The sequence below is a fragment of the Diadema antillarum genome, unplaced genomic scaffold (assembly GCF_040938485.1).
Source record: "Diadema antillarum isolate AM-2024a unplaced genomic scaffold, OU_Dant_1.0 seq00000743_RagTag, whole genome shotgun sequence".
NCBI lineage: Eukaryota > Metazoa > Echinodermata > Echinoidea > Diadematoida > Diadematidae > Diadema > Diadema antillarum.
The window spans coordinates 30504-174682 of NW_027271640.1; the positions used below are offsets into that span (position 1 = coordinate 30504).

At 40.2% G+C, this 144179-nt stretch overlaps 2 protein-coding genes across 2 annotated transcripts in view; both read left to right on the forward strand.

Moving 5' to 3' along the window:
* The first annotated feature begins 19128 nt into the window (after positions 1–19128).
* LOC139738450 (uncharacterized) lies at positions 19129–108230 on the forward strand. Its single transcript, XM_071649074.1, has 46 exons — positions 19129–19261; positions 20912–21256; positions 22147–22290; positions 22917–23030; positions 24302–24433; positions 25275–25396; positions 26433–26646; positions 31114–31239; positions 34231–34581; positions 36014–36148; positions 38103–38228; positions 40219–40563; positions 41712–41840; positions 42854–42976; positions 43965–44081; positions 45232–45373; positions 46095–46426; positions 47060–47200; positions 50853–50969; positions 53039–53170; positions 54581–54922; positions 56024–56173; positions 58194–58304; positions 59391–59510; positions 60622–60750; positions 60899–61240; positions 64133–64285; positions 65380–65499; positions 67911–68042; positions 77200–77547; positions 78043–78180; positions 83405–83572; positions 86222–86353; positions 87320–87556; positions 87799–88512; positions 90365–90475; positions 91331–91335; positions 93394–93487; positions 94396–94521; positions 96098–96445; positions 99516–99656; positions 100808–100924; positions 103071–103196; positions 104816–105151; positions 106002–106127; positions 108091–108230. The coding sequence occupies exons 1-46, from the start codon at positions 19129–19131 to the stop codon at positions 108228–108230; spliced, it is 8526 nt and encodes a 2841-aa protein (XP_071505175.1).
* Positions 108231–127402: 19172 nt separating this feature from the next.
* The window catches only part of LOC139738451 (2-Hydroxyacid oxidase 1-like), a 20667-nt gene continuing 3890 nt past the window's right edge, over positions 127403–144179 (forward strand). Inside the window, exons 1-7 of the mRNA XM_071649075.1 lie at positions 127403–127545; positions 132566–132717; positions 135182–135352; positions 136266–136371; positions 137613–137782; positions 140222–140313; positions 141124–141285. Of these exons, the coding sequence (XP_071505176.1) occupies positions 127403–127545; positions 132566–132717; positions 135182–135352; positions 136266–136371; positions 137613–137782; positions 140222–140313; positions 141124–141285 (996 nt within the window). The remainder of the gene's footprint in view (positions 127546–132565; positions 132718–135181; positions 135353–136265; positions 136372–137612; positions 137783–140221; positions 140314–141123; positions 141286–144179) is intronic.

Below are 144179 nucleotides of genomic sequence, written 5' to 3' on the forward strand. Positions count from 1 at the left end.
TTAGTAATTTAAAAGGGATCGTTGTAAACTGCAACAAAACGAACCCCGCCTACTCGGCCATCCTGACACGGCTCGCGGAGACATTTGTACAAACAGTCAAATACACTCTCTTAATTCACGACGAGAAGGCGAGTTCGTCACACATGGTGTCAGGAGTGGGATCCCTAGTTAATAATTTTAAGATAGGTAAATGTAATTGAATCTGTTACCACGATGGCACACGGAACATCATTATTGGAACTTTCACGTTTGCTGGAGAGCCGAATAAGTGAAATCGACGACTTAATCATCAAGGTATCTGAGTCGGTACGCAAACAAACTGGAGTAGCACCAACTTCGGTCATGTCTAATTCACGCTGCTCACCGATGACACTTCATGGAGGGAGCCCTAACCCGTCACCACCGTTACGCCCGCCAGTAGTACAACCTCAGTTGTTTGGAGACTCAAATGTGGATGTAGAGTGGTCGGCTCCGCCTTCATCGAAGCTACTTCAGAAGCAGTCGCCTCCACCACATACAAGTGAACAAGCACTGGGATGTGGGGAACAATCAGATGTTATGCCACACCAGTTTGTTTCGAACTCACACCAAGCAGGGCCATCATATCTACCGACAATGCGGCAACGACAGCTGACTGAACCAGGATTGTCACGAGTAACAATGACTCAACCACCTGGCCCAGCACCTCCCTTGGAAATCCGAGCGACAAGTACTCCGTGGCGACGCCCAGAGCTGTGGGACCAGGGACGCCACTATGTTGTACAAGGCAATAGAGCCCACAAGCCAGCTGTGACACCAGATCGATATGATGGCAAGGGACCAGTGCTGGATTACCTCAGCCATTTCGAAGCCTGCGCTGGTGTTAATCAATGGACAGAAGAAGAGGCTCTCCAATACCTGGCTGCCAGCCTCAAAGGAGCTGCTGTCAAAGTCCTAGTTCAACAGACGGGACGTCATTTGACGTATCAAGAATTGGTTAACCGCCTCAAGCACCGGTTTGGCCCTGTTGGACACTCGGAAATGTTCTTGGCAGAACTGCGCACCAGGCGACGCAAACCCAAAGAAAGCCTACAAGAGCTTGGGCAAAGCATTCGCGAACTTACAATCATGGCTTATCCAGAGTTCGGGGAAGCAGGCCAAGACAGGTTGGCTCGGGGTCACTTTCTCGATGCCTTAGTTGACCGGGAAATAAGAGCTGGCCTCTTCCGCGCCCAACCAACTACGCTCGATGAAGCAATTCAAGCAGCTCTGAATACGGAGGCATTCCTGCGAATGGAGAATGACCGCCGACAGTATAGCCGAATGTTGTCACCACAAGATGCAAAACAAGACAATGCGGTCACAAAGGACGAGGCAGCAGGTGACATGCCCATGGAAACTACTGCAAGCAGTGCCATCCCCATGATCGATGCAGTCAGCGATTTGATTAGAAGAAGAGAAAACGAGCAGCCAACACCCTTGCCTACCAAAGGGGCGACAATGAAGCCTGATGCACTCCCCCAAAGAAAGCAGAAGAAAGAGGACAGTAAGCTGGCTCACGACAGAAAGAGCACATCCAAGGAAGATACGAGTCCTACCAGAGCCGGACGCACCCATGCTAACAAGGGAACAGGGTCATCTCAACTACCACCTCTTAGCTCCAGAGCTAAGCCCGTACCATCCACATTCCTGAAGGGCCTGTTCGTGGAGACGAAAGTAAATGGGAAGGAGGTGATGTTTCTCATAGACAGTGGCTCATCTCAGTCATATATCTCAGAAGCGGTGTACCTTCAGATGAGACCGGAGCGAAGAACGCCACTTGAAGCAGTAACAAACATTGTCTGCCAAGCAGATGGGTCTCAGCTAAAGACAAAAGGGCACGCAACAATGGAATTACAGCTGGGCTCCTACATCTTCCATGTGAACTTGGTGGTGGCTGATATTAAAGCTGATGGTATACTAGGCCTAGATCTGTTGATGGGTCTGCGAACCACGTTGGACTTCCACGCCATGCAACTGCACACACCATGGGTATCCCTCCCGTGTGTAAGCCAGGAGAGCCAGCACCACAGCTTCTGTTGTCGCATTGCTGTCAGCGAGACAAGCACCATACCCCCCTGTCACGAAGCAATACTCTTAGGGTTCCCAGCAAAACACAACAAAAGTATCCCCGAGGGCTTCGCATTATTGGAGCCACCAGACAACCCAACTGAGTTACTGCAAAAAGGCTTATTGGTTGCTCGGGCAGTTATCTCGACTGACTCGGGAATTCTACCAGTCCGGGTGTACAACCCAACAACGACGGCACTGACGTTGCCAACAGGAACAGTGGTTGCCAACCTAACCAGCATTGCCGCGAATGACGTGGAGGCCAATCCTTCCAAAGAAGGCATATCCCAGGGTTGTGTTCCCACACATTTGGAAGACTTGTGCCAACGCAGTCTGGTGGAGATACCTCCAGAAAAACATCACTCGGTATGTGGGCTTCTGAGGGAATACTCAGATGTGTTCTCTACAGGCCCAGCAGATCTAGGAAGGACAACCTTCGTGCAGCATACCATCAACACAGGTGATGCTAGGCCAATCCGCCAGGCTTCAAGACGCCATGCTCCCGGACAACGAGAAGAGATAGCCAGACAGGTTGACGACATGCTGACACAAGGTATCATCGAACCCACTGCCAGTCCCTGGGCATCAAATGTTGTTCTGGTCGCGAAGAAGGATGGTAGTAAACGGTTCTGTGTGGACTACCGGCAGTTAAATGCAGTAACCGTAAAGGATGTATATCCTCTGCCACGCATCGACGACACGTTGGACGCCCTGAGCGAAGCCAAATGGTTTTCCACATTGGATTTAGCTAGTGGATACTGGCAAGTCCAGTTAGATGAAGATGCCAAGCAGAAATCGGCCTTCATTGCCAACGGTGGGTTATATGCCTGGCGAGTGATGCCCTTCGGACTTACAAACGCCCCGGCAACCTTCGAGCGACTGATGGATCGGGTTCTGGCAGGGCTGACTTGGGAGGTCCTTCTCGTGTACCTAGATGACGTTATCGTCTATGGAAGAACTGTGGACGAGGAGGTGGCAAGGCTTAGGATTGTTTTCGAACGACTACGAAAGGCAGGCCTGAAGTTAAAGCCATCAAAATGTCATCTGTTTCAGAGAAGTGTCAACTACCTCGGCCATGTCGTGTCAGCTGACGGAGTTAGCACCGACTCCAACAAGACGAAGGTCATAAAGGAGTGGCCTACCCCTAAGACGACAAAGGAGGTGAGGAGTTTCATCGGCCTGGTGTCTTACTATCGTCGCTTCGTCCAAGGATTCGCAACCATTGCCAAGCCTCTGCATGAGCTAATGCAGAAAAACAGACAGTTTCACTGGACCGATGCATGCCAGTCTGCATTCGAAGAACTGAAGATGAGACTGACATCTCCACCAGTCTTGGCATACCCTAACCCAGATGGTCCCTACATACTTGACACGGATGCAAGTGACACCGGTGTCGGAGCCATACTTTCCCAGGTACAAGGGGGCGTAGAAAAGGTCATTGCCTACGCGAGTCGCAGCCTACACAAAGAAGAAAAGAATTACTGTGTAACAAGAAAGGAACTACTGGCGGTAGTATACTCCCTGCGACAATTTAGGCAATACCTCTATGGACGACATGTAACCATCCGGACAGACCACGGTTCCCTCCAATGGCTGGTTCACTTTAAGGATCCACGGGGCCAGCTTGCTCGCTGGCTTGAACAAATTTCAGAGTATGACATTGACATCCAGCATCGACAGGGCCGCAGCCATGGGAACGCAGACAGTTTGTCCCGTCGCCCATGCAAGCAATGTGGGCGTGTAGAACCAGATGGACAACCTGAAGTAAGGGTGCTTACTGCTAGGCCGACGGACAAACCTGTTGGTAACTTACAACAAGAGGACTGTGACATTGCCCCAATATACAAGGCAAAGCAGGCGGGCCTCCTTCCTACTTCTCAGGAGGCTGCAGCATGGTCGGAACCAGCAAGAAGACTACTGGATCATTGGGAGGCCCTAGAGATCCATGATGATACTCTCTATCGCCGCTGGGAATCATCGGAGATGCTCATTGCTGCTTGGAAGCACCAAGTAAACTGTTTATACATTCATTCAACATTTGACTCTTTAGACTCTTTCTTTGAGTTTGACTTATAAAGCAAGTAGTACTTGGTGGTGGCACAAGCAGTGGAGTTCTACCAGCAAGCAGCATTGGATTTCGGGTAGTGGTAATGTGACTTGTCGCATAGTCCGTACCCAATCCAAGTTCCAGTCGTCGCCGTTGGATTTCGGGTATAATGGTAATGTGACTTGTCGCATAGTCCGTACCCAATCCAAGTTCCAGTCGTCGCTATTGGATTTCGGGAATAGTGGTAATGTGACTTGTCGCATATGCCCGTGCCCAATCCAAGGTCCAGTCATCACATTACCTTGTGCCACCACATAGTTGTGAAATGTGTTCCACGAGTTGGTAGCAAAACATGGTAGCAGAACTTGGTAGCAAAACATGGTAGCAAAACATGGTAGCAGAACTTGGTAGCAAACCTTGGTAGTATAACTTGGTAGCAAATGTTGGTAACAAAAATAGGTGTACCAATTTAACATCCTCAACAAGAGACGCTTGGGAGTGAGATACGTTAAGTGATGATGAACTTGTATGTATGCCGCTTGTGTTGGTGAACTGCTTCTGACCCAACATGTTACATGGTAGACATAGACTAGTAGTTTTAGTAATTTAAAAGGGATCGTTGTAAACTGCAACAAAACGAACCCCGCCTACTCGGCCATCCTGACACGGCTCGCGGAGACATTTGTACAAACAGTCAAATACACTCTCTTAATTCACGACGAGAAGGCGAGTTCGTCACACTATTTATGTTTACATAATTATACATAATACTTCATTTACAGATATATCATATATGGGTATATATATATATATATATATGTGTGTGTGTGTGTGTGTGTGTGTGTGTGTTGTGCGTGTGTGTTTATGCATTCTTCTCAAAACAGCAATAGATAAATAACAGCATACAGTTTCGAAAAGAAACACCTTAACACCTCAAATTTTCGAATCAGTTTCATTATTTTATAATCCTTTTTTCCCCTGCACTTTCCTGGTATAAGGCGAAAATGTCAAGTGAAAGAGAGGGATGAATTGATAATGTGGTCATAGTGTGTTCTTTCGTCCTGGAGTTCGATAATGCACCTTGGAGAAATAGGTGTTTAAATTCAAAACAGTTTAGGAGAAAATGAAACATTAGTTTTGGGTATTTCTAGTCTTAATAATTATGTTAAGCGTTGTGCAGTGTGTGTGTGTGTGTGTTTTTGTAATGATTGCATAAAAAGTGAGCAATAACGCGAGTAAACAAAAAGATAAGCAAAACTAATATAAAAAAATCGAACAATTTTATCGCCAACTCGATTGGGAGATGAAATCACCCGAAATTGTAATTATGAACTATGTTAGGCGTCTATTATTGTTGTGAATCTGAGTGTCTCGCTGTGAAATTCCGAATCATGTAGAACAAAATTGACATGCATGCTTATTATCTTAAACAAAAGGTTGTAACTTTAATAACCATAATGATTATGCTGAGCTTTGTTTGTTGCTGGAGACTAACTGAACAGCTAGGCTCCCTTGTGACTGTCTGTCCATGAATTATTTGAAGAAATTTCAGGAGTGAAAATTTGACGAACCGGATGCCACTAATTTTTCACTTTAATTTTAATCTAGTTTCATATTTCTCAATATAAAAAAAACAAAGTGAAATGATACATGATATCCAGCCAGGATGCACAATAGAATATTACAAACGTAATCATCGAACATGGTGGTCAATCTATGAAAGTTTGAATCTACGTATAAATGCTGAAGAAATAATTATGATGGAACTTACTTAAACAATGTTAAAAGCAAGCTTGTATCCACTGTGTATGTCTGCTCTCTATGCGCCGCCACTTTTACATGCACTTCAGTAATTCATTGATTGAAACGGAGTAATTCAATTGAATATAGAATTGCTATGCTTCCATGTGTGGGGCGCTGTGGCATAGTGGATAAGACTCCCGACTCCCAATCCGAGGACCCGAGGTCGATTCCCGCCCAGTGCTTACGTCCTTGGACAAGATGTTTTTACCCACCATGTCTCTTCGACTCAGGTGTATAAAATGGGTATACCTGGCAACACTGAAGAGGCTACCCTGGATAAATGATACCCAATTCTAATACTAATACTAATAAAAGGTAATACTAATAGTAATACTAATACTAATACTAATACTAATACTAATACTAATACTAATACTAATACTAATACTAATACTAATACTACTACTACTAATACTAATAATTATTATCATCATCATCATCATCATCGTCATCATTATCATTATTATCATTCAAATAATCAGGAAGTTAAAGACGTGAAGCCCATCTTGGATGGAATCGAGCTGGAGGACATACATGACCCTGCCGACCCGTACTCCGGTGGTCAGCCCTTCCCGGAACCCAGCGAACCCGGCTCAGTGGGTGACCAGGTCTTCCGACCTGAGAATGAGGGCCGAAAATCAAAGTCCATGTTCATCCTGAAGGTCCTCATCGGCCTGGCTATCGTGGTCGTCATCATTGTCGCCATCGCATGCGCGGTCATCTTTCTCGGTAAGGAAACCGATAGGGGCAAATATAGCAAAGCAGTTGATCATCTTATCATTCACATATAGCTTAAATTCTTATAATTCGTGGCCTAAAACAATTCCTGGCTTAGATGACATGAATCTTACATAATTATGGGCGTAGCAGCGTGGTCATTATTGAGCGTGCATGGTACATTTCAGCAAATGTAATATGTCACGCACTTTCACTCCATCGAACGTTGCATGATCCACTTCTTTTTTTTTTTTCAACACGGTCGCAGAAAGATATTTAAATCGCGCCTATAACCAGTTTCACCATGTACCGAGTGTAAAAACAAACAAACAAACAAACAAACAAAAGAGGTTACCTTGATAATCATGTTTACTAATAGCTCAATTTTACCGGATAAATCTAGACAGTAAGCTTAAAATGTATAAATGGATGGATGTGTACACTTATGTCTCAATTGATTAGTTATCAAAATACTCAAACATGGCAATCAACCAATCACATTGCAGAGATGCTGAGACCGATCTTATAAAAGTTTCTAGATGTCTGCAATGACAGAAGTCTAAACCAAATCCTACATGAAAGAGAGAGAAACAGAGAAAGAGAGAGAAAGAGACACAGAGAGAGGGCGGAATTGGGTGGGTGGAGGTCGGCTGGGTAGAGGGAGAAAATGAAGATTAGAAATAATATCAAGACTGGGCTTTTGTTCAATCTGATATCGATTCCCGAACATTCTTCGTTGTTCTTGTAGACAGGTCAAATACCGCAGGACCAACGACCGTTCCGGTTCCCACAGTATCTACGGCAGGTATGCATCGATGACCGTTCCATGCACAAAAGATAAAACTCTTCTTTTCTTTTTTTACCATCACGTCAACATTGCCATTGCCACACAGGGCAAATAAATTGGCATGACATATTCAAACACCAAATTAATCCAGACTTTAATGACGTAATAGTACCATGTAAATCATTTTTGCGTAAGTCAATCGTATAATAAATACACCTAAAAATAATCTATACTTCATAAAACAAAGGGAATCCATGCAACTCTTCTACCAATACATATGATGTACATGTATATTTCTACAAGATGAATTCTGTCTGAGGAATCGACTCTTACGTCATCAACAGTTTCCGGGCTTGCACGTTTTTGCTGCTAAAGTGGATTCGTTAAATTATGTCAAATGAATACAGCTATGAAATTTCCTGCAACAAATTTGCTCATAAGTAAAAAGTCAATAATATGGCACGATGGTCTAATTTTGTCTACTTGTTCACATGTTTCCGTGTATGATGTTTTCCCTACACAAACTGTGCAGCGCCTACTCTTCTGCCAGGAGTCGTTGTTGGTAAGTGATCAGGAATATGCTTTTCTACATTACTATATATTTTATGTTTGTAATCTGCATTTTTGGTTCCAATAGACGTACAGAAGAGATGACAAAGTATGATAATGATGATGATGATGATGATGATGATGATAATAATAATAGTAGTAGTAGTAATAATGATAATTATAATAATAATAATAACAATAATAATAATAATGAGAATAATAATAATGATAACAGTGATAATAATATAATATGATAACTATGATAATAAGGACAGAAAACACGCCACTTCACCTTTGATTAATTGAGCAGACTTAGTTTAGATTTAAACAAAATATATCAAGCTGTAGAATTCTAAAATTTTGTCTTCAAGAGGAAGTTCTTTTCAGGAAAAATCTGCGCGAGGCAAACAACGGCAGACTCAAATGTATTGAACAAAATGATCCCTCAATAATGGAATCATGTTTACACACTCGAGCACAGACACGCATGCACGCGTTTGGGCTCACAAATGCGTCTCCGGCGTACGATCAGCTCACGCTCTTTTCTTTAAATGACACAGTGATCATAACTATCACGCGTTCCTTTGTAATATTGACTTCGAATGTGGGCCTACATTAGAACGCTTTTTACTCGACTCTCATGCTCATGGGGTGTGATCAAAAGAGGGGCAAATCCAGGAATTCCGTAAAGAGGGGCGCCTTTACAAAAATAAAGGGGGAGGAATTCGCATCCCCCCCCCCCCGATCCACCACCGGTGATGGTAGCACATTATAAGTAGTTTATACTCTTCTCGCAATCTTCTATCGCTGAATGCAAAGTGGGTGAATCAAAGATGCATCTCCAGTTGGTTGAACTTCTGTTAAGCTGGTTGCGGGGGAGGGGGGGGGAAGAAGAAATGACAAAACACAAATGTTATTACCTTTAAAAGATGAAGTTATAATGTTGTAACCTATTGCAAGTATGTACCAGTAAAAAAAAAAAAAATCTTCACCAATTACCATTCTGACATTGTATGCAATAATAATAATATTAATAATAATAATAATAATAACAATAATAACAATAACAATAATAATGTCAACAGTAATAATGATGATGATGATGATAATAATAGTAATTTTGATAGTTACAGTAGTGGTAGTAGCCATAATGATAATAATAAGTAATATTATACTTTATACTACTACAACTACTTCTAATAATAATAATAACAATAATAATAATAATGATGATAATAATAATTAAGTGGTAATAATGATAAGAAGAAGAAGATGAAGAAGAAGAAGAAGAAGAAGAAAAGAGGAAGAAGAAGAACAACAACAACAAGAATTGCATCATTATTGATTCGTGTCGTTCTGGAATTAAATTACAATATCAAATTGCACACATGCCTTTAAAATCCTTCATTAGCTGGTATCTACCTATTTGGACCGCTTGATCACTTCTTTTTTCTCGTCATTTATCATGCACAATACTCTCAAAATAGCACTTTGTCAGTGCCTCATCCGAGATTCGCATGTATACAAAAAACACTATCCTTTTCATATATCGGTAGTTTCCCATAACAGTCCCCAGTGCAGTACAGGAGGACTTTGCCCCTGAATGTATTTACAACTGTTGTTTAAGATTTATCTATATACGCTATGAATATACTTCGTGAATCCAACCCTTTCAGGCTATCACATTTTTCTATATCTCACTCCTTCGATACTCGTTTTCCCCTTTTACATTTCTCTCAAACCTTTGAGGTACATGCGAAGTTAAGTTTGTTTCTATTATTCACATGCTTGCTTTGTATCTTTTTAAAATCTCATTTCTGCCTTTCATGGGGAATTCTCGTGCTCTAATTTGCATATAATGTATGAATCTTGTTAGTGTACATATTTCTGTAACATTTGATGAGAGATGATTGTCTAATTACAAACCTTTGACCATGTTGACGTAAATGCTCCTATTCGTGATTAAATGTATGTTTACTGCATTTAAGTATGTGTGTTTGTTTGCCGAGTTTCTCTCTAAAATGACTAGAGAGAGAAAAGCCGCGTTAACGACCCTGTGTATTATAGCAGCCACCTGTCTATAACGGCCACTTTTTCGTCTCCCTTGGATGGCCGCTATGGGCAGGTTTTACTGTATTATGTAGTAGGCTCACTGGATCGTGTGTCTGTTTCGTGCAGGGGATATCAATGTCGGCGTATCAGCCACGCTGGTCGGGCTGGAGTTCGATCCTGACTATGACAACCCGTCGTCAGAAAAGTACAGGATGTTGGAAGCTGCGACCACCAGTGGGGTAATGACCAGTCGCGACATCCTTCACTCGATAAATGGCTACTATAGACTTTTGAATGTCTCCATACGACAATTATGTTCTATATAATTAAACATGTGCCCGTGTATAGATGAGATCAATGAACATTATTACACATCATATATATTTCATATGTTTGTATGTTTTATATATATCATGTATATCGGTATATGTGATGATAAAAATGATAGTATTTATCCTTAATCATCAGTTATTGTCAAATATCTGTCATTTGATTTTTTTCCCCCGGGGTGAGGGGGGGGGGGGGGACCCGCCCACTATAAGCGTTGTCCCTGAACTTTGTCTTCACGTTTCTCCACAGTAGTGCTCATTGTCCGCTTTGCTTCTATCTATAAAAACGAAATACATTTTTATTTATATCAACATGTCATGTACAGCCGCATATAAATCTTCATTGTGCTAGTTGTTCAGAAATCTTTGTTAACTTTTGTGAACTTTTTCTTCTTCAATGTTCAAGCCCCACCCCCCCCCCAATGTAAATCTAATTTGAAATTTGCATTTGTTGTCTCTAGATCGAAGAAGAATTCCAACAGAGCGATGTTTCAAATTTTGTCCAGTCTGTGACGTTGGTTGATGTGAGGTTAGTATGAACATGGAGTTCTATCATCATCATCATCATCATCATCATCATCATCATGAACAACAACATCACCAACGAAATCAGGGATTTTTACAGGTTCACACGTGCCTACATAAGTATATGAACCAGTGACTGGGGTAACAAACAAGTGAAACATTTGTCTGACGATATGGTACCAATGTCTAACAAATCTCCCATTTGCCTTTCCATCATGATACCATTTGTATTCATATACTCCAGGACCAACGAGTATCGACCCCTTTTTTCTAGGACACACTAATATCTTATCATTGCAGCAGTTATGGTTTGATGGAAGAGATGGAACTTAATGCTTTTTTAACTTCTGTAATTCACTAAAGTAAAGGAAGTTCGTGACGATTCCTTATCAGGGCAACTCAATAGCAGTCATTTTTTTTTCTGAGGCAACCAACAAAAGGTACTGCATGGAGAAAGGGGCAGACGGCACGACGTAGTCATATGACAATGGGTGCATCCATCTCCGTTTTTAATTGCAGGGAGGCGTTCATAGTGACTTGACGATACAGCATTGTGAAAACAAAGCACTGCAGAATGAATCATTGTCATTTCTACCACTGTTATCATAATTATCATCACAATCAAAGGAATGATTATCATTATTTGTCGTGTCTGCGTTCTCATTTGCTGTTTATTATAGAGAATGAAAAAAAAATCTCAGTATATCTGCGAACTAAGATCGATCAATAAAGTAATCCGCTGCAATGCTCACAAATTATTCGCAGGCCAGGCAGTGTCATTTGCGATATCTCGATCACCTTTTCGGGTGGAGTCGCCAACGAAGTGGCCGGCGACACGGGCGCAGGGGACACGGCGAGCGACGTGCAGCTTGCCGTCGCAAACGAGGTGGCGATTGCAAGCAACGCCGCTGTAGCGTCGGCTTTGTCGAACAACGCCGATCTTGGGACTGGCGAAGTAAACATTACGGTCAATGACGGTATGTATTAGAACAAATCGAGAATAGAATTGTGTGTGTGTGTGTGTGGGGGGGGGGGGTTCATTAAAGGACTGATGGGGGCATTTCATGAAGCAAATTTACTCTCAGCCAATTAGATGTAAGGATTTCGATAGCTTACAACAATTATCAGAAAAAATAATCCGACAAAAGGCTTCATTGAATGCCCCCCTGGTAGATCAGTGGCCCTCCGCCTCTCTGTAAACTGAAATCAGAATAGCCAATAGCACACAAAACTCACGTAGACAGGTACATAGAATTGTCATTATTCAGAGAATTAAGGACAATTCTATTACCCAACATCAACTTTATCGGGACTATCAGCGACACGTACACAAGGAATTGGGAAATCATACATGTCATAGGGAACGAGGAGTCGTGTATACCACATATATTTCTCCCAGTTCGTCAAGATGCGAGATACAGAATACACACATAAAAGCGTTAATAAGCTACGCGGGATAATGCGTCATTACGAAAGGTATACTATTAATAATGTGTGGTACAACAGGGGCGTCACCAGCTTTTTTTCAAGGGGGGTGCGTTTTGACACTAAATGTTTACGAGATTTTTTGGACAGACATTTGGAATACAGGAAGCTCTCAATCCCTAGACTTTTACTGTTTTTTGAGGGAAACCAAGCGGGGAAAGGGCACCGGCGCACCGATAGCTAGGATTTCATCTTTTTTTTTTTTTTTTTTTTTTTGGGGGGGGGGGGGGGGGTAGTATGCGAGGGAGCGAGCAAGGGTGGGGGGAGGGTGTGGAAGTGCCGGAGAGGGTTGTACCACTTATAAATGGATTATAGAATGACGGTGTGAAACGACAAATTACTTCCAGCGATATCAGGGGAACGGCATAACGACTACATGCGAGCGAGCGGAGCGAGCGAGCTTGAAAATGTTGACATTTTTTTTACAGTCCAAAAACTGCCGTTTGTAGCCATATTTTTTGCTTTGTAAATTAAGGGGGCGCACCGGGCGCAACGGCTGGCAATTACTGGCAGCAACATCAGGTGAATGGCATTATGATTAAATGCGAGCGAGCAATGAGAGCGAGCTTTGAAATTTTGACATTTTACAGTCCAAAAACTGCCAATTGGAGCCATATTTTTTCGCTTTGGTAATAAAGGAGGGGTGGGGCGCAACGGGCGCAACTGCCGGTAATTACTGGCAGCAACATCAGGAGAATTGCATAACAATTAAATGCGAGCGAGCGAGCTTGAAAATTTTGACATTTTACAGTCCAAAAACTGCCGTTTGTAGCCGTATTTTTTTTTTTTTTTTTTGCTTTGGAAATTAAGGGGGGGGGGGGGACGCACCGCGCGCAACTGCTGGCAATTATTGGCAGCAACATCAGGTGAATGGCATAACAATAATGCGAGCGAGCGAAGAGAGCGAGCTTGAAAATTTTGACATTTTACAGTCCAAACACTGCCATTTGGAGCCATATTTTTTTCGCTTTGGAGATAAAGGAGGGGTGGGGGCGCAACGGGCGCAACTGCCGGTAATTAGTGGCAGTAACATCAGAAGAATTGCATAACAATTAAATGCGAGCGAGCGAGTGAGCGAGCTTGAAATTTTTGACATTTTACAGTCCAAAAACTGCCGTTTGTAGCCGTATTAGTTTTGCTTTGGAAATTAAGGTGGCGCACCGGGCGCATCTTACTGCTGGCAATTACTGGCGGCAACATCAGGTGAATGGCATATCAATTAAATGCGAGCGAGCGAAGAGAGCGAGTTTGAAAATTTTGATATTTTACAGTCCCAAAACTGCCAATTGGAGCCATATTTTTTCGCTTTGGAAATAAAGGAGGTGTAGAGGGGCGCACCGGGCGCAACTGCCGGCAATTACTGGCAGCAACATCAGGAGAATTGCGTAACAATTAAATGCGAGCGAGCGAGTGAGCGAGCTTGAAAATTTTGACATTTTACAGTAAAAAACAAACAAACTGCCGTTTGAAGCTATGTTTCTTCGCTTTAGACTTTAAGGGGGCGCATCGGGCGCAACTGCTGGCAAATACTGGCAGCAATATCAGGAGAGCATAATGATTACATTCGAGCGAGCGGAACGAGCGAGCTTTAAAATATTACATTTTACAGTCCAAAAACTGTCGTTCTTTTCTTAGCAATATTTTTTTCGCTTTGGAAATTAAGGGGGGAGGGGCACCGGGTGGAACTGCTGGCAGTTACTGGCAGCAACATCAGATGAATTGCATAACGATTAAATGCGAGCGAGCGAAGAGAGCGAGCTTGAAAATTTTACATTTTACAGTCCAAAAACTGCCGTTCTTAGCCATATTTTTGCGCTTTGGAAATTAAGGGGGGCGCACCGGGCGCAACTGCAGGCAATTACTGGCGCAACATCAGAAGAATGGCATAAAGATTAAATGCGAGCGAACGGAGCGAGCGAGCTTGAAATTTTTGACATTTTACAGTCCCCAAATTGCCGTTTGTAGCTATCTTTTTTGCTTTGGAAATTAAGGGGGGCGCACCAGGCGCAACTGCTGGCAATTACTGGCAGCAACTTCAGGAGAATGGCATTACGACTAAATGCGAGCGAGAGGAGCGAGCGAGCTTGAAAATTTTGACATTTTACTGTCCAAAAACTGCCGTTTGAAGGTATATCATTATTTTTTTCGCTTTGGAAATTAAAGGGGGGGGGGGGGACGCCCGGTGCGCCCGGTGCGCCCCTCTCCCTGGATCCGCCACTGGTAGTCAAGGGTGTGGGTTTATGTTCATGACCACTGGGGGAGGTATGACCAGCGAGGTGGCGTCGAAGTGACCAAGTGACCAAGCGGAGAAAGGATGTCCAAAATCTGCACTTTAGAGCATCCTCTAAACTAATTGTGCGTGTTTGTTTGTGTGTGTTTATTATATGTTCATGGAAAAGTTAGGAATTAGCCCAGGTCAAGTCTTTTCATTGGCAATGCAAGACATTTTTACATAGACTAGTATGTAAAGCAATACTGCAAAATCAATGATCTAGCTTTGATATACAAAGCGTAAGGTACAAAGGTGTACATTCTACATCACATTGCGCAACTGTAGCGACTCTTCGTTCGGATGTACTGAGTACACTGCGCACATCCTGCTTATGCAGAATGCCAACCAGGAATCACGCTGAATCACAATCTTTTGTCGGGTCCGGGGGTTTTGAACAATGTTTCACACTATATACCTATCTAATTATGGCTAAAATAAATCATAGAAAAATATCTTATTTCTTGATCACCCTTTCATTCAAAAGCAGTTTACTAACACTTGAATTACTATTTCGTTAAGTCTTTTTTTTTTTTTACCAGCGGATTGGGAGGGGGGCGCACCCCACCCCCCCCCCTCCGTAGTTACGCCACTGCTTTTGGGTGAAATAATTGGACAGATTTCTTGAATTCTAACAAAAAAGCAAGAAAATCTTTTCATCGCGGGAATTATGATTATGTGGGGTGGGGCGAATGGTGCGCTTGCCTTCCAATATTTTTATGGGGGCAACATTTTTGTTTTCTTTCAAAAGCAAGAAAATCTTCTCATTTCGGGAATTATTAATCATGGGGGGGGGGGCAAAATCAAAATATGCTTGCCCCACCAAAATGTTTATGGGGGAAACTTTTTGTTTTTCTGTCAAAAAAAAAAGAAAATCTTCTCGTCTCTGGAATTATGGAGGGGGGGGGGGGGGTGGGCAAAATGATATGCTTGCCCCTCCATTTTTTTTTCATCTTTTTTTAGTGAGGCTAAGGCTCGCTCTTGGGCTGGCAATATGGATTGGTCAGAAGTAACGTACATAGACCCTACATACTTGTAAGTAGCACACGTACATACAAACATAAGTGCTCCGTATCGTACGGATATACAGTACGGTCGATAGATAGTAAACACTGTAGAATACTAATAGGGCCTAGATATGTATAAAATCAGTGCTGCCAGAACCAGGGGTGCGAATTGATTTTGTGTGTGTGTGTGTGTGTGTGTGTGTGTGTGTCCCCGGTGCAAAATATTAAAAAAATAGAAAAGAGTAATTATTTAGCATCCGGCGTTGAGGTCGCTCGCAGACTGATTTTTTTTTTTTTTTAGGATCTGAAGGGGGGTGCGTTCGCACCAAACGCACCCCCCCTGGTGACGCCCATGTACAATGACAGTATAATTATTAAACGTACATGAAGTGAAGTGCGATTTATGTATTGTCCCCACTCCTATCCGCCACAACAACAACAACAACAACAACAACAACAACAACAACAACAACAACAACAAAAACAACAACAACAACTTTAACAATACCATATCAAATTATTTTATCCGTACAACTTAGAGGATAACTGTGCAAAGAGAGAAAGTGGTTGTTTTGTTCATTTTTTCATTTCTAAAGTGGGACACTGCATGTAGTATAATGGCTTATACTCTTAACTTTCAATCGGAGGTCCAGAGTTCGAGCCCTGGTAAATGTCAACATCCTTGGACAAAACGTTTTTACTCATCATGTCCCTCTTGACCCAGGAGTATACTGAATGGCTGAGATATCAAATAACAAATTAAGTGGTCCTAATAAAAGGTGGGTCTCAGCTTTTATTAAGACCTCTTTATTTTTTTTGATATCTCAGCCGTTCCAAAACCAATTTTTATCAAATAAACGTTGAGGTCTTTTTATAAGTGCATGCTCTTTCATATATCATAAGAGGTTTCTTATTACCTCACAAAAATTGAAACCTGAAGCCCTATCTCAAACCAAAACTGTACCATCCCGTTAATGTGTACTAGTAACTCGCAACGCTGGGGTAATGGTCCTTTGGTAAAGTATATAGTGGCGGTGATGGACTATATTATTATATCGGTTTGTTTGGATACTTTCATTTGCAGTAACCGTTCCAGTATCGGTGGATGGAGTCGATTTACCTCCCGATATCACACCTGGTAAGTTAACTTGGGTTGATTTGTTATCACTCCGCGCTAACGTGAACAAATTTCAATGGATTCCAGCGATATCGATGATTTATTGGAACAATGAAAGGCTATGTCAATAGTAATCTGATATGAAGACAGTGATGACAATTATTCTGCGGATGTTGACAATGATTGTAATGATGATAAATCAATCAATCACAAACAATAATCAAAATTGATTCGCCATTATTCCTCCAAATAACTGAAAAATAAGATATACTGTTGTGGTAGAGATTGTGAGCCTCTCTCATATACTGCTCATCCCCCCCCCCCCAAAAAAAAGTATATATATTGTTTTAAATATCAATGATGACCCCTTGATTCCAGTCTTCATGTCTGTCTGAAGTTTTGTTTTGTTTTGTTTTTTTGCTGAAATATCGATCGATAGGTGACCCTTGCCCTGACGATCAATTTCGCTGTACCGATGGCACCTGTATCGATAAAACTCTCGTCTGCAACTACTATAACACCTGCCCCTCGGGTGAAGATGAACTTTCATGTGGTAAGTTTTTGTTTTTGTTTTTGTTTGTTTTTGTTTTTTGAGATCCATTGCCCTGTTTGAAGCTGTGGAGGCGCTGTGGCATAGTGCATAAGACTCCCTACTCCCAATCGGAGGACCTGAGTTCGATCCCTATATCCAGTGCAGGTATACCTGGCAACGCTAGGGTAATAATAATGGCAGGGCTCTCAGGTAAAGCAGTGGCAACACTGAAGATGCTACTCTGGATAGAGTAGACATGATGATGATGATGATGATGATGATGATGATGATGATGATGATGATTATTGTTTATTATCATTATTATTATTATTATCATCATTATTATTATCATAATTATCATTATCATTATTATTATTATCATAACTTTATTATTATCATTATTATCATTTTTATTGTTGTTGTTGCTATTATTATTGTTATTATTATCATTATTATCATTATTATTATTATTATTATTATTATCATTATTATTATTATCATTATTATCATTATTATTATTATTATCATTATTATTATTATAACAACCCACTCCCAAGACGCAAAGATTACTAAACAACAGATAATCACGAAATACGTGTACATGATATCAAGGTCTCGCTGTCGAGAAACAACCACGATCATGACGATATATCTCGGAGCCGAACAGCCCAGCCACGAAACGGTGAAGGCACTGTCCTTATTAAGGCTGTATGGGAGATGCAGCCTTTCTGCTTAATGCCTCTGAATTAAGAATTCTAAAGGAAAGAGAGCGGGAAAGAGATCCTTGCACAAAATTGTATTATAATCCTGTTGTTCATAAACACGAATTACTGATGCTGTAAAAAATTGGTAAAGAGAGTGCCAGTCATATTCAAAGTGAATTTGCTTCATATCATTTTCTTCAATTCCGCATCTAACAAACATGATGAAAGTAGGCGAAAATGGGGAGTCAACATAAGGGAACGGTTATAGGCATTGTATTGCATATCAAGGCTTTTTCTCTCTTTCTCCTCTTTCTTGATTGTATAATGTTTCATTCAATCACTTCGTGGAATGAATTTTCCGACCACAAATTCTCTTTCGATTCAAGAAACCATAGATGATGATGGTGATGATGAAACAGCATTTATTTATTAAAAAAAACCCAAAACAATCAAAGCAGCCCCCTTCACACAATTTAGCTCTTGAAAAATACACGACAAAGCCTACGACTTTCCAAGGGTTCCGTCTGGAGATCAGGGTACCATGTTTCATTCAATCACTTCGTGGAATGAATTTTCCGACCACAAATTCTCTTTCGATTCAAGAAACCATAGATGATGATGGTGATGATGAAACAGCATTTATTTATTTAAAAAAAAAAAAACCCAAAACAATCAAAGTAGCCCCCTTCACACAATTTAGCTCTTGAAAATACACGACAAAGCCCACGACTTTCCAAGGGTTCCGTCTGGAGATCAGGGTACCATGTTTCATTCAATCACTTCGTGGAATGAATTTTCCGACCACAAATTCTCTTTCGATTCAAGAAACCATAGATGATGATGGTGATGATGAAACAGCATTTATTTATTAAAAAAACAACAACCCAAAACAATCAAAGCAGCCCCTTCACGCAATTCAGCTCTTGAAAAATACACGACAAAGCCCACGACTTTCCAAGGGTTCCGTCTGGAGATCAGGGTACCATTGACCCTTGACCTTTCCACGAGCACTGCCCCTGACCTGTGTAAGACTTATACCTTCAGTACCTTGAGAAAATTGCTTGTATATCTAGTAAATCGAAGTGAATTCGGCGATCTTTTTGTAATTAACGATAACATGTTTTCAGGTCCGTGCGAAGAAGGGGAGTGGACATGTAGTGACTCGAAGTGCATACCAAGCTATTGGAGGTGTGATTTCTATGTGGACTGCGCGGACGACGAGGTGAACTGTGGCCAAGACAATCCTGTCGGTGAGGGCAGCACACAAGCTATAAACTGAGACAACTTCTTTCTATCCCTGATATTATGCAAATATACTAGTACTTTTCCTTGAGATAATTGCTTTGCGATGTCACAATCACATTTTGACATCATTGTACAATAAACCATGGAATGTCAAACAGGCCACCATCCTGAAATAGTTAGAAATTCGTATAATCGTACATGTGAAGCTCTTTCAACCAATCACTAAAGGATTCGTTTTTGATCCAAAATATGATATGGAATGTCACAGGGTCCTTTGTTAGTGCAACACTATCAAACTTTCTAGATGTGCTTTACTAGGGAGGGGGGGGGGAGGAAGAGGTAGTGCAAATGCAAGTGACACAGACATGATGGTAATAGTTTATTTAACAAACGTATTTTTCAAATAAAAAAGCAGTAAAAAAACAAATCTGAAGAAAATGGATAAACCTTCGGTTCCCTTAAACAATAATATGTACTAAAAGGCTTTTTACACTTGCAAATTTTTCCTTAGTCCCGTACCAACGGTGGGGCTAAGGGGGGGGGGGCCTTAGCCCCACCGTTGGTACCGGACTTTCCTTAGCCCACTTTCTGTTTACACTTGTTTTTGCCAAAGTGGGCTCGCCCCACCGATAGTCCCGTACTATCTGGCCCTGCAAAATAGCAGGGTTAGCACCGCAATTGCGGTGCCAAGCAAGCGAGTGTAAACAGAACGAAAAAATAATCCGGGGCTAAGCGACGGAGATGAAGTCTGACCCCCACTGACCAATCAGAAACGAGATAATCAAGTGCTGCCGGTGCGTGCGTGTACGTGTACAGTGCACAGGTCAATTTTCTCCTTAGCCCCGGACAAGAGCTTAGTACGGGACTTATTGGTGAGTGTAAAAAGCTGAAAAAATTGGTACGGGACTAACGATAGTCCTGGGTCAGAGAAAGTACGGGGTTAAGAAACACAAGTGTAAAAAGGGCTTTAATGTTTGTAATACACGCTATAAATCTCTCATATCTGACATGCCATTTTATTTCATGATTATCAAATGAAATGTTATCGACAACAGGATGCCGGGCTTATTTGTTTTATTTCAGTTTTTTTTTAATGGTTTCTTTTCAGCTTTAACGTGTCATCTGCGTGATATAAATATCCAAGTGATTGTTTATACATATGGCAAACTATGCAAAGAGTATATACTCAAAAGTCGTTACTCATTTTTGTAATGAAGAGAGAAGTGAATGTATGTAAATATATATATATATATATATATATATATACATACATGCATAGGCATCATTCACTTCTCTGATTATTACCAAAACTGATATTGTAAAAGAATGAATAAAATAGGATGTCCAATGTCGTGCATGTCTTAAACGGGCAAAGATTAATGCACGAATAAAGAATAATCTTCCCATGGACATGAAGGCCGGTGTCAAAAAAAAAAAGAAAGAAACATACAACTGTATTTTTTTACAAGTTGCAGTAGCAGAGTTATTAAAATAGTTAAAAAAGGTTGACTTTAAATTCTCTTTATATACGTTCAAGCCTCGAATGAAAAATAACCTGTAGTTGTTTGTCGTTCCACCAACAAACAGAACCTTGATCATTCAAAAATCCAATCCTATTTGGACATCAAACTTTTTTTTCTGCTTTTCTCTCGCAGTGTTCGTGACTCTCCAAGACGACATTCCGAGGCTGTTCACGTCCCCCGGTTACCCCAATCACTACGCGCCAAAAGAAAACCAGTTTTGGTCGATCACCACGCTTAGCAGTGACCGCGTGATCCTTGTCAACGTCATCGACTTCGATTTGAGTTTGGAGTCTTTTCTGGCGTTCGGCATCGAGGGCGACATCGGTTCGTCCGCCAACCACACGGCCGCGTTTTATCATCGCCTAGAGCCGCGACAATTTCTGCTGGACTCGAATTGGGCATGGATGGGATTTTATCCCGGGCAATACGGCTACTCCCGCGGATTTAGTTTACAGATGACCGCGATAGAGAAGTCGGGTAAGCAGGTCCAGTAATAGGCCAGTTAGGAGACATGTTGTGTGCAAATGGGTAAAAATGACCTTTCTGGTTTTTTTTTTTCTCATAGTTGGTTAGTCACTTCACTCGTTTTCATAGTGACATAATACATAAGCTTGTACAATTACGACGTCATGAAATGAATGTGTGATTGTGTGAAGATGAAATCGTCAAAAGACGCGTTTCACGAAACATTGGAAAAGCACGCCCGAATATAGGCCTATTCAAAGGACACCTCCAGATGATTTTAAACTTTGAGTCTGAACATATTTAGATTGCTTACCGGGCAAAGAGTTTCAGATTTTATAGTAATTTGGATTAGGAATAAGAATATTTACAAAATTCATAAAAAAATCAAAATGACCGAGAATAATGCCATAGCAACTTCACACAAGAATGATTGGATGCTCAAAGAGGCATGCGAGCAAAAGAAAGACGCATATTCATGCATAAAAATCTACTCAGGTGAACTTGTTAAGTGGTATTGTAACGGAATGACATTGCTGTACATTGCTGTAATATGTGGGACTCCTAATTATGTCACCATCCTTGTCCAGTATAACATTTTTTGGGTGTTTTAGAGTATCGGTTTATCTGCTCGAGAACAAAAATAAAATCCCGAAATCGGTATGTAGCACTATCGATGTATGTACTACATGATGTAAAATTAAATAAATCTCGAATACCCCTGAATATAAATGCAGAGCTATCTTCTCGCATTCAACTAGCGGCTAATACGCTGAACTAGGGAAGTTCGTTTTCCATTGGAACATTTAAGCTCGATTTCCTTGGCAACCAAGGGCAACGGATACTTATACTTACGTAATTCCTATTATTTTTATGTTTTTTTTTCTTTCAATGTTTTCGGACAGCTTTCACTCCCGGAACGTGTCAACCGGGTGAGTTTCAGTGCGCGACGGACGGAGAGTGTATTCTCAGCGACTGGAGATGCGATAATTTCAGGGACTGTGCCGGGGGTGAGGACGAGGAAAGCTGTGACACTCACCCGCCGGCAGGTAAGCAGTCATACTGCACTAGGAACACCAACTTAGAAACGATCATCCTGAATCTTGTAAGGTGGACTTTAATCGCACGTATATTGCACCTTAAAAGGTTAAATTTGATTCAGATGATGCTTCATGTTTCCAACTTTATATGTATATATATGTGTGTGTGTGTGTGTGTGTGTGATAATGAGAAACGTCTTATGAAATATTATGAAAGAACATAGAATTTATATACGAATACGAATGTTTATTTAGTGAAAATTGGTTTTGAAATGGCTGAGGTATCCAAAAACAAAGAGGTCAGAATGTGGGACCAAAAGTAGTTGAATAATCTTTCAGTGAACTTTTTTTTTCTCATGATGCCTGTTTTAGTAATCATCTCGATATAAGCACAGCAGACATAAATGAAGCATACTTCAGTTTTGTTTGTTTGTTTGTTTTTATTTGAGAATAATTATATAGCTAAGTCGGCAAAGGTCGAAAGTTTTCAACAATGCGATCAGTGTCTTATAACTGGAGAAACATCAGTGTCACTTTAAAACCTAACAACTTACATTTCCCAACCTTAAAACTGCTGCATATAGGGTGAAATTATTGTATCGAATATGCTTGCTTATCACTGATGCAATCTATAGGATCGTGTACAGTGGGGAATCATCAGTTCCAGTGTAATGACGGCACGTGTATTCACGGCAACTACGTCTGTGACTATATTGTGGACTGTTCGGAAGCGGAAGAAGAAGTGGGGTGTAAGTCAACTTTTTTGAAGTTTTATCAAATAATTCTTTATCACTAAGTGATGTATTTTATCGCCTTTTCATGCCCTTTTTTCAAGCTAGGAACCATGCTTTCTAACGGAGATATGAAACTATTCATGTTGTCGGCCTATATTCCAAATCTGTTGTGCCCGTCTATATGTGATTTCATTCCACCGAGTTCCATTCTAACTGTAATGTTTTAGCATAAAACTGTGAGAATATGGTTCGTCGTTGAAGTCTTTAGTTAGAATTTCACTGTGTCAACTTAGTCCCGTGTCTAGTTGAGCCATGCTTTAGGGGTAACTGTGCCATCCCCTCCAGTAAAACTGAAAAAAAAAAATAAAAGTTACTTCCTGCGGACAAGGCCTTCGGATAGGATATATAAGGTCATATATCCCTTTTCCATACGTCACGAAATTGTGCATAGTTTAAGACATATGTCTTTAAATATTGAGTATGAAATCTTACAGTAATACACTGCAGAGTTAAAAAAAAATGAACATCTATTCACCCCATGCCACATGAGAATACTCCCCTTTTGTGTACCGAGAATAAAGACTGGATTCTTTTTTTTTCAGGGTCCGAATGAATTCAGTACTAAGCTATTATTTCCTTCCTTCATCATAAAGAAATTTCAAGTCTCATTATTCTGAGGACAGGTCTGAAATACATATCTCTACGATATACCAGCTTATGAAAGGAATCTAATTTTTAGGGTCGTAAAGGGGCACACGAACTTTAAATGAAGATGTCATGTGTGAGGAAATTATGAGACGCCTGTACGTAAAAGGTTTCAATCCGCTTCCTCGCAAAAAGCAGGGTGTGTACACCCAGTGTAATGGTCCGTCCCGACCTACCCACACCAGGGCCTCATTAAAATTGCTATACGATACCAACTCTTCCTGATATGACAGTTGTCGTGGTAACGACAAGATTCCAACTTCCTGATTGGCTATTGCTATATGGGAAGTAGCCATTCCAACTAGAGTTTCTATCGCAACATCTTTTATAAAAAGGGGCCCCCAAAATACCAGAACAATGGCATTGATTTGTGTGCATAATATGCTTATACGATATGACGGTGACAATACTGAAAGTTTCCAGGTTTTGAATCATAAAAATGCCTTAGTATTGTTGTTGTTGTTTTCAAATCCCTTCTATTGCCATTTAACAGATATATAGGTAAATTCTCCATTGAGCCTATACAAACTACTAAATATTGTCATTAGCAGAATTTTGAACTGCCCTCGCTCCCCGTGCAGGTCCGTGCGACAAACCCGGAGACTATTTGTGTCCGGAAGGGGTGTGTATCCCATCCTACTTTGTCTGCGACTGGTATCCTGACTGTTTTGATAGATCTGACGAGGCGTCGTGCGGCAGCGACAACACCACTGGTATTGAAATGAATTAAATTGAATTGAATTGAATTGAATTGAATTGAACTGAATTGAATTGAATTGAATTGATCTGAATTGAATTGAACTGAATTGAGTCGAATTGAATTGAATTGAATTGAATTGAATTGAATCGAATTGAATCGAATTGAATCGAATCGAATTGAATTGAATTTGAATTGAATTGAATTGAACTGAATTGAATCGAATTGAATTGAATTGAATTGAATTGAATTGAATTGAATTCGTTTATTGATATGATTAAAAAGACACACACAGTAAAACATAGCGTCAACAGGCTGAATTGCTGTTTATACTTTACAATTATTCAAAATTACAGTGAATAACACAATGAAAACTTTAAGGCAGAAATATAAAATAATTAATCGATAACATATAGACTTAACCGTGCATGTACAAGCTAAATTATTGATAAATATGTGAAAAAAATTTAGATATACAGAAAAAATGAAACATAAATCTGGCTTCTGACTTCCTTTCATGTTTTACATCAGCAAAAAATATTCATTCTCATTGTGATATGAACCAAAAAGTAAAAAAAAAAAATCTAATTCACTTCATCCTAACATTTCCCATTCTGCATTAGTTGTGGAACAACAAAAAATAGCAAAAAACAGCAACAAAAATGAGAACGATGAAGGGAATGTAAAAAAGAGTAAAAAAATGGAAGTGTGAGAGGGTTAGAGATCTTTTTTTTTCTTAAATTTTATATCATAGCCATTCTCTAATTTCTCCCCTGACGTATTTTGATTGTAGATGTGATCTTGGAATAAAATCGATTTTGTTCTCTCCCCATACCTGTCATCTTTAATCACCGCAGAAATATTCGCCTTGCACGTAGGCGAGACCATCAATATCACATCACCGGACTACCCCGGGGACTTTGCACCAAACCAGTACTATGTCTACATTCTTCAAACGAACGTTGGTGGCAGGATTGAGGTAAATATCGGACAAGATCAAGTCTGGGGACCGAAATTATGGGACTTTTAAAATGAAACAATTCTTACTGAGGAATGAGCTTTCAAAACAAGCAGATATTCCAGCATGTTGATCACGGGATTTGATCAATATATTCTATGATTTTCAAGATATCTTATAAGCCCGTTTTAAAAATTAATTTTCAGGAGTCCATATAGAGAAAGAGAGAAAGAGAAAAATGAAATAATATTTTACATTAAATCTCCGGATGAAAAGTCAAATACTTCCCCCTTTTTTGTTATGATTCTTTGGCAGGATTTCTCGCGAAAAATGCACCAAAATCTAATTTACCGAAGATTCATGTACAGGAACCACGCACGCGGTACACGTACTATCCCCCTACCCCCTTTACCCCTGAATGGGGGCCGGGCAATGGGAATACTGCGTGTAACAGCGATCATTGAAACAGACATTTGCTTTGGAAACATCTTTTATTGTTAAACGAAAAACAACAACAACAACAACAAACAAACATCAAAAAGACCGGAGTAGAGTAGACTTCTTACTTTACTTATCATACTTTATTCTACTTTTCCGGAAAGATGCTGTATGTATAGGTCAGAGCCTTTTCATCGATCAGGAATGTATCCTCGGCTGTTCTATATTCTTCCAATATAGCAAACATGTATCTTAAAATCAAAATTTAAGTTTAATTGATAACGAATTTCGGAATTTAGATGCTGCATGTTTAAGACGTCGATTAATCTTCTGCTTGCCCCAATAATTTCATGTCCATAGATTCGTGTGCAAAATTGTGCACATTTTACTCGTTTGCACAGAAAGGCTTGAATTTTACTCCGTCCGCAGCGTCCCTCCCCCGATCTTTTCATAGTAAAGTCGTTTAGGCCCTATATTTAATTTCATCAACGCATAATAAGGGCCTTATTATTAAAAGGTAAAGATTGCATGCTCACTGACAAATGTTAATCTTACGAATACTATAAACGTTCTTTGTAGTTGTCAAATATGACATTTATTGCTGCCTTGTAAATTCTAGCTTAGCATCTCCGAGTTTGAGGTGGAGATCGGCGGTTTTCTCACCATCGGCAACGGGGATGACCCGACCAACTTTAACTCCGCCCTGATCGCCTACCAGTACAACAGCAACCCGACCAGTGTGACGTCAGATAGTTTCATCATGTGGGTCGAGATTCACAGTGGGTCACACGGCTTTGGTCGATTCTTTGCAACAGCTGTTGCCACAAGTCTAGGTATGTCAAGTGTAAAAAATACAACATTTAACATGAAACTAGTGGATATATGACTAGCTCGCCTTGCCTTCCGTAGACAGTCTTGATTCTACAGATATTTACTTTAATCATAGGTCGATTTTTAAAGATTGTGTTGCGTTCCTATAACAAACAAACACGCGAAAATGAAATAAACCTATATTGAAGATCGTTTGAAATGGGAACAATAGATAATAAAAAAAATTCGGGTGGTATTTATCTTTTTATCGCAAGTTGCATAGAAGTCTTATTTCAAAAACAAGTGTTCGATATTCACTGGGAGATGTTCATATAAAGATTACTCCTATACTACAAGTTGTGATGGATTAAACACAAATAAATCATACATACCACTCCTGTTTAACTTCTTGTAGTATGTCAGGAAGGTCTTAAAAGTTGTTATTTAGGCTACCAAATTGAAGCATTTGTACTCATGCAAAACACCACTTGTGGTTTTAGGCCCTATATCATAAAGAAATATGTCAGTTATCATGTTTAAAGAGTATGTGCAGCCCCTGGTTACACCAATTAATAAATTGAATGCTTTACATGAGTGATGCTAGAAAAGGTGTACAAATCGGAGGTACCCGCCTATAAAGAGATGAGAAGACCTCTTTTATATAACGCAATTATCTATCTCTGGGCCGCACTATACGCAACATTTGGTTCGTGATGGCATAGAGCTCCATGGTTCAATTTAAATATGCGCTACCCACCTGGGTGATGGGTAGCGCGTTGTTTGAAAGCAACACCCAACCCTGTGGCGTTCCCACCAAGCAGGTGCAGATCTAAATGGGAAATGATTGGATCAGTGAGGGATGTTAAGACTTTTGCGTTATTGACCTGCCACGCCCATTTTCGTATCTCTTTCCGGCTCTCCACTCTCTCACATCTGTTGGTATAGTTTAAGTTGGGATGGGGGATTCAGATTTTGACTCTTTTTTTTTTCTTGCAAGATGATCAAGAGTAACTAATGAAATATGGAAGAGCTTACCATTCTAAGAGGAATTTAAAGTTTATCTAATGAAAATCAGTTCTGAAAGTTCTGAAATGGCTGAGATATCCAGAAACAAAGTAAAACGAATTGATCCCGATTGAAAGTGAGTCCAGTGGCGTATCTAGGGGGGGGGGGCAAGGGGGGCACGTGCCCCGGGCGCCACTCCTTGGGGGCGCAAAAAACGGAAAAAAAAGCGAAGAAAAGAAGAAAAAAAAAACGAAGAAGAAGAAGAAGAAGAAAAAAAAAACTCGCCCGGAAAGGGGGGGGGGGGAAGGGAGAATGATGGGGGGGGGCAGAAAACCAAATCAAACAAGATAAAAACAAAACATGATGATGACGCGGACAAAATGACAATGTTTATTGTGTTCACACAAGAATTCCATGTTCCGTAAGCTGAAATACAAAAATTTTCGGCGCGCTCGCTGCGCTCGCTCGTCAAATATATATAAAAAAGAAGGTAAGAACAAAAACTTGATGATGACGCGGACAAAATGACAATGTCTATTGTGTTCACACATGTCATTTAATATTCAGCAGGCAAAACGTTTCACTGAGCAGCGGCTGCAATTTCTTTCGTTCTGAAGCGATCGCCAATTGGATCAAAAGGCGCCAACGGTTTCGAACATACGGGGGGGGGGCGCAAAAAACCCCCAAATCAAACAAGATAAGAACAAAACGCAATGATGACGCGGAAATATACAAATTTCGGCTCACTCGCTCGTACTAATTTAGAGTATTTTTTCAAGTCCTCAGTTTGGTGGTATAAATCGTTATCTATAAGGCCGTCACTATATCTTGATTAGAATTGTAAGATTCAATAAGTAAAAAATGACAAGAGTTCCATGTTTAGTAAGCTGAAATATAAAAATTTTCGGCTCGCTCGCTGCGCTCACTCGCCAAAATTTATCAAAAAGAGGAAGAAGAAGATAAGAACAAAACGTGACGACGCGGACAAAATGACAATGTCTATTGTGTTCACACATGTCATTATAATATTTAGCAGGCAAAATGTTTCACTGAGCAGCGGCTGCAATTTCTTTCGTTCTGAAGGCGATCGCCGATTGGATCAAAAGAGGACGCCAACGGTTTCGAACATACGGGGGGGGGGGGGCGCAAAAAAAAATCAAAAAAAAATAAGAAAAAAACGTAATGATGACGCGGAAATATACAAATTTCGGCTTCAGTTTGTTGGTATAAATCGTTATCTATAAGGTCGTCACTATATCTTGATTAGAGTTGTAAGATTTAATAAGCAAAAAATGACAAAAATTCCATGTTTTGTAAGCTGAAATACAAAACTTTTCGGCTCGCTTGCTGCGCTCGCTCGCCAAAATTTATATATATTATTATAAAAAAGAGAGATAAGAACAAAACGTGATGATGACGCAGAAATATACAAACTTCGGCTCACTCGCGCGCACTAATTTAGAGTATTTTTCTAAAGTCCTCAGTTTGTTGGTATAAATTGTTATCTGTAAGGCCGTCACTATATCTTGATTAGAATTGTAAGATTTAATAAGCAAAAAATGACAAGAATTCCATGTTTTGTAAGCTGAAATACAAAAATTTTCGGCTCGCTCGCTGCGCTCGCTCGCCAAAATTTATATATATATATATATATATATATATATTATATAAAAGAGAGATAAGAACAAAACGTGGTGATGACGCAGAAATATACAAATTTCGGCTCACTCGCGCGCACTAACTTAGAGTAGCTGAAATACAAAAATTTTCGGCTCGCTCGCTGCGCTCGCTCGCCAAAATTTATCAAAATTCGCTACATTTAAATCACCCTCAAAAGACCCCTTTTAAGTGCTTGAAAAAAGCATATCATGTAGACTTTGTTTAAAGTCCCTATCGGGATGGGGTTGGGGTTGAACACTTTTTCAGAAATTATAAAGGGGCGCAATTTTCACGCTTGCCCTGGGCGCCGTTTCCCCTAGATTCGCCACTGAGTGAGTCCCACCTTTTATCATAAAAGGACCGCTCTGTTTATGAATATCTCAGCCATTTCAAAACCGATTTCATAAAAAAAACACACACACACATTTTTGTTTTGAATTCGTCTTTGCTCTTTCATATTCTATAAGAGGTTTCTCATTATTTTACCCCTTCCCCCAAAAAAAGTTTGAAATCTGAAGCTCCTTCTCAACCAATGAACTATAGGCCTATTATACTCATTCCATCAATTTTATCATGACTGTAATCTGTGGAAAATTAAAGGTACCTCTGTTGGACCTGCCGTACTCCCCATTCCGTTGTTGCTATCTCGGATTAAATTAGATTCTTGATGATGTTACAATGACAATGTCAGCTCCCCCCCTACAAATTTTGTGATTTGTCTTTAATTGATTAAAACGCAAGTCTCCATCTTTTCTTCCCCAATTGACGTTAGTATAGAGAAGATAATAGGTATAATGTAACTGTCTCCATCTCATTAACATTTCACCCTTTATTCGTCATGTAGGGCCTATGGTTGGTCTACCGGGTTTTCTGTATCATTGTCGTCGAGTGATATCTTAATGGGAGGAGGAATAAACTATAAACCTGTCTACAGCGGCCATCCAAGGGAGATGGGAAAAAAGTGGTCGTTGTAGACAGGTGGCCGTTATAGACCATGGCATTTCTCTTGGGGGATTGTGTTTCGTGGTCGCAAACGGCGGATAGGACGGTGGTCGCTTCAGACAGGTTTGACTGTAAATATGTTTCCACCTTCCGGAGCCGGGTGATAAGGGTGTGGTCAAAGAGGTTCTATTAATGAACCTCTTCGGGTGTGTGGTACATGCGCGGTGGGAAAGTGCGTTCTTCTCAATTCACTTATACACCAATGTCCCTCCTCTCTATCTCGTCAAATGATCGTCGATCCGTCCGCCGCGCTCGCACGGTATATATCTCTCGCTCTGCCTGATTATGAACATTAACACGAACCCAGTGGCAGCCTACGTTGTTTGGTAATTCGAGCTGGTAGACATTTACATTGGTTTTCTGGTTTTCTGGTTTTCATTTTTATCCTTCAGTTCTTAGTACCGGTCAGCAGAGGCTTTTCTCGACACTCCGGAACTGCACTAGTGTTCGCAGAAAATAATCTAGAAAACTACAGGCCTAAATAATTTCTATTCTCAAATGTTCGGGCCGCCGCCGTAGCCAGCTAGTGAAGTGTTCGGCTGAGCTTCAGCCCCCCCGAAGTCTGGCTCCGCGATCCTCTCCCTCACTGGCTGCTATTGGCTATCCTGACTGCTTCCTCAGGAGGCGCGGCCTGTATTTAGCTGTGGCTTGTTGTCACTTGTAACGTCAGACATCTACCGCCAATAACTCACTGGGATAGCTCTCAATTGTCTCCCATCTTAGGAAACAGGCTTTTAAGCTTTAGGATCAACTATTCCTTTAGGATCAACTATTCCTATGACTTTTAACTCCCGTGTTTATTTTCATTCTCGATCGAAATTTAGAGTGTGAGCCAGACCAGTACCAATGCCCAGAGAAGTGCATCCCGGGGTCTTTCCGCTGTGATGTGTGGCACGACTGTAACTATGGAGAAGATGAGCTGGAATGCGGACATGGTAACAAGTCCACAGGTAAAATAAGGGCTCATATCCTTTAAGCATAAAGTTGTTTACAGCAAACAGATGGGCATAATTTATTCACAAACAAAACAAAATGTGATCGTGCACCACAAAACAAACAAAAAGTCATACCCCTTGAATTAAAGTGGGGACTCCAAAAAGGTGAAATGGTTCACCCAAGTCAATCTTGAGTTTTTCATGTTTTCTGAACTATCCTTCTACAGTATTCTTCAGTTTGGTATCATAGCATGAATCAGAAAGAGTGTTTTTATTTAGCGGTTTTTCTACAACCCTTTTTGGGGGAAGAGTAGAATGATCAGGATTGTAGAGGCCGCTTTTCTTGTCTTGAAATCCTTCGCACACTCTTCACTTTCAAGTCTAATAACTTTTGAAGGGATGGCGCTACTGCTTTGAAAGTTAGCAGTAATCATGGGCAGAATATGCTTATAGAAAATGCTCAATTACAGTGTAGTCTGATAATCCCTTCATTGTTGTTGCACGGGTTGTTTACATCCTGTGTTTTGTACCTTTCATGGCACAGCTAGCACAGCTTGGTAAAGATTAGGCACTTGAATAGACTGTGTACTTCAGAGCCTCTTTTCTCAGTTCACACTTTACCAGAGTGTTTGCTTTCTTTCCAGTATTTAGGTAGGAATGGGGAGTCCATTTGAATTGAGTTATACATCCTTTTTAAGCTTAGAGTCTGCTCTTTCAGAATCTGCCCTTAACTAAAAATCCATGTCTGGCAACTCTTTGTTTGTTTTGTGGTGCAGGGTCACAAATAAACCAAAACAAAAGTAAAAAAAAAGAATCTTTTCCTCTTGCAAACCAAGTACTGTTAGTGTTGATTATATATCCTCTTAATGAAATGCCTGGTAAACTGAGCCTAAAAAAGCAGGCAGAACATTGGTGACGATATAGTGTAAATTTGAGACAGGAATGTACCAGGGGATTATTTAATGGGGTGGTGTGTGTAGGTCATCCCCCACCCCTAACTGCGACAGCCGCCACACCTGCGTGTGGCGGCTGCGCCGTGCTCCCATAAAAGATCTTCATGTTGAACAAACGGGTGCCTTTGCGGCGCTATATTTCCTTAATTTTTCAACAGAAACTACTAGGAATACTTACATGGGTCGATGAAACCTAAATGACTATCATCGGCGACTGTTTGATGCATTTCATTGCTTGTGATGCACAAAATGATGTCTTATAAGCAGCTCACCGATGTTCACAGAATTCACAATCACTTGCACAAGCGCACAGAATACACGTGTACTTATCGAACTAACACAAGCGAAACTGCGGGGAAGCCGCCAGGACCGCGCCTGGCGGCGCGGTCTCCGGGGCTACCCCCACCCCTAGCCCGACCGGACGCCATGCGCCAGATACTTGTGTACAGCAACGCCAACAGGGCTGTGTATAGTTACCCTGCCCCATGCTAAGAAAATTCTGTGGTCCTTGCTATACATACAACGTACATGCCTAACTCTGCTAGCTGCAATCATAAACATATGCAGTACGTTGTAGTGGTTCATTTCAGAGGTTATAATCTGAACAAACTTGTACTTCGCAGTCAATCAGTTTGGTGAAAATGTCCCAGGGCCCCCTTTTATCAAAAGATAAAATCGATTTTAAATTTCCTTACTATACAGGCTGCCATAGACTTACAGTTGAAATCAACTATGTAATCAATTTTAACTCTTCTTGAAACAGGGCCCAGGTGTAACAAATAAGAGTGCCCTGAGAGTGATTATATGCCTCTGTGGACCAAAGCTGTTACTTGTTTTCATTGTACCATGCTACACATTTGCAAAATCTTGCAAGTGCATGTGATGAAGATGTGTTGCTCTTTTTGAGAATTTGATGGTTGCATAACATCTGAATATTTTTGTCCCCGCCGAACGGGGTCGAGCAGGGGACTATGAAATGGGCTCCGTACGTGTGTGTGTCTGTGTGTCCGTCTGTCCGTCCGTGCGTCCGTGTGTGATCAAAATGTTCAAAATGCTACTCCTTCGCCATTTCTAACCCGATTTTGATTCTGTTTGCTTTATATGATAGCACTACATGGGAGCTTTGAAACTTCTATACAGAATTTCAGTTGTGACCTTTGACCTTGACCTTTGACCTATATTGTACATTTTGCTTCAAAATGCTACTCCTTCGCCATTTCTAACCCGATTTTGATTCCGTTTGCTTTATATGATGGCACTAGGTGAGGGCTTCAAAACTTCTACACAGAATTTTGACCTTTGACTTCTTTGACCTTTGACCTTGATTTTTGACCTGTATTGTACATTGCCTACAAAATGCTACTCCTTCGCCATTTCTAACCCAATTTCGATTCCGTTTGCTTTATGTGATGGCACTCTAGGTGAGGGTATCAAAACTTCTACACAGAATTTTGACCTTTGACTTCTTTGACCTTGATTTTTGACCTATATTGTAGATTTTGCAACAAAATGCTACTCCTTTGCCATTTGTAACCCGATTTCAATTCCGTTTGCTTTAAGTGATGGCACTAGGTGAGAGCTTCAAAACTTCTACACAGAATTTTGACCTTTGACTTCTTTGACCTCTGACCTTGATTTTTATTCTGTATTGTACATTTTGCTACCAAATGCTACTCCTTCGCCATTTCTAACCCGATTTCGATTCCATTTGCTTTATGTGATGGCACTAGGTGAGGGCTTCAAAACTTCTACACAGAATTTTGTCCTTTGACTTTTTTGACCTTTGACCTTGATTTTTTACCTATATTGTACATTGGCTACAAATTGCTACTCCTTCGCCATTTCTAACCCGATTTCAATTCCGTTTGCTTTATGTGATGGCACTAGGTGAGGGCTTCAAAACTTCTACATAGAATTTTGACCTTTGACTTCTTTGACCTTTGACCTCGATCTTTTTACCTATATTGTACATTTTGCTACTAAATGCTACTTCCGGCGGGGACATATATTACGCACCGCGTAATTTCTACTTTTCCTTGTTTCTCTTGTGCAGACTTCATCCTCAGCAGCAATGCGCAAGTCACATTTTCATCCCCAAACTTTTCCGCGCCGTATGTGGGCAGCTTCTACTCTGCCTACTGGACGTTTACAGCCGACGTCGAGGACGACTTCGTCATCCACTTTGTGTTCCACCCCTACAACATCAGCGACACCTCGCACATTGCGTTTGGCAGTGGCTTGGACATATCTAACCAGTCGTCCCTGTTTAACCTGGCCATCGGGCGCACAGATCTCCACAATGTCTACTCGCCGGGCAAACTGGCGTGGGTTACCTTCTTCAACGGCTGGAGCGAGGAGGCCTACCCAGGGTTCTCGGCTACAGCCACGGTGCAGCCTGCTGATGGTAAGGTCTTTGAGTTGCAATTGATGCTGTCCATATCTGGTAACAACTTGGCAGTTCCAATGCTCATCAAACTATGTGGATTTCAAAATCTTGTATGGATTGGGATAAAGAAAGTGATAAGAACTGTGCAGTTATTGTTTGTGCAGGAGCCGGATGTGTTTTACATTGTTTCATAGCCCTTTTCAGGCGATGAATTTCTTGGGCTTCTCTGTGTTTTAATCTCTTTAAGAAGGTTGTTTTGAATCTGAAACCATTCGGTATAAAAATGCATTGACCCCTTCCTGATGTAGTACACAGTATCCAAACAAATTTCAGAATTTGAAAAGTGGCTTTAAAAAAAAATGTCTTTCACAAGTATTCACACTGCAATTTAGAGTTTTTTTCAGACTACAGAGTTTGTGACAAAGCTGGTAGAATAGATAGGATTGGTAGGATGTATCCATCTCTCTTGTGGGATAGTCGACAGCCCACCATGCCCTCCACCCCTCCATTATTTAAGCTCACTGCAGCCTGTAGCACAAATGTAGACTGTTACTTTTCCTCTCAACGTAAAACCCCCCACCAAACCACCTCAAAACAAACAGCAACAATGATTTGTTTTGTTTAGTTTTTTCATTCGAAAGTAAAAGTATGCTGAAAGAGATTCTATGCTTTAGAATGATGAATGACTCATAATGTGAGTTTTAGATGTTTCTGACCCACCTTTAAAATAAATGTTGGAAAGTCTGGCATGGAGAGAAACCAGTTTTGAGAAAAGGACCTTGAAAGTTACTACAGGGTTTATGGCACATTGAGTCACAATTCAATGTGATATGTGTGGAACAAAAAGAGCATATTTAAACTCCATGACAAATGTAAAGGGTAACCAGATTAACCAATGAGCACCATTCTATTAAAGCATATTGTACGTATATGTATGTATGTCCAGGTATGAAAGCTAATGCCGACTTTTAGTAGGTTTGTTTGACTATTTTTATTCCTTCTGTCACATATCCTGTGTGGGGAAAATGAAGGAATCCAACTTGAGATAAAACAACACCAACAAGAAACAAAAGAAATTTGGGTATACTGGAAAGTCTTTAAATCGTAATCACACTTTGCTCAAGTTTAGCATTCCAAACTTCAAATGTAGGTAATTAGAACAATGGGTACCAAGTAACTCTGTCAAGAAATCTCCCAAACCAAGAATATGCTGAGACAGCCTTAAATGATATGTGTAAATCCGTTGAGGTCGACTAACTGATTTTGCTATTATACACCTTTCCCATAGACACCTGCCGAAGTATACTCAACAGGTTTCAACAGGTTAAGGTTTGACTGGAAAAGCATGCTGTGAGATTTGTGGTGAGATTTGCAATTTAGGGACAGTATAGATGCACCCACTCATCACCCTATGTGGCTTTCTTCACCCCACCCCCCCCCCTCCCCCCAGCTGTTCCCCCTATGCCATCAGGCTGCACCAGGGACCAGTATGACTGTGGGGACGGGAGCCAGTGCATCCCTGGGGTTTATCAGTGCGACAACATCCATGACTGCTTCAATGAGGGCAGAGACGAACAGTTTTGTGGTAAGTTCAGGGCTCACACCCGGGCCCTTCATAATTTCTTTTTAATCACTTGCCTGGATGGGCACTGTCAAACTGTCAGTCTTTCATACACCAAGCCTCAGAAGAACCCTTCTAATTTTCTGGCCTGACAAGATATCTAATAAAGAATTGCTCTCCAAATGTAATCAAGAAGACATGAGTACTATTGTTCTGAGACGAAGATGGAAATGGATTGGGTATGTACTCAGGATGGGTGCTCAAGATATCACTCATGTATATAGCACTTCACTGGGCACCTGAAGGAGAGAGAAAGCGGGGACGTCTCAAGACCACCTGGAGAAGAACGGTGGAGGGAGAAATAAAGGCCCCTAAACATACATGGGGATCTATCCAGAAACTCACCCTGGACCGTCAGAAGTGGAGGATGTTCGTTGCTGCCCTACATGCCAATAGAGGCATATCGGGCAGTAAGTAAAGTGGGTGGGCAAGCAGATGTTAGAATTGTTGCAGAACACTTGCCTGAGAAAGTCCCAAAATATAAGAAAATGATATAGGAAATCACTTCAAAGTCAAGGGCTTGATATTAAACATAATCATTTGAATAAACAGCACATATTGATCCACACTCACATTGGGGTAACAAACTTTGTTTGATTGAGTGTTGGTGTTGCATTATAATGGGGATTCTTCACGCAAGTGTTGGACTTCACACAAGTGTTGGAAAGTTGCTGAAATGAAATGAAAGCGTGTTGCATTATTTAAAACTGTCATTGTCATTGGGTTTCTGTATCGTTGACTTCATGGGTTTGAAGGGGGAAAAGTGATAAAAAAGATGGCATCAAAACTTTTTGCTCTCCCAATTTGGACAAGCATCTTTTTCTCATTGTTTCAAAACACTTGCCCGACTTTGACTTTGACTTGCCCCGGGCAATCGGGCAAGCACTTATATAGCACCGTGACGTTGTGAATTTTACATTGTTTGATGAGTGCACACAACTCGGCCTTGATTTCATAAAAATAGAAATGCTTGTGACCCATTTTGCGTGCCAACAGACACCCAATAATGTATGCACGTCATCAGGTGCATGTGCAAACCAGTGCAAGGAACACTTACTCTGCACTTGTTTAATCCCATGTCCAAAAACTATTAGATTGTAATAATTTAAACACCCATTATCAATCCTAGCAGACTGATGTGTTGTATGCCCTGCCACAATGTAATAATTCTAATGGATGCCATACCGTCACAATACTTTTACAGTAGGGAGCTTTAAATCAGCGACGCAAACATTAACCTGTTGAGGACGGACTATAACACGCATTTCCCATAGACACCTGCCTGCATGCTCGGGACTCGCCTTCAATGGGTTAAGAGGAAAAAATAAATGTTCTCTGTATACTCACGACCACTTATCAAAATCGATCTTGCGTTGTCTGAGTTTTCAAGACGGTTCATGGCCATATATTATTGTTAGCGTCCCCTCCAATTCACAACACAGCTACCTGATGCCAGTATGTTGAACAAAGCATGGGGGTGCTATTTTAGTTTGTGTAGGCTATGTCTTTGTGCAGTTTAAAGCCACTTTGGAACAAGACGCAGGGAGAGAGGAGAGTGGTCAGTGCAACTGTCATCTTAACGTTCACGTTGCAGATCTAAAGCTTGCTAATGTCACTCTGCACATAAAAGGAGAAAAGGGATATGTGTGCTGTTATTGAGAGTCAAAGTTTCCCCGAAGTTAACCTTAAATCTTTCACCCACCAGGGACTGTTACCACCTTATGTATCTTACACTGATGATTAGAGAGTGAACATTATGGATGCAATAAGGTTAACATATAAATAATTATTTAAGATGAGCCGAATTTGCTCTGACATACATTTCCCTTTGACATCTCGCCAAGTGTACTCAGGACCAGAACAGGGTAAGAAAATTTGCAGCAAATTTGATTTTTTTTTTTGATCTGCTGCATTGTAGACTTCTGCACCCGCTTTCAGTTTGCGTGCCCCGAGAAGTGCATCCCTTCTTACTCCCGCTGCGACTTCTACCACCACTGTGTCAACGGAGAGGACGAACAGGGCTGCGGATGGGACGCCATCATTGGTGAGTATGGGACCAGGTTTGTGATGTCATCATGATGCTGGTACTGTAAACTTGGAATATTTTGAGGTGTGGATATTTTGTTGTTGTTGAAATTGGCCCAATACTGAACTTTGAATCTAAATTGATTTTTTTTTTTTTTTTTTTGGGGGGGGGGGGGGGTGGAATGTTATAGTATGTATGGAAACCATGCTTGAAAATGTGAAACAAATCAAATTCATGGAAATTGGCCAGGTGTGAAATTTGATATTGTGCAAAAGTTTGCACTTTTGTAGTATTGAGATAGACAAGCCCTGGAGATAACTTGGTTTACATACCTATAAAATGACAAGGTGGTATGAAGTAATCAGTCCCTCATCACTGACATTGCTTAACACTTTCTATGCCGGGGACTTTGGACAGTGTGTACAGTGCTATGGGTTTATCTGTGTCAATTGGCACTTAAAGCACACAGAGAATTAAATGTACCAAATGATATTCTGCAGTATAGAGATGCCCGCTATTGGTCAGTCCACATTTCAAGCCTCTTCATCATTACAGACTGGAAGAAAGAAATATGTGAAGCTCCTTAATACTCTTACTCGCGTAACTTGGCCCATTATACTGTACAATGTACTCAAGATTGTTCTTGAAAGTGAACTTCCCAGGAGATAACTTCTGTAATATTCAAACGGAAAGAGTTCAATGGATTACATTGACAAAGCATGGTGTGTGCCATACTTGAATATTTTGTGGTGTTAAAATTTTCACAAATTTCATGAGTGTACTGATATTCATGAAGTTAAAAACCAACAAATAGGTGCTCCCTATTTACAATGAAGTGTTTATTATCTCAATGATGGAAAATCCATTGCTTTTCCATGTATGGTTATAATACCTATTTTTTATTTAATATGTGTGTGTAACTCTCATTCGCATTTAAGTCATCCACACTGGAAATTGTCGTACTTCCAAATTCACGAAAACATAATGTTAATCCAACATTTGGCATATCTCTATTTCATTCTGATTGGTTATTTGCTGATTTCACACCTTAGCAGTTTGTTTCTTTTTTTTTTGTTTTTGTTTTGTTTTTTTTTTGTTCTGTGAAGCTGGCTGTCACAGAAAAGTTTTAGAACAATATGAGGAAGATATGTTTTTTTCTCGTTCCTAAATTTAGCAATGGAAAGGTCCAGGGTCTACTGTAGAATATCATTAGTCACTTGTTGACACTGAGTACCTTCTGAAATAGGCTGCAGCTAGGGTTATACTGACATTCAGGCAATTTTGATCACATGTCCAAATTTAGCCAACGATGAGGCTGACATCTTGGTGCCAGTGTGCCCACTTGCACGTCACAAATCTGGTTTTACCTTAAAGGGATAGTACAGTATTGGTGGAGATGAGAATTTGGCTTTTAACTTTTTGCAAGATACCAAGAAAACACTTATGATATTGTACAGAGCATACCATTTTAAGAGGAATTCAAAGTTTATTTGATGAAAATCGGGTTTGGAATGAATGAAACATCCAAAAACAAAGTAAAACAAAGCGATTGTAATAAAGTGTGGGTCCCACACTTTATTAGAATCGCTCTTTTTTTTTATATCTCAGCCATTTCAAAACCAATTTTCATCAAATGTTGAATTCCTCATAGAATTGCATGCTCTTTCATATTTCAAAAGAGGTTTCTCATTATCTCACAAAAAAAAAATGTTAGAAACCTGAAATTAGGTCTCAACCAAAACTGTACGATCCCTTTAAAGTACGGTGACAAAGGAGCATGAAGCAAGAGTTGCCAGTGTGCTACCATGTTATTATTTTGTGTGTGTGTGTGTGTGTGATGGCACATAGATTTATGTAAAGAATTATGCAAAAATACAGATGACAGCATTAAAGTACCACTTGCTTTGGTTAACCACTATGAATTGTACAGTTTGAAAGAAACACTACATGCACTGTACATGTATCTGCCGTGAAATATTGGCTGCCTTATTCTTTCCCAATCTAACAGAGGATCGGACCTTCAGTCCTCAGCAGACGCTGGAATTCACTTCGCCCCTTTACCCCGATCCTTACCCTGGCAATTTCAGTGATTTCCACTACTCTTTCGCGGTCACTGACCCCGCCTACCACATCTTGTTCGACTTTAACTTCTTCTCCGTCAACGATTTGGCCGTGCTGATTTTCGGTGCTGGCCTGGACCCATCAAATTTCTCCTCCACGCTGGCAATCTACCACGCGAGGGACGTACCGATGAGAGTCTACATACCCGCAAGCGAGGTTTGGGTGACTTTTAGAGCTGGGATTGAGCCCGGTGAAGGGTTCCAGGCTACTGTGTCAGCATACACGGCTGGGGGTGAGAATTCCCCCAATGGAAAAGTGGAGAGCTCTTAAAGGGATGGTATAGTTTTGGTTGAGATGGGGCTTCAGGTCCCCAACTTTTTATGAAATATGAAAGAGCATACAATTCTAAGAGGAATTCAGAAGTTTATTTGATAAAAATTGGTTTTGAAATGGGTGAGATATCCATAAACTAAGAGCTCCTACTGTAATAAAAGGTGTTTATTGGGACCATTTCTCTTACTTTGTTTATTGGATATCTCAGCCATTTCAAAACTGATTTTTGTATGCTTTTAATTCCTCTTAGAATTGTATGCTCACAAATATTTCATAAGTATTTGTGATTGTCTTGCAAAAAATTAAAATCTGAATCTTCCATCTCAACCAATACTTTACCATCCCCTTAAGCAAAAAGTGAAGCTCATTAAGGGCTGGTGTCACATTGGTTTAGTATACAAATGATGCACAGGTCTGAGTACGTCAGTCATATTTTTGTGCTTAAGGTAACTATGGAATGCTTAACCCAGGAGTCATGTTTGAGTCATATTGAGTAATGTAGACAGACTGCAGTACCTTCAAGATATATATCCTTTTTTCATTTATTTGCAGAATATATTAGAATGCAAGGTAGTGTGTTTGTGAAGGTTAATTTGCATTTGGACTCATTGGTAGATGTCTATCTGGAGAGTTTTATTTTCGGAGGAGTTGGGTTTGCAAGAAAATATGCACCTTTGGAAAACATCTGTTAGGAAAGTAATTACAGGTGATGTGATTCTTTTCATGCTGTAGAGGTCAACTCAGTCTAAGATACAAAGTTTCCCTTATGAAGAGAGACTCCTAATATTGGCATCTTTATGGATATTTAGTGCCCAGAAGACAGTGTCAAAGCTGGACCCTATTTTATCAAAAGTTAAAATCGATTTTAAATTTCCTTATCACACAGGCTGCCATAGACTTGCAGTTGAAATCAACTATATAATCAATTTTAACTCTTCATAAAACAGGGCCCTGGAAAAATGAAAAAAATATCAATGATATCTCTATTTCAAATCAGAAGTTTGGAAGGAGAGAACTTAAATTTGGTAGTATCCATTGTCAATGATTCATGAACAATGTGTGGAAACCATAATTCTTTTCTTTTTGTTTACTTGTGGTGCATGGTAGCCATTCCTCCTGTGACATGTGCGGCCAACCAGTGGGCGTGTGTCGATGGACAGACCTGCATCCCAGAGAGCTACCGGTGTGATGGTTACCATGACTGCCCCTCCAATGGGGAGGATGAGCATGGATGCGGTGAGTTTGCAACTCTATCCCGTTCCTTGTAGGAGCAAGGTGTCTCTGTATTGAGTCTACGGAAATTACTAGGCCTATGTCTTTTGGAAGCAACAGCTTGAAAATATTAAATAAAATGTATTCATAAAAGTCCCCCTCCCCTGCTATCCTTCTTGATTTGTACGTTTATTCCACATAGATTTTTTCAGCTTTATGATTCATTGTATCATTGTACTATTGTAACATCCTGAACTGTTGTAGCCTTCCCATCCAGCAATGGCCGCATGTGATTTGATCACAAATTTAGAAATTTATAAATTTTGAGCAGTTTGTCCTAATTCCATCAAACTTCACTTAACATACATATATTTCACTAAATTTTGTGTATTCACTAAATCTGCTTTATTGTTCATGGCTTCAATCCCCCCTTATATTAAGACTATATATTATATTGGAACTAGTATAAAAAATATATTGTATGCTGTAAGTTGTTATCTACTGATTTATTTTGGTTATGGTGACACTGCTTGAACCTGTCTTTTCCCCAAGTTCAGAATAACCCCCAACAATCCCACTGGTGAGATTATATTTGGGTTTGATAGTCCTTAATTTCAATCAGTGAAGTCTGGCATGTGGAAACTCTGTTGCCGATGCCAAACCTTGGATGTAAAGTATATTGTTTCTCAGTCACACAAATAGAAATTTGCCAAACATCTCCCAATCAATATGGAGAATGCATGACAAGGGTAGATTTATGGATAAGCAAGACTTCCAGGCACATCTTCACCTGTCCAGATATGTACATGATATGAACTGTTTGTGTGCATTGAGTGTTGATTAGCACAGACAACTCGGTATTTTGCACACTGTCCAAAGTGCCTGGAGCAGGAAGAGTTAACCTGCTGCCTATAGGTGCAGGGGGGGGGGGGGGGCTGTGATTGCCTTGCACTGAATCTATGGGAGAATTAGCTGTTTTGAGAAGCTCGTGATCACTGGATTTCATTGTATCTGTCATTCTTTTAACCCTACTCCAGCATCCGCCTGCAGAGAATATCAGTTTGAGTGCAGGAACGGCGAGTGTCTGTTTGAACACAGGCATTGCAATGGTATAGCAGACTGCTCAGAAGGCGAGGATGAAGTGGGCTGCTATGATATAGGTAGGTTGATTGAGATAATTTTGCCCTTTGTGATCTTTGAGTACCCCTGAGCAGCACAGTAAAGGTTGTGTGAAAGAGTCCCGAAAATGATATGAAATCAGTAAACACAATAAGCAAGTGAAGGTAGCATGTGTAGGCGTAGCAGAAAAATTACCTCAACAGCAGGTACTCAGACTTGTGTGCAATTTAAGAACTGGAGTGAAATAGTGAAAAATTTGTGTGTGCATCATATCTGCATCAAGCACGGCCTCGTCTGGGCTCATTATATCATGAAAGTTCCTGTGATCTTATGGCAGTTAGTGTCATAGTGTAATAACAGCAGTCCTGCTTCGTGATTGGCTGTTGCTATCTTCAAGAAACTGTCATCTGAAAATATTCCACCAAGAATTGCTGTCATTACATTTTCAAGAAATGAGACCTTGGTTTTGCAGTTCCAATGGCAATTCCAGTTCTGTTGTCAGTACAACTGTATGTTGTATATTGTGATTGTGTGGAAGTCATGATAACAAGTGTCCCAGCTGGGCTGTGTATTACCAGGTCACCGTGGGTACCGTGAAAGCAATGTATGTGGCAAAGCATTAAAAAATTAATTCAAGTGAAAAGGAGCACAGTTTGACAATTCTAGAGTTTGATAACTTATGCAATTGATGGATCTTTGTAATGTAATGTACAAAAAAAGTTGGTGTGTGTACTGTATTACCGATTTAAACAAAAAAGAGATGTCAATTGAAAAATTTAGTGAGTCTAAATTTGCTCGAATCAGGACTTCTTGACAATTTTGCTTGTGGTTATTTGTGATCATGGGGTACAGTCATGAAGGAAGAAATGTCTTTGTGCATGTCATATTCATGGCGGCATCAGAGTTAATATTTTCGTGTGTTTTTAAAAAATTTTGTGAGTGGCACCCGGCTCCCAAAATTCATGGAAATAAAAACCTTGTGAAATATATGAAGTATTCAGTACTTGGCCTGTGTGTCTTATATGCCAGGTCCCTGTTCGCCATTCCAATATCAATGCGCAAATGGACTGTGCATACCCGAACAGCAGGCGTGTGACTACTTCTTCGACTGTCCCGATGGCTCTGATGAGTGGCCCCAGGTGTGCGGTGAGTTACGTCGTGTTACGTGGTTTGTTTCGTCATGCCTGAAGTAATGGTTGATGTATCAGAAATTGTATATTGTTGCTATAAATTGTTACATTGGGCAAGCTTAAATCGTTTATGTCCCATTGAAAAAGAATAAAGTGCCTATATAACCAACTGAGAAAAGAGAAAAGTCATTTGTATCAATGTGCACATGAGCTTACTCTGAAGTGCCCTAAGCCCTGTTTAACAGACCTTACTGTAACGTCTGGAGAACAAAATTCCTGTAAAATTCCAATAAAAGAGAGGATGAGTGGTACCATTTGAACAGACACACTCAGAAAACCTTACATGAGTACCCTAGGTTTCTACAAAGGGGGTTGTCACCACTGATGCAGCCACCACACCTACTGGCCAGCGCCGCCTACTGTTCTAGATTGTGCATATACAATCACTGATCTCAACTACTGTAAAAGTGGATATTTTCGCGTGACTAATTTTTCGCGCTTGGCCGAGTCGGAAGAGTTTCGCGTGTTTTTAATTCCGCGGAATCAAGACATCACGCACAGGCACATATGGCAAGCAAAAATATTCGCGTGCTTTTATTTTCGCGCTAGTTTCTGGTTGCGCGAAATGCGCGAAAATTTGAACACCGCGAAAATTTCCACTTTTACAGTACATAGAGATCATTATGGTTACAATCCATGCATGTGATTGGTGCATGGCATGTCAATGATTTTCTGCCTGGAATGTTGCTCATGTGGGTTGAATGTATCAAAGTTATGTTACCAGAGTTGTGTTTTGATAGAAGGGTATAGTCAGGGCAGTGCCACGTTAATGCCAGGTTAATGCTAGGGTAGTCTTTGGCAAAAGTCACTGCGACAACGTCCGAACAAGATTTTGCGAAGACTATTTTAACATGCAGGGTGAAAAAAAATAACCCTGACAATGCCCAGACGATGCTGCAGTAGCTCTAGTTTGAAAGGCTCTAGCTGTTAAAACAGGGCTTTATTTTCACTTCCCTGTGACCCCCAAACTGGCATCAACCCCCACACACACAAGTACAAACACATCATCGACGTATATTCTCTCTCTCGCCCTTACCAACTTCAACCTCTCTCTGTTATGACATTACTCTGTATCGCTCTATCATTTGATCCCCACATACTGTCAGGTGAGTGCAATGCATTGGACGAGTTCAGCTGCAACTATGGAAACTGCATTCCCTCCTACTGGGTGTGTGACTTCTACTACGATTGCTTGGGCGGAGAAGATGAGTTCTATTGCGAGAGCAGTCACGGAGCCGGTGAGACCACGTTTGAAATTAATGCATACCATTAAGATTTTACGTATGCCCATTGCGTATTCTCTTACATTTAAGGAAGGAGTTACATATTTATTTGCCAATTCCAGTCTTAACTCATTGAGGACAGCTTGATTTTGCTACAACTCGCATTTCCCGTTAACCCCTGCCTAGAGTATATTCAGGACTGATCCTCAACATTTAAATTTTGTCTATTTGTGGTACTGTACAATTGTATTCTGTATTTGGCTTTTTTAGCCATACACTGGGAAAGCCTTCATTTTCTTACATCATCCCATTGTGTGCTTTGAGTGCTGACTGGCACAAAAAAACCTGTAAGCATTATAAACCCTGTCCAAAGTCCATGGAGCAGAAAGTGTTAATGGGAATATCAGGAAGAAGAATTGGAAGAGCTGCTGACTAGACGGTTATGTTTTTTATTTTTATTTTTTAAAGTACTGATTCCTTGCATCAACTTATTTTTATTGCAACTGATTGATGTTAGTTTATAGGGCAGTTTGTCAATTTTTTGCTAACAATGTTTTCTTTTTTCTGAAAATATGGAATCGGGGGGGGGGGGGGGGAGCAGTCCTGTACTAAAGACGACACTTAAGTAAGTCTCTCGTGTCTCCTACAAGTTATAGGTAATGATTCAGTTTTAGCTTCAAAGATGACAACATGGAGGTTTCATTGCCTTATGCTTGCTCTTTGGTATGTAATGTAGAAGTTGTAAGCCTGGCCATGCATGAGCGCTACAACATCACCTCGCCAAACTGGCCCGACTCGCCCGACCCCAACATCTACCAACTCTGGCAGATCTCCGGACCCGAGGGCACCGTCATCCACTTCGACTTCCTGGACTACGACCTCGGGCTCCAGTCGTTCCTGGTCGTTTTCGATGGCCACGACGTCTCCAACCATTCAACTGAATTTGCCCACAGCTTCTACCGCTTCAATCCAGTCATCCTGTTGTCCCACACAAATCAAGTTTCCATCGCCTATCACAGCGGGGAGTACGTGGGCACCAGGGGCTTCTATATCTCCATGGTAGCCGTAAATCCTGATCGTGAGTACCACCACGGATTTGTCCTTTCATCCACTCTTCTCCCCCCTGGCCCCCAACTCAGGCGGTCAACCGTACACATATGCTTGATTCAGATTCTTAGAGATATCCCCTTTAAGGATGGGAATGGATGAGGATTCAACCCCCTATCGCACCCTTTTGGAAGAGCTCTGAAGCAGCAAATTACCCCTGTCACGGACTTTGGGGGGTTTGAAACTAACCCTATTCGAAATCCCATTTCAGGATTATTCGGTTAAGATTTCCAAAGTGCCCTTCATTGAAAAAATTTGAGAAAAATACCAAAAGACCCCCTATTTCAACGATTTTTCAGGATTTTTTCCTCTGAATTGAGCCCCTGTAATATACCCCTTACCTGAAAAGTCAAGAATGTGCATGCGGTACAAATGACCACCTGAGTGGGGTGGGGGGCAAGAGTTTATCCCTGCCAAATTGACTGCAGCCATGGAGTTGTACCAGATGTAGTAAAAACTAATTACTCTCCTTTGATGTAATTATAAACGACCGGCAGAGATTTGACTACATTTGCTGTCTCAGAATAATGTGACACAAAGGGGGTTTTCACCTTGGCACATAAAGAGTTTACCAGTATCAATTTATTTTCCGTCTATCTACCAGACCATCACCATCCGGACTGTGAGGACACAGCGTACCAGTGTGCTGAGGATGGGGAGTGTATCCCAGAGTATTACTACTGTGACGGTTTCTATGACTGCCTCACTGGAGATGATGAATATAACTGCACCTACCCAGAACGCGGTGAGTCACTTGATGTTGATTAAAGAGGAAATCCACCCCAAAATAAATAAACACTAAAAGAGAAAACAAAAATCCCTACAGAGTGATCCAAAAATGACAAAAATTGAATAAGAAAGAAGGAAGAATTGACATTTTGAAATTTCACATTTCTTTGGAAAACATTTCTTTACTAGTCCTTATGAATATTCAAGTGAGTGAATTGATGATGTCATGCCCTCACAATTTTTCATTTATGTTATATATGAAATTCGGAAAAATTGTTATTTTTAGCTAATACAGGTTAAAGCATATTCCCATACCAAAATATATCAGAGTTAACATTTATTCTTTTTTATTTTGAGTGGTTTTAAGGCAGGTTTTATATGTATACAGGCAAAATATTAGATTTTTTTTCCATTTCTGTATGTGAAATACGTAAGAAATTATGAGATCATGACATCGACTTGCTGATTTGAATATTCATAATGTCTGGTCAAGAAGTGTTTTTCCAAAAAAAATTTGAAATTTCAAAATGTCATAACTTCCTTATTTCTTATAAGATTTTGATCATTTTTGCACTGTTCTGCAAAGAATTTTTTTTTCTTTCTTATTAATACATAAAATTCAGGAGTGGATTTCTTCTTTAAAGTGCAAAGTCTTTGTGATGATGATCAGCCTCGAGCAAAGACTAACCAACCAGTGAAAACTTACTGATGGGACAACATATTACAGATAATATGTCAAAATGTAGTATGATCACACAATAGATTGTGATGCCCAGATGCACGATTTCAGCTGAATAATGTTGAAAATTGAGGGGAAGCTAAAAAAGCAAGACTTGTCATATACATTCACCTCAAAGCCATTATTAATACGGTACCCCAAAATGTTGCCTACGGAGAAATGTTATAACACATTGGACATAATCAACAAACTTAAAAACTGTTACGACGCCATATACAATAAGAGAAAATTTTCATTTTCATAGATGTGTGTTAACTCATGTTTTGAAAACTTGAAATTTATGAAAAATGCTTGCCACATACAATAGATACCGAGGCAATCTGTAAACAGTTCGTGGTATCTCTTGGGACGTAAAATCAAGAAAAATTGATTCAGGTCGTTTTGAAATGGCTTCTCTGTCTGCCTGCTTAACCTCACCTATATTGCCATTTTGCAGCATTTCATTTTATAATAGTGTAATTTGTCTATCTACGTCTCTTTGCCTGCGTGTCTGTTTGTCTGTGTGTCTGTCTGTCAGTCTCTTTTTGCTAGGCTCCTGAAAAAATCTATACAGTACTCTCCGCATAATCGGGTAGGCTCGGGCAGAGCGTTTCTTACCCGATTAAGCGGAGTACGCGATTAACAGAAGAACACGTCTTATTCACAATTGACACACACAATTTGTATGTACATACATACATGCATTGTATGCTTAACACGCGTGCTTGCAATGCACATTTTACATACCTTACACTGGCTCAGTCACGAGCAATATTATGGATAAATATGTTGTCAGAAAGCTTTGTTGTTTGACTATAGACTCCTCGCTAACACGCAGGCGTTTCCCGAAATGAACATGTCTCTTTGCGTGCACTAGTCACGTAGAACCTCGGGTTACTTTTCGAGAAGTGACTGGGGAAAAGCAAAATTATGGAGCTGGTGAATGGCCTGATTTTCGTTGAAAACTTCTCGTATTGTGAATGTTGTTGCAGAGCAAGGGAGGAGCGCAAGTGTGTTCAACTCCTGTCTGTCTATGCAGTTGTGAGTGCCAGCTACATGTGTAATGTTTGTTTACATGTGGCAAGTCGGTACTGGTACATGTGTTTTCATGTTTAATCACTCCCCAAATGATTGGTCTTCTTTGCAAATCAAGGAGAGAATGCGATTAGCCATAGAAAATGTGACATTCATGATTTCTTAAAGTTTTTATCTGCAATAAAATGGGGGTAGAAGTTAGATAAGAAGAAAATTATTTACCCATTTATGCGGAGAGGCAACCTGATTATCAGGTAATTTTAATGTGCATTGGAACTGATTTTGATATTACTACCCAATTAAACGGAGTACCCGTTTAAGAGATACCCGATTACGCGGAGAGTACTGTATTTAGGTCTCCCTTTGTAACATGACAAGACTTTTATTGTCTCGCCCGCCGGAGGTGAAGGCGAGACTAAGGGATCCAAATGGCGTCCGTCCGTCGTCCGTCCGTCGTCCGTCCGTCGTCCGTCGTCCGTCACAAATGTTAAAGTTTACCTGCAAGACTCTCTTATGATGCATAACTTGGCAACTGTTACAGCAATGGCAGCCACACTTGGGTGATAGAAGCACTAGGGGTATCTTCATGTTATGGTGTTGTCAGAGGTCATGTGATGATGTCAAAGGTCATTTGAGGTCATATATTAAAGAGTATGTGCAAGACTCTCTTTTCTACGTTAAAGTTTACCTGCAAGACTCTCTTTTGACAAATAACTTCACATAAGTTGCTTGGATTACAACCTAACTTGGGTCATAGATGCACTGGGGGTACCTTCATGTTATGGTGCCGTTGGAGGTCACCGGATAAGGTCAAAGGTCATTTGAGGTCATACGTTAAAGTTTACTTGCAAGACTCTCTTATCACATGTACAGCTGTAACTCGACACATGTTGCTACAATGGCAATCAAACTTGGGTGATGGATGCACTGGGGGTACCTTCATGTTATGGTGCCGTAAGAGGTCACATGATAAGGTCAAAGGTCATTTGAGGTCATACGTTAAAGTTTACTTGCAAGACTCTCTTATCACATGTTACTCAGCACATGTTGCTACAATGGCAATCAAACTTGGGTGATGGTACAGTGTAGATGTCTCTTGGGAAGTTGAAGGTAACCACAAGGTCAAAGGTTACAGACAGGGGTCAACGAACTTTTAGGGCCCAATGTTAAGTTTTTAGGGCGCATTTCGTTTATGGCTCATAACTTTTGATCCCTTTGTCCGTTTGTGACCAAACTTGCATGGAAGATGTCCCTTGGGGAGGTGAAGGTCGTCACAAGGTCAAAGGTCACAGACAGGGGTCAACAAACTTTTAGGGCCCAATGTTATGTTTTTAGGGCACGTTTTGATTGTGGCTCATAACTTTTGATCCCTATGTCCGTTTGTGACCAAACTTGGACAGTAGATGTCCCGTGGGGAGTTAAAGGATATCACAAGGTCAAAGGTCACAGAAAGGGGTCAATAAATTTTAAGGGCCCGATGTTAAGTTTTTATGGCGCGTTTCGATTACGGCTCATTACTTTTGATCCCTTTGTCCGTTTGTGACCAAACTTGGATGGTAAATGTCCCTTAGGGTGTTCAAGGTCACCACAAGGTCAAAGGTCATAAGCAGGTCAATTAACTTCTGGGAGTTATAAAAAATATTAATTCCTTGTGCGCGAATGGGCGAGACACAATTTGGCGATTGCCTTGTTTCTTACATGGACACCATATAGAGTGCTTGTCTGTCCATGCGTGTGTCATATGTTGATAACCTATGTGTCTAACTGTGTCTCCTCATTCATGTGTCTGGGTAGTATCATTAGAAATTAGAAATTTAAGATCATTAGGAATTTTAAATTTATGATTGGTTATCTCTGTTTGTCTGTCTTTCTGACTTCATTACTCAATCTGTGTCGATAATGTATTTTCTCGCAGGAACGTGTGGCACGTACTCCAGTGAGTACCAGTGTCAGGGTACAGACATCTGCATCCACGCTGACTTCCGCTGTGACTACAGATCCGACTGCCCTGAACACGATGACGAGTTCAACTGTAAGTGACTTTGGCCAGTTTTCTTTGAATTGGGTAATTATCTTATTGGTCTGTAGTGAGACTTGGTTGAAACCGGGTGGTGACTCGATAGCCGGGCTGCACACTTACCCATTTTTTTTCTGCTGGTCCAACACGTGCCTGTTGGACCGGTAGGTATCCAGTTTTTCCATTTTCACTAGTCCCAACCTAAAACTTAGGCGTCTGAGAAAAGGGGGGGGGGTGGGGAACAAAACTTGTAACCATTAAGAGTTCCATTCCCTTGTTCCGTGGGATGGGGACCCCTGCAATTTACATGCGGTTTAGAACTGGTCGGAATAAAGGAATGAACACGCACATTCTTTCCCTGGGTGGCAACACTTATTGATCGACTCTTGCTCTGCTTTCAAGGAAATTTCCACGAGCCGGCCTAGCTGGCATGGCATTGGTGTCAAGTTTCCCTCTCATCCAGCAGGATGCATTGAATAAAAATGTGGGATTTAGACTCAGACAGGCCGTATGTGATCACATCTGTATTCCAGACAATTCTGATACGATCACGAGCGTAAAACTTGTTGAACAATGTGATTGTTTTTCTGTCATCCCTTCATCGGACTTGTTCTTTTTTTGACTGGCCCCGACAAAGATATATATATTTTTTTACTGGTCATTTCCGACCAGTATTCCTGAAAAGTTACTTGCCCCAAGTTGCCGGACAGTGATTTTTACCATTCTGGACCTTCGGACCGGCGCCAGTGTGCAGCCTTGTCTATAGTCTTTGCTGGTTAGCAAGATGTCAATGTATGTCGACTTACGTTGTTTTGCCAAATCACAGTATGTGTTGATGCGCGGAGCTTGGATAGCTACATTATGTACATTGTTTTGCCAAATTACGTCAAATAAATGCCGATTTAGAGTGTGCTGGCAAAACAACATATCTCTGTAAGCTGTTCTGCATATTGAAACGAAACATCATTATCTTTCATTATTTTACCCTTGGTAATACAAGAATGCTGCCCACTTCTTGTAGACAATGTATCTTTAAGAATGATTCAACTTTAGAGAGATGAGACAACATTTATTATTGTCAAACCAGAGACATTCGGAGCATGAAATTTTTCGGGAATTAGAGCTTACAGCCTTTTTTGCGGAATGAAATTTTTTGCAAATTTTCACTGACATTTAGTGTATAATGTAGGAAAGAACTTTTGCGTGCATTTAAATTTTGGGGAATCTTGCATGGCTTTTTGCAAACTTTCCAAAAAATTTCTGGCTTTACAGTTCTTTGCAACCGTAATACTGAAAATCTCAGATGTATCTCAGAAGTACCCAAATAGACATATTGTCAGCTGACAACCAGAAAGGCGTTATTGTATTCTTAGTTTTGAGCGTAAATAAAAACAATAAAGGTCAATTTTCACGAAATAAAAAGTTTACTCAATCAAAAGTGGGTAGATTTAATAGCATTGTTCCAAATATCGGGTAAAATAGTGCCCTTGTGGTTTAGATTTAGAACATTTTACTGGAAATGAAAATGATGTAAGATTGCCACCATAATATACAGAGGAGATCAACCTCTGAAATGCAATACCAATAACTTAAAGGGACTGTACAGTACTGGTTGAGGTAAGGGATTCATGTTTTGAACATTTCCAAGTGAGATAATGAGAAACCTCTCCTGAAATTTGAAAGAGCATGTAATTTTAAGAAGGATTCAATGTTTATCTGATGAAAATTGGTTTTGAAATGGCTGAGATATCCAAAAAAGTGATAATAATAAAAGGCGACATGCCACAACTTTATTAGGATCTCTTTGTTTCACCTTGTTTTGGATATCTCAGCCATTTCAAAACCGATTTTCATCAAATAAACTTTTGATACCCTTTAGAATTGCATGCTCTTTGACATCTCATAGAGTGGTTTCTGAATATCTCGCAAAACGTTAAAAGCAAAATCCTCACCTCGACCAGAACTGTACACACTCTTTGATTCCCCAAATTGCAATTACACCCTTCTGGTTCTCAGTCGACGATATGTTATTCTGCCAAATCATTGCCTTTATGTACCTTCCTGTCTCTGTGTATTCCTGCCAGGTATGTGTAAAGAAGGTGAATTCTCCTGCCCGGGCACCGGCCAGTGCCTCCCGGCTCACCTTGTCTGTGATTTTTACTACGACTGTATCAACAGCACAGCGGACGAACTTGCCTGCCCAGAACCTGAGCTAAGTTAGTACTTGCTAGTATGTCTCAAAAACTAGAGGGGGGAAATCATTTTGAGGCAATTTGCTGATTTTAGATGTTCATTGTGTTCTGATTGAGTTATTCTATTTTTTTTTTCTACATGTGTAAAGTTTGGAAGCATGAAAGTTAGTGTAAGTTGTATTCAAAAAAAGTTCTGTACACCAAAAATTTGTTTTCCCATTTTAACCTGGGTTTTTTCAGTTTTCCAAGGGAGAAGTTTATAGCAGCATTGGTGAAAATCAAACTTTTATGAAACTTGAAGAAAATTGGTCAAAAGTAGAAGTGTAGATTTGATGCACTCCATCTTAATCATGAATCAAAAGTGATTAAAGAGTTTATTAAATTATTTATGAGTATTGTAAGTGAGAGAAAGCACACAAACAGCTTTTTGAACAGTCCTGAAAATCCTTGAATCCCCTTAACCCATTGAGGACGGTTTGATTTTGCTACAACAAGCATTTTCCATAGAAGCTTGCCTGAGTATACTCGGGACTCATCTTCAATGGGTTAAACCAGCTTGTTTGAAAGCCTGCCTTTCTGGAACGTCGTTGTCACTTCTGTTATTATCATTCATTTGACCAAGCAATACACTACTGTATACGCCGAATATTTCGCGAGGTTTTTATTTTTGGGAATTTCGCGAGTCAGGTGCTATTTGCGAATTAAAGACATGCAAAATCTCCGTTTAGTACAGGAATCCACGATCGCGAATTTAACCACTTGCGAAATCGTTGGGGATTCCCGATTCGCGAAAATTTAGACTCGCGAAATATATGGTGTATACTGTGTATTAGTACCATTACAGTGCATAACAATGCAATACAATACAATACAATACAATGCATAACACAGTGAAATGACACAGGACACTTAAGAAAGAAAACATTTTGGAATAAACTATTTGCAAAAGCAAATATGGAAAATTAGAGCAGTATGTTGTGAAAGTGTTTGAAACTATAATCTCCTGGAAAGCTGATTTTATCACTTTTCTGCCTAAGTCTGACAAATAAAACTAATGTGCATATAATCTACTAGTATATTTCTTTATAAATTAGTGTGTCAAATTAGTGCCTGGAAATGTCCAGTCAAATGATTTTGATTTCAGTTTTATCAATCTTTGCACACTTTCTATTCGTGTGTCCCCATGTCTTTACCATTATGTATGGCTCATTTGCTTTTAAGCGTAAGGATAGCAAATAGTAATTACCATCATGAAGGTTTATCTATCGTAGAGATTGGCTGGTCATTATGCAATGAGACATGAGTCAGATGTCTTCATATCTTTGAGGCATCTTCAGTTTGGCTTATACTTCAAATATTTTTGAGTGGCCTCTTCATGCCAGTGCTTGTGACAATGAAGACCAAAAGAAATGCTCTGTTTTTTTCTCCTCCTAGTGCTCTACCAGCCGAACGAAACACAGATAATCACTATCCAGTCTCCTAACTACCCCAACAACTACGACGCGAGGTCGTACGTCGTCTACCTGTTGCAGGGGCCGCAAGATTACCGCTTCATAGTCCGTTTCAACGAGTACGATGTCGACTGGAAGGGTTTCCTGACTTTCGGCTCCACTCTGGACTACGACGACCATGACAACGCCTTCTCAGTGTACAATCACCATGCCGAACCCAACATGCTGTACACGCCCACAAATACCTTTTACATCCAGTTTTATGGTGGCCCATACGGCAGGTCACGGGGGTTCCAGTTGACTGTGCAGGCCGTTTCGATTGAAGGTATGCCACGTTTGTTGAACAAATAGGAGTTGAATGCCCAGAAACTATGTTTTACTTTTAAGTCCAGTTGCATGCTTGACATTAACTTGCCACACGTCTATACATGTATTCAGGTGTGTAGAGATCTGTCTATTTGTTTGAAGAGATTCAAGTATATCAAGCCTGGCTCAAACTTTAACTTTTTTTTTTAATGCCCTGTGTATCCCTTCATGCTTGATCATTTTCTTTTGTTTTTAGACAAATGGCCTTATTCCTCTTCAATCATGACATGGACATTTGTATTCTGATGTTTATATGTACATGGTTGTATATGACAGGGCCCCCCACAAAAACCTGAAAAAATAAGTCACCAAATATAGAAATCTCTCGTTTTTGTCCTCATTAACCTTTCCAGACTTTAAGCTTTGCAATGCTGTTCAATTGTCTCACCCTATTTCTCAACTAGTCGCCTTATTCTGCATATTTCAAGGCTTTCCCGTCTGCGCGTATATTGCTAGTGCATGGTGGCAGGTTGTATGTGATGATGATAGAGAATTCAATTACTCCAGCTAAATCCAGTCAAAAATCCAGTCCAATGCAATTTAACCCAATCCATTCCAATCCAATCCATCTAGTTCAGTTCAATCCAATCCAGTCAAATCCGTCCAATCCAGTGCACTCCAATCAGTCTAATACAATACAATCATTTCAATCAAATCCAATCCATCAAGTCCAATCCATCAAGTCCAATCCATCCAATGCAATCCAATCCAATGCAATCCATCCAATCAAATCCTATCCAATGCAGTGCAATTCAATTCACTCCAATCCAAATCAATCCAGTCCACTCCAGTCCAGTCCAATCCATCAAATGAAATCCATTCTAATCCATTCCATTCCAATCCAATCCAATCTAAGCCATCTAATCCAATGTGATCCTAGCTGATCCAATTCAGTCCAGTCCAATCCATCCAGTCCAGTCCAGTCCAATCCATCCAATCCAATACAATCCAATCCATCCAATCCAATCCGATCCAATTCAGTCTAATACAATCCCATCCAATCCAATCCAATCTGATCCAATCCAATCCAGTCACTTGTTCTTTGGGTACTATTTCCTAGATGTTCCTACACAGCCCCCGGTGCCAACCTGCCCTGCAGGGGATTTCACCTGTTTCGATGGCACCTGTCTACCAGGAATCTTTGAGTGTGACGGTCTTACGGACTGTTCTCCCCAAGGGGAAGATGAGCACAAGTGTTTTGCCAGTGGAGGTGAGGTTTTCAAGTCCATCTAATTTCAAGGGATGGTATAGTTTTGGTTGAGATAGGGTTTTCAAATTCTAATGTTTTGCAAGATATTTCGAAAACACTTCTGAAATATTAAAGAGCTTTAAGTAATACAATTCATAGAGGAATTTAAGGTTTATTTAATGAAAATAGGTTTTGAAATGGCTGGAATATAAAAAAAGTAAAATGAAGCTGGCCCTATAAAAGGTGGTTCCCACCTTTTTTTTGGACCTCTTTGTTTTTGGATATCTCAGCCATTTCAAAACCAATTTTTATCAAATATACTTTGAATTCCTCTTAAATTTGTGTGCTCTTTCATATTCATTCTATAGGAGGTTTCTCATTACTTCAACAGAAAAAAAAAAAAAAAAATGGAAACCTCAAGCCCAGTTTCAACCAAAACTATGCCATCCCTTTAAGTTCCAGGCTAGTTGAGTTGTCATTGGGAAAAGAAGTCTTCTTGTCTATGGTCACATAACACAGCACAATGTGTAAAGAGCGCACACCTACATTTGCTACTCAGAGAACAGACCATATGTGACCGTCCATCACAAAACCAACAAAAAGTCACTGGACAAGGATTTTTAGTCAAGGGCAGATTCTGAAATAGCATGGTCTAAAAGAAGGACTTAATCTAACCAATTTACCCACTGTGCAATACATGAGACAAAAAACAGAATGTAAAACTCTTGTAGTAACCACAATGAAGGAATTATTTGATTAAGCTCAAGTTTTTCACATTCATCAATTTAAGCAGACTCTGTCCATGTCTCAAGCAAATACTAATGTTCAATACAAATGTGACCCGTTACAACAAAAAGGTCCTAAAGTCGCGCAAGGTCGAAGCCGCGAAAATCGAGTTTGAAGTCAGAGCATTAAAATTGGTCAAAATTTACGATTTTCTGATTTTGATATATTATTGGAGTCTAACATGTCTTCTATCATCTGTCGAAATTTTGAAGCAAAATGATCAAAGGAAAGATTAAAAAATAGCGTTTTGCTGAGCCATGTTTTTTGGCGTTTCAACGAAGCAGAAACTGGTTCGAAAATTGGATTGAGCGCCACAGATAGGTTCCGCCCCTAACAACGACCAGAGTGATCTCATTGGTCAGTTTGCTGCTTGCTGCTAACCGAAGCGTGAAGCTCGCACACTGCCCAGTCGACTGGTGCGTGCGGGCGGGGTGCGCTATGCTCAGCCGCTTCTCACGTCGTGGTCACTGATTGGTTGGTGAGGAGACCGCCGACGCTGATGTGCTTGAATGAACTCTTCGGGGGTTGTTAGGGCTTACCTTCTATTGTCCAGAGGTGAAAACTGACTTGCGTGTCCCTTGTTCGCGATTGCGTCGAAAGGAAGACTTTTAGGGCGCTTTTCTCGAAACAGTGATTTTCCAGACGTCTCGACATGCTCTCTTTTAAACATCGATATCTCCGCAGCCGATTATTTTTGTAAAATGTGTTATATATCAATTTAAAGCAGAAAGATTAGGGGATTATATCATGCAATTTTCAAATAATCGACCTCGCCCGACTTTAGGATCATTTTGTTGTAGCGGGTCACAAATGTTCTAAGGTACTAATGTTCAATATAGTAGCACTAACATTTCAAAAGGTATCAGAATTGAAAGTGAACAGTGTGTATAGTTTTTTTTTTTAATCAAATAGAAGGGGTCTGCCAGACATACCTAATCACACCAATTGAATAAAATAGTGTTCTGTAAAAACTGCTAAAAACGCAATTTCCCATTTGTTTCATAAACTCAAACCATAGAATTGCATGGTAGAGTTGCTCTTCCACAAATATGAATGAACTGAAGGTTGACCAGATTCACCCATTTCACCTGACTTTTGTTCGGTTTGTGATGCACGGTCACATTTGGTCAGGTTGACACAAGACTTGTGTGAAATAATGTCTGATTCACTCTGTTCATCAAAGCCAACATGAAATTTGGTGCAGACTTATGCCTCAATCTCTTCCACCCCCCTACGTACACCATTCATTCAACAGGAGGCTGTAGGTCACACCAATTCACCTGTAACAATGGTCAGTGTATCCATAGCGACTGGCGATGTGATGGCATCAGTGACTGTTCTCAGGGGGAGGATGAGGAAGGCTGCCGTGAGTATACAGGATGTACTACATATGCAATAATTGTATTTTAATGAAATTTGAATATTTTCGTGAGCTGGGTGCTTATTTGCAAACAGGTGAAAATATTAACTCTGCTGACAACATGATTTCAACGTGCACATGTACATGTACTAGTATGCGGTACCTATAATATTAGTATCACATTTACTATTTGTTATAGTGCTAAATTGTCATCACACAACCCACACGGGTGGATCCAGGAATTCCATAAAGGGGTGGGGGGGGGGGGGCTGAAGGGGTGGGGCACATTTACTATGTTACAATGAGAGCGCACACGCCCCCATTTATCATTTTATTTGTTTTGTTTGCACAAAAATTTAGGGATGGGGGCGCATGCCTGATGTGTCCCCGTGTTGATCCGCCACTGCACCACACACACACATAATCCAAACTTGTGACATTCTGGCGCTGTGCCAATGATAATTGAAAGACAAGTCCCGTCACTTCACACAGTGAAATGGGAAAAGCAGAGGCTCCAACCCCATGCACCTTCTGATCTGGAGATTCTCCCCCCTGAAACCCCTAGCAAACGGGAGACTCTAACTTGATGTGCGCGAAGCGCCAAGTTCCTTGTGGCCGGGTTCCACCTCTAAGGTTCTAGATGTTATCTCTTGCTATCTAAGGCTTATTTTTCAACATACGATGACACTATAGTAAGAAATCATTTCAAGCGGGAGAAATTAAAGCTTAAGCGGGAGAACAGGAGATTTTGCAAAAATGGGCTTTTGGCGGGAGATCTCTTGTCGAAAGCGGGAGATTTGGAGTCTGTGGAAAAGTATCAGTTCTTGTGGCATCAATGTCAGAACAGTACTATCTGGACACTATATGTATTAAGTACAGCTGTACAGGTGTACGATATGTGAGTGTACTTACTCTCGAAGTAAAGAGCAAAATATAACATTCAGTGTTATGCCCTCATGCCAAACAAAAACTTTTACATTTGGCATTTGACACGAATGATAGAAATATTCCACTTTGAGTCAAAGCGGTAAAATGGAAGGAAAACTCTTGTTTTGCCTGATAACTTCTGTCATTTCTTCCACACACCTGCAGCATTCCAGTGCTTTGGGGTGAGTCAATACACCTGTGTGGAGAGTGAGCAATGCATCCCATCCTTCTTCCAGTGTGACTATTACCCAGACTGCACCTTTGGGGAAGACGAGACTGACTGTGGTGAGTAGGATTCACCCTTTATGTGCCCAGGGGGGGTGTTTCACAAAGAATTTAAGTCAAACTTATAATTAAAGATTGACTAAAAATTATGGTATGCCAGTGGTTTCCTTGTTCAGTTTTATTTGCCTAATCACCACCCACTTCACATTATCATTATTGTTTACGGAATCATTCCTTTGTTATTTATTTTACCTTGTATTATCAATGGTACCATGAAAAAAGTCTTGAAAATCTTCATTTTCATTAAAAAGTTGAGCAACATTGAAGATACATACAGCATACCATGATTTTTAGTCAATCTTAAATTTCAAGATCAACTTGGGTTCTGTGTGAAACAGGCCCCAGGCATGGAGCTTGACTGGCCAAGCTTGAATTATCAGTGTCATGTAATCCATCCAAATGAGATCTTTGTAGAGTCAGCAAGCACACTCTGGTGTAGCAATGTACTTTCAGTCCAGTAGAGCTACCATAGTCAAATGAGATGGGCTCTGGAGATTAAGTTGTATGGGCCATTAGATTCCAGATATTGTTGCCAGTTGGTCAAGAGAGCTGTCCAGCATGCCTTCCAGTTACCAGACGTTGTAGCGATCATCAAGTACAGAACAGATTGACCATCTTGGCTCTGACCATAGCTTTATGATTAAATGCATGTATCTAGTATGGTTTCTTAATTTCCAGAAGATGAATTTTGAAGTATGTGTATGTGTGTATCAGTTTTGATTAAAATTGAATATGTCCACATCTCATTGACTTAGAATGGAAATGACAGTAGACTTCAACATACTAAGCATGAATCAGGCTATTATAAGGGCAGATAATTTTGATTATTAAAAAGTTCTGATTGCCCCAGAATCTCCCTGCATAGGTTGCTGTCCCCAATCAGACTGCTACATTACAGGCTGCTTCATGTTTGTGTGAAGACATGAATAGAATTGATATGGCTGGAGTAAGCTCTCTATATCAAGCTGACATTCAGGCCTTGGTCCATGATATCCAAAATGATGTTGTGAGCGTTGCATAATTTAGTCGCCTTCTCTCAAAAAGCATTTGTTTGAACAGTTGAGAAAAACCCAGATGCTTTAATTTGTCTTCCTTCTCAAACATTTTTCAGGAGAGTGCACTGAGGGTTACTTCAATTGTTCAGATGGGGCCTGCGTACCAGACTACTATGTGTGCGATGCTTACTACGACTGCTTGACGAGAGCTGATGAGATGAACTGTGGGACTCCCATGAACACTAGTAATATGGCACCTTCAAATCACATGAGTGACATTGTCTTAATTTGGCCATCTTTAGTTTCAATGGCAACTTTCATCAGTTATGCCTTCTGTTCATTGAGATATAATGACATAGCAATCAAGCCTATAGTGTTCTGTCTTTCTCACAGATCACATCGTTCTAGAGGAAGGGGAACAGCATCAAATCCAGTCTCCAGGCTACCCGAATATGCACGACTCCCTTTGCTACTACCTTTGGATAGTCATGGTTCCCGAGGGATTGTATGTCCACGTCATCTTCCAAGCCTTCTCCGTCAGCATCCACACTTACATGTCCCTCGGCAGCGGCTCGGACCCGGATAATACCACCACCCGGTTCGCCGTGTACTACCACCGCACTGCACCCAGGGAGACAGTCATCCCTAGCAGCGTGGCTTGGATCGAATACCACTGTGGGGTGTATGGAGATGGTCGCGGATTTGACGTGATCATCAGACCTACAAACATTAGCAGTGAGCCATTATCCCTTCCTTCTTTACAGGAAAATTTGTTGCCACTCTACTTCTTTACTGCAATCTTCATGCAAGTTTTTGCTTATGATTAACGTGGACCACTTTCGTTTTTCTGTCATAACATTCCTTGTTGCTACCACTTTTAATTCTCCTTGGCATCTCAATTATTTGATTGGTGCAACATATTCAAAGTGTACTGCTGTTAAGTCTATGGGGGCATTTATCAACTCTTTTTCTCGGCAGAAACAGGTTTTCCAAACAGCTTTCAAGGAATTTTTACGAGTTGATAAACACAAAGCTGTTTTGAAAGCCCTTTCGGAAAGCCTTTTGGAAAGAGTGTGTTTATCATCTCTCCTTTTCTCGGCAGAAACAGGTTTTCCAAACAGCCTTCAAGGAATTTATACGAGTTGATAAACGCAAAGCTGTTTTGAAAGCCCTTTCAGAAAGCCTTTTCGAAAGCCACAAATTTGTGGCTTTCCAAACAGGTTTCCTAAACAGGTTTTTAGAAAGCTGTTTGTAAAAGCCTTTTGAGTTGATAAACTACAAAGCATGGCTTTGTAGTATTGTACTGCAGTTACGAACAATGCATGCCGTATATGACCTCTTCTCCTCGGGTCGAATTGTGCAATGCAGCTGTGCAGTGACAGGCTAGTTATCGTGTTCGCGAAGAATTGATAAACGCAACTACAATGTGTATTTTGGAAGCTGTGCTAAAGGGCTTTGGAAACGGCTTTTGAAAGCCGTTTGAACAGGGGAAAGTTGATAAAAGCAGCCAAAGTCTCATGCCGCCACTCAGAAATATTTGAAGTATGTGCTAAACTGGAGCTGCCTCACAGATAGGAAGACAATTGATTCATGTGGCATTGCATCATGACTCGTCACTCTCAAAGGAAGATATGTCTTTATGATGGAAATTGCTTTTCGCCGTCCCTTCTTAGAAAACAAGCGGCACATTAATAGTACAGGGCTTTGGAAAGGGCTTTGGAAAGCCGTTTTATCTCTTTATGTGCCATGGTGGAAACCCCCTGTGTGCCACCTTATTCTGAGACACAAAGGTGGTCATGCTTTGAGAAAGAATTCGGTTTTTCCAATTTGTATAACTTCTACAAATTTCTGTTAAGGTGGACACAATAGTGAGCAAAGTTAAAGAGGAATGCCAAACTTAGCTTCGATATAAATTGTATGACAAATCCATTTTCAATTTTTCTTTTGAATAACCACTTGCTACATTACTGTAAAGGCATGACTTTTGCACATAAAACCGTAGCAGAAACTTAGAATGTACACGCAAATCTAGTAGGGAACACCGCTTGATAGCCAATCACACATAGAATGCAAGCCATATGTGAGAGGAACAAAAGCGCGAGAAACGCTTTCATTGTACTGCAGGATTAGCGATTTATCGATCGGTTTAAGCGGCTTTGTGTGTTGAGCAGAATATGCGAAGTTGGCACGCCGTCGACCGAGTCGGACGTGCGAACGTGGCACATACAGAGTTAAACAGGGGAAAGTTGAAAAACGCAGCCTCAGTGAGTCTGCAGAATTTGTATAAAACCTTATAAAACTATGTGCAGCTCTTGAATGACCCCCCAAAATTAATCAACATGGATGGTAACAGCGACGGTCAGCAAGTGGATGTTGGTATATTAAAGAAAAATGAAAATTTGGGAAATATGCATGGAATAAGCCAGAATTTGTTGTTTTGTCAAACAGTGATAACAGTACATATTTTGCAGGCAATATATAAACTACTCAAACCAGGAACTCTATCCGAAACACTTTTCTTGTTGATCTCTGACCCAAGCACTTTTCCTGTTGAACTCTGACCCAAGCACTTGAATATCCTGTTGAGCTCTGACCCACTTTTTCTGTTGAACTCTGACCCAGGCCCTTTTCCTGTTGAACTCTGACTCCAGCATTTTTCCCATTGAACTCTGACCCAAGCACTTCTCCTATTGAACTCTTACCCAGACATTTGTCCTGTTGAACTCTGACCCAGGCACTTTTTCTGTTGAACTCTGACCCCAACATTTTTCCCATTGGACTCTGGCGCAAGCTCTTTCCCCATTGAACTCTGACCCAAGTACTATTTCCCATGTAACTCTGACCCCAGCAATTTCCCATTGAACTCTGACCCAAGCACTTTTCCAATTGAACTCTGAACCAAGCACTTTTCCCATTGAACTCTGACCCAAGCACTTTTCCCATTGAATTCTGACCCAAGCACTTTTCCTGTTGAACTCTGACCCAAGCACTTTTCCTGTTGAACTCTTACCCAGACATTTTTCCTATTGTACTCTGACCCAAGCACTTTTCCTCTTGAACTCTTACCCAGAGACTTTTCCTGTTGAACTCTGAACTAGTCACTTTTTCTGTTGAATTCTGACCCCATCATCTTTCCCATTGGACTCTGGCGCAAGCTCTTTTCCTATATAACTTTGACCCAAGCACTTTTCCCATTGAACTCTGACCCAAGCACTTTTCCCGTTGAACTCTGACCCAGGCACTTTTCTCGTTGAACTCTGACCCCAGCATTTTTCCCATTGAACTCTGACCCAAGCAATTCTCCCATTGAACTCTGACCCAAGTACTTTCCCTGTTGAACTCTGACCCCAGCATTTTTCCGATTCAACTCTGAACCAAGCACTTTTCCCATTGAGCTCTGACCCAAGCACTTTTCCCATTGAATTCTGACCCAAGCACTTTCCTGTTGAACTCTGACCCAAGCACTTTTCCTGTTGAACTCTTACCCAGACACTTTTCCTATTGAACTCTGATCCAAGCACTTTTCCTATTGAACTCTGACTCAAGCACTTTTCCCAATGAACTCCGACCCAAGCACTTTTCCCATTGAGCTCTGACCCATAAGCACTTTTCTTTTTGTTGTTTCAGCTCATGTCTTTCCAGACTGTGAGTTAGGAGAGGTCCAGTGTTTTGATGGTCACTGCATCCCCTCCCACTTCCTCTGTGACACCATTCGAGACTGCTCCATGGGAGAGGATGAGGGGCATACCGCCCTCGTCAATTGTACAACCTACACCAACGGTGAGCTGCCTTTTGAAATTTTTTGGGGCGGGGCTTAGCTTCCTCTTAGTTTTGCTTCTCACTTCCCAACATGATATGATTTCGTCTAATGTCTTTAATACGGACCTCATATGGCATTGCCTTGTGAGCATCAGTGGATCAAGGGCACAACCATGAACAACTGCTTGATATATTTGTTAACAAATCTTAATAGTAATAATAATAATAATGATAAAAATAAATATAATAATAATGATAATAATAATTATGACAATAATAATAATAATAATAATAATAATAATAATAATAATAATAATAATGATAATAATAATAATAATAATGATGATGATAACAATGGTAATGGTAATGATAATGATAACGATAACGATAACGATAATAATGATATGTCTGTGAATGTTCTCAGTCATCCGGGTAAAGTATCACATGAACAATATCGGTAAATCTAGTCAACTGGACTTACTTGTAATTTGGAGTAGCGACGTTTCGCGTCTGCTCCGGGGCGCTTCATCAGGCCGACTGATCTTTGGCGGCAATTGGTTGTTGACCCGTAACAGGGTCGGGGAATTTCGGAAAGCGCCGAGGAATCTTCCGAACCGCCGGGTTGTAGACACAACCTAGCCGGAGCCTACAACCCGGCGGTTCGGAAGATTCCTCGGCGCTTTCCGAAATTCCCCGACCCTGTTACGGGTCAACAACCAATTGCCGCCAAAGATCAGTCGGCCTGATGAAGCGTCCGGAGCGGACGCGAAACGTCGCTGCTCCAAATTACAAGTAAGTCCAGTTGACTAGATTTACCGATATTGTTCATGAGATAATAATGATAATGATAATAATGATGATAATAATAATAAGGTCTTATTTACCCAGGAAAGCCTCTTCAGCACTGCCACTGCTCTACCAGAGGGCCCTGCTATTATTACCCCTAGCATTGCCAGGTACCCATTTGTACACCAGGGTCGAGAGGGGCATAGTGGGTAAAAACATCTCGTCCAAAGACGTTGCCACTGAGCGGGATTCGAACTCGGATCCTCTGATCGGGAGTCAGGATTCTTATCCACTATGACATTTTGTGTAATCCATGTTTATATTTCCAGGAGCGTGTGGTAACCACGAAACAGAGTTCCAGTGCAATGACGATGCCTGTGTCCACGCAGACTATCTCTGTGACAACGTTCGCGACTGCGCGGAAGCGGAAGATGAGCTGAACTGCGCAAGTGAGTTCTTTGTTTAAACTTGAAGGGCGACCCTTTAACTGTTTATGTGCCATGGTGTAAACCCCCAGTGTGCCAAATTATTCTGAGACACCAACATATGCATGTTTTGAGAAAACATTCTGTCTTTCAAATCTTTGGAACTTTTATAAGTTTCTGTCACCCTGGAATTGTAGGCAGTGATGGAAGCTTCAAATTTACTCTCATATCCAGTTGGGAAGATCGCTTGATAGTCAATTATCACATAAAATGCAAGCTCCTTTTACATGTGACAGGAATAGATTAACAAGAAACGCTTTCATTGTACTGTAGCATCTGGCGATTTATCGCATGGTTTTGGCAGGTTTGTGCATTTGAGCGGAAGGTGCAAACTTGGCATGCTGTTGACTGAGTCGGGCGTGTGACTGCGTGGCGCATAAAGAGTTATGTCTGTCAGACCTAGAAAGGCCAATGGACTCATACAAGACATAGTATTAAACTACAAAGCGCTAAAAATTCATATTTGCAATATGTTGAAAAGTTCTACCAAGACACCTGTCTTGCTGATGCTATATGCCGGGATAATGAGTTGTCCTGAAGTATTTTGAGATCAATATTAAAAGTCGGTATACCCATCTTTTTATTATGCCTCCGCCAACGAAGTGGCCGGAGGCATTATGTTTTCGGGTCGTCCGTCCGTACGTCCGTACGACCGTGAGGTGGTTTTGCATCAAACTTGGTATGAGGGTATATCTTGGGGGGATGATGCTTTGTTTGGATTTTAGGATCACGGGGTCAAAGGTCAAAGGTCAAAGGTCACAAGTTATTTTGTGAAAAAAAGGTTGAAATTTCATGTTTTTCTCCATATCTCGCAAATGGTTAAAGGTATCTTCATGGAACTTAGTATATATGCATGTACCGATGGGCAGTGATTATCTAGGGAAGTTGGGGGTCATGGGTCAAAGGTCAGGGGGTCAAAGGTCAAGGTCAACTCCTCAAAATATCACTACTTTCCTTATATTTATGCAATGCCCGAAGGAATTTTTTTTCAACTTGATGTATGCATGTATAACCCAATATATATTCTGTGGGAAGTTTCTTGCCAAAAGGTCAAAGGTCAAAGGTCAAAGATCAAGTGAAAGTGCTAAATTGCACTTCTTCCTCCATATCTCAAAAGTAACTCAAGGTATTATGAAACTTACATATTCATGCATGTTCTACCTAACAGTGATTCTCTTTGGAACTGTGAGGTCAAAGGTCAAAGGCCAGGTTTAGATAATACTATTTTACCATTTGATACTGAAAGTATACTTTTTCTCAATACCTTGAAAATTACTCAATGCATAAACTTATAAAAGGGTCAAAAGTCAAGTAAAAATTATCAGTTCCCCCAATACCTGCACTCTGACGTTTTAATCATTCATCCAATTGAACCTAGTTCTAGGAAAGTGAACATTCAGCACATTTGTGGCAAACCTGTCATTTTAATATTTTGCCAATTGTGTGAAACTGGCATCACACATTGTCAAGACATTGTACTACAGACCTATTGGGAGAACCATGCATTATGGCGGAGGCATACACCAGTCGCCGTAGCGACATTTCTAGTTCCTAAGGCACCCTCCCCTTTGAGAAGTGGGTATTCAGATTGCTGCTAGTATGTGATGATTGTATGTCCAAGGAGTAGTATTGAACTGTATGCAGCTTGAACTGCGGGCAATTCACTCTCCCGTACAATGGATTACTGCTGTGACCAGATATATATCTTTTAATCGAATATGAAACATCGCATAGCAACCACAGTCAGGTAAGCTCTGAGATTGTAGTACCTCTAGCAAAGCTGTTTGGCTTATTTTTCACATTCTCGTTACCTAATTGAAATTGTGTTATTACAGCGTTCTTTCACACATTATGCATTTAACATACAAATGGTTTGTGTACATTTTACAGCAAAAATTGACAGTTCTTTACCTGTATGAGAACTATGTTTTTGATAAATGAAAGAAGGATATTATTCAGAGGGGTGAAGGTTCAGGTGTGAGTTTCTTCAGTTTGTCTCCCTCTACAAATTAAATTTGTTAAGATCGCAACTGCTGATCTGTAAATTAACAAACATGTTGGAAAAAAGGAACCAGTGGGACTCGAACCTGTCATCTACTGCTTTCCGGGCAGCAACACTACCACCAGGCTGTCCCTGGTTGCCGGCAGTGACACGATGAACATGGAACAAATACCCAAGCTCAGAGACTCCGACATTGTTACGTTAAGTAGTCCATGGCGGACAAGGCATAGGATAAAAGAAAGGATAAAAACTATGTTTTTACTTCAAACTTTGAATCCACTTTGATGACACATTAGCACAATTATACTCTCTTTTGAACTAATAAGATCCACATTGATGACACTGAAATTGTTTGCCTTCTTACTCTGCCAAGGAAACTGTACAGAGTTTGAATTTGAGTGCCCTGGAGGACAATGTATTCCAGAGACTGAGAGATGTGATGCCTATCTGAACTGCATCAATGGTATCGACGATGAACTCAATTGCGGTACCCCAAATAATTCAGGTGAGGTTGTTGGTGATGGTGGTGGTAGTTCCTTGAGTTTTTCAGCTCACATTTTATTGCACTTCCTGCATGCACTCAAAAGCCAAGAATGAGACTTATTACAAATATAACATCTCTTCATGCTAACATGCATGCTTTGCAAAAGCAACTCCCAACATTAAGGAACCTGCGGTATAATAATATATGTGGATTGTGTAAATACATTTTGGTGATCATACATGGGGCCCTGATAAACATTGTCCAGCACACAAACACACACACACATATAATTGTATATACATGTACACAGGGGCGGATCTAGGAATTCTGTAAAGGGGAGGTGCCTTTACAATATTAAAGGGGAGCGCACGCACCCCCATTTTTTTTAATTTCTTTTGTTTTAACCAAAAATAGAGGGGGGGGGGGGGAGCACGCCCGGTGTGCCCCCTCTGGAGTATATGTATAATGGTAGAGGATGTTATTTATGTGTGATGAAAGTAAAGTTTTTAAGTTACCTATTGCTAAAAAAAGATTGTAGAAAACTTTTAAAAGATTGACTCCTAGACTTAGTAGTCTAGTAGGAATGGGGGGTCCCCATGCACCCCCCGAACACATTTTTTGTCCCCGCCGAACGAGTTCGAGCAGGGGACTATGAAACGGGCTCCGTACGTGTGTGTGTCCGTGTGTCTGTCTGTCCGTCCGTCCGTCTGTCTGTGCGTCCGTGTGTGATCAAAATGTTCAATTTGCTACTTCTCTGTCATTTATGAGCCATTTTAATTCTGTTTGCTTTATATGATAGCACTACATGGGAGCTTTGAAACTTCTACACAGAATTTCAGTTGTGACCTTTGACCTTGACCTTTGACCTATATTGTACATTTTGCTTCAAAATGCTACTCCTTCGCCATTTCTAACCCGATTTCGATTCCGTTTGCTTTATGTGATGGCACTAGGTGAGGGCTTCAAAACTTGTACACAGAATTTTGACCTTTGACTTCTTTGACCTTTGACCTTGATTTGTGACCTATATTGTACATTGGCTACAAAATGCTACTCCTTCGCCATTTCTAACCCAATTTTGATTCCGTTTGCTTTATGTGATGGCACTAGGTGAGGGCTTCAAAACTTCTACACAGAATTTTGACCTTTGACTTCTTTGACCTTTGACCTTGATTTTTGACCTATATTGTACATTGGCTACAAAATGCTACTCCTTCGCCATTTCTAACCCGATTTCGATTCCGTTTGCTTTATGTGATGGCACTAGGTGAGGGCTTCAAAACTTGTACACAGAATTTTGACCTTTGACTTCTTTGACCTTTGACCTTGATTTTTTACCTATATTGTACATTGGCTACAAAATGCTACTCCTTCGCCATTTCTAACCCGATTTTGATTTCGTTTGCTTTATGTGATGGCACTAGGTGAGGGCTTCAAAACTTCTACACAGAATTTTGACCTTTGACTTCTTTGACCTTTGACCTTGATTTTTGACCTATATTGTACATTGGCTACAAAATGCTACTCCTTCGCCATTTCTAACCCGCTTTCGATTCCGTTTGCTTTATGTGATGGCACTAGGTGAGGGCTTCAAAACTTGTACACAGAATTTTGACCTTTTACTTCTTTGACCTTTGACCTTGATTTTTTACCGATATTGTACATTTTGCTACTAAATGCTACTTCCGGAGGGGGACATATTTTACGCACCGCGTAATTTCTACTTTTCCTTGTTTAACTTACTTTTTTGTAACCCTTAGGGTGTCTAGTTAGTGAATTTTTTTGTTCCCAAGAAAAAATTGTGTCCCATGGGGGTCATTGGCGGCCATCTTGGCAGCCATCTTGGATTTTCAGGGAAAATCATTATTTTCCATAACTTTTGAACTACACAGCATGAAATTATAAATAAAGCATTTCTTCAGGGTAAACGTGACACGAGGAATCGATTGCAATGGTTATTTACATGATAAAAGCAAGTTTGAAACAAGAAAAGCCTAAAAATATGCAAATTTTGGTGTCATTTTCACCGAAAAATACCCAAATATTTTAACTTTTGAATTACACAACAAACAGGGACAAATAAAACAGTGCTTCAGAATTGATACGGCATGAGGAATAGTTTGACATAGTTATTTACATGATTAAAGCAAGTTCCATAGAAGACAAGTCCAAAAATGCGAGGAAAACCAGTGTCGTTTACTCTAGAAATATTCCAAAGTTGTCCATATACATGTACATGACAATCTCATATCTTCTAAGAGCAACTAACCACTTTTTCTTCACAGTCTGGTAGAAATATGGGGAGGGGGGTCCCATGCACCTTCTTTCTCTATCCCTTAGGGTGTCTATTTCATGATTTTTTATTTGTTTCCAAGTAAAATCGTGTCACATGGGAGTCATTGGTGGCCATCTTGGATTTGCAAGGAAAATCATTAATTTCTATAACTTTTGAACTTTCAAACATACAAGGAAAAATTAAACATTTCTTCAGGGTAAATGTGACATGAGGAATCGATTGAGATGGTTATTTACACCATTAAAAAACGTCTGATACAAGGAAAGTCCAAAATATGAAAAATTCTGTATCGGTTACACCAAAAAGTACCCAAATAGTTCAACTTTTGAACTATATACAACATGCAGGGACAAATAAAACATTTCTTCAGACGAAACACAGCATGAGGAATCAATTGAGATTGTCATTTACATGATGAAAGCAAGTTTGATACAAGAAATTGCATACCTCACAAAAGTGACTAACGACTTTGTCTTTAGATCATTGCCCAAATAGGCCTTTTTTGTTTGGTATCAAAAATAGAATCTGAAGAGAAAATTAATTTCAAGCATTGTCACCCCTCACTTGGTGAAATCGAATACGAATGTAAGCACTATGGTAATTCATATGCAAATGCCCTTAAAATAAGTGGTCAAAGGAGGTGACACATGATAATAATGTTGATCACAACATGTGAAAGTGACTAATGGACAAAGATAAAACTTGAACTGAAATTTAACACTCTTTGCGCGTTCAATTTCGTTTCATTTTGTATCTAAAAAGAGTTTGAGTTGGGATATTTTTAAGGAAACAATCACTGTGCCAAAATGTTGAGCCGATTTGAAAAGTGTAGATGCCAAAATGTTTCCACTTACACTCAGGTTAAAAAAAAGCAATTCATTCAAATGTATTTGTTTAAAGATTATTGTCCGAAAACAAAGTTAAAAATTTCATGTGATAGCCGGAAATCTACCCTGTGAATAGGGACTGTATATCAATGTGGATTGCTGGTACTTTAATTTAGAAATATTTACAAATGAATCGCTTTTGTGATTACATCCTGTATGCATTCAATTCAAGTTCACATTGATTGGAATTAAGTTTTCTTTCGAATTTTGTTAAAAGTTGTCTAATACAAGACACAATATCCAAGCTGTTATCAAAAGACAAAATGATATTTTAAATGGGTTAGTCAAATACCGATTAGTGTTTTCCTGAACACAGTCACGTGATGGAGGTACATTCGTTATGTTTGCCCATGGGCGAACATTCTTGTAATGTTCTCCCATGGGAAAACATGTTCACGTAACAAATGACAGAATTAAGGCCTAGGACCGCACCGCACTTATAACCTCCCTTAACAGCATTTCAAGTATGTTCCCTCCGTCGCCAGTCATCATCTATTATATCTTAACATCTCTGACGTGTGTATATGCTTTTCATGAAGTATACGGAATTAACGTATATTGAAATAATGCCTCCGGCACCACTTCGTGGCGGAGGCATAAAAATAAAGTAACACAATATGACTTCACTTTTCTAAAAGTATTCTCAATTGTCATCCTGTGTAACTGTACAAACACAGAAGCGGCTATGCGATATATCAGCTTTCCATTTCACACTTCTTTAATGTCTAGTCATCATCAAAACGATCATTGTAATCAATGTCTGGCTCCTCTTCTTCATCCTCCTTCATCTCCTTAGTAATTTTCTGAAGCAAGTCAATGAGGGAAGTCGGAAAGATAGGGCCACTTGACCACACTGGCTCCATCATAACAAAGGCTATCTTCTGCCATCCTTGTCCAGGTTCAAATGGGTCATATACAGAGCATCAGAAGATTGGTTGGTCAGCTCTCTTTAAGATGGCAAGGCGATGGGTCACACATTTAATGTGTGGGATAAGGTTGTCTCTGCAAGGTGGGAGCATGAAGAAATCCACATTAGAGTTTGTCGTCATTTGTTCGCCCTCTCCCATCATCTACCTTGGATGATGCTGCTGTAAATAGACTTCTCCGGCTCTTATGGTCATACATTAGGCATGTGAATGCTCCAATGTCTTCTGTCACCTCTTACTGGCTCTACAGACCATCCATCACCAAGATTTATGTGGGGGACATAAAACATTGGCACATTTTAAAGTCATGTTCTAAGATTTCAAGAGTGTTCATTAGTATGTAATATTGAACAATTTACCACATTTCAGTAAAATATTGCTGAAATTATAATATCAGAATACTCTCACTTGAATGCTGTTTGACACATGGGGTGGCTTTGTAGATTCTTTAGGGGTCCGACTTTGCCCCTACTCTTGAAGGCACTTGTTACATCTTCCCCTGTAAACACATGTAGTCCAAGTATTGTGGTACAGTAGCCAGCTCCCTTTGATTCTGTATGCCAGTTCACCAACATTCACAATCTGGCAATGCTCGACAGTCCATTTATCAAGGAAGATAGTGAGGGTGACGGAGTAAGCATGGTGCAAGAAGATCAAGAAAATGTCTGTGTCTGGTACCCAACCTTAATAGTGGAATACTCGAGGCAGAGAGCTACCCTGGTGTCCTTCTCCTGGTTACAGCAGCTCATAGATAAAGCTTATTGTCTCGTGGGATGAATAATTGAGTGAACAAAAAGAATGTAACAGGAATCACTTAAGCTTCAGAGAATGTGATTTCTGTTACATTCCTTTTGTTTACACAATGATGTGTTCTAGGAGACAATGGTGCGATATCCATGAGTGACTGTCTAACCAGTGTAAGGAGACGGACACCACCGTGACGGTCGTGCTCTACCTCAAGTGCGCTGCTAAGCTTGGGTATAAACAAGGTAGCTTTGGTGAGGAATCCAGACACACATTTTCTTGATCCCCTTGGTCCATGCTTAATCCATTCTACAATGTAGTATTTTACTTAATAAATGGACTGTCGCGTATTGCCAGGTTGTGAATGTCAATTATCTTGCATATAGAGTTAACGGGAGCTCATTACTGTACCAAAATACTTGGACTGTATGTGTTTACCGGGGAAGATGTAACAATTAAAGTGCCTTCATAGGTAGGGAAAAGTTGGACCCCTAAAGAATCTACAAAGCCACCCCACATGCCACATAGCATTTAGGTTGGGAAAAGTTGGACCCCTAAAGAATCTACAAAGCCACCCCACATGCCACATAGCATTCAGGTGAGAGTTGTTTGATATCATGATTTTTTACAAGTATACTGAAATCTGATAAGTTGCTCAGTATTGATTATCATAATAAACACTGCTGAAATCGTAGAATATGACTTTACAGTATGCCAAGTTGAGTGTTTTTTCCTCATAAATCTTGATGGTGGGTGGTCTGTGGAGCCAGAGGTGACAGATGACATTGAAGCATTCACATGCCCAAAATGTACAGCAAGGCCAGGGAGAAGTCTTTTATAATGGCGTTCGCAGCATCATGCTGAAACAGATGACCAAACCAAGGTGGATTTCTCCTTGCTCCCACCTGGCAGAGGCAACCTTATTTCACACTTTCAATATCTGAACCACGTGTACCACCTTGCCATCTTCAAGCGATCTGACTAGCCAATCTTCTGGTGCGCTACCTCTTTGATCCTGGACAAAGGTGGCAGAAGACAGCCTTCGGTATCATGGATGCGATGTGATCAAGCGGCCCTATCCTTCCCACTTCCCTCATTGACTTGCTTCACAAAGTTACTGCGTAGATGGAGGAGGATGAAGAGGAGGAGCCAGACATCGATTACAATGATCGTTTTGATGATGACTGGAAATTACAGAAGTGTAAAACCAAAAGCTAACATATCACTTACCACATCTGTGGTTTGTATGATTGCACAGGATGAGAATTCAGAATACTTTAGACAAAGTAAAGTCATATTGTGTAACTTTTTTCGATATACGTTAATTCCATACTTTATATATAAATATAAACATATATATATATATATATATATATATATATATATATATATATATATATATATATATAGAGAGAGAGAGAGAGAGAGAGAGAGAGAGAGAGAGAGAGAGAGAGAGAGAGGGGGAGTGGATTTCTGGCTGTCAAGTGAAATTCATATGTTTATTTTCAAACAGGAAGGCTTTAAACAAATACGTTTGAATGAACCATTTTAACTTAATCAGAATTAATCTTAAATACGTTTTAATGATAACATTCTGGCACCTAAATTGGTGACATCGACAGAGCATTTTGAGCATAGTGATTTCTTTTATGAAAATACCATTACTAAAACTCTTCAAATATAAAATTAAATGAAATAGAAGATGCATGGCACAAAAAGTGTTCAATTACATTTTAGGTTTGAATTTTGTCGATTAGTCACTTTCACATGTGATCAAAATTTGTTTGTTCACCTCTTTTGATCTGCTTTTTTAGGGGTATCTTTTAATTTCTTTTCGAAGAATTCCGATTCCCAATAATACACTGTCAAGCATTTTTCTCGTCCTTGTTGTCCCGTGACACGTACAGAGTAAATTCGATTCTATTTGTATTACTTCCGCATCTTATCTTTCTACTTTTCCATATTTCCGTATCCTTTCCACGCATCTCGTTATTTTTTCGATATAGTTCTGTCGAGGATCGCTGGAATTGTTTTGCCTTTCTGTCCGTTGTATTGTCTTTCTATTATGTCAGCCTTGTCTCGTTCTGCCTTGTATTTTAGTCCTCCTTTATAAGTGTTGTCGTCCCAGTCTCGTTTAATGTTCATTCGCCTGTGTATGTGTGTGTGTCTGTTACTCTGTCTGTTTATTGTTCTTCGAGACTTTTTTATCTGATTTTATTCTCAAAATTTTCCCCTCTTTGCATCAGTTCATTTCTATTGACATTCTGTACCTGAGGGGCTCACATTCTACAAGCATTGCCTTTTTAGTGGGTCCCTCATTTTTCGATATTTTGTGTAATGTTATATCGTTTATACCACTTCAGTCAATTTTCATTGCAACATATTTGTTATCTCACGGTTTGACAATTATGTTTTCTCAATTTTCCTTTGTTTTGATTATATGTAACCTTATTCTCTGTTACCAAAGAAAGTGAAATGTTTATGTCCTTCTTTTCGAAAAAATGAAATAAAGTTTGAATTGAATTGAATTGAATCTGCATATGAATTGCCATCTTGCTTACATTTTTCATTTGATTTCAACAAGTGAGGCGTCAAAATGCTTGGAGTTGCATGTTGCATGCTTTTGAGCTATGGTCTAAAGACAAAGTGCTAAGTCACTTTTGTGAAGTAGTTTGTCATGTATGTATACGGATTTTGGGTACTCTACAGTGTAAATGACACTTAATTTTTGTATTTTAACCATTTCAATCAATTTCTCATGACACAGTTACCCTGAAGAAATTTTATATATATCCCTGTATGTTGTGAAGTTCAAAAGTTACAGAATTTACTGATTTTTCTCTCAAATCAAAAATGGCCGCCAATGTCTCTCCCCCCCCCCCCCCCCGACACGATTTTCACTGGAAACAAAAAAAAAAAATCATCAAATAGACACCCTAAGGGATACAAAAAATGAGGGTGCATGAGGATCCCCCATTCCTACAAGACTATTAAGACTTTAGTGGTTAGTCAATCATATGAGGTATATGATTGTCATGTATGTATATGGACTATTTGGGCAATTTCCAGAGTAAACGACACTTTTTTTTTCGCATGTTTGGATTTTTCATGTATCATACTTGTTTTAATCATGTAAATAACCAGCTAAATCGATTCCTCATGCCACATTTACCTTGGAGAAATTATTTATTTGTCCTTGTATGTTGGAAACTTATAGAAAGTCATAGAAATTAATGATTTCCCTTGCAAATCCAAGATGGCTGCCAATGACCCCCATGTGACTCGATTTTTACTTGGAAACAAAAAAAAAAATCAAATAGACACCCTAAGGGATACAAAAAGGAGGGTGTATGTGACCCCCCCCCCCATTCCTACCAGACTGTTAAGAAAAAGTGGTGAGTTCACTCTAAAGAGGTATGAGATTTTCATGTATATGTATATGGACTACTGGGGAATATTTCTAAAGTAATCAACACTGGTTTTCCTCGCATTTTTTTACTTTTCTTGTATGGAACTTGCTTTAATCATGTAAGTAACTATCTCAAACGATTCCTCATGCCGTATTAATTCTGAAGTACTGTTTTATTTGTCCCTGTATGTTGTGTAATTTAAAAGTTAAACTATTTGGGTATTTTTCGGTGAAAATGACACCGAAATTTGCATTTTTTTAGGCTTTTCTTGTTTCAAAATTGCTTTAATCATGTAAATACTCGTTGCAATCGATTCCTCGTGTCACGTTTACCCTGAAGAAATGCTTTATTTATAGTTTTATGCTGTGTAGTTAAAAGTCATGGAAAATAATGATTTTCCCTGAAAATCCAAGATGGCTGCCAAGATGGCCGCCAATGACCCCCATGGGACACGATTTTTTCTTGGGAACAAAAAAAATCACTAACTAGACATCCTAAGGGTTACAAAAAAGTAAGTTAAAAAAATGTGTTCGGGGGGTGCATGGGGACCCCCCATTCCTACCAGACTATAGTGTCTGGGATGATTTTGATGTAAAGTTGCCCGAACCTGCCCATAAATACCATTCATGTGACTATTTTTGGTCCTTACCACATCATATTCCTAGAGTTTAGAAACACAAGTAGATTAATCACCAGCCCCAAGTCTGTACAGTGTGTGTTCACAACTTGAGATAAATGATAGGGACTGTGTAAACTTTGCTGTGAGGGTCTGGCGTACTTTGTCATAATTCGTAAGGATTGACAATTAACTCTTTGGTAACGTACACTTTACTTTGCGCAACGTGCAACTGTTAATTCTGTTTTCTTTTTTTAAATATATTGTTTGTAATTCATGATATTTATGGATTCTTGCAGTCTATATCTACTTGTATCTCAATTCAACCAACATCACCTCGATGAACTACCCCCGGCCATACCCCAAAAATGAGTACACAGTAACGTACGTTGCCACCGAGCCAGGCTACGTTATCCGCGCCACGTTCAATGACTTGGATCTCAGTGTGCGCTCCTTCCTGTTTTTCGGCAACGGCGACGATATCTCTGACTTCTCCAACATCTTTGATGGCTACACCCACCGCACCGCATTCCCACCGTTCATCCTGTCCGCAGGGAATCAACTCTACATGGAATTCCACTCGGGATTCTATGGTGGTTCCCAAGGTTATCACATCCAGTTTGAGGCTGTTGACAGTGCTGATTCAGGTACTGTCATTACAATGTGTTTACACCCAGCCCCATGTTCCCCGGATTAAGTTAATTAAACACTAGAGAGAATAGGCTGCAGAGCAATGTTTCGTTCTGTTTTTTCCAAGTGCGCAATAACCCCAGCATAAAGACATGTAGAGCAGAGACTCAGAAACTTGTTCTGTAGTTTTTTATATATGATTACAAAGTTTTTTAGATTTGTGACAATTGTATTAAGAATGTGTTATCGTGGTTTCATTGCTTACAATTATTTAGCACTTCAAGAAAAATATTCCTCTGGTATTACATTGTTATTGTTGTTATTATTATTATTATTATTGTTATTATTATTGTCGTTATTGTAATTATTATTATTATTATCATCTAGCATTATCATCATTATTATCATTTTTGTTTTCTATTATTAATATTATATGTTTTACCATTAGAAGTAGTAATAGTATTGTTAAATAAACATCCCAATTGATTTTTTATGATTTCTTCTTTCATTAGTTGTAACCTTCCCACCCTGTGCCGATGGCGAATTTCAGTGTACCAATGATGGCACTTGCATCCGAGGAGACTTTGAATGTGATTTGTATCATGACTGTGGGGATAGTAGCGATGAAGAAAACTGCCAGGCGGTCGGAGGTAAATTTGTTTGTTCGTTTGTTTTTTTAGATAACAGAATGTAACATGCAGACTTTTTTGTTTGTTGCCCAAGGGTACCATTAATTGTCAAGCCCACCGGAGGTGAGGCGAGACTAAGGGATCGCCTGCGGCGTCTGTCTGTCCGTTGTCCGTCCGTCCGTTGTCCGTCCGCTGTCTGTCCGTAACACTGCAAAAACTTCAATAACTCTTTACTCTGGGCTTCAATTGCAATCAAACTTCGAGGGAAGAGGGGTCACACAAAGATTCACATTTTATTATATATGAAGGTCACCTCAAGGTCAAAGCTCACAGGCAGGGGTCAATGAACTGTTAGAGCCCAATGTTAAGTTTTTATGGCGCGTTTCTACTATGGGTCATAAGTTTTGATCCATAACTCCATTTGTGACTAAACTTGAATGGTAGATGTCCCTTGGGGAGTGGATGGTCATTACAAGGTCAATGGTCACAAGCATGGGTCAACAAACTTTTAGAGCCCAATGTTAAGTTTTTATGGCGCGTTTCTATTATGGGTCCTAACTTTTGATCCATAGGTCAATTTGTGACCAAACTTGGATGATAGATGTCCCCTGGGGAGTGGGTGGTCACCACAAGGTCAATGGTCACAAGCATAGTTCAACGAACTTTTAGAGCCCAATGTTAAGTTTTTATGGCGCGTTTCCATTATTGGTCATAACTTTTGATCCATAGGTCCGTTTGTGACCATTTGGCTGGTAGATGTCCCTTTAGGAGTGGATGATCACCACAAGGTCAAAGGTTGCAAGCAGGGGTCAACAAACTTTTAGAGCCCAATGTTAAGTTTTTATGGTGCGTTTCTATTATTGGTCATAACTTTTGATCCATAGGTCCGTTTGTGACTAAACTTGGATGGTAGATGTCCCTTGGGGAGTGGATGATCATCACAAGGTCAAAGGTCAAAAGCAGGGGTCAACAAACTTTTAGAGCCCAATGTTATGGCGCGTTTCGATTATGGGTCGTAACTTTTGATCCATAGGTCAGTTTGTGACCAAACTTGGATGGTAGGTCAAAGGTCACAGGAGGGGTCAACAAACTTTAAGGGCCTAATGTTAAGTCTTTATGGCACTTTTTTTTTTCCCCCATAAATTTTTCCCCTTTTATATCTCTTTTTATCTGTTATATATCTTTTTCTATCTGTTCTGTCCCATTCGCGTACAATTTCTTGTACGTGAATGGGTGAGACACATTATGGCACTTGCCTTGTTTTATCAAAAGTTGCGATGACGGCAAGTCTGCTGCAGTGTTGCAAGTGTCATAGCAAGGACAAAAATCCTGTGTTCTAATTGGTTGTTGCTGTAGGGGAAGTTGCTATTCCAGTAGGAGTTGTTATCCTGACATCTTTAATGAAATGGGACCCTGGTTTTTGTTTGTTTGTTAGTTTTTTTAATTTGTCCAGGCCAGTGCTTCTCAACTTTTTTGACCCAAGGCCCACTGTGGCTTCCATTTATTGTTTTTCCAAGGCCCAGTTATGTATAGATAGACAACAAATATTGAAAATTTGTAACTTGTTTTTTTTGGCCAGCATCACAGCACACTGAGAGAGCTTCGCAGCCTACAGGTTGAGAAGCACTGATTCAACAGAAAGTTTGTTTTCTGACACAGACCGTAATATGCCCAGCTCAGTCTGTTTTTTGTCGAGCCCACCAGAGACGAGGGGAGACTAAGGGCGTCTGTCTGTCCGTTGTCCGTCCATCGTCCATCCATAACGCTACAAAAACTGGAATAAATCTCTACTGAGAACTTCAATTTCAATTAAACTTGGAGGGAAGAGTGGATATAAAGAGTTACCCATTTTATTAAAAAATGAAGGTCACCTCAAGGTGAAAGGTCACAGGCAGGGTTCAGTGAACTTTAGGCCCTAATGTTAAGTTTTTACGGTTCGATTATGGCTCATAACTTTTGATGTATATATCTGTTTGCGACCAAACTTGGCTGGTAGATGTCCCTTTATATAGGGAGCTAGAGGTCATAACAAGGTCAAAGGTCACAGACAGGGGTCAACAACCTTTTAGGGCCCAATGTTAAGTTTTTACGGCGCATTTTAATTATGGCTCATTACTGTTGATCCCTATGTCCGTTTTCACCAAACTTGGATGGTAGATGTCCCTTGAGAGTTGAAGTTCATCACAAGGTCAAAGTTCACATGCAGACAGGGGTCAACAAGCTTTTTTGGGCCCAATGTTAAAATAGACATTCAAAGAGATCATTAAATTCTGTAATTTAGACATCATTAGAAAGCTCAGGAGACATAGAACACATTGGAATTGTGTTACCTCTCGCGTTACTAGAAAGAAGTACATGTAAACGCTCACGAAAAACTGCGGTTTTCTGGAGCCTGATAAGGGCCAATTCATTCGGAAAGATGCCCGTTTCGCCTGACGTCACGCACTGGATTTGCGGTCTCTGCCCGGTGAATTAGTGTACAATGTTAACGGAGGTACAACCTGATTCTTTTACATTGTATTTCTTCATGCAAAGGTCGAATTGAATGAAATGTAACTTTTCATGGTTAAATAATAATGAAGAAGCATTTCTCTGTCGATGTTTTGTAATTCTTACAAATATTTTTGTCAATATTCAGGAATTTCAAGCTACTTAGGTAATCGTATATGTCTTACGTTTGTAATGTTAACACGTTCAAGTTTCGCTGGTCATATAAAGCATTGAATTGGAAATAATGAGGATGTCCGTGACAGGATTGATAATCTAAGACATGGTAAATGTTGACAATAACAAGCAGACTTACGAAAAATGGCAAAATATCAAAATAGGAGAGATTTGAAAACGAGGATCGTGATACAACTTGTGCAGCCCGGACTCATAGCTCACGTTCGTTCGCATGCAATATGTACTTGTATTAATCCACGGTGAAGCGGCTCTACTGCTCCCACCCGCGTTGCTAGCCGCTCGCCTCACACTGCCTGCATGCCTGGCCTGTTACGTGATTAGCCAAGGGGATTATGGAAGTACTTTAATTGGCGTAGGAATATAGACGTGAACTACTTGTATACACTTTATCGTGCTTTGCAATGTACGAAAAGTAACCACATGTGTTTGTTTATGTTTTCGCCCGATATTGTATTACGACATAGCCATAGATTCTCTCTATCATATATCGTTACTTCGAGCTTTGTACAGCGTAATTGATTATAACGCGTCTCATGTACTAGATCCTAGTACTAGTTATAACGTTAGATTTTCTCGACGATCAGTGTGTACGATGGATGACGGCAGCGATTTGGAGAAAAAAGGTGGAAAAATGTCGGGCAGATCTGCGGGGGAACGGTGGTGATGAACTGTAGCTCCACACATAAAACTGCCTCCATGCACAAGATGCCTGGCCCCTTTCCTGTTGCGTGTGGGGTGAACACATTGAGTGCGGACACACACAAGCACAGTGCATGAACAGCTGATTAGCAGACCAGCGGAGAGCGAGACGTAGGTCCAGCTTGCTGTGACCGGATCTACTTTTTGAAGGCACGGAACCGAAATGAGGACAAAAAACGTCTGAAAGAAATCTCTTTTATGCGCCGCTAGCATTCACAAATTTCATACTGTATGAGGTTGAAATGTAAGGAAAAACTGTGAACTACAAGGAGACTTGCAAGAAAACTGCTAATAAACTGAATAATTGGACTTGCTTGGCTCCTAAACACAACACTGAAAACAATTCACGGTTAGCCGTAGTAGTCTATGGAGCGAACGTGTACTTTCAGAGTACGAATCCAGTGCATGACGTCATCGAGAAGGGGTATCGGCAGACCGTTCATCGGGGCATTTCGGGTTCACTTTTTCGCCCGATTTCAATAATTTATAAAAAATAGTTGGGATTGTTCTTTTCGCTCGATATTTTGTGAACACCTAGGACAGATGTTCGAATTCAATATTTTCTTATCAAATTTGCGTTTCGTGCTCTTTGAATTTCTACTTTAAGTTTTTACGGCGCGTTTCGATTATGGCTCATAACTTTTGATCCATATGTCTGTTTGTGACCAAACTTGGCTTGTAAATGTCCCTTGGGGAGTTGAAGGTCACCACAAGGTCAAAGGTCATAGGCAGAGTAAATGAACTTCTGGGAGTTAGAAAAACATTTATTTCTTCTACGCGAATGGGCATGACACATTTCGGCACTTTCCTTGTATGAAGAAGATTGTCAATGTAGGTTTGATTTGTAGGTCATGGCATGAAAATAATGGCTTGAATTCAAATCTGTGCCAGGGATATTTCTTATTAATGAAGTTTTAAAAAGGCTGTCAAGTTAATAAACTGTAACTTTTGGGGATTTTGTTTGTTTGTTGGTGTGTGTGTGTGTGTGTGTGTGTGTGTGTGTGTGTGTGTTTGTGCATGCTTTGGGGTCTACGATAATTTCCTGCCTGATGATTATACATGTATTGATGATAATAGGTAGAATTAGTCTGTGAAAAATATTTTACATATACATGCTCTGCAAGTGCTTGAGAACTTTGTGTTATGGTTTAGTTAGCCTACTACCAGAGACCATATCAGAGTAAACTTTTAGCAAACCAGTAAGCAGTTCTGTGTTCTTACAAAGGTAAGTATCAAAAATGCATAAATGAGATCATCGTAACCATTGTCATTAATGTAATACTTTTGTGTTCCTACTTCAAGCTTTGCAGTGACTGGTATTCCACTTAAAAAAAGTTTCACTGTATAAGTTGCAACTGATCGACAAGCTATTGCCCTACATCGACGAAAGTAAGCACTGAATTGATCAGTGTTTTAGTAGTAGCCATGATAAAAAATCATGGGCGTACATACTCAAGCAGGATTCCAACCTACGACCTCCTGATCACCGGACAGGCGTCATCTCCACTGGACCACAGAGCTTTCGCCCGACAGCAAGTGCTGGTTCTAATCCTTATAGCATGCAGCGGGTACTGCTTTATGATTTAAATTCATGGAATTCTTCTGTCGAGTTGTTTTCATTGCAACTGATTGACCAATTGCCCTACATCGATGAAAATAACTGTATAAAACACTGATCAATTCAGTGCTTATTTTCGTCGATGTAGGGCAATTTGTCAATCAGTTGCAATGAAAACAACTCGACGGAAGAATTTCATGAATTTAAGTGTCACTGTGTTGTGATGCATTTTTGCTTGTGATTCAAAAGTGACTGTATGAGTGAATAACAGTGAGTGATGATAATGATGTAACTAAACTCAAGCACTTGTGCAACCATTTTCCTTTCTCATGTGCCGCTGTCTTTCTGTTGTCGTTGCAGGTACATGCCAGCCACACCAGTTTACTTGTAACGATGGTCAGTGTATCCACGAGAGCTGGGAGTGTGATGGCTTTGAGGACTGCACTGGAGGGGAAGATGAAGTATCCTGTGGTGAGTATGCTCTCATCTTGAGAAGGTTGAATTAACTTTGTGTGCTGCTTGTGGGTGACCAGGATGGGTTGCACAATGCTTTGTTTTAAATGCTCAAGAGGAATGGGTGCTGTCATAAGTGATGCACTCTGGGCCCACATTGGATAGGTACCATAGACTGATGACTGATTGCGCCACTAATAATGTGATAACCATAGGGTCGTCAGCGTCTGTAGTAAAGATTATCTCACAGAAGATTCAGACCAACATTAGCAATACTGGATTTGGGAGGCTTGGGGGAAGGCAGGGAATTAATCTATTACTGTATACGCCATATATTTTGCGAATCTAAATTTTTTGCAAGTCGAGACTTTCGAACGATTTCGAGAGTGGTTGAATTTGCAATCATGGAGTCCTGACTGAATGGAGAAATGTGTATACGTACAGCACATTCATATCAGAATCAGAGTCAACATTTTCGTGTGTTATTGATTTCGCGAAGAGCAGCTGACTTGCAAAATTTGCGAAAATAAAGACCTCGCGAAATATTCGGCATATACAGTAGTTAGCAGCTGTCTTTCATTTCTTGCTGAGCAAAGCCATTCATTTTTCTTTTTTTTTTAAGTATGTCAAATCAGCAGTGTTACATCTTGCAAGATGTGGCTAATTTGATATCCCGCACCTGCTGTTCTCCAAATGCAATTTGCACCTCGCTGAATGCGTAGACCACTGCTAGATTTGGAGGCATGGTAATTATTATTCTCTTTTACTACGAGTGTAAAAGGTTTCATTAAAAGGTGTATAAGGAAAGAGTTATATTTTGCTACCTGTAATTCTTTCATTTTCACAGTTACGTGATGGTCTTCTTCGGAAGCAACTAATTTCTAAATATATTTTTCTTGCCTGGTTAGATAGAAGTTTATGCAAAAACTCCAAGCTCTCTGTGAGTGCTTCCTAGGTTGCCGGAGTGAAATTTTCATTGTAGAAGTGGAATGTCACATGATTGTACACACACAGTTGAGGTATAAGTGTCACATACCATGTCCTATTATCAGATGGTATAATACATACTTTTGAGTTATGCATAAAGTGGATCAAAACGGAAATATACATGGGGACTGAGTGTACGTAGCAATAGTAAATTAGTAGAAAACATCAGTGAAGAAAATCAGACAATCCTTTCAAAGTTTTGAACCTTAGAGCTTCAGTGCCCTCACTGCTGGATGAGAAGATGACTGCAGTTCATGATGTTGAGCTCGGAAAACGAAATTGAGAGGATATAAAGAGAATTCCAGACCATATCATTTTTCTAATGAAAAGTACATGTTCCCTCACCTTGCTAGTGACCTATGTCAAGGGTCATATTATTCCCCCTGCTATCTGAAAGAGGTGTATCAATTGCAAGTGCTCTTCATCATTCTTGAAAAGAGACGATGTCTGGAATTTTTTCTATATTTTCTTTATAGTTCCATGCGTGACATCAGAAATGTTGAACGTCACAAAAAAGTTTCACCCTTATAGTATTTCTGCTTGCTTTAACCCTGAGAGAGAGAGAATGTACATATGAGCAAATCATGCATGATTATGTACATTACTTATAAGTGCTTGTATGTGCAATGTATAGGGCCTTATGTACGCTATGACTTGGACTTCATTCCCACATGAGGACCCACCTCGGCACATGACTTGTCTACCTACGCATTTGTTATATTCACTGGAGATTCCATTGTACATACAGAGACTCCAACCCCAACCACCTTCAATTCTGATCTGGAGATTCTCCCGCCTGAAACCCCCAGCAAACAGGAGACTCCAAGTTGATGCTGCCCAAAGCGCACATCACAAGTTCCTTGCAGCCGGGGCACAAGGCCCATATAAAGGCCCTGGAAGCTCTAGGGTTCTAGATGCTCTCTTGTGCTATCTAAGGCTTATTTTTCAACATACAGTGGCAATAAGTAAGAAATCCTTCCCAACGGGAGACACAGAGCCAGGGCGGGAGAAATTTTATCTCAAGCGGGAGAACAGGAGATTTGCAAAAATGGGCTTTCGGCGGGAGAGTTGGAGTCTCTGTATATATCATATATTTATAGTTACTATTACTTACAGGGCTAGACACGAACTTTTATTCTCTGATGGCCACTTTTGGTTACTACAATCTTTCAGATTTGAAATTTTGGAGGCCCGTAGTAGAAATGTATCGGCTCAAAATAAAAGAAAGCATGACAGTCCATTTTGATACAAAAATACACGCTGTGGCATAGTGGATAAGACTCCCGACTCCCGATCGGAGGACCCGAGTTTGAATCCCACCCAGTGCTTACGTCCTTGGACAAGACGTTTTTACCCACTATGTCCCTCTTGACCCAGGTATACAAATGGGTACCTGGCAACACTAGGGTAATAATAATAGTAGGGCCCTCTGGTAGAGCAGTGGTTACACTGAAGAGGCTACCATGAGAAAATAAGACCTTATTATTACAATCTTAGTTGCCCAGTCAGGCTGCCCAAAAATGTCCTTTTTGAAAATATGGTGGTCTGACATAAACTTTGTAATTGGCTTAGAACCATCACTAACATCACTAACCAAAGTGAGCGTATCTTGCAGAAGTATGTGTTACACTTGGGCTTGATTTTCATGAAGGGTTTTGGTCTGCTCTTTGTGTTCATCAGGCTTACCCTCCTGTGCAGAGAATGAGTACCAGTGTGCCGGATCGGGTACTTGCATCCCCCTTTCGTATCAATGTGATGGGTACTTTGACTGTTTCTCGGATGATGACGAGGAAAACTGTGAAGCTGTGGGAGGTAGGTCCACAAATCCCGTGATGAGTGCAGTGGCGCATCCATGAGGGGGCACACCGGGTGCCCACCCCCTTTATTTTTTGCTGAAACAAAAGAAATAAAAAGAAAAAATGAAGGGGGCTTGTGCGCCCCTTTTATTTTGTAAAGGCGCCTCCCCTTTACGGAATTCTTGGATCCGCCCCTGGAATGGTTTCAAAATTGTAGTCCTAGCATCATGGCCCGTCATCAACATTGAATTACAGAACTAGAGAAGCACTCTGAGAGCACAGACCTCCGCCAAGCAGCTAATTTCCACCAATGATCTTGCTCTTCCATAGAGATCAGTGATTTCCATCCATATGTATGCATGCTGAAAATCGCCCGATTTCCCAAAATAGAAACCTTTTGTTGTGTCATCAATGCCTGCTGGGCAGCGCGCCTCGCCCTGGAGCAGAAACTAGAGCACGCACTCTAGTGTATGCATGAAATCCTCAAAAATATGCAGCTTGAACTCCCAAGTTCATTAACCCTACCTGCCAAATTATCAAAAATCCTTCAAAAAATCCACAAAATTCCCGGATCAATCACTTACAAAATTGAATCATCTGCTACTTGCGTCATTCGTAACCTTTCTTGTAAGTTTCATCCAAATCCGTTCACAACTTTTTGTGACAAACAAACAAACTAACAAACAAACCAACACCGATGAAACCATAACCACATCCCTTGGGGGAGGTAATAAAGGAAAGTTGATTATAGAGCTTGGAAAGCATTCCAGATGAGGATTGGCCTTTTTGCGAGATACCAAGACCCCCCCCCCCCCGACGTTTCGTGCCACGATTCCGCAACGGCAAAAATTTTGCCGCATTGTTTCATGACTTTTTTCGTTGAAGTCTCCCGCATATTTTGAGACCAAATTTGCGATGTCCGGGTACACCGTTCTGAAGTTACGTAATGTTTTTGCATATGCATGTCAACCCAAAAACAAAGAAAACAAGGAATGTTCTGACCTCACCAGAGCCTTCACAATGAACGAGCTAATTGTTGGCATCAAGACAATGAAAAACAACAAAGCAGCTGGTCTTGATGACATCCTGTGTGAACAAGTTAAACACCTAGGACCAGTGGCTCTCAAGTGGCTTCTAGACCTGTTCAACAGCTGTCTGATAACCAACAAGCTACCTAAGATATGGAGGCGGGCAAAGATTGTGGCTATCCTGAAGCCTGGCAAAGATCCTGCCATCCCGAAGAATTTCCGACCCATCTCTCTGCTCTGTCATACATACAAACTGTTTGAGAGACTACTCCTGAATCGCATGGCACCCATTATTGATCAGCAGCTGATCCCTGAGCAAGCGGGTTTCAGACCTGGCCAAGCACAAGCCAACTGCTTAACCTAACCCAATTCATTGAGGATGGTTATGAGAAGGGACTCATAACTGGTGCTGCTTTTGTTGACTTGTCTGCAGCTTACGATACAGTCAGCCACAGAGTACTCGTGCAGAAGCTGTACAAGATTACACATGATGCCAGCCTGACTTCTCTGATCCAAAACATGCTGGAGAACAGACGCTTCTTTGTTGATCTCAGTGGAGATCGAAGCAGATGGCGCAGACAGAAAAATGGGCTTCCGCAAGGCAGCGTTCTTGCTCCACTCTTGTTCAACATTTATACAAATGATCAACCCATCCACCAGAACACCAGGAGCTTCCTGTATGCAGACGACCTGTGCATAGCCTCTCAGTCCCAGTCATTTCTGGATCTCGAAAGAACGCTAAGTGAAGCACTAGAGGGCCTGACCACCTACTATGCTGTAAACCATCTTCGGGCAAATCCAGATAAGACTCAAGTCAGTGCTTTCCATCTCAAGAGTCGTGATGCAAACCGCAAACTGAAGGTCCACTGGTATGGCAAGAGACTAGAACACATAGACAAACCAGTGTATCTAGGAGTCACTCTAGACCGCACTCTCAGTTTCAAGGACCATGTCAGCAAGACAAAGGCAAAGGTGGGAGCCAGGAATAACATCTTGAGAAAGCTGGCAAACTCCAAGTGGGGAACAGACCCAGGAACCATCCGCAGCACTGCCCTCGCCATGTGTTACTCTGCAGCCGAATATGCATGCCCTGTCTGGGGACGTTCCTCACATGCCAAGAAGCTGGACCCTGTTCTAAATACAGCTTGTAGGGCCATCTCTGGTTGTCTCAAGCCTACCCGAATTGATGACCTCTACCTGCTGTGTGGAATTGCCCCTCCTACAGTCAGAAGAGATGTATATTCAAGAGTGGAACGCACAAAACAGGAAGATGACAGTCGCCATCCACTTTTCCAGCATGTTCCTCCACCAAAAAGGCTAAAATCCAGGAGGAGTTTTCTACACTCAGTACAACCCCTGTATGGCAATCCCCAGAGCTGCAGGATAGAAGCCTGGTCAAAACATCTACAGGAGAAACCCCATAACCTCTCTTTTGGAATCCCTCCCAACAGGTGCCAGTGAGCCATGGCAAAATTGGCACTGCCTGAATCGCCTTAGAACTGGAGTTGGGAGATGCAAAGCCCTGATGCAGAAATGGGGATACAACCATGATGGATCCACAGAATGCGACTGCGGGGAGGCTCCCCAGACAATGGAACACCTACTAAACTGAACCCTGCTACCACAACCCTGTACATCACATGATCTCCACGATTACACCCCATGTGCCAGAGCCTGTGTTCTGCAGTGGCTGGGAAAAGTGTAGCGACACGAGAGAAGAAGAACCCAAAAACAGCTCAAATTCATGATATCGTGTGCAAATCCAATGCAAATTGTGTTTTTTGGTTAAATTGATATAGATTAGATTATTTTAACTTTTAACCATTGAAATCAATCAATTCTAATGTAGATAAGCCTGAAAAAGTGCCTGCAACAAATTTTGGCCCAAAAAACAATAGAAAACAAAAGGTCGAAAAACAATAAAATACATAAGAAATTAACAAAACAGTAAAAAACAAAAGAAATTGATTTTGATTGTGCTATTTTTTTACAAGAAAATTGTTTGATGTGTCTTGAGGAATTCTGACACAAAAATTTAGCACTCCTTCAGTCTTTTTAATGGAGTTATAGGTGAAAATATGATTTCATGCATAAATTTGCACAATTAATTCATTAAAAATAGAAAGGCAATATTTTTCTATTGTATGACCGTGTAGTCTTGTATTTGACATCTGGCTCTATCTTTAGGCAAAATTTTGCGGCGATCGCTTGATCGGCTGAGATCTGCGGCCGAGATCTGAAGGGGGGGTCAAATTGACCCCCGCCCCAGTAAAAACTTGGTCTCAAATAGCCCAGTTAACCCGTTGAGGACGAGTCCCGAGTATACTCGGGCAGGTGTCTATGGGAAGTGTGTGTTGTAGCAAAATCAAACCGTCCTCAACGGGTTAAAATAGGGTTAAGAAATGATACAGAGTATCCATTTTAAGAGGAAATCAAAGTATATTAGATGAAAATGGGCATTGGAATGGCTGTGACATCCAAAAAACAAAGTAAAGCAAAGTGATGTGAATAAAAGTTGGGTCCCACCTTTTAGGATTGCTCTGTTTTGGATATCTCAGTCATTTCAAAAGCAATTTTCATCAAATAAATGTGGAATCCCTCTTGTAATTACATGCTCTTTCCTGTTAAATAGTAAAGAGGTTTCTCATTATTCAGCCAGAAAATTTAAGAAAGCTGAAGTTGGGTCTCAATGAAAAATATACGATCCCTTCAATCTGCTGTCAAGCCATATGGCACTTTGCAAGAGCAGTAACTTCTCTCTGCGCATGTGGGTGATGTGTCTGTAAATCTTATGAATTGAATAGATTGTGGTGCATCAAATACAACTGTTAAAGAGTACGCACCCAAGTCAAGTATTCTTCCTTTGTGCTTTTCTGACGTATAAAAGGGAAGTAAGTTGAAGTTTGGACGAGAAGTGTACTACTTGAATGCATACAGGCCATTTGATTTCTGAAACGGTTAATCACACTTTTTCCCCTTCATCTACTGCTCATTGCCAGGTACATGCCTACCACATCATTTTGCTTGCGATAATGGTCGCTGCATCGCTAGCGGCCTCCAGTGTAACTTATTCGATGAATGCGGAGACGGGAGTGATGAAGACGGATGTCGTGAGTTGGTTTTTCGTTGAACAGTATTTCTTAAGAAAAAATTACAATCAGATTTTTGCATTGATAACACCCATTATGATTAAACTGTCTAATTGCTACTTCAGGGTCTTAAAATATAACATCTTAGCTCTATTTTGCAGAAAACCCCATTCAATTTGGTTAAGTGGTCACAGAGAAAAGTGAAATGTTGTAAAGCATGTCATGAGTCTGATTCTTCCAAGTTTAGCACTTCAATGCTTTTGTGTGTGAATACAATAGACAGAACTTGGAGGGAAGAGATTCTTGACATCCTCTACAAAACTCCTCATTTCTCTTTGACCACTGAAGCAAATCGAACGGGGTTTTCTGTAAGATGTGGGCAATGAGTCATAGTTTCACACCCTGAATTTGTTCATGGATTGATTCACTTCTTTTAAAGATATCATTGTGAAGGGTTCCATTGTAATTATTTTTTGGGACATATGGTATTCTGTTAAACATCTCCACAACAAGGTTTTGGTGTCTCTGTGGGAAGACAGTTTTTCATATTCATCGTGCATGTCAGAGATACTGTAAAAGTGGGAATTTTCGCACACTTCGCGTAACCAGAAGCTACATGTGAGCGCTAAAATAAAAGCACGCAAATATTTTTGCATGCCATGTGTTTCAGTAGTCAACGTCCTGATTCTGCAAAATTAAAAACACACGAAATTCATCTTACGCGGCCAAGCATGAAAAATTAGGCACGAAAAAATATCCACTTTTACAGTATACTGTTATCGTGTTGTCTGCAATATTTTATTCTTTAATTCTGAGGACATATGACATCATATCAGTAAATCTGTTTGTATCCCTCTCCCTCAACTATGCACATAGTATCTGTATGTATTTTATGTATATATAAAATGTATTAACCCATTCCCTATGGGAACCTGGCGGCCTGTGTATTAGATCCAGGGGGATTTCGGAAATTGGCATGGAACGTGTTAATGTATGTTTAAAGGAGACCTCTGGATGATCTTCAGACTTTTACATACAGCATATATGAACAACTATAAGTTGGTTATACTGGGTAGTGAGTTTCATCATTTGAAGTGATTGGGTTGAGGAATATGAATTGCAATGTATGAGGATGATGACATGGCAGCCTCACCATAAGAACGCATGAGTTGGGCTCAAGGAAGCAGAACAAAAGAAGAAAGCATGTATAAATTCCACACAGGTGAACTTGAATGTTAAGCATTCGGTATTGTAATGGAATGATTACATTTCCGAAATATATGAGACTCTTATGTCATCATCCTTGTTCGGTGTATTTTGTTTTGGGTTTTTCAGAGTATTGATTTCTATGCTCAGGAGCCACTATAAATTCCAGAAATCTATACATGAAGATGTTGATTTATGTACTACAGGATGTGAAATTTTGAAAATCGTCTGGAATGTCTCTTTAATCTGGAAATTAAAGAACAACAAAATTACCCAGCAATGACTAGGACATGTACAGGATATTTTATTACTAATGGTTAGTATGTACAAGTCTCCCAGTCTGCAATCTATAACAATGAAACCTCTCTGTCTGGAATTTGTTGAAAAGTTCATTAAAAATTGTGTGGTGTCATTGTTGGTGAACTAACTCTCAGAAAAGCAATGTTCATGTGTAGACCCTATACACACACATACAAACTTGTACATGTACAATGTACATTTATATATGATAATGAATAACTTTTATAGCAATGCCTTTCTACACATACACACATGTGTGTTAATGACGGGGGGGGGGGGGGGGGGGGGGGGCTGGTGGGTGAATGGATTTTTTGGGATTTTTCATGGGGGGAGGGCAGTGGGTGTGTAAATATGGTGGATTTATGGATTTTATTTGGTGACCTGCACTCTCTTTCATTACCCTCAGTTGAACTATAGTGCGTTAAAGGTCTATTGAGGTTATGGGTTAAAGGTCTATTGAGGTTTAATATGGGTTAAAGGTCTATTGAGGTTAAGGGTTAAAGGTCTATTGAGGTTATTAAGGGTCATACTGTCACCTGCCCAGAAGGGTCCTACCATGAAATTTAAACCTCCCAAATTGAATGTAGGATTGTGACACATTTAGACGGAGTTTAGAAAGCTTTTTCATCATGGCATAACCATCCTTTCTGGTTATTTTTTGAGGACAAGTCTTCATTGCCCTTTTTGCCAGCTGCAGCTGATGGTACTATACGTGTGTGTAATTATACATGTGAACATCTCTTCTTTAGGTATGTCATTTTCAAAGTGGAATATCTGACTGATTCTTTTTCCTTTTCCACATTGTACTGCCAGGTTTAACTCTTTATGCGCCACACTGTAAACCCCCTGTGTGCCACATTATTCTGACACTGCAGTGGATCTCGAGGCATGCTTTGGAAAAACATTCTGTTTTGCCCTGCTGGACCCGCAATGAGCAAAGTTGTTGAAAAAATCCTAAGCTTTGTTATGCTGTAAATCTTGTGATGAATATGCTACTATTTTTCTTTCAACTAACCAATCCAGTAGCTATATTATTACACAGTAGCTATGCTATTGCACAGGTATGACTTTTGCACACGATGATGTAAACTTAATAGAATTTACACGAAGATCCAACACAGGGAACACCAACTAATATTCAATCACCACACAATGTAAGCTACATGTGAGAGGAACAAAATCGCGAGTGAAGCTTTCATTGTACTGTGGCATTTGGCGATTAATCAATTTGGGTAGGATTGTGCATTTGAGTGAAATATGCAAACTTGGCACGCCATCGACTGAGTCGGGCTTGTGAACATGACACATAAAGAGTAAATATATTGATGCTATTTTCCTCTCCTTTTTTCCCCTCCCTCCCCCCCCCCCCCCCCCCCCCCCCAACTGTCCATTTCATTCTCATGGTAGCATTTGGATGCCCGTCGCCTGATCAGTTTGCCTGCAATCGTAGTGAGGAGTGCATCTTTAGGAGCCAGCGGTGTAATTACATCGCAAACTGCCGGTATGGCGAGGACGAGGAAGGATGCGGTAAGCTGAATTATGTTACAAACCCTGCAGGATGCGACGAAACATTATTTTACCACTTGCCCAATCGGGCAAACAGATTTTCAAATTTACTGCAAAACACTTGCCCACGAACATTAATTTTACTTGTCCAAAAAGAAAGTCCAAAATATAAGGAAATAATATAGGAAATCATGTGTTTGTCAAGGGCTTAATAAAGCACAATCATTTGAGTAAACAGCACACATTGATTCGCAGGCTCACAATGGAGTAACAAGATTGGTCCGATCAAGTGTTGTCATTTCATTACATTGGGACTGCTTCATCTAAGTGTTTGGAAGTTGCTGAAACAAAATATAAAGTGTATTGCACCACTAAACAGCCATTGTCTTTGGGCTTTTGTATGGTTGACTTTATGGATTTGTTAGGGGAATAAGTAAAAAAAAATGGTGGCTTCAAAACTTTTTGCTTGCCCAATTCGGACAAGCATTTGTTCTCATTAATCAAACATACTTGCCCGAATTTGATTTTCACTTGCCCTGGGCAGTCGGGCAAGTGCTTATATGGCACCCTGATGGCCAAGAGTCTGAAGGGAAGAGGACAGAATCTGGCAATATAGCATAGCCAAAAAAGCAGTTATTCTTGATATGTACTGCATTTTGTTGTGAAACATTGAATATTAATTCAGTTTTGATGAGTTTAGTTGCTTAAAAAGGATTTGTGTATATAGAGTGCCTAGAAGGCTTCTACGTGTGTAGTAATGGAGTAACAGTTTTGAAGGCTTGTGCATGTGTAGTAATGGGGTAATGGAGTGTTGACGAGAAGTTGCTTGAATGATTTGTGTGCATAGAGTGCCCAGAAGGCTTCTACGTGTGTAATAATGGAGTAATGGAGTTTTGACGAGTAGTTACTTGAATGATTTGTGTGCATAGAGTGTCCAGAAGGCTTCTACGTGTGTAGTAACGGAGGCTGCATCCCGCCATACTATGTCTGTGATGGTCTGCCTGACTGCTTTGCTGGACAGGATGAGAGGAACTGCAGTGGACAGGGCACAGCAGGTGAGTTTGTGGAGCATTTGCAGGAAATTTCTCCGTGTCTGTAACCGTGACAACTCTGGACAATAGACACAGGACTGCCCAACATGAGTATCTCCTCAAAACAAAAAAATATGATTCTTGGTATCGCCAATGCACAGAAAACCTCTGCGCATGCCGAAGAGTCCTGTCACAGATGCACTGTGGGATTCCTTGATGCCATTGTCGCTTCTGGTTGTCTCGCACATGTCCCAGCTCCCATACGATTCAATGGAGTTATTTGTCTGCTGTGATACTCCTTTTTTCTTGGCTATAATTCAGCTTTAAAAGAGTTGAAAGTTTCTCAATTTTATTGATTTGTGGTCACTAGAGTCATGGTTCACAACTGCAAGGCTTCAATGTGCTGGACACATGATGTAAAGCGAAGAAATCTTCAACAAAAAATACCCCCGGATAAAGACAGAACATGACCTGAGTGCATATGCAACCAAAACTGGGGCAAGTTTGTCCCCTGAACTATCCCATAATGCATCTAAATACACTGCTCTGCGCATGGCCCCTAGGTATTGGTGATACCGAGAATTGTCAAGGAATTCGGCCATTGAAAGTTTTTCTGAAGGACTATGTTGTTTTGACCATCTGATGGAGATCAGACCATTGGGATTGTGGCATATGATATCGATTTAAACTCTTCTACTGCAGTTGATTTGACTTTGACGGTTTGACTATAAATGAATTGAGGCATTCCTGTCATTAACTGTCAATGTTCAGCATGGTATCATAAACATTTTATTGGCAATTCAGTCAGATGAATAAAGCCTTTAATTCCCTTCAATAATGAGATATATTCTAAGGCACCAGTCACATACAAACACAAATCCTTAAGGATCTACACTGTGATCTGGGGAGATCCGGGGAGATCCAGGATAGTTTTGACCTTGACGAAGTGTCGAAAAGTGTTTATATGACTGTACACATGGTATCAACACGGCAGCTACACAGATAAGGCCGGAAGAGCGTGGCGTCTACACGGACAAACACGGCATCTACATGGATCAACATGGCAGCTACATGGCAGCCACACGGACCACCCAGGATAGCTCTGCCAACATGGCAATCCCAGGAAGATGCCGGATGTTTTTGACCTCCAAAAGTTGCCGTGTTGGCCTCTCAAATGTCCCCGGATCTACACGGACATACATGGATGTCCAAGGATGTTCAAGGCGTCAGCACGGATTTCTGCCCGGATCATCCTGGATCAGATCCGGGATGGTCCGGGGTGATCCGGGATGTCTATGTGACTGGGGCATAAGTTTCCTTACTCTTCTTAATTGCAGACTTTTCTCTTCGTTACTGAGACCTCCAGGACAAGAAGTGATCTGTAGGCCCTAAGTGCTCAGTAGCATTCAATGAATTTCATTGCCATAAAAGACGGATTGTTTTTACTTCAGTATACCCTCTGTTTAATTGAATGAACATTGCAATCCTTGTCAGGATACATTAATATAAATCATAAAAAAAAAAAAAAATAGAGTGGACGTGAAGAAATTTAAGCAAACTTACTTTGTTTACTTCTGGTATTACTCGTCTCTCATCTCAGTGACTACTAGTATTACCCTGACTGACACAAGCGTGGTGAATGTGACGTCTCCAAACTTCCCCCGTCCCTACGGCAGGGAATGCTACCATCTGTGGCAGTTCACCGCTCCGCCTGGCCTGGCTGTGCGGTTCCACTTCAGGAGCTTCGAGCTGAGCATCGACTCCTACCTGTCCATCGGCTCTGGGCCTGACCCGGACAACGTCACCTCGATCCTGGCGGACTACCATTACCGGTATCGGCCGCGGGAGCGCGTCGTCCCTGGCAACGAGGCTTGGCTGGAGTTCCACTGTGGGAGCTTTGGTGGCAGCCGGGGATTCCACATCGAGGTTTCTGCTGTAGATCCATCTAGTGAGTGATCATGTTCTCAGCTTGACGTATCGACGTATCCTTAATATTTGCCAAACACATGGAGAGTTCTGAAATAGCTGTGTACTCATACTGTACCGTAGCTTTTTGTTGATGTCTGTTTTTCTTCTAAAGGTATCACACAAATGTATTTCTCTCGCTTGTTTTTCCTTTATACAAAGAGGTAAGAAGGCTTATTTTTATGCCTCCGCAACGAAGTGGCCGGAGGCATTATGTTTTCGGGTCGTCCGTCCGTCCGTCCGTCCGTCTGTCCGTACGTCCGTACGTCCGTACGGGCTCACAGGGTCTAAGGTCAAAGGTCACAGGTTATTTTGTGAAAAAAAATTGAAATTTCATGTTTTTCTCCATATCTCGCAAATGGTTCAAGGTATCTTCATGGAACTTAGTATATATGCTTGTACCGATGGGCAGTGATTATCTAGGGAAGTTGGGGGTCATGGGTCAAAGGTCAGGAGGTCAAAGGTCAAGGTCAACTCCTCAAAATATCACTACTTTCCTTATATTTATGCAATGAATGAAAGGTTTTTAGCTCACCTGAGCCAAAGGCTCAAGTGAGCTATTGCGATCGCCCTTCGTCCGGCGTCCGTCGTGCGTCGTGCGTCGTGCGTCGTGCGTCGTGCGTAAACTTTTACATTTTCATCTTCTTCTTGAAAACCCCAAGACCGATTTTCATCAAACTTGGCAGGTAGCAATCCCTAGGGGGTTAGGAACTCAATTTGTTAAAATGGGCACCATGCCCCACCCAGGGGGCCCCCAGGGGGGCCCAAACCCCCCAAAATTAAGGAATCTGTAAAAATCTTCTTCTCTAGAACCAGAAGTGATAGAACTAAGTTAAATACTATGAGTTAGTACATTGATGACTGTAGTTTCAAGTTTGTTCATGGCAAAATTAGGGGTGCCTCCCCTTGGGACCCAGGGGAGGGGGGTGGGGAGGGGTTCTAATGGGGCCTAAATTGTACATTTTCATCTTCTTCTTGAGAACCGCCATTACCCATTTTCGACCAAACTTGGCAGGTAGCATCCCTAGGGGGTTAGGAACTCAATTTGTTTAAAATGGGCACCATGCCCCACCCAGGGGGCCCCCAGGGGGCCCAAACGCCCCAAACTTAAGGAATATCTGTAAAAATCTTCTTCTCCAGAACCAGAAGTGAGATAGAGCTAAGTTAATACTATGAGTTTGTACATTGATGACTGTAGTTTCAAGTTTGTTCATGGCAGAATCAGGGGTGCCCCCTTGGGACGCAGGGAGGGGGGTGAGGAGGGGTCCTAATGGGGCCTAATTTGTACATTTTTATATTCTTCTTGAGAACCCCATGACCCATTTTCACCAAACTTGGCAGGTAGCATCCCTAGGGAGTTAGGATTTCAATTTCTTAAAATGGGCACCATTCCCCACCCAGGAGCCCCCAGGGGGCCCCAAACCCCCAAAATGAAGGAATCTTAAAAACTCTTCTCTAGAATCAGAAGTTATTAGAGGTAAGATAATACTATGAGTGAGTACATTAATCGACTGTATTTTCAAGTTTGTTCATAGGAGATCAAGGGTGTGCCCCTCTTGGGGGCAGGGGGGGGGGGGGGGGTGGTTGGAAGGTCCAAATGGGGACCTGACATTGTACATTTTCATCTTCTTCCTGAAAACCTCATGATGTATTTTCATCAAACTTGGCAGGTAGCATCCTAGGGGGGTCAGGATCTCAATTTATAAAAAATGGGCACCATGCCCCACCTAGAGGGCCCCAGGGGGCCCCAATCCCCCCCCCCCCTCAAATTAAGGAATCTTAAAAAATTTGGGCCCTTATTGTACAGTTTCATCTTCTACTTGAGAATGCCTGGTCAAATTTTTGGTAGAGCTGTGAATAATTTAGATTAGTGACTGCGTGAAAGGTGAACTTGCGATACTCAGGTGAGCGCTAGACCGCGGGTCTCTTGTTTTTTTTTTAAACTTGATGTATACATGTATTACCCAATATATATTCTGTGGGAAGTTTCTTGCCAAAAGGTCAAAGGTCAAGTGAAAGTGCTGAATTGCACTTTTTCCTCCATATCTCAAAAGTAACTCAAGGTATCATCATGAAACTTACATATTTATGCATGTTCAACCTAACAGTGATTCTCTTTGGAACTGTGAGGTCAAAGGTCAAAGGCCAGGTTTAGATAATGCTACATGAATTTTCCCATTTGATACTGAAATTATACTTTTTCTCAATACCTTGAAAAATTACTCAATGCATAAACTTATAAAAGGGTCAAAAGTCAAGTAAAAATCATCAGTTCCCCAAATACCTGCACTCTGACATTTAATCATTCATCCAATTGAACCTAGTTCTAGGAAAGTGAACATTCAGCACATTTGTGTCAAACCTGTCATTTTAATATTTTGCCAATTGTTTGAAACTGTCATCACACATTGTCAAGACATTGTCTATAGACCTATTAGGAGAACCATGCATTATGGCGGAGGCATATCAGTCGCCGTAGCGATATATCTAGTTTACTAATGCTATCATCTGTCAAAGTACGTGGCATGTGGTTGTTGTCTTTTTTTAGGGAGGAGAATTGGAAATGGGTAACTTTGTTGATTGGAACCATAGGTTTCATGAAACATGAAATGAAAGCAAAATTTGGGCTATATCCATTTTATGTTTGTTGAGATCTCATCACTTAACACTTGTTTGACTCTTCAGATTCATTTTCCTTTTCTGTCTAATAGTGAGCAAGATATAAAAGTGAGATCCCAGAGTACTGTCTCGTCAAACACATTTTGTTTTTTTATGTTTTTACTTGTTTCCTGGTAGTCCCAGCAAGATTGAGGTTTATTTAGTACGTATTTAGACAGGAAAAATTGCAGCCACTTGTGTACTTCTATCTTGATCAAACCATTCAGCTTCTCTCGAAGTGATTCATCCAGAAATCTCTGAGTGGATCAATTATCTTGTGTCCGTATCAGAACATGGCTGTATGATTTGAGTGATACCAAACAGATTACAAAGAGGTTACAAAAGTCCTTACTGCTTCTTGGATTTCCACGGTTCTCCTGCCTCCTTTTCCACAGGTCATGTTCACGTGGAGTGCCAGACCGGAGAGTATCGTTGCACTGACAACTCCTGCATTCCGACCTTTGACCTGTGCAACGGGGTCAAAAATTGCCCCCTGGCTGAAGATGAGAACGAGAACTGCGCCAATTTCTCCCACCGTAAGTGCATCTAGGAGCAGGATCCTTGAAAAGCATGTGATATGTGTACACTGTATTTGAATATTCATGAAGTGTAAATTGTGCCTCATGAATAATGCATGAGGCATTGTTTCGTAACTGATGCCCATTGTATGAGAACCTAGTTCAAAGAGTGGGAGTTCTCGGTACAAGCATGGAGTTATGGCTCCTTCCATCATAAAAAAGGGAAATGCACTCAGGTTCTTTGAGGAATGTATTCTAGATGGAGTAGAATATAATTGCTCCCCCCCCCCCATTTCAAATAGTTGCAGTACTCTTATTTAGAATTTCTACTTCAAGATTCGTCTTTTTTTTTTTCAAGATTAATCAAAAGGTTTGGTTGTGATGCTGAATTAGCTGCTTGTGTTACTCCATAATATTGATGGACAACACCAAAGTGAAACCATGGAGGTGTTTATTGGATGAAATAGAAACAAATTGCTCTCCTGAGAAGTCAGTGGATACCTCCGAGAAGTTATGCTCTTGATCACAAGTGGTACCCAGGTGTTTTGATAGTAGAGCCCATCAGTTATAAAAAACTTGCGCTCTCACAGCAGAAGAAAAGACGTCCCCAGTTAAAATATCTAAAGTGCACCTCAGTCTTCCCATGTAAGCTTATCTTTTCCATTTCGGCACTGTGTGTCGCAGTTATATAAATACAACTAAAAAAAAAGTGATTCCCTCCTAATCTAGATGATGTGGCCTTTCCATGAAAAGTTTTGAGCATAATGATTTAGCGTGGGTGTTGCTACAGCTGTGCATTTACTGACTAGTTTCTGTGTGAAAATGACAGTGATCCGATCTGTTGAGTCTGTTTTAGTTTGAATGTCCAAATATGGCTCTCTAGCAGACCAGATGCAGGAACGTGTATACTGTATACGGCAAATGTTTCGTGAGATTTTTATTTTCGCAAATTTTGTGAGTCATGTGCTATTCGTGAAATCAAAGACACGCGAAAATATTGACTCTGATCCTGATGTGGATGTGACATATGCATGTACATTTCTCCGTTCCGTACAGGACTCCACTATCGCGATTTTAACTGTCGGGAATTCCCGATTCGCAAAATTTAGACTCGCAATATATGGCGTATACAGTAACTGAGATGAAATGGTGATTATTTTTTTTTTCAGTTGAATGTGGAACTCATGACGATGAGTGGCAGTGCAGCTTTTATTGTATACACGGCTACGATCGTTGTGATGGATTCGTAGACTGTATCTTGGATCTTTCAGATGAGCTCAATTGCAGTAAGTTCACTCTGAAAAATTACTTTGACAATCTTCACATTCATGGTCATTGTGCATTATATGCTCAAGCTACTCATAAAGGTAGTCTATTTATATATTTTTATTTAGTAATCATATTGAATAAATTTGATCATGTGGAGTGAATATTACTAATTAATTTTGGACTTTGTCTTTGATGACTATTCCGATACAACTGGATTGATTTGAGATATGTTGAATTCAAATTCATTTGGGATATTTTAGTTGTTTTACATGTGGGGTGAGTGCACACACGGCAAACGTATTGTAAAAAACCGTACAACCAGACATATGGACATCAGCAGGTAGACCTGTGCCCAGCATAACATTTAGACCAGATGAAGACACTGAGAATTTAGTAGGAGACAATGGACCTTGTATCATGTGTGATGCCCAGTCCAGTTTATACACACCTAAAGACCCATTCAGAATAAACTAAGTATTGAGTTCATTTTAAAGGTATAGCATTGTACATGTCTTTCATAAGAAACATTTAAATATGTTGTAGTAATATCAATACATCTGTGTGGCACATTTTCCATACATACATGTTCAAATGCGCTAAATGATAATTCATAATTAATGACATCACATTTTCACATATTAAATAACGAGAAATTGGAACAAGGATTGGTAGGGGGTCATGCATTTTTATGCCTCTGTCACGAAGTGGTGCGGGAGGCATTATGTTTTCGGGTTGTCTGTCCGTCCATACGTACATCTGCATTTGTTTACGTGATAACTCGAGTAATATTGATTGGGAGTTTACCAAACTTGGTCCAAGTATAAACTATGATGGGGCAATTGCTTGATTAGATTTTGGGTGAAATTGGCTGAAGGCTAATGTCAAAGGTCAAGGTCAAATCATGAAATCGTATCTGTTTACGCGATATTCAAGACTGGATGAAGCAAATTTCACCAAACTTTGTTCGAGGATGATGTATGATAGGACAATTACTTGATTAGTTTTTGAGTGAAATCAGACAGAGGTCAAAGGTCAGATATTAAGGTCAAATCCTAGAATTTATCTGTTTACGTGATTACTCTAAAAAGGAAGCAGCTTTCACCAAACTTGGTCCAAGGATGAAGTATGATGGGGCAATTAGTTGAGTATTTTTTTAGTGAAATTGGCAAGAGGTAAAAGGTCAAAAGGTAAAGGTCAAATGCTAAAAATGTTGCCGGCTATTTCCCCCATATCTATGCAATGCCCAAAGGGATTTTCTTGAAACTTAATGTAGACATGTACTATTGCGCAGTGATTCTCGAGAGAGAGTTTCATGTCATAAGGTAAAAGGTCAAAAGGTCAAAGTTCAGGTGAAAATGTTACAATTTCACTTTTTTCACAAATGGTTCAATGTATCTTCATGGAACTTGGTACATATGCATGCATTGACTGGTAGGGATTAGCTAGGGAATTTAGGGGTCACAGTCCATAGTGGGGGTCAAAGGTCAAGGTCAACTCCTTAAAAATTACACTTTTTCAACACCTTGAAAATTATTCAGTGCATAAACTTATATAAGGGTTGGTTAAAAGTCAAGTAAAAATCCTCAATTCCCCAAACACTCATACATGTACCTATGCTCTTAGACAATTAAAGCAAACCTACATAGTTCAAGGAAAGTGAACATTCAAGACATTTCTGACAAACCTGTCATTTCAATGTTTTGCCAGTTATGTGAAACTGTCATCTCATATTGTGAAGACATTTTACTATACACCTATTGGGCGAATCATGCATTGTGGCATACCAGTTGCCATAGCGACATTTCTGGTTTTTGTGTTCTAATTTGATGATGGGGAAAAAGTTAGCTTAAATTTGGAAAACTATTATATTTGATGGAAAAGCCCTCTCAAGATCTATCATAAGATAAGAGTATGAACATTGATTTATGTCAAACAAATATGTGATATCAGAGATCCTTCTAAGAATATTCTTTTATGCTCCTGCTTTTATATTGATACGATTATGAAACATAATTATAAAGTCATGAGCTTTCCTCTTTAAAAAAAATTATAGTTTTTTTGTGATGCTTGATATCTTCAATCGTTTCAATGTCAGATGTATTTTGGAACAGGAAATGTTACATGTAGCCGCTGATTTCAGCGATTGTCTTGTATGTTTGATAGCCTGCAGGCTCGGACAATTTGCATGTGGTTATGGACAATGCATCCCTGGGGCATACAGATGTGATCTCTTCCCAGACTGCCTGGATGGGAGCGATGAGCTGGAGTGTGGCCATGCCAATAATACAGGTGAGTTTTTTGTTTGTTTGTTTGTTTGTTTGTTTGTTTTTGCATAACGTTACAATCATGTACTGTAGTCAGCCATCGGTGACCTCATGGATTGCGGCTTTTGCAACATGCTTTGGGATATGAAAATGAATTCTCACTCTTCATTAACCTGTTGAGAACGAGTCCTGAATATACTCTGTCTATGGGAAATTCTTGTTGTATAGCAAAATCAGTCTGTCCGCAACGGGGTAAGAAATAAAAAAACAAACAAACAAACAAAGAGAAAGCCAAGTATTTTTCTTGGACAACATTTATGGTAATGAAGCCGACACAGTGGGTGTGTCCTGTTGAGGAAGTCAGGTATGAACAAAAAGTGTGAATGAGGGAAAAGCTGTGAGGAAGAAATTTGGTGTGAAAGAGGACTGACTGTATGGGAAGGTGTGAAAAGGGAAAGAGTGTGAATGGAGAATCTGATGTGAAGGAGGAATGAGGGAGGGAAGTACAGGTGAAGTGGGATGTAGGCTAGAGAGGAACTGAGTTGAATGGAACTAGGCATGATGGAAATTGAGGTGAATGGAGAAATAAGATTTAAATTGATTAGGAGAAAATAGAGATAACATTGAAGGATATTCAGGTGAACGGGTTAGGATTGAAAGGGTTTGAGTTAAACATAGGTAAGATTAAATGGAACCGATGTCAGTGGAGATAGGATTGAAAGGGGTTATGGTGAATGGAGTTGGGATTGAAGAGAATTGAGGTTAATAGAGAGGATTGTGTGAATAGGAGATGATTGGAAGGAATTTGAGGTAAACAGAGGTGGGATTGAATGGAATTGATGTCAATGGAGATAGGATTGAAGGGTTTATATTGAATGGAGATGCAATTGAAGAATATTGTGGTAAACAGAGGTGATTGAAGGGAATTTATGTGAATGGAGATAGGATTGCGGCACATAGAGAAAGGATTGAAGGGCGTTCAGGTGAATGGACATAGGATTTAAAGGGATTGTGGTGAATGGAGATGGGATTGAAGGAATCGAGGTGAGGGGAAGTAGAATTGAAGCCAAATGGAGTGAGGAAGGCTTTGGACGTGAAGATGCTCCCACTTCCTCGTTCAGGAAGGAAAACAACTAAAACAAATTAATGTTCAAGTTTTTTTTTAAGTGCTTATTACTGTAGTGAATCTGCAAATAAGCATGTGAGTCCCAATGAACTATTTGTTTGTTTGTTTGTTTGGCCAAACAGTTGAGTTCTGCTATTCCTGGCTTCACTCAGGATGATTTTATCGCACAGATTTACATCATCTCTCTTTAGTAACCTGTTGCAGACTAGTCCCAAATATATTCAGGCAGGTGTCTATGGGAAATGTGTGTTGAGGCAAAATCCTCAACGGGTCAAAAAATCTACATTTCTAAGTCCTCTCTCACATTTTCAAGAAAGAATACTTCTACTCTCACTCACTCTCTCGCTTCTCTGCATCAATATCTCGTATCTCCTCTTCCAACAGTCCTTTTCAGGACTACCACATGGTGAACCGCAAACCCAATATCCGTTATCAACACCACCATGCAAATCTCCTCCTTCAAAGATCATCTTATTAGTCCTTTGTCACTTTTCTTTCTCCCTGCCATTGCTGTGCAGAATTTGTAAGCATCACCGAGGACAATCAGATGGTTAACATCAGTTCGCCAGGCTACCCAGACTACGCCCCAGCTCAGGACTTCATGGTCACCTACGTCACGGTCCCGGAGGGACGGGTGGTCCATGCTACCATCCTAGACTCGGAAATCGCCACCACGGCGAAAATTGTGTTCAGCGATGGCCACGATGACAACAAGATATTCCTCGAGTGGGTGGGTCATGGCTCTGATGTCACCAATGTCACCTCATTCACAAACAGGATGATGATTGAGTTTCACACCGGTTTTGATGGCTATTCTCAATTCTTCATATCATTGTCTTCTGCTATTCCCCCAGGTAAGTCATCTTCAGACACTCCCATTGTTTTTCCCCCCAAGAACCTGGCACAATTTTTCTCCCCCCTCCCCCCAACTTCCCTCCTAGTGATTCTGGAGAGGAGATAGATACCATGTACTGTTGTTATTTTTGCAAAGGTTTAATTTTCCTGAATTTTGCAAGTCACTGTTGGACTGCAAATTTACCAGCACGCAAAAATGTGATCTGCTCTACAGTAATAGCACACTGACGATAACAATGGTGTTTGCAAAAATTTTAATTTGATTTTGTTTAATTTCTACAAGCATAAAGGTTGCATACTTTGATATGTTTAACAACCTTGATAATAAGTGTTTGATCACATTCCACATTCACATATTTTTGACAGTTTGAAAACCAGTTCATCTTTATTGAAGATGTGAGTTTTCTATTGGTATCAAACCTGTCATAATGTAAGAATCAAAAAATCAAAAACTTTGTGAAATGGAAGGTATTAGGGGTTATTAGATTAATTTCCACCATCAGATATAGCAAAAAAGCAAACACCAAAAATCCCCAAAACAAAAACCACACACTCAATCATTTCCAGTGCTACCTCACTGCTACCTTACATTATCTGGAATATTCTTGAAGTTAGGATAAAGAACATTCCAAATTTCCTTGTGTTTTTTTTTTTGGCCCTTTTTTTGTGTGTACAAATGTCTCAAATTCACAAGCGTGGAATCGCCTCTTTTTGAGATCAAACTCTGATATGCTAGAATACAGGTCTATGTAGTCCTTCTTTTGGTTGCTTTCTAACTTCTTCTGCTGAAATCTATGGTATCGTCTATACAGAGCCCACACTGAGGACAGTTTTCTCTTTTACATTCAGAACCAATGTGCACGGAAGAACAGTTTGCCTGCATTGATAGGACATGCATTCCAGAATTCAGGGAATGTGATGGCTATCCTGATTGTGTAAATGGAGAGGATGAGGCTAACTGCAGTGCACAAGGAGGTATGTATCTTTGTTTCACATTCTAGACTGATGATAACGAATTATAATAATATTGTTGTCCTCTTAATCCGACATAGCTTCTTAAGTGTTGCCACACTACTCTACCAAATGGCTCTGCCATCATTCATTATGACACAAGCATTCCTAGATACCCAGTTATATACCTTTATTGAAAGGGAAGTGATGAGTGAAAGTCAAGTTCAGTTATGTAGACACTTTACTGGATTCCATGCAATTGGGATCTTTGATTGGCAGTCCAGCATCTTATCCACAGTGCCAAAGTAGGCCTAGGTATACCACTACCAGACAAGCTAAACATTTTGCTTACTACAAATTATACACCCTGTAGGGAAAAATGGAAGGGGGGAAAAACTTACATGGCAAAACATTTTCATTCGATGTCTATTAGCAGCTATATCTTGATCATGATTTGAAGAGTTTGTTCGCAAAAACCGATAAGTCCATTTTTTAAGATTTTGAAGTGCGGTCTCTGTCATAAAGTACAAAATAATACCTTTTAAATGATATATTGGTCACTATATATAAAGGCACATTTTTGAATTTATGGTCAAAAGAAGCACAAATTTTCTTATTATTCTCCTTATTTTTCTTGACCTTTAATCGCAAATATCTCCATTTGGCCAATATGGTCTTATCGGTTTTTGCAAACAAACTCTTCATTTCATGGTCTGGTACATCTGAATTCATAATGTGAACCACTTCTATGGAAGCCCAAATCATCATGAATGTAGAATCATATTGCATTTCCTTAGTACAATGTGGCATTGAATGTGCTTTATCACTCATGTACTGCTGCGAAAATGTTGTGGAGTTAGATATCCTCTGTTTTCATTCCATAAACCTGTATTTTAATGCCCTCTTTGCATGCCCAACTGGATCATTGGTTTACCTAATTCACAAATTTTGCTTCATTGCACAAACCACACACAAACAGATTTATTTTGATACTGGCCCTGTGCGAGCTGGAAAGCCATAGCCTTAACGTATGATTTTCATTTACATCGCAGCACAGCTTGCAATTACCTCAACAATTTTGCTGTACTGCATTCCTTGCAAAAACACTTCCATTAAAAGTAACAATTCTCTGAAAAACAATGTTTCCCAAGAGCTCTCATATGCATTTTGTACAGCAGATGGCCCTAAACCATAAGTATGCCTGGCATGCTTTTTTTGTGTCACGTAGCAATGTTATGGTAGTCAGACTTTTAAAAGCATCTTCCAGAGAGTAAATTATGTTCTCACTCAGTTTTAAAGCTCTTGTATTATAGAATTTGGCTCATGTGTCTATGATATTTGAGTGTCTGTGTGGAAGATATGCTCTTGATGTTGTTTTTCTGTGTGTGGCATGACATAGCCACGGAAACATTATTTTGGGGAAGAAAAAGAGAATGTGTTAATTTTTTTCCTATAGTTTTCAAGCATTCAACACTGCCGGCGGAACGTTTTCAATAATGGAGTGGGGAGGGGGATGCCACTTCAGGTTTTTATGAGCAAACAAGCAAAAGAAAAAAAGAGGGATTTCAGCACAATTTCTGGTGCTACTTCCGAGTTTCTTCAACTGACAAGCAAAAAAAAAAAAGGTCTTCAGTGCAAAAACATAACCCGAGTGCGCTCACACTTTAAGGTTTTCATCTAATTCTCTCTAGTGCCTCTTACACATTCCGGGGTAAAAAAAGGTGGGGAGCCCAAAGTGGTGACACCTTGTGTATTCCTTTGTAAGGACCCCCCCCCCCCCCCACCCAGCCCCCCCCGATTCCGCCGGCCATGTTCAAACAATAGGTGGTATACATTATCGGAATGAGTTTTGTTAACGTCATACCAGACATTGTAACTGCACTTTGTCTGTCGCATTTAATTTTTCTTAAAAGTAGAAATGAGAATGGGAACCTATGCTGTTTGCGTCTATTGATGATGTATTCATATGTGTGTGTTTGAAACACAGGAACCTGTGCCCCGCATCTTTTCACTTGTAATGATGGTAGATGCATCACTGACTCCTACCGATGTGATGGTTACGATGACTGCGAGAATGCCGAGGATGAAGAACCATCAATGTGCAGCTTGACAACTGATGTGCCATAAACGCGTGGAAAGGGTTTATTGAATTACTAGTCGAGAGATAAATTGGGATATTGGAAGATACATGTGTACTATGTTTTTGGATTTAAAAAAAAAAATCTTTTTCTGTGTTTCATAACCTTTTGGTCTAAATTGCTATCTGGCATAAGCCCGAATGTTAGATATAATATTCCAAACTGTGTCTGTAATTTTTCATCGTAGTCCAAGTCCTAGTCAAATGTCCTCACCGTAATCTCGAGCGTCTGTTCAAATCGTAGTGTTAGTTGCTGTCGTCATGAGAGATAAACCAAAGCAGATTAGACATACTCATAATGTACCAATACAACTGCATCCTGTAAAGTCATGTTTTGTGTATTATTTTAATGATATGTGACCCGCTACAACAAAAGGATCCAAAAGTCAGGAGAGGACAGTTTACTGAAAATGACATATTATTTCCTTACTCTTCCACCTTAATTTCATATATAACATGACTTATAAAAGTACTCAGTTGTGGAGTTATCAATGATTTTATTAGTGCATGACGAGTGGTTTAGAAAATAAGGGTTTCGAGAAAACCGCCTTCAAAGGTTTCCTTGTGACGCTATCATGATCCAAGGAGAGGTAAGACAGTTTTCACCTCTTGACAATAAAAGGTATGCTCATAGCAACCTCCGCAATGTTCATTCAAGCTTAGCACCCGCGGTGAAAGCATGACCAATCAGTAATAAGGATGCCATGCACTGACCAATAAAATCGCTCCTTTGTTGTTAGGGGCGAAGTCTAGCTGTGGCGTTAAATCCAAATCTTTGGACATGTTTCTGTTCCGTTGAAAGTCGGTAAATCATGGCTCAGAGAAAAGCTAATTTTTGGCTTTTCCTGTGATCATTTAGCCTCAAAATTTCAGCAGATGATAGATGATACATTAGACTACGAATTATGTCGAAAACGGAAATCTGATTGTTTTGACTGCTTTTGATGATCTGACTTCAAAATCGATTTTCTCAGCTCAGCCGTCAGCGACTTAAGGATCCTATTGTTGTGGCGGGTCACAGATGCTGTCATATATGTGCACAGTACTTGATGCGACGAGAGTAAAATCCTAGATGATAAGAGTAATACAAGTCGAATAGGATGTCTAGAAAGCCTTTGAATATACTTCTGCATTTAGCAGAGCTGAATGTTTAATCTATGCAACAAGAAACCATAGGGCTTCCTCCCAGTACATTACTATAGGTCTCAAAGTGATGGCATAGTTTTTGTTGAGATTAGGATTCTGAGTTTTTTAATTTTTGCGAGATAATTAGATAATTGGAAACCACTGACATGAAATATCAAAAAAACATACAATTCAAAAAGGAATTTAATTTCTATTACATGAAAATCAGTTTTGAAATGGCTGAGATATCCAAAAAGAAAAGAAAACAAAGTGGTCCTTATAAAAGATTGGACCCACCTTTTATTATGACCTCCTTGTATTTGGATATCTCAGCCAATTCAAAATAGAGTGTCATCCAATAAACTTTTAATTCCCCTTAGAATTGTATGCTTTTTAATGATCCGCATAAGTGGTTTCTAATTGTCATGCAAAAACTTCAAAGCTTAATCCCAATCTCAACCAAATCTTTCCCATCCATTTAATGTTTTTGACGAGGTAAGATGTTGTTAGTGTATCACCCAAGTATGTGGGAAGAAAATTCCTTCAGACATCATCTGAAATATTTTCATCTTACCTTCACCTCAATTTGCAATTGGCAATCATGGAAGCTGCATGGTACTTACGTGTGCTATAGCTATTGCAATTATACACATCAAAAGTACAGCAGCAAAAAGAAAAAGAAGAAGAAAGAAATGAAACAAAAGAACTCGGTAAGATTTTTGTGTTTTGTCCACTGTACTTTAGTTTGAAAAATGGGAAAGATGATGAGGCCTTCAAGGGTAAATAAAGAATAATCAATATTGCATACACTGGTGTATACACTTATTTTTGCATACAGATATTTTTGTGAATGAGGAGGTCACTGACATTTTCAAGAGATGTTTTTGCAAATTGACACAGAGGCTCTCGTGAGTTCACTATTACGCAAGTGCATAGCGACATTTTTGTGTCTTGTTTGATTTGCGGCCTGACAGTAATTTGCAAAATTCGAAAAAACAGTAGCCCATACAGTATATGAAGAGCTTATTTGCAAAAGGGGCTACATCCATTTTTGATGAAAATTTAGTTATTAGCATCAATGCATAGAATCCCATTTGATTTAGTTACAGTGAAAATGTCAACTCCTGACAACCATTTGAAAAGAAATTATAGCAAAATTGAATTTTGATTTAACATACACTTGTGTACAAATTCTCACAAACAAACCAGTTTTTCTCTAAAGTACTAAGAGTGGATCTAACCCCTTTTGCAAATGAGTTCTTCATATGTGCATTGGTTTAAATACTGCCAGGGCCTTCTTCCATGTGTGTAAAGAATTCTAATCATTCAGATCATGCCTCTTTGTCTTTCATGTAGATTTGGTCGCAGATTTTTTTTTCTTTTACTGAAATATATGATAGAGTAGAAAGTATTTTAAACTGCTTTTATAAAGAGGTTATTAAGAGTTGTACCTGAGTTTGAATGATGACAAATCATTTAACAATGAGTTCTAGGCATGTATTAATTACAAGGCATCCAGTAGTACTGTACTGATGCCAATGTAAGTTCCAAGATGTTGTTGTTGTTATTTTAAAGATCGAAAGAAGAGAAAGAGAGAGAAATGGGGCCCTATACAAATAATTTGCCCCAGACAGCACTTAAACATAAACCAAACATTATAGATCTTAAAGAGATATAAACAAGAATATTAAATGCATACCAAGTCTCCTCGAGGGAGCTCATATCGTCTCCACGAGGGAGCTCATGTTGTCTCCACAAAGGAGCTCAAAAAGTCTCCACGAGGGAGCTCATATTGTCTCCATAAAGGAGCTCATTACGTCTCCACGAGGGAGCTCATATGATATTGATGAATACCTCATATTCTTCAGACAAACTCAGATAACTAAACAATACACGCGCGCGTGTACCGCACACTAACTCATCCACGTGCACACACTCAACCACATACACACACCTCCAACCACGCACAGACACACCCATATCATGGTTCAACCCAAAATAATGTACAGTATTTAAATAGAGCACACACACAATGATATGTTTTTTACGAAATAGATAAAATTACTATAACTGTATCATTGTTTCGAAAGAGAGAAGAAAAAAAAAATATATACAGTGTTTATATCAAGGAGCTCTAAGGCGTTGATACAGAAAATATTTGCATATACAGAAAAATATTTGCAGTGTGTATATCAAGGAGCTCTAAGGCGTTGATACAGAAAAATATTTGCAGCAAACAACGGAGAAATATGATGCAGATATAATCCTGGAATCAAAGACGTATGAGTATACCTGCGGGCTTCAAGCCCCAGAAAATAAAAAGTACAATTTAGTGCCAGAAAGTGGGAGTCATAACAATCTTCAAAATAAATTCAAACCACAGATTTAAAGTATTAATTAGGTGCAGGCGACTCATACGAAAGGGGGTTAACAAACATTTTAAGTTGTTCTCACCACAAAAATAATGAAAAATGTATCATTTATAAAATTACACAATAGGTATATGAACGAAAAGATCCCCTGTTCTTGCTAGGGAAACGCCCGCAAGGAACGTAAGACAATATACATGTATATATTTTATATAATAGAGACCCATTGAGGGAGATGCCGGGATCTGCAGCAGCGAGTGACTCCCCAAACCCGCTTGCTGCAGATTCCGGCACCTAGAGGCGAGGTGGACGGATGGAGGCCTCGACGTGACGGCTGACCAAGGTCGGCTTGTTGTCGGAGGGGACCGGAGAGCGATGTCCGCTGCGAATGTCGTGAAGGTCTATTACGCTGAGGATAGGAGAGATTGAAAGTCCTTCCCCTGTGTACTGGGAAGGGGAAAACGAGACTAAATAAAACATAAGTGAGATTTATCACAATCAAGCATGAGAAAAAAAAAACGAAACAAACACAAAAACCCACATATCATTGATAAGCAAATATATGCCAACATGACGTGTGTATAGGCAACTCGCAATTATATATGAAGATGTATGATACATGTACATACATCTTCAAGTGCATTCCACAGCAACGTGGGAGACATTATTAATAAAAAAGTAATTGATAATAACAATAATGCGTAATAACATATGATACGACGTCTCACAAAATATCTTGAAATCTACGTTTGCAAAATGATAAAGTACATGTACATTCTGCAAGACTTTGCAAAGTCCATGCTACAGCAAAGTTATGCAATCTTAAATACTGTGATATTTGTTGGTTTCCTTGACATAGGCAATAACTGCGTCCAGAGCTTTGTGATTTGCGAGTAAATCAGAGATGTTTAGTGATTGCTTATGGATAGCACGCATGAGATTTGTACGTTGATTTGTGTGTTGTTTGCAGTGTAATAGATAATGTTCCACGGTTTCCAGTGCATTGCATATTGAGCAAAGACCAGTGGGATGCTTACGGATAATATGATAAAAAGTTGCTAATCTGGCTCTGCCCATGCGGAGTCGGTGAGTTATTATTTCATCACGTCTATTCAGACTTTCAAAGGTGAAGGTGTTTGAGGCACAGGGTTGGATGTTGAAAAGATGGCGTCCTTTCTTGGACGAGCGCCATAACGCGTTCCAAGCGTCAAGACACCTATGTTTAATTACATGTCGTATATCATCAACACTTAGAGGAACACTGATTGTAATGTTCTTACGTAAACTTAGTTTGGCAAGATAATCGGCTTTTTCGTTGCCCGCTAGACCACAGTGAGCTGGTACCCATGCTAAAGTGATGTCACACCCATTCATTACAAGATTTGAGCATTTAAGAAGGACTTCATTGGGAAGGTCAAGGATATTTGAGGTGTGGTTATTCAAAAGTGTCAAGGCACTGAGAGAATCTGAGAAAATAACAGCTCTGAGAGGGGGAGAGGATTCCAGCCATGATAGGGCAAGAAGAATTGCTACCAGTTCTGTACGACAAATTGAGATGGGTGAAACCCTTTCACTTATTTCATGACGATAGTGAGGTACGTAAATTCCAATGCCAGAACAGTTAGTGGAGGGATCATGGGAACCGTCAGTGTAAATTGTCAGGTGGTTTGAATATGTGGTCTTTATGGTTTGAAGAGCAGTTTGATATTGCGCTGAAGGGAGGGCGGTCTTGGGACATGAGCTGTGAAGAGAGAAGTCAATATTGGGATGTTCAATGGACCAAGGGGGACTGGGATGAACATGCATTGGTTGCAGCTTTAGGAAAGTGTCCGTAAGCGGCTTGACTCGGAGAGCGAAAGGAAGTTTGTTTTGTGGCCATTTATTCGAAGAGTATTGCCAGCAGTTGACAATGGCTTTTCGGACGGGGTGAAGTGGGGACAGTGTGTATATGTAGGCGCAGTAATTGAAGGCGGCCCTTTCACGGCGTATATGGAGTGGTGGTTCGTTACATTCTACTTGAAGTGCATGCAGGGCAGTGGATGGTAGCGCGCCGGTGCATATTCGAAGGGCATGGCCCTGTACTGTATCTAGTTTGCTTGAAAGGAGCGGGGATAAAGAACCATAGATTTCACAGGCGTAGTCGAGATGAGGGCGGACTAGAGACCGGTAGAGTAAGAGAAGGATTTGTGTATCGGCGCCCCAGTTTGAACCGGTTAGCGAACGGAGGAGGTTTAACCGTTTGTTGCATTTCATTAAGATGTCTTGAACATGAGGGGACCATGACAAGGAGTAATCAAGGGTAACCCCTAGGTATTTATGAGAAGGGACGACTTCAAGCGGAGCGTTCTGGAGACGAATGCAGAAACCTGTGGGAGAAACTGGGCGAGAGTGAAATATAACCACTTTAGACTTATTAGTAGACAGAGAGAGTCCATACTGTGTCATCCAATCAGAGATGCTATTCACATCGGACTGGAGTTTTGTATTGATGTGACGAAGACTGGTAGAAGAATGCCATAAAGCGATGTCGTCAGCATACATAGACACGTTTGATGCACAATAATGTATAATTCCATCAATAAACAAATTGAATAATAGAGGACTAATGACGCTACCTTGCGGGAGGCCAGCTTGGCATGTACGAATGTCTGAAAGTGTGGAGTTTATTTGCACCTGAAAAGTTCGTGAGTCCAGAAAACTTTGTACCCAGCTTAGAAATCGGCCTCGAAGTCCCACTGAGTAAAGTCTGGAAAGCAGTGCCTGATGATTAATAGAGTCGAAGGCTTGACAAATGTCAAGAAAGATAGCGACCGTATATCCTTTACTGAATAAGGATTTCCTTACTTCGGATTCTAAGCAAAGGAGATTATTGAGAATTCTACGATGTCGGAGGAAAGCAGACTGATGGGAAGAAATTAAATCATATTTATCAATAATGTACGAGAGTCTACGGACAATCATACGTTCCATGAGTTTACATACAATAGGTGTGAGAGAAATTGGGCGGTAGGAGCTGATGGAGTGTTTGTCCTTGCCAGGCTTTAGTATGGGCTTGATAATGGAGTGTTTCCATTGGGGCGGGATCACAGACGTTTCCCAACTCATGTTAATAATCTCTAACAGAGAGCAAAACATATTGTCACTTAAATGGCTTAACAACTGTTTGTTGATTCCATCGCCCCCAGGGGCTGAGTTCTTGGAAGCTTTGATCGCCATTTCGAGCTCTTTGGGAGTGAAAGGAGCGTTGAGAGGAGAATCATTGTCATGTATATAGGATGGGGGTTGGGAAGTAGGGAGAGGGAGAGTGGGAGTTAAAGAAGGCTTTTGAGAGAAAGCAACTGCCATAGCATTGGCGATACAGTGGGCGTCATGAGTATAAGTATTGTTTATAAGTATGGGTGGGAAGGTACTCCTGGTGTTATTGTTAGACAATAGTTTTACTTTGCACCATACATCTGAGAGTGGGGAAAAACGGTTCAAAGAGTTGCAAAAAGTAGTGAAATGAGAACGTTTGGCTGATATAATGGTGCGCCTGGCTGCAGCATTGAATTGTAGATAAGTGATTAAGTCATCGTAAAGATATGACTTATCAAGCTTGCGTTTGGCACGATGACGGTCGCGGACGGCTCTCGAACAGGCCGCCGACCACCAGGGAAGAGGTGGGCGACAGGTCGGGGTCTGGAGGGGAATAGAAGCATTAGCAGCTTGGGTAATACATTGTAGAAAAAGATCATACAAATCGTAAATATTTGCTGGACGGGAGCTGTGTGAATGATGTAACAATTCTAGTTCACGCTGAAATAATTCCCAATTGGCTCTTCGAAAAGCCCAACGGGGCGGAAGATTGTCATGATTTTGAGAGGAAGCGCTAGGTATGGAAAGTCGCTTTAATGGCAAAGTAAAATGAACACTGCAATATATAAGGTAATGATCACTCCCGAGGGAAAACGGGGATACCGACCAGTTACAGTGGGGGGCTAATGACGGAGGAACAAGAGTGAGGTCAATTGATGTGGAAGATCCTCTAGCAATGTCAAAGCGTGTTGCTGAGGAATCGTTAAGTATAACAATATCGTGATCATTGCAAAATTCAAATATGACTTTTCCGTTGAGGTCCATAGTGGTTCCTCCCCATGCAGGATGGTGGGCGTTAAAATCTCCTCCAATGACATAGTATGGCAGGCAGTCGACTGTAAGTGAAAGTAAATCTTGTGTGGACAATCTTTTTATGGGATTGTAAAAATTTATCACAGTGACAGAAACATTTCTATACAGAATATTGACTTTTAAGCCCTCTAGGTGAGGGAAATAATGAACATTGCTGAAATTTACGTCTTGATGAATAAAGATTGCACAGCCACCTCCACGTGATGAGACGCGATTGCGCCACAGAGCAGTATACTTAGGAATTGAGAAATTTGTGTCATCGTGACACCAGGTCTCTTGCACGAGGATAACATGTGGGGGAGAAGGGGAAGAGTAGATGTGTTGAGTCAGCTCCGCGCCATTAGAGGGGAGCCCTCTGGCGTTCCACTGCCAAATAATGAGGCTCAGATCCATTATTGGATCTGGTGTAGGAGTTCGAATATCTTTTCCTGGGAAACGACCACATCGAAGCAAGTGTTTGCAGATTGAACAACTAACATGATTCTCTTGTGGTCAGAATCAGCCGCATGAAGATTGTTGATAACTGTGCTCACAAAGGAGACTAGTTTTTCTACTAGGAGAATGGATGTTGTAGGAGGGAGTTGCCGTTTGTTAGTTTGAGTGGAGGCCGTATTTGTATCTGTGGGGACTGGGAGGCTTCTGTGAACCTGGGCCCTGTCAGTAGCCTGTTGGGGTTGAGTAAATGCATGGGTCACATTCACAGTGGTAGGATGGGAGCGAGAAGTAGTGGTGGAGGAGGTGGTAGGGTTGGACTTGGAGTTATGAATGGGAGCAGGTATGGTGGATTGAGGAGGAGAATCGGGCACATGAGGACCTGGGAGATGTTGCGGGTCAGATTGATCTGGGTTAGAATTCAAAGCCTGGGTGTTGGATTGGGTAACCTGTAGTTTTTTGGCAGCTTCAGCGTAGGAAACATGATTCAAAGTGGAGTAATTTTGCACTTTACGTGCAAGTTTGAACTTTGGGCAACCTGCATATGCCGCGCTATGGGGGCCCCCGCATCGCAGACATTTTGGATTGGATTTGGACGGGCAAGAAGAGAGATCATGGTTTTCTCCACACCTTACACAACGCTGTTTAGATCTACATGTATCTTTTGTGTGACCAAACCTCTGGCAGTGAAAACAGCGAGAAACAGGGGGAACATATACACTTACTGGGAAAGTTTCGTAGCCAATGCACACTGATTCTGGAAGTGAGGGGCAGTCGAAAGAGAGAACAAGTACATTGGTTGGGGTGGGACCATCGTTTGATCGCTTTGAGATGCGCTTAACTTCGGTCACATCCTGGCCCGCCAGCGCCTCCTTGATGTCTTGTTCCGTTAACTCGGGCGAGACGCGTTTGATGACACCTTTTAGAACAGGAGAGAATGACTTGTCGTTAGTGACACGAATTGGGGTTTTGCAGAATTCATTCAGTTCCATGAGAGTACGAACCTGTTTAGGATTGAAACATTTGATAGTGAAGGATTTTTGTTTGCGTTGGACTTGAGACACTTTTCCTACTAGCTTGTTTATTTCACGTGCGATCTGGATGGGGTTGATGAGAGTAATGTTTTTGACTGTGCCAATGATAGTTACATGCGGGTTGAAGGGAGGACGGGTGGGTGTGTGAAACAGATCAGATTCGTCATCGGAGTAGGGTTGGGAATTCGGTCGTTGTCTTTTTCTTGACACTTCAGTAAAGCCAGTGTCGCGGCTAGGAATCGGAGTGGGGTCAGGTTCCATTTCTGAGAGGTTGTTGGGGTTTTCTTCGGAGTCATTAGTGGGAACAGTGAGGGGAGGGACGTCCTGAATTCCAGACATGGCCGCCATTGTGACGGCCATGTAGGGAGAGGATCGAGTGGGGATAAACAATAAAGTGGGGCAGGGAGAGGCGAAATGAATAAAAGGGAAAAGGAGGATTAAAGGCGCACCGGACCGAATACGAAGAAAAGGAAAAAACCAGGCAATGACAAGAGAGACCAAGCGATAAGGAACTCTAAAGAAAGTCTGAGGCCTCTCAGTTATAAAGTAAATAGGTCGGATAGTATAGAACAAAGGGAATTACAAAAGAGAACGCGTGTATAGAGGAGGTGAGAAACAAAATGGCAGCTACATGTAGCTACACACTATAGCTTTGGCAACGTGCAGCGACCGAACACTGCAGTTTACACAAGTATACACAGAATCAGATGTAATTTTGACACCTGGTTGTAAATACACAGTGGATATATAATAACACAGTAACAGACAGATAATACTTTCCTTTCACAAATAAACTACAGGTGAAGTCAATCAAAGATATAGATATATGGATAATACGAATAGTGGATACTATAACTCAAAACACAGGAAAATAGGCCTACACATCTAAGACAAATAGAAAAATAATAATTAGACAATATACTGTTCGCTACAATGAATGATAAATGATCTTACGAAGTATATAACATCAACACAACAAAGTAGTAAAGTAAGTGATAACATGTATAAATCACGGTAACTCAAACTGTATAGGGCGGAAGCTAAAGAGCAGCGGACGTGCACGCACTGCGACAGACTGTGCAAAGCAGTGCTTGACTGCCGTGAGTCGAACAACTTACGATGATATGCGTTGTCCTTTGGGTTCAGATCCGCAGTCAAATTTCAAAACAAGTTCAGCAGAAATGTGTCACTTAAGGATCGAATAAATGAAAAACAGGCTCACTCATATGATCAAGAAGAACAAACAATATTAATCAAAGCTGAAAGGCAGAAAATAGATGCAAAATTCGGTTAATTGTACAAGTAGAACAGCGAGAGCACCACGGCACGTCCGCACGCTTCGACCTGCAAGAATAGAATCAAGATGTGTCATTTATGAAACCATAACCTCATGCATTTTTCATTGATACTTGCCTGAGTTTACTCAGGACTAGTTTTCAATAGGTTAATATGCTTCAATGCCAGTAAGGGGTAAAGAGAATCAAGATTGATTTTTATTTTGTAAATTTTATGCGGCTGTCAGATCTTATAATTTTTGCTTTGTCTTAAAACTGGAAAACACCCAGTGGTACATACGTAGTTGCTTCTGATGGTACATAGTATTGGTTTAGGTGAGGATTTGGCTTTTAACTTTTTGTTAGATGCCAAGAAAAAAAAACCTCTTGTGAAATACAGTAGTAGAGAGCATACCATTCTAAGTCGAATTCAAAGTTTATTCAATGCAAATCTGTTTTGGAATGGCTGAGACAGCCAAAAACAAAGTAAAACAAAGGAATCGTAATAAAAGGTGGGTGCCACCTTTTATTAAGATTGTTCTGTTTTGGATATCTCACAAATAAGTTTTAAATTTCTCTTGGAATTACATGCTCTTTTACATTTTAAAAGGGGTTTCTCATTATCTCACTAAAAAAATGTTAGAAACCCGGGATTAGGTCCCAACCAAATTATACGATCCCTTTAACAAAAAAAAAACAAAAGAAGCTCTATCAGATGTTTGATTTGATAGTGCATCAATCCATATTGTCTTATCTAAAAAAAAAAGAAAGAGAGCACATACTCCATTATGACCGCACAATCTATTCTTCTTTACGGTATTCTCCATACCTTCAATGCCTGCCAAAATTCTGCATTACTTATTTCTTTCCTTTGTACTCCTGGTAAGCTGATGTAGTACTCATGTATTGTACCAAGATTGCATCAATGCACAGCTACATGTATCCTTGTCTCTGTTTTGTCTGTATCTCTTTAATGTCTCTTCTTGGTATTCAGACCAGATGTATTCAGAATGAGGCAGCGTTTTTCCCCGGTAATACTGTGTATTCACAATTAAAGAACGAATAGGAATAATGGGCTTAATTAGTATGATGAATCAACCCTTAACAAGCTTGCTTTGAAATAGGTTCTATGGTATTTCTCTTGCATTTGTCCTTAAATTCGATTTTCATAGATTGACTACTGTGTTGTATATGTTTCTAATGTTTTATTGTGCATCCAAGCTTGATATCATGCATCAGTTTTGTTTTGTTCTAATATGATATATTTTTGTTGAGAAATGTGAAATTGAAGAGAAATGAAATGAAAGGAAATTTCGTTCAAGACATGTGAATACCAAAAGTAGGTATATAATCCAATAAAGATCAAAAGTCAGTACTAATTAGGCAGCCTCTTATTATTTCAAACGGTGTTATTTGTTGACAAATCAAGTTACATGTTCAATGAGCCAGAGATACATAGAGAGAGAGAGAGAGAGAGTTTAAAAAATGGATCATACTTGAAATATGTATTTAGTATGTCAAACTTTCCAGTCATGAAAGAAGTATAATATTTTTTCGATTTTCAAACCATTCTTCAGTTATTTGTTTTCCATACCACATAAGGTCTATTTTGGGAATAGGTTTCAAAAGAAAAGGAGGACAGTTGCTTGTTCATGGTTGTATGCCAGTATGCCAGTGTTTCTATGCATTCCACTTCTATTGATTTGACTTAGTCTTCATATTTCAAGGTTAGCTTGTGATGTACATATGATTCCAAATCATGAGAGCATTTTCGGCAGCAAGTTAATATATATATATATATATATATATATATATATATATATATATATATATATACTGGTATCAAAAGACTTAACCACAACATGGCGGGCGGTGCAAGAACAGTAAATCTATTGACATCAAATCTTGCACATTAATAGACGTGGCTGGTGTTGGGTAGCACCCCTTTAATCATGTTGAGTATATTTTGAAATGTATAGTATATGAGGCTAGTTGAGTTTAGTATGATTTTATACCTAGGTTGATTTTATTTATACGTTGTTGTCATTGACTGTATAGATCCTGAAGAAGGGTTTTTCGCCCGAAAGCTCGATGATTAAAGGGGTGCTACCCAACACCAGCCACGTCTATTAATGTGCAAGATTTGATGTCAATATATATATATATATATATATATATATATATATATATATATATATGTATATATGAATATAATTATACATGAAGAGTTTGTTTGCAAAAACCGATAAGTCCATATTTGCCAAATGGAGATATTTGCGATTAAAGGTCAAGAAAAATAGAATAATAAGAAAAATTTTGCTTCTTTTGACCATAACTTCAAAATGTACCTTTATATGTAGTGACCAATATATCATTTAAAAGGTATTATTTTGTACTTTATGACAGAGACCGTACTTCAAAATCTTAAAAAATGGACTTATTGGTTTTTGCGAACAAACTCTTCATATATATATGTTTTTTATTTTTTCATTTTTTTTTAAGATTTCACTTTGATTGTCATTACGTAAGAAAAAAAATATTTTCTGGTATCTACTGGTACCTCAAAATGTGTAAAGTTTTCAATGAATTGCAGTCGCTAGAAAACTGTACCTACATTGTATTTGTCTGTTCCCCCCCCCCCTTTTTGTGTTTCTTTTTGTACTACACATGACATTATACAGGACACGCCGCACGAGTTGAAAATTGAATGAGCTGAGAATCACCCAAGGACCAAAAAAAGTCATGATCTTTCCCCTGTGTATCCATACACCAAAAAATCAGCAAGGTCGAGAATGGAGGGTGGAGAGCATGAAATGTCGAAGCTAAACAAAAGTCCAATTCCTTTCGCTTGAAATATATGGGGATTTAATCGCATGAGTCGAAGTGGGCGACTCTTCCGTGCAGTTAACCATACAACGGAATCTTAATAATTTCATGTACCATATTACATGCAACGATACGTGAAACTCAGATATGCTCTCCTTATTGTATGCACGAGGACCCCTCTGTTTTAACCCAAGAACAGTGGTCCCAATTAGTCGAGACAGGTTCCGTCTATCCTTGACAGGATTGAGAAAAATGAATGTATAAAATAGTGATATTCTTTAAACTAGATTAGGTCCCATGCACAAAGGTAAATACACTCGTACAGTACAAAAAAGTACAACTCTTTTAGTAAACCCAAGTGTATATTAAAGCATTGATGATTTCTTAATCATGTACATTTCGTACGTTCCTAATCCAATGTGCATTAGATATAAATCTTTCTGGTTAAATTTGAAGAAAAGTCACGAATACAGGAAGTGAATTCAAACCGAGAGTATTTAAAATTCGAGAGCGAAAAAAAAAACCTTTCTCAAAGCACCTTCGATAATTATGAGTGTTTGTGTAGATGTGTATTCGTGACTGGATGTCACTGAGTGATGCAAAGTTGAAGGTTGTTTTTTTTTTTTCTATAGAAGAAATTAAGAATTTATTTAATGTTGCGATTTCCCCTAATTCAATTCCATTCAATCAAATTTATTTAGCACAAGAATTAAGAAGTATACATTATGTACACAATTAAAACAAAAGCAATGTGTATACAGTCATGCACATGTTTAACACATCAACGCTGGGACCCCTTTGAAGCAGCTGGAGCTGGTTAGTGCCGGGGCCCAAAACAAACCCGAACGATGTTACCATATGAAATACACACAACAATAAAGTAACTAGCCCTACCCCCGATCAAAGTAAAGTAACTTTTTAACGAAGCAGTTTTGAGCAAAAGAATTTGAAGGGGCCATTTCTACATTATTGACTAATTCAAATCGATTGAATTCAATTCAACAATTTGATAACTAGCTAACTTCTGTGTAAAAATTAGAATGATCTGTTCAGTCATTACATGAGTCAACACACATCTAAAGCCAATTAAAGGTTCTGAACCGAATTCTCCCGAATAAATTTGGACAGATTCTGCCCGATTATGGCCTGAATCGGATGGATTCGGTGAATTTGGAAGCTATTGGTCTCTGATTCGGGGAGCTCCCCGAATCAGAGACGAACCCAGGTTCCGAATGGGTCCCGAATCAGAGCAGAATCGCCAAGAATTGACCCAAATCAATTTTGGGCATCCCTAATAAAGCCGAATGCCAACCAAAATACAGTGTAGTGGCCAGAATCGAGTCAAGTAGCTAGAATCGAGCCGAATGTAGCCCGAATCGGGACGAATGCGTGGCCTCCCTGCACGCGTATAGCCAATCTGGCTATATTCGCGAGGCTATTCGGGTCATTCTGGCCGCTCGTTCGACCTATTCGGCTCATGCACTCGCCGGTATTCGATCTGCTCTGCAATCGGGTAACGATTCGGATGGATCTAGGAGGTATTCGGGGCAATCTGGGCAGATTCGGCTCCATTCTATTCGTGATATGATATTCGGGTCTATTTGGCCTGAGGATTCGGGCCATTACTCCCCTATACGAATAGGCCCGAATCTGCCCAGAATGGACCAATGCCTCCCTGAATCCAACCGAATTCCATCCGAATACATCCCGAATGTGGCCCTGAATGAAATTTGTCTGGGCCACATTCGGGAGTATTTTGGAGGGTACTAGTATTCGGCTGGTTTTGAACATTTCAAAACGAGCCGAATCCCTCCACGAATGTTCCAGAATCGCGGCTCCCAAATTTTCGCCCATTTGGGGAAGGAGAACAGAATGCTCCCGAATCCACCCGAATACGTGTATTCGGGTGGAGTCGCACCTGATTCGGTTCCGGTGTAACCGAGGCTTAAGACAAAATGGCTACCTCTCAAAAGTCACTGAGATTGCAGTTGACTGCTCACTCAAGTTGAAATACAGTGTATGTACACATTCCATATCAAAGAATCGCCTTGAACGTGAGGTTGATGGCGTCAGTACCATTGTGAATCTTGTTTACAGCGCAGTCAGTACGCCATGACATTACGGGTTCGAGCAAAACAATTACTGGCATTATACATATTGTTGAAGTTGACTCATGAGTTGTGTACATTCTTTGGAGCCAATTTCTTTATGGAGCCTAGTCTCACTTGACAATAAAGACTAATCTAGCAATGCTCTGCGCAGTCCTTCAAATGAGTTCGAGGTTATAGACCCTCATAGGGTGCGTTCGAGCGCTCAAAAATGAACCAGAACGAGCCGCACCCAAGTGAACTGTGCATACCGTGCTTTATAATTGCTATTATCTTGGGGTTTTTGAGCGCTCTGTGGACAAAGCTTTCCTCGTGAGTGGCAGTGATTATCAATTTTGGAATAAAGCATTTCCCTGTTTCAACTGCTGAATGCAAATAATATTGTAGTCAGTTAGGTTGTTCAATTGACTTTATACAAGTACAATGTTTTACATTTATGTATGAAAAATAAATGCAAAAATAAAATCAATCAATCAATCACTCACTCACTCACTCAATCAATCAATCAATCAATCAATCAATCAATCAATCAATCAATCAATCAATCAATTAATCAATCAATAATCAATCAATCAATCAATCAATCAATTAATTAATTAATCAATCAAACAATCAATCACTGTGTCAACGCTAATTTACGCGGTGAATGATTTGAAATACATATAATGAATACAGACATAGTATTCGATTCTTCTGTTACTTACGAAGATGCAAAATGGTGATGTGATAGAGAGATTCCCAATCTCCGTCCGTATGACCACGTCTGCTAGAAAACAAAAATACAATACTGGATTGGTTGAGTTTGGCCACTCGTGCTCTGCGCATGATGATCATGTATAGCATAATGATACATCTGTACTCTTACGTTTGCCATAATGATTCAATGATTCAATGGGAACAACATTTTGACTACAGATGGATGCATAGGCTCTTAATGCAAAAAAAAAATATTCATATTCTGTAGAGCGTATAGCAGAATATAAAGCCATTCTGAGACGCGCCCTTTTTATGCTATTTAAGAACAATAGGCAAGGTTTTTTCTAATATTGATTGATCAATAGATAATGAATAAAAGGGCGATTCATTACAACCATGATCATAGTATGCTCATTTCAGATTTTAACTTTCATAGTCTAATATTATAGGTTGCTAAGCAAAAAAGTAACATTACACAGTCATGTCACGTGAGACTAAAGAAAAAAAGTTTCCACTTAGCATCTTTATTATGAATGTATAAACACTGGCAGCACCTTTACGGGTGAACTTTACACCTTTTAGATCAGTGTCACGAAAGGAGAATCTTTTTCTCTTTGTTTTTCATCCGTTTTTTCGCTCTTCATCCGTCGTGCGTCGTCCGTCGTACGTCGTGCGTCGTCGTGCGTAAACTTTTTACATTTTCATCTTCTTCTTGAAATCCCCATGACCGATTTTCACCAAACTTGGTAGGTAGCATCACTAGGGGGGGGGGGGGGGGCGGGGACAAAATCTCAACTGAATCACTCTTGTTTTAATGCGCACCATGCCTGACGTGGAGGGCCTCAGGGGGGCCTTAAACCCCCTCACCCCAAAATTAAGGAATCTTAAAAAACCCCAAACACTCCTCTAGAACCAGAAGTGATAGACCTAAGTTAACACAATGAGTTAGTCAATGATAAATGTAGTTTTAAGTTTGTTCATGGATGAATCAGGGGTGCCCCCCCCCCCCCCGCTTGGGACCCTAGGGAGGGGGTTTGGAATATGGTCCTAATGGGGGCCTAAATTGTGCATTTTCATCTTCTTCTTGAAAACTCCATGACCGATATTCACTGAACTTGGTTAAGGTAGCATCCCTCGGAGATAGGATCTCAGTTTGTTCAAATTGGCACCATGCCCCACGTTAGGATCCCAGGGGGTGCTATCCCCTAGAAATGAAGGAATGTTAAGAAATTTTCTTCTCTCTATAGAACAAGAAGTGATAGAGCTTGACTTCGATGCTATGGGTAAGTACATCGATGATAGTTTCAAGTTTGTTCATGGTGGAATCAGGGTTGCTCCCCACTCCCCCTCCCCCCCTTTGGGACCCTGGGGAGGGGATGGGAGTGGTTCTAATGGGGGCCTATATTGTACATTTTTCATCTTCTTTGAAAACACCATTGTGGATTTAAACCAAACTTGGAAAGTGGCATTCCTTAATAGGGGAATAAGATCTCAATGTGTTTGAACAGGCACCATGCTGCCCTATTTGGGACCCAGGGGGACCCAAACCTCCCAAATTACAGAATATTCAATAATATTCTTATCTTTATAGAATCAAAAGTGATAGAGCTTTAAGTCTTTTTTCCCCCAAACTGCATAGTCCAACTTTCTATGTATTATAGAAAGTACTTGACAGGTGTTCTTACCAGTGTGCAAATGGACAACAAGCCCCCAATGCAGCTCTCATAGCTGCCCCCTCTCCACCCCCTCCCAAAGTCTCCAATTTTCTCTGGTAAGAGTCTGCAAGAATGCATGGAAGGTGGACTTGCGATACTCAGGCGAGCGCGAGACCCCCGGGTCTCTTGTTATACTGTGTAATTATTAAATTGGTACAATCACATTTTATATATTTGTATATTTTTCATATATTACACTCAATAAGATAGATTACATTTACTTGAATGCACTTGGTTGTTATGCACTTGTATCTTCTGATATTGATACTGATGTTATATTGTATATTTCTAGTATGTTTACCATATCAATGTACATATGTCTATGTTTATTGCAATGTACGTGTATTATTCATTCTATGAATTTACCAATGTAATACGTATGCATACAAACAAAACAATTTTCCTAACTGAATTGAATTGAATTGAATTGAATTGAATTGAAATGAATTGAATTGAATAGAATAGAATTGAATTGAATTGAAATGAATTGAAATGAATTGAGTTGAATTGAATTGAATTGAATTAAAGGTATATAATGTACACCAAGGTGTTTTCTCGCTATGACATTTGTCTGCACCTGATGTAGTAAAGGTATTAATACACTGTATACCGTATGTCCCCAAAAAATTACAACGGGGCCCTCCGCAATGATATCTTTGAAAATAGTGAGTCAATCTAGATACAAATTCATGGTATGAAACTACAACTCATTGCCCACATCTTACAGAAAACCCCATTCGATTTGCTTCAGTGGTCAAAGAGAAATGAGGAATTTTGTAGAGGATGTCGGGAATCTCTTCCATCCAAATTCTGTCTATTATTCACCCACAAGAGCACTGAATTGCTAGAAGTGGAAGAATCAGACTTATGACATGCTTTACAACAATCCACATTTCTCTGTGACCGCTTAACCAAATTGAATGGGGTTTTCTGCAAAATAGAGCTAAAATGTTATATTTTAAGACCCTGAAGTAGCATTTAAAAGAATTGATCATATTGGGTGTTGTCAATGCGAAAATCTGATTGTAATTTTTGGGGCGACTTACTGCAGTATGTATTGGGACATACTGTATAATTCGACGTAGTTCTTCCACTGTGTATGTTCACTGTTCCGGATCGACGAGTTCCTTACACGCTCTTCTTTTATTGATGTTGATAGTGCGTGAACATTACAAATGATACACACAACCTGCTGTCTTGATACGGGGGGAAATTGTTTGTTTAAAGAGACTCAACAACAACAACAACAACAACAACAACAACAGCAGCAGCAGCAACAACAACAACAACAACAATGGTGAGGAGTGGTTTTGGTGCCGATGACGCCATGTTGTTTCAGCGTTGACACATTACCCAGGTGAATTTTGTTGACTGACGAAAAATTTTGCAAAAGTTCCGCCCGTGAAGGAAAGCATAATGTTGGCTAGGAGTAAGAGAATGTGTGTGGACGACTTTGAACGAGATGCCAAGCAGTTCATCGAACCAATGATGTACAGGTATTACCAGGGAGGTGCCGATGAAGAGATTACCCTACGCGACAGTCGTGAAGCGTTCAGGCGGTATGTCAACAGTAATCATTAATCTTATTCATTGTATAATATCGGTGTGGATTTATGCAGCGCTCTTTAAACACGTTATTGGTTCCGCGGGGCACTTTACTACGATGAGCTGTGACGGAAAAGCACTACATGAATGAATAAGGGGGCAGTATTAATCGATAATCAGTTGATGGCAACTAATTCGTAGAGGTAAAATGGATGGGACTGATGGGGAGCAATGTCGTCTGCTATTGCACACGTTGCAGATGTTCAGCTATAATGGATCCAGAGTGGAGACTGTTGTCTGCTGATGACCTGACTCCTTGCAGGATGGAGTGAGTTTAAAGATGAGGGCAGGGATACCCTGTTGGGGTCTGAGGTTGGAGTGAGGATTTTTGGTGTGTGTGCATGGCATGGTGGAAGGGTGGATGAGGTGTTCAAACGGGCTTTTCAAGGAATGGTATAGTTTTGCCTTAAATAGATGGGGCCTTAGGTTTTTAACTTTTTTTTTCAGTGAAAGACTATTAGAAACCACTATTGCATGATATGAAAGAGCATACAATCCCCTTAGAAGAATTCAAAACTTATTTATTAAAATATGTTTTGAAATGGGTGAGATATACAAAAACAAAGTGGTCCTGATAAAGGTGGGTCGATCTTTATATTTTCCTGTTTTTAGATTGCTATCAGTAAGACCAAAATCTTCACACTGTTAATTCGAGCGTCTTTATACATGTATAGTCGACTATATGAACATATTATTGTGAACACATTGTGGGAAACTGTTCTTCCCAAGAGGGTGATGAGGAGTTGGGTGACGAGATTGATGATAATTATATGGTACCTAATGCGATACTACTGCATGGTTCGGTACAAAAGAAGTTCACAGATTATGGTCTGCAGGTCGGATAGAGCCTAGGAGTGAAAACTCACGCTGAAGTTAGGACAGGAAGTTATGATTTGAATAATATATTATATCAAGACATGTTTACAGATGTCCCAAGGAAAACGTCCATGGAAGAGTGTAAAGTACATGTGACAAGCATAACAAGTGACGAACCCAAGTAAGCACAAGCAGTGGAGATCGAGTAGGGTGAAGAAAGAAATCGAGGTAATGTTGACTGTAGCAGTGATCGATTCACCCTATGCCCTATGCCCATCTCCGATGTCATGGTGAAAATTAAAGTCTGACAGCACAAACAGATTTTTCATTAATTTTCGTTGTCCCGATAAGTTAGTTGTGTTCGACCAGCAGTTTGTCAAACCAGCAAGAGTTATCAGCTTCTCTCGGGAAGAGTAAGTACTTCAGTAAAATTGCCTTAACCAAAGGGTATTGGCAATTTCCCGTGAAAGAGACAGGCAAAGCCAAATCGCGTTTGTAACACCACGGGATCCTGTAAGTTGGCCAGTATCATTTTCGGTATGTGCCGTCTGGTTTGGTGAGTGCAGGAGCACAGCTCTGAGGAGAGTTCTGAAGAATACATCCTCGTAGTGAATGTGACGTGGAATGATATACTAGTTCATGTAGAAAGGTGGGAAGAGCATCTCAAAATTTTGGAGGCAGTTCAGGGGCGTCACCAGCTTTTTTTCAAGGGGGGTGCGTTTTGACACTAAATGTAACGAGATTTTTTTTGACAAACATTTGGAACATAGGAAGCTCTCAATCCCTAGATTTTTACGTTTTTTTTTAGGGAAGCCAAGCAGGGATAGGGCACCGGCGTATCTAGGATTTCATCTTGGGGGGGGGGGGGGGGGGGGTTAGTATGCGAGGGAGCGAGCAAGGGGGGGGGGGGAGGGTGTGGAAGTGCATGTTGTCCCCCCCCCCTCCTCCCACGGTGAGAATCTCCAAAAAAAATCATTTTGGAGTGACCTCAAGGATCACTCGAAGATTTTGGAGTGATCCCTGACGTCACTCTAAAACGAGTGAATATGAGCATTTTCACTCACAATTCACTCCAATTTCACTCGAAATTCACTCTTTTTTTAATTCACTCCTTTAAGAGTGAATATTTTCACTCGATTTTTTTTTAGAGAGTAAATGGTACAATTTGATGCAGGCTTTTTGCGTGATTTCATCGACTTGAAACAGTCCCACTTGTTTAAGGTAGCAGTACATTTTGATGGAAATTGTTGTTGAACAATGTGCCTATAAATTATATCAGTTCAATAAACTTCTTGCATTGATTCTTACACTGATGTCATGAACGCGACCGAGCCCGAGCAAGCGGAGCGAGCGAGGGGGAAGGGTGTGGGAGGGGCCTACGGTTAGACCTGAAATTGCATATTGATGTTTTAAATGGTGCAATTTGATGCATGTTTTGCTTGTTTTATCGACTTGAAACAGTCCCACTTGTTTGAGGTAGCACTATATTTTGATGAAGATTATTATTGAACAATTTGCCTCTAAAATAGTATCATCAAAATAAACTTCCTGTTTTAATATTTACACTGAATATCATGAACGCGGCCAAGCAAGAGCGAGAGGAGTGAGAGAGGGGGAGGATGTGGAAGGGAGTGTCCCCCTCCCACGGTGAGCACTTTTTGCATTTTGATGTTGTAAATAGTGCAATTTGATGCAAGTTTTTTGCGTGTTTTATCGACTTGAAACAGTCCCACTTGTTTAAGGTATCAGTACTTTTTGAAGTAAATTGTTATTGAACAATTTGCCTATAAATGGTATAATCTAAATAGACTTCTAGTAATAATTCTTACACTGATGTCATGAACGCGACCGAGCCCGAGCAAGCGGAACGAGCAAGGGGGGAGGTTGTGGGAGGGTGTCCCCCTAAAAATGGATTATGGAATGACGGTGTGAAACGACAAATTGCTGGCAGCAATATCAGGAGAATGGCATAACGACTACATGCGAGCGAGCTTGAAAATTTTGACATTTTACAGTCCAAAAACTGCCGTTTGTAGCCATATTTTTTTTTAATTTGGAAATTAGGGGGGGGGGGGCGCACCGGGCGCAACTGCTGGTAATTACAGGCAGCAACATCGGGTGAATGGCATAACAATTAAATGCGAGCGAGCGAAGAGAGCGAGCTCGAAAATTGTGACATTTTACAGTTCCAAAACTGCCATTTGGAGCCATATTTTGCGCAACTGCCGGCAATTACTGGCAGCAACATCAGGAGAATTGCATAACAATTAAATGCGAGCGAGCGGAGCGAGCGAGCTTGAAAATTTTGACATTTTACAGTAAAAAAAAACTGCCGTTCGTAGCTATACTTTTTCGCTTTGGAATTTAAGGGGGGGGGGGCACATCGGGCGCAACTGCTGGCAATTACTGGCAGCAATATCAGGAGAGCATAACGATTACATGCCTGCGAGCGGAACGAGCGAGCTCGAAAATTTTACATTTTACAGTCCAAAAACTGCCGTTCTTTAAATAGCCATATTTTTCGCTTTGGAAATTAAGGGGGGGGGGGGGGGCGGCACCGGGCGGAACTGCTGGCAATTACTGGCAGCAACATCAGGTGAATTGCATAACGATTAAATGCGAGCGAGCGAAGAGAGCGAGCTTGAAAATTTTACATTTTACAGTCCAAAAACTGCCGGGCGCAACTGCTGGCAATTACTGGCAGCAACATCAGGTGAACTGTATAACGATTCAATGCGAACGAAGAGAGCGAGCTTGAAAATTTTGACATTTTACAGTAAAAAACTGCCGTTTGTAGCTATATTTTTTCGCTTTGGAAATTAAGGGGGGGGGGGCGCACCGGGCGCAACTGCTGACAATTACTGGCAGTAACATCAAAAGAATTGCATAAAGATTAAATGCGAGCGAGCTTGAAAATTTTGACATTTTGCAGTCCCAAAACTGCCGTTTGAAGCTATATCTGTTTTTTGCTTTCGAAATTAAGGGGGACGCACCGGGCGCAACTGTTGGCAATTACTGGCAGCAATATCAAGAGAATTTAAATGCGAGCGAGCGGAGCGAGCGAGCTTGAAAATTGTGACATTTTACAGTCCCCAAACTGCCGTTTGTAGGTATATTTTTCGCTTTGGAAATTAAGGGGGGGGGGGCGCGCACCGGGCGCAACTGCCGGCAATTACTGGCAGCAACTTCAGGAGAATGGCATTACGACTAAATGCGAGCGAGCGGAGCGAGCAAGCTTGAAAATTTTGACATTTTACAGTCCAAAAACTGCCGCTTGAAGCTATATTTTTTCGCTTTGGAAATTAAGAGGAGGGGGGGGGGGACGCCCGATGCGCCCCCCCTGGATCCGCCACTGGTAGTCAAGGGTGTCGGTTTATGTCCATGATTGGGGGAGGTATGACCAGCCTGGTGGCGTCGAAGTGACCAAGTGGGGGAAGGATGTCCAAAATCTGCACTTTAGAGCAAACCCTGCTCCGTATATCGTACGGATGTACAGTATACGGTCGATAAAATAGAATACTAGTAGATATGTATAAAATCATTGCTGCCAGAACCAGGGGTGCGAATTGTTTTTGCCCACGAATTTTTTATTTCTTTTTTTGGTCCCTGGTGCAAAATAATTTTTTTTTTTTAAGGATCTGAAGGGGGGTGCGTTCGCACCCAACGCACCCACCCCCCCCCCCCCCCCCCCCTGGTGACGCCCATGCAGTTCTGTTCTGGCTACGAGGAGCTAATTTGGCGGCACGTACCACAGCACAAAATGCCCTATTGCATTCAGCTTCTTGAGTAAATCTTAATTTTTCACTGAATTTCTTGTAGGACATGGCATCGTGGACGGGGAAATCCATACTATTGGAAGGCTTAGAAAAGTCAGAGAAATGCACAGACCAGAGACAGATAAACAAGTTCGTTAATTTCTAGCCTTGAAAGCATACTATATTATAGGGATTTTATCCTTAGTTATGCCGACATACATGACATATGCCGGTGACATGTAATAATTATAAGCTCACTTCTTCTTTTTCTTCTTCTGGTTAAGTCTTAAAGGTCTCTATTCTCGCTTTAAATCATCCCATGTTTTATGGTAATACATGCATAGCCACCTCTTCACATTTTGTTGTTTGCATACGTCTTTGTAAATCAATTTTCAATCTTCAGATATCGTTTCCGTCCCCTGGTTCTTCGCGACGTCTCTACCAGAAATCTTTCGACCACGGTACTGGGTCACCGAATCGCCTTTCCTTGTTGCATCTCTCCCACGGCACTCCACAAGGGCGCTCATCCTGATGGGGAGTTAGCCACTGCGAAGGGTAAGAATTAATAAACAGCTATCATCAGCGGTGGTCCTTATAAATTTTCTTGTTATAAGTACCAAATTATGAGCAAAAAGGTGCACATAATCATTATTTTATTGTCAATTTGATGGATATCCAGAAAGATATCATAAACTGACCCCTTTTCTATCACTGAGATATAAACCTTGAGAATAGTCAGTCATAAGATAATTGATGACAAGAGTTTGTTAATATTATACGTCGTTTCGTTGATGTCGATTGCTATTCGAGAGCAATTAAGCAATACAAGACAAGAACAATGAACTCTCGAGACAAGGACAATGTTCATGGTGTACCATGGCGTAACGTCATTTTGTGTTTGTGTGTTTGTGTGACTATACAGTCTGGGTCTGCTTTATAAGCAAGGTTAAAGGGCTGGCTTCACGGAGCATGCGCACGATTTGCAAAGAATGCGAATACCTGAAATAGGGCAAAGTCAAACAATCGTATCATAATCTGCAAAAGATCACATAACCGGCGAGGGGTTCGAAATCGTCGTCAACATATACTGTTCGTGGGTGTCGATTGTAGTTCTGGGTGAATTACCAAAAAAAAAAAAAAGAAAAAGAAAAGAAAAGAAAAGAAAGAAAGATATTTCTTGGGAACATTTTTTTTTTCGGATCCTGGGTAGTGATTTGCTCATGATTTATTTTCAAACATGTCTTGCAGTCCTAGTAATAATCATTCAGTCATTTCGTCGACGAAATGACTGAGTTACAATTATTATTCAAAATACTATGCAATAATATCAACATTTTGTCAATTTTTATGTACAAAATAATTGAAACGATGAAATAAATTATATCAATTGCAACAAATGGTATCTAGTAACAACGGAACTGAGGGATTAGCCTAAATCAAAATCATTGTTTGTATTACTTAGGCCCCCGGAAAAAAAAAAATCAAGATACATCCTAATGAGACACATAACCATGATAACAATAAATAGGGTAGATCTAGGCCTATTTACCGGAATTGCATCAAGAACTTGGCCCCCATAGAGCTTATCTTTGAAGTCAGTTGATCCTCGAGGTTAAAGGGGATATCCGGTCCAAATATAATTTAGTCTGATTAGAAAGAGTAAGATATTACGAGTTCAATGTTAACATTTTGACTGAAATCGGATGAAAAATAAGGAAGTTATGATATTTTTAAGTTTCGCTATTTTTTTAGGAAAAAGTTCTTGAACGGTAAATATAAATTATGCAAATGGCAAAGTGAGCATGTCATATCCTCACAACTTGCCTTATAGTTTGTACCTAAAATTTTGAAATTTCCAGTTTTTCATTCAAACATAATTATGCACGAGGCTCAAATCCTTATATATCTAACTGATTACTATTCTGAAGTAATTCAACCAGGAATAGCATCATGACTCAGACTTCAATACCGGAAACATTGAATTTTTGTCATTTTTTTTTTGTACACAATCAGTGGAAAATTGTGAGGTTAATGACATGGTCAGCTCTCTCATTTGCATATTCATATCCACCGTATAAGAACTATTTTGCAGAAATTAGCAAAACTTCAAATTTTCATAACTTCCTTATTTTTCATCCAATCTCAGTCAAATTTTTACCGTTTAACTCGTAAGATTTTACTCTTTTTTATCGGACTAACTTATTTTTGGACTTGATTTCCCCTTAAAGAATCACTGCCTGAACGTGACTAGAATTAGAACCTACGTACAAATTTCAAAAATTGCCTCCCTGGTGAAATCTCCCTGTTAACCCTAACCAGGCCCGGGCTATTTTGGTAGATGATAGAGCCGGAGGGGGGCCTCCCAGCCCCCCTTCAGATCTCGGCCGTCAACTGCGCGATCACGACGAAAATTGACACACACACACTGCCCGTGACGTAATCTAAAAAACTGTAATGGTGATTCCCCCCCCCCCCCCCCCCAAAAAAAAAATATTTACGCTAATTATGCTAATTTATGCATAACATCAAACTATTTGCCATAAATTACTGAATAAAGCTCCAAATAGGCACATTTTTTGTGTGTAAATATTCTTTTTCGTGTCTTTAGCAAATGAAACAAAAAAATTGTTGCATAAAAAAAATTCTTTAGTATTTCATCGTTTTACAGAATTTCTTATATATTTCTTTCTTTTTTTCGATGAAATTTGTCCATTGTTGCAAACATGAAAATATGTTAATTGATTTTAATCAATAAAACAAAATAAATCATGTTTTATGAAATTTGACAGTAAGCACAATTTGCATTGAAATTGTACATGAATTCACGTTTTTGAGCTTTAAATTTATTTATTTATTTATCATTATTATTTTTTGTGGTCTGATATGCACGTACATATTAATGGCTAACTTCGGAACCGCGTGCCCGGGGGTCGCAAATTTGGTGTCAAAAGATGTGGGAGACTTAAAAGGGTTATTTAGGGTTAAGACTACATGAATTCCTTCCGCTGGCCATTTGCAGCGGCTGCATCGCGGAACGTGATGATGTCACTAAGCTGTGCAGCCAATGTCCTGCTTGAAGATATTGCTGAGGCCACGCCCACCGGACTGATAATGATGCAACTGTGGATCTTTAAGAACAGACAAATTTCTGAGTTACTCGTTCGACGAGCGGAGAAAGCCGGCTTTAAAGGTATAAATCCGGTATCGTATTTTACAATTTACTTCTTTCTTTACCAGGGACTTTGGACAGTGTGTACTTTGTAACGGGTTTCCTTTGTCAATCAACAATCAGAACGCACCAAGGGTTTGGCCTACGCAATGTTCTCTAGGATTTTTAACAGAGGCGGATCCAGGAATTTCGCAAAGAGGGGGCGTGTTTACAAAAATAAAGGGGGGAGGGCACACGCACCCCTCCCCCCATTTTTTTCTTTTTATTTCTTTTGTTTCAACAAAAAAAAAGGGGGGCGTGCGCCGTTTGTGGTCCTCCCTGCATGGATCCGCCCCTGTTTAATCTCTACTGCGATTGTTAATACCATAAAAGCATATCGTAGGTGGAGAATTAGAAGGGCATGAAGGGCGTTAAGTTGTCTCGAATACATGGTTTTAATGGCAACTTAACGCCCTTCTCACCATCAGTATCTATCAAATAAATCAAATAATGAGAATGAAACGAATCGTGACACCAAAATGTCTCGATTAATGTATTTCTGACCTGTTAGTTGAGGTAGACAAAACTTATCCAACAGTTACTCGGTGCATGTGCTTGTTAATAACAATAGTTTTGCATGCATAATGTATGTCTTCTATGTTTTGATGTATACTATAGGGATCTTAGGATCTAATCCAGTAAAAAAATTCCCTTCTTAACCTCTTTTTAATGTTTTATCCTAATAATTGCTTTTGATACCCTGATGCACAATTAAATGAGTGAGAGAAAAAGAAATGGTGATTTTATAAAAGAGAAATAATGTGTCAAAATACCAAGCAGATTATGAATTATTGTATTCGGATTGAAATCAACTCTGCGGTCAGTTACCCAGCGTTTCAGCATATAATCTTGATTTATTTTCTGTCTTTCTTTTTTTCACGAATAATTGTTTCAGCATTGATGTTGACTGTGGACTACATTATACACGGAATGAGGAGGGGAGAACATGAATACAATATACGCCAGAAGACCAGAGAGAATTCAGCTTACGCAAAGCTTGAGTAAAGACTGTATATTACTTCTTACTTTTTTTTTTGAAGATGAATTATCAAAGTGCTTATTGATGTATAACCCAGCAAATGATTATACTGTAATATTGTAGATGGCATGATTTTGCAGAGAAGAAAGCAAGAGAAAGACGATTCACTGACATGACGGAAGAAAAAATCGATATGGAGCAAAATCATAAGAGCAAAATAATGAAAATGGACTTTGTATTTAAAAAAAAACCACCCACAAACCCTATGGCCCGAATTCTCAAAGGTGGAATAACTTTATTACACCGCTTATTCCGCCGATTTATTACGCCTCTTATGCAAATCAGGCCCTCGTGACGTAAAATGACGCGATTTCTTCTCCGGAATCTATTGTCAAAGGTGGAATAACTTATTCCCCGGAATACTATTCCGCGGAATAGTTATTCCAGCTTTGAGAATTCGGGCCTATGATAATAGTGTCACATACGCAACCACATTGGGAGAACGAGACGAATGGGGGAGTAAAGAAAGAAGAAAAAAAGAAGAAGAAGAAAAGGTCACTTGTATAATCAGTTAAGCTACCTCACTTGGGTCTGACCTGGTATATTTCTGCAGTACGTACATGGTATAGTGTATACTAATATTCTTTTAAATGGCGGTGTACTCCGTGATCATGTGTGTGTTCTAGAATATTCTTCTCTCCACATTTCTCCATAGTCATACCGACTTACTGTTGTTCTTACAAGGTATACGTAGCTCTACTAGCATTACCGCTGGTGTTAATGTCAATGGTATAACACCCGTCCAGCTTCAATAGGAGACCATACCACCTGTATGGTGTTACTGTGATGTAAATTTGTTCACATTTTTTTTTTAAATCAAGTACTTTATCGGAAAATTCTTGATTGTCTTGTTGAAGTTCAAAATCAACAAGAAGAACAGTAACTAGAAACTATTCAAGAAACAACTTTATATTTTTATATGACATTCTGAGGTGTTAATCTAACACCATAAGTAAGCACCGGAAATGTAACACCAGCTCGGTGTTTCATATTCAACACCGGACCTTTTGCAGTGCGAAGTAACAAATAATCACGATGTCTCACTCAGGTGACAAATTTGAATAAATCTTTTTCCTGAGAAGGGATAGAAAGGATGATATTTGTTGAAGACCATTTATCTTTTTTTTTTTTTTTGTAAGAACGCATTTTTTTTTTCATTTCAATCCTTTATCAACTGACACCGCTGATAATGATTTGCTATAGGTGCGTCAACATGAACATGATTGAGAAAGAAGTACGCAGCGCCAAAGCTGCCGGCGACAAATTGCTTTGGGACTACATGAGCCAAGCAGACAGCTCGGCAACCTGGGACGACATCAAGTGGGTCAAACGCATCTCATCCATACCAGTGGTGGTGAAAGGGATTCTTACAGGTGAAGAATGGAATCTGTCACACTGCAAAAACATCGGTGTTATATCTAACACCATGGGTGTAGAAAGTAATAACTTGTGATGGTGTTGAAAAGTGTTCATTTGGCACTTCGTGGTGTCAATTTGACACAAGCTGGTGATATTTTCGACACTTTTTCGACACATTTCGACACATTTTCAACAATGACACCGCATGGTGTTGATTTGATATTGCTGGTGTTAATGTCAATGGTATGACACCCTCCCAATGTCAACACGAGATTGTACACACCAACTGGTGTTACTGTGGTGTAAATGTGTTCACAACTTTTCTTTTTCTCAAAAAAAATTAAGTACTTTATCGGTGTTCTTGATTGTCTTATTGAAGGTCAAAATCAACAAGAAGAACAGTAACTTATATGTAACTATTCAAAACACAACTTTATATTTCAAAGTGACACCTGGAGATGTTAATCTAACACCACAAATAAGCATCGGAAATTTAACACCAGCTCGGTGTTTCATATTTAACACTGGACTTTTTGCAGTGCACTGCCAACGTAAAACAAAAGATCCCGCTTCATTAAAATCTATCACGCACAGAGCATCATTATTTTCTTTTCATATCCATCTTTGATGAATGTTAAGTAGCCTTAGCTTTAGGTAAAAATGGTTTCACCACATTTGCTCCTGCTACAGTTGCTCGCGTGGAATATCTACACACTGAGCCAAACATAAATTCTATACCCACAAACATAACCCTAACCCTAATCTTAATCCTCGCGTCAACATAAACCTAAAACCCTTTCGCTATCCTACAGTCCTAACCCTAAGTCTTTGGGCAAAATTTGACCGGCGGCAGCCAATGTCAGGTCACTGGTGGTTAAGGGGAGCGGCGAATGCTTCCGAACGTTGCGAATTTTGGATTTGCCAAATTTTCTGAGGAATGATAGCATAAATCAGGGTTCGCTTCTGCCATAAACGACATTTAGCGTCTTTAAACGATGTTTAGAAACAACTAGCAACAGTTCAGCGAATGTTTGTGAAAGTGTTTGTGAAAGGCGCAGTTGACGACTATTAGAGATCGTAAGCAAATGTTAGTTTTGCGAAGATTAGCACCTACAATTTTATGTCAATTCTTTCACACTATCTGTGCATGTTTAGGAACTTTTGCTGACCCTTGGAAAACTCGGCACGGACCCCTCCCCCCCCCCCCCGACCCCGAGGGTATTTCGTCCTCCTTTAATACATTGTTTCTTCGGTACGGCGACCTGTATGGCAAAATTCTCTCAATAGGTCGATTTTATACAGTTACTAACCATAAAAGGTCACGTGTCGGTAGCATTGGCGAAGTAGAAAGAACTAGCAGTGACACCATCTTACAACCGTTCGCAAAGACTTCCCCTACGAATGTTTTGCAAACTTGCAACTGTTTGCGGAAAAATGAATTCGCAAAAAAAAAACACAACAAAAAACGTTTGCGACAAGGAAAACTGCGGATTTTCTTGTAACATTTTTGCAACCTTTTACGAACCCTGGCGATATCGCAAATTTCGCAAGGGTTTGCAAGCATTCGCCGCTAAGTGAGATACCCCACTTATTTGACGTCATGATCACTGATGATGTGTGTATGGGTTGTATTAGTGTGTGTCACAAAGAAGACTATCCACTGTGGCAATGTGGACAAGATTGAAAGACATACTTTAAGTGAAGATCCCGAGTTCAAATTCCAACCAGTACACACATCAATGGACAAGACTGATACCCACAATGCCTGTTCGCGACCCGGATGTGAACCCCTTCCAATGCTAAAGTAACGAGGTTGATACATGTTATGTCATTGATAGTAAAACATTTATTATTGACAGCATCTTGAGTGCTTTTATAATCATCATATTTATTTAAATCACTTGGGGAAAGAACTCTCTCTTTAAAAGGCGTCCAGAGTTGGAATCAGCTCATGAATTTAAAAGTCCAGTTTCAAACGGGCTCTTGATGATTTTTTTGATAGTTTAAGCAACTGCCCTACAATTATTGATTCTTTTTTTATGTTATTCAATGTCAACTTATATAACATTCCTTTTGCTTTCTTTTTGTTTGTACATTTAAAGTTCTTTTTTCTCTGCTCTTGTAACTTGAGATATGTTACTCTATCATTGTGGGCAGTTTATATGTATTTAGTTCTTTTTATGTTATGCAAGGAGTTGCAGAAGAAGAGCTTTGCTGACGCAAATTACTGTGATTGGATAAGATAAACTGAAACTGAACTGAACTGAATTATTATTATGTTAATTATCATTATCATTTTATGGTCATTTTTATCATCATCATTGCTATTGTATTCATCTACAGCAGAAGTTATACAGTAGTAATATTGTGTCATTATTGTTATAATTATTGTTCCTGCTGCGCAAACGTTCCCTAGCGCAATAACTATAAATAATCTTATCTTTTCCGTCTAGGCAAGATGGCTCGCGAGGCTGCCGCGGCTGGTGTCGACGGGATCTTGGTCTCAGCGCACGGTGGTAGGCAGTTGGACTCAGCCATAGCCCCGGTTGGTTATCAAATCCGTGCAGTTTAGATGAAGGACTTGTCAGAAATAACACTTTTTAGATTATTTTTACGAGTATGTACAACATAATTGTATTCTTAGGGGAAGAAAGTTATGATGTCGATCTTTTTTCATACTTAAATGTTATTTAATGGATATGATAATCTGTAGTTATAAAAGTCATTCTGTGTGAAGGCATTTGAGCATTTTTTTATTTGAATGAATAATTGTTCTGTAATTATACTTTCCTTTTGTTACTGTTTTTTGGTTTCATTATTATCATCAGAAGCTACCGTATAGGTAAATAAAGCTATACTATAATTATCAATATTATTTCTATCTCTATCATAATTTTCATTATTACTTTTATTACCATAATTATTAACATTATTTGAATGCCATCGTGTCTGTGACGATATTACTCCACCGTGTTATCGGGTTATCATTAGTAATGACCAGGTCATTGCCACCTGTTACAAAATGAACAATATAGATGAGTAAACAAAACGAAATAAAATGAAATAACAATAATGGTGATGATATTAAGTAGTTGTAGTATTACCGTAATTAAAGGAGTATCAGTAGTAGTAGTAGTAGTAGTAGTAATACTACTACTAATAATAACAATTCATATTAACATCTTTCTTTTTGTTATCGTCAATGTTATCACTGTTTTTATCATCATTAGATATTTATATTATTATCATCATTATTAGTGTGATATCATTATTTCAAACGTAGTGTTGAATGTATAGATGAATGGCTGTCCAGTGTCAGATGCTAACTTCATCTTAATTGTCTTTCTCAAATCAGCTTGATGCCCTCCCAGAAGTAGTGAAAGCTGTACGTGGTACCGGGGTAGAAGTCTACGTAGATGGAGGCGTGCGAACTGGGGCGGATATCCTCAAGGCACTCGCCCTGGGAGCCCGGGCCGCCTTCATCGGCAGACCGGCGATATGGGGACTAGCATGTGGAGTACGCCTATTTCACTTGCCTAATAGGGTGTAGAATAGGCCCTTTAAATGGATGGTATCGTTTTGGTTGAGACCAGGCTATTCTAACGGGTTTTTCTTGTTTTATTTTGTGAGAGAATGAGGAACCTCTCATGAAATATGAAATAGCATGTAATTTCAATAGGAATTCAGCGTTTATTTGACGAAAAGGGTTTTTGAAATGGCTGAGATATTCAAAACAAAGCGATACTAATAACAAGTGGGCATGGGCGTAAATCCCGGGGGATGGGGGGGAGGGGAGGGGGGATCCCCCCCCCCCCCCTGAAATGGAGGAGGGGGGGGGGATGGCCTGTACGGAAATGTGATTGTATCATTTTTGTCATATTGCATGACGTTCGTCTTGTTCGTACGCCCGCCTTCAGACAGGTAACTGAGCTGAACAGTATTCTATCTTGTAGGATAATGTATATATAATATTCTCGCGAAGAAAGTAATATCGACATAAGATATGGTCCAGACGTTGACAACGTCAAATAGCATAGGCTTACATGTAAACATGCTATGAAGCGAGCAACTCGGGACCATCTGCAAATTATGTACGAAAACAAACAAACAATAACAAAAACTATACCGCCATAATTGAACCCCCCCTCCATTTCCTGCATCATTCCTGAAACGATGATGACTCTGATACATCTATGGGTATACCCAGGGATGATATCTCGGGGGGGGGGGGGGGGGGGGGGAGGGGCATTTGCCCCGCCCCTACGGAAATGTTTGGGGCAGACAAATCATTTGTCCTCCAAGCAATTCCCGAGATGAGGACAAATCTCGAACTTTCTTTATGGAAAATTGGACAAGTACCGCCAGAATTATGCACCGGATCGCTGAATTGCAATCATGAATATGCAAAAGATCCGCTACTGAGTTCCTTTCGATAGACTTTGTACACTTTTGAGATTGACGTTTTATTTCCTTATATTTATCAAAGAGTGTGCAGCGGATCTTTCACTTACAAAAGCTCCCTCATATGCAGCGGCATCGATGGAGGGGGAGGGGGATGGTTCCCCTTTAAAAGTATTGGGGACAAACAGATCATTTTGCTCCTCCTCGTAACTCCCGAGATGTGGAAATGTTCTTACTTTTTTTGATAGAAAACTGTCTAAATATTTCACCCAAAGATGGCTGAATTTTAATTCTGAAAATACAAAATCTCCCTCGCGTAAGAGGGGGATAGGCCTAACCCCTCCCATACCCTCCCCGTTCAGTCATTTCTACTTAATACACTTTAGATCGACAGATTTGAAAATGTTTCATGTAAAGTGTACACCAGGTCTGTTACTTCAGTTTAAAGAAGATAATGCAAATGTTCCTTGCGTGGGAGGAGATATCTAGATACTTTCAATTAACGGAGGGTCCCCCCCCCCCCCCCCCCCCGCTAAAAGAATAGTATACACTTCTGGGATTGAAAATTCCCCAGATTACATCATAAATGTGTTTACGAGATATTTGTTGCTGCCAGTAATTGCCAGCAGTTGCGCCCGGTGCGCCCCCACCCCCCTTAATTTCCTAAGCGAAAAAAGTACAGCTACAAACGGCAGTTTATGGACTGTAAAATATCAAAATTTTCAAGCTCGCTCGCTTCGCTCGCTCGCATTTGATCGTTATGTCATTCTCCTGATGTTGCTGTCAGCAATTGCCAGCAGTTGCGCCCGGTGCGCCCACACCCCCCTTAATTTCCTAAGCGAAAAAAAGTACAGCTACAAACGACAGTTTGGGGACTGTCCAATGTCAAAATTTTCAAGCTGGCTTGCTTCGCTCGCTCGCATTTAATCGTCATGCCATTCTCCTGATGTTGCTGTCGGGTAATTGCCAGCAGTTGCGCCCGGTGCGCCCCCCTTAATTTTCAAAGCGATAAAATATAGCTACAAGCGGCCGTTTTTGGACTGTACAATATCAAAATGTTCAAGCTCGCTTGCTTCGCTCGCTCGCATTTAATCGCTATGCTATTCTCCTGATGTTGCTGCCGGGTAATTGCCAGCAGTTGCGCCCGGTGCGCGCCCCCCTAATTTTCAAAGCGAAAAAATATAGCTACAATCGGCCGTTTTGGGACTGTAAAATGTCAAAATTCATGACCGCGTTCATGATATTCAGTGTAAGAATTAATACAAGACGTTTCTGTAAATGATACCATTTTATAAGCAAAATTGTTCAATAATAATCTACATGAAATGTACTGCTACCTTAAACATGTTGGACTGTTTCAAGTCGATAAAACACGCAAAAAAATGCATCAAATTGCACCATTTTCAACATCAATAAAAAGTTCTCACTGTGGGAGGGGGAAACCCCCCTCCCACACACTCCTCCCTCGCTCTCATCGCTCCCTCGCATCTAACCGCTCCCCTAAGATCAAATCCTGGCCACGCCGGTGATAGGCCCCACTATTTAGTAGGTCTTCACAGTGATGTCGCACAGGCGGAGCAAGAGCTGAATACCACGATGTAGTCATTCAATTATCTATGAATATTTTTTTCTTACTTTTTTTAATAGGAAAAAAATCCCAAATTTCACCAAAAGTGTGCACCAGATCGCTGAATTTCAGGTCTGAAAATGCCAAATTTTCAAACACCCTCCCCCCCCCCTCCGCTAGGCCACTCCGCTCCCTCGCACAGATATTCAAACCCCAAGTCCCTCCCCTACCCCCCATCACTAAAACGGAACGATGCCCCTGGGATGATTGCTTTACTGACAATAAATATCTAAAGGAAAATAATCTACTACGTTATTACACACAAAAAATGGATACTCATATTAGCATTTTATTGATTTTGTTTGGGCATTATTATATAATAATAATAATAATAATAAGGTCTTATTTACCCAGGGTAGCCTCTTCAGTGTTGCCACTGCTCT

Coding starts and splice junctions, on each gene's coding strand:
- LOC139738450 (XM_071649074.1), top strand. CDS start 19,129: ATGTTTTCAGGTCCGTGCGAAGAAGGGGAGTGGACATGTAGTGACTCG. Junction 21,257..22,146: donor GACCGCGATAGAGAAGTCGG/GTAAGCAGGTCC, acceptor GTTTTCGGACAG/CTTTCACTCCCGGAACGTGT. Junction 44,082..45,231: donor TGAGTGGCCCCAGGTGTGCG/GTGAGTTACGTC, acceptor ACATACTGTCAG/GTGAGTGCAATGCATTGGAC.